Here is a 143,816-nt window from a genome sequence, read left to right on the forward strand (position 1 = left end):
TGTGTGTGTGTGTGTTCAATGTTGCCGTTTAAATGTGATAACATGTTGTCTCTTGGTATTAGAGAGTCTGGGTGAGACAATAAAACACTAGTAAAGTACCTTAACTTGGGAGATTCCAAAAGCAAAATTTGATCTTACAGTATCACAACACATTGAATTTAAACACAAACACCTCCATGAGACTGATTCACTGAGCATCACCACAGCAGAATCCCCACTTGGATGGCAAAGCCCCGGGAGCCTCCACTGTTCAGCCATGCCACTGTAGCAGGTCTACCCTGCCTTTCCAGGAAGCCTCAGATGAGTAGGAAGCCCCTGGACATCTCTGCTAATCACTCATCCCTAAACAAGCGCTTTTTAAAATGATCTTAGAGAGAAAGAAACAAGACACAGACAAACCACACAGCCAAACAAGGCCCCCAGGCTTCTAACCAATTTAAATCCCAATTAGATTTATCATCAGATACTCTCAAGAGGTAAGTGTGTGTCGGTATACGTTGGTACATGCTTACGCGTATGTTTGCGTACATTAGTGTGGATTATCAGACAACCAGCTCTTCCGTATAAACAACAAAGGTCATTCCCTTGTCTGAGTCGATGTACGTTATTGTTCCGATTAGTGTGTGTGATTTTGTTTTGACTGTTATTGTTACAATTGCAGAAATAGCTGACCTTTGACTGTAAAAACTAGAGGATCACATTATTGTCATTGTCAGAGGATTTTCAATATATCTTGTCATGCTATGGCGGGTCCGTGCTGATGACAAAAAGTAATAAAACCTAGAACTAGTTCTAGAAAAAACTCAAGGTCAAGGGTTATGCACACATAACACACAAACTAAGTGTCTATCATTTCCTACTGAAGCTCCCCACATCAAATTCATCAGCTTTTCCCTTACCATACACTCTGCCCACTGAAACGCTTTCAAAGCCTTCAGCTCCCATACAGGAAAGAAAATCTAACCCATCTAAATACACAGAATAAAAGGACAATGTAATGTTGTGTATAAACAGTTCAAGCTCAGATGAGTTTTATATGTACTTTCCCTGTATTAAGGGAGTTACATACATAAAAATATAATATATCAAATGACAGTTTCTCACTTATGTATCAAGTTGTACTTCATGTGTTTGGATTATATAGGCATTGGTACATTTCTACATTGTACACAACAAAGTTTCAAAGTGTTTATCATGCTGTTGATGGTAACAGCTGCTTTATAAAAATCCATTGGCCTATTACCGCCTTTTGATAGGTACATAAACAAAAGGACACACTGACAAACACACACCAGATGGCCACGCCACCCCCTCCCCCCCCCCCACCCCCCCCACCCCCCCTAACCTCTTACATTAGGGTCCCTGTGGCAACAGGTCAAAACAGGTCCCACCTGAACGGGGCATTTCTGGTTCACAGGTGAGCCCTCTCTTTTCCTCTGCTTATTATTTTCTTTATAGTCCTGTCCCGCATCTCAAATGAGAGCAGGCCAGCATGTGCCGGGTTACTTCTGCGGGCCAGATGGGATTCAATGGAGATGACATTCGGTGGATGACCCACCTGATGTAACCATAATGTAGCGAGATGCCTTTTCCTATCCTTTTGATGACCACAACAGAGAGATTAATTAATGTAACACCATATGCACAAATACAGCCTTGAGTTCAAACTGACGATATAGTGTGAATTCTGTGAAATGGCAGCTACACATGTTTTTAGTTGAGCACTGGCCTTTGTCATCGACTGTGGCAGGACATCAGGATTTACTCAGCATCAATCCGCCCCACCACGTCACTAGGTGGCAGTATTGTCATATCAACCTCTTAAACCGGTTTCTCTGTGCTTCAACCCCATAAACAATATTTAACCACAGAAGAATACTATGACTGCAGCTTAAAGATGATCATCTACCTTGCTCTCTCAATGCAGCACGAAATATTCAATACCATATAAAATATTCCATGTCCCAGAAGTTGTCACAGCCCGGACCATTCTCTGTGTGTGTGCGTGTGCGTGTGTGTGTGTGTGTGTGTGTGTGTGTGTGTGTGTGTGTGTGTGTGTGTGTGTGTGTGTGTTTGATCTGGAAAAAAAGCTTAAGCTGTTGTAGTCAGAATAAAACAATGTTATAGAGATGTTTTATCAATTAATATTGTTTGAATGACAGTCCCAGCTGACCATGTGAAGTAAAAAAAAAAAAAAGAAAGAATCTTTAAATTTAAAAAAATACATTTCAGTTGTCCAAGAGCACGCATTAGTTACTGTACATGACACAAAGGTGAAGTCATCACGGTGCTAAGGGCAATAAAAGAAGCAGCATCACAACCATGAACTCATCTGCATTGAAGTATTTAATATTCTTCAAGAAATGAAAGCCGTTTTCTCATGCATCACGCTGCCGGGTCATAATTTGGTCATAAACAATAGAGTCTCTTGTGGTTCCTTGAATTTTTCTGACGATTTCGTCGGCGGCCCTAGCCGACAGAAGTTCCCAAATGTCGTTGTCTCTCTTGTTAGACATTTTTTTGCCATCCTTGAGTAAATCAGCTTTCTTCTTCACCCTCAAATGTTTGTTTTCTTCTTGTTTCGTACGAGCCGCATGGACATCATTATTCTCACACACAGCTCTGCCAGGTAAGATCTAGGTAATTTCAGGTTCGCTGTGTGTGTGTGTGTGTGTGTGTGTGTGTGTGTGTGTGTGTGTGTGTGTGTGTGTGTGTGTGTGTGTGTGTGTGTGTGTGTGTGTGTGTGTGTGTGTGTGTGTGTGTGTGTGTGTGTGTGTGTGTGTGTGTGTGTGTGTGTGTGTGCGTGTGTGTGTGTGTCCCTCTTACATTATATGAAGGAAGTGTTTAGGTTTGAGGTTGGTGGGATCTTTGAATGCAGAGCAGCACTTGTTCAAATGCTGAGAGTGAGCTAGAAAGAGATGCAACACCAGCCGCATGGTGTGTACAATACACAATTAGACTCATTATTGTATCCTGGAGATGAGAGAAATGCCACGTGGGCACTCCCCTGCTGTGCCTTGGCACCCTTTGGAGAACGTGAATCATGTACACATGAAGACATGTCCCACAACAATACAGCAGAAGCACTTCAAGCAGCCTGCCCCATTCATATACTTTTTACCCAGCCAAGCAAACAATCTACATTTGTCAGTCATTGGCAAATGCTATTTAGGTATCTGGCCAACTCACCCCTTCACACAGGTACGGGCTTCTTAACTGCAGACTCATTTTCCATCCTGGGTTTTTAAATTGGCAGCATATTCTGAATTACAAGTCCTTCATACACTGGTTATCCCAAAAATATACATTTCTCAATGTTTACAGGCCTCAATAACATGCACAGGGTTAACAGTGGAGTTACCTTTTATACTGTAGTTTGGATATTTATACACACAGGCTGCAAGACACCTCCTTGTGTCTTTGATTTTCCCTCCTTCTTTCGCTGCAGGACCGTGGGTTCACCTGGACTCCCCAGCAGAGTGCTCGTCTGACAGGAAGGCTGCGCTGTGTCACGGTGTGCACTGATTGTCTTATCTGCCCATTTATCACAGTTGAATTGGAACCAGCCTTGCCTGAAACCAGCTTTTAGACTTTGTTCGGGTGACTTGGGATGCATGATGCTGCAATTGTTGAGCTTTCAGAAATGGGGGTTCCATTGCAAATGTATTCAAGGTTATTTTAACATATCAACATACTTCATTTGTTTCATATTTCACTGGCCTGAGATAATAATTACAATTAGCCTGCCAGTATTGCATGTTAGGGGAACTGTGCACCATGTCTTGTGCCCATGCTGTTTCAGCAAGCTGACACAAAATGATTTCCTGACATGTGTAAGTTTCTCCTGTTTCAAATAGCTTCAAATGAGATCTTGCATGATTGTTAAACCTAAAAAATGCATCAGTGTACGAGAAGTGGCTGACTCCATGAGGCTGTCCACACAAGCTGTTTGCACACAAACCAGCTCTGATGTCTTCTGTCAGCCCTCATTTTGGTAAACACTGATGTCTACGTGAAGAAATGGAGTGACAGGTGCATGATTGAGGTACTTAAATGCAGAAACTCTCAGTGACTCTCCTACTCTCTCCCGATCTCCAAGGGTCGCTGTGATTCTCCTCATGCGTTTCAATTCTGACATTATATGCATCAGCTCGCTTTCATCTCCTGCCACATTTTTTTTAGGTCTAGTTTAATTGATGCACTTTTTGAAAGCTTTAGTGTTAATTGCAAAATAGTTAGCAGATTGTAATAATCACATCATTATTATTCACAGAGGCAGAATTGGTTTCTCTTCTTCATTAAGAAGAAGAATATCATTTCTTTAGAGATCCAGCGCAAACTTGTTTGATTCTGTAAGGCAGACGCTGGCTGGCTTCACATGGACTTTGCCACCTTTTCAAAGACTTTGCTTTACGAACAGGTCCGCTTAAACGAGATCTGTAAAAGATAAACATTAAATATGCATCCAGATCTTCTGCTTGGGCGAGTGGACTGAATCTGTATGAATGGCTAATGTGTTGCTGTGACGGCAAGCAACTAGATTGATCACTCATTACGATATCTGCTCCATTGGCCATTAACACCCGCAAGGAGCCTAACCATGGGCCCCATCACACACCAGGGTTAAATTGAGAGTGAAGAAGTGAAGTGTGCTTGTGCGTGTGTGGGAGGGGATGAAGGAAGAAGGGTTGTTGCATGATCCAAATATGTACAGCTATAGGCTGATACAAGTTGAAAGCTGGGTTGCCAGTATAGGTGAGTGGGTTCAGGTGTCCTTGTATACATAAAGTACACAATACATTTCTATAGTTTCTCACTGGGGATACTGTCCTCTGTATTTATCACACTCACTAACCACATTAGGCCACATTACTGCAGTTAAAAGCGTAACCATTTACCCAGATGGCTCTTCAATGGAGGAAAATCATATGTGATAATACAAGACATGGACTTACATGTGACCTGCCTGAGACGTTCCTTCCTGGTGGCCGGTTTACCGCTGATCCAAGAGTAAGAAAGAACAACACATGTAAATTTAAGATTGAGTCAAGAAACTCTCCACACCCACCGCTGCAGGGATGTTGTCAAAAGAACAAAATTTAATAAACCTGTCCATGACACCTGCACACACACTTTCTTTCTCTCTGCGTCTCTTGTGTTTTCTCTTTCTCTCAATCACACACACACCTGCCTAAGTGAAGGATTTACTTGTATTACACACAGTACATTGAACATGCCAATCACCCAACAGTGCAGCTGTCTGTGTGTTGTCTGTGAGCTGTCTGCATTCCTTTAGAAATTAACTGTGCACCTCAAATACTCTCAGACATGCAGCTTTAAATGTTAAAGTGGGGACAAATGTCGTGACAAGCTGTTCCATCAGTTGCGTGTCAAAATCACTCAGATAGTTTTTAATTACCATAACTGAATGACTAATGCTGACCAAGATATCAAATGCCTTCCGTAATGATTCATTCAGTACACAAATGAACACAGAGCTGCTCTGCTACTGTGTAGTCTCATACCCCTTCACCGCACTTTAATTCCAAGATTAATTTCAATATGTCATACTTTTAAGCTAAGCTGAACCCTACAATGACAGACAATTAGTGTAATCTCTGTCTCTCAACCACAGCTAACAAAAGTGTTGTAAATCCATAGGTGAATGATGCATAAACACTAGTTATAAGCCAAAAAACACCAGACTCATTACATACATTTGGTATATATTGTTTCAAATAGTACACTAAGTCTGTTGTTTTTCATGAAGCCGTTTATGTAATGTATTATGCTATCTGAAATTTGTCATATTTGTCAGAATTTGACATTTTAAAATGGAGGTGGACAACAAATTAAATGGGTCCTTCTTCCACAGCAACATCACAGACAAAATCCCCAAATGGACCAGTTGGAAACCCAGCTATTGGATATGATGTCGGAGATGCTGGTATTGACATAAAGCCTGTTTACTCCACTGTGCTCCCTCTGTAAAGATTCTGTCCACACAGACCTCATATGGAGCGAGGGGACCCCTATTCATCTCCTCCCAAATGGGATAGCATCCTCCAGGGGAGAGGGGTGACACAGTCCCTGCCAAGGCGATGGACAAGTCCTTCTGCTGATAATAGCAGTCGACGGGGGGAACAACCTCAGCAGGCACCAGGCCAGACAACTGTCAATCAAAGTACCTCTCCTCTTTTCCCACTTTTGGTTGCCACTGCCCCTCCTCTCTATGTGTCTCTCTTTCTTCCATCTCGACCCCTCGTCTTCACAGTGTGCGCACTCCAGAAAACTCTGGTTCAAATCTCCAACCTGGGGATCCTCGCAGTGAACATAATGAGCATGATGCTCTGACAAGGATCGGTCGGGGCACAGATGGAGGCAAACATCAATTACAGATGTGTAACTATAAATAATAAGGCTTTTTAATGGGTCAGCTAATTGCATATCAGTAAGGACCACAGCCACACAAAAGTAAAAAACAAACATCAGAACATTCTGTCCAACTATTTTTTCCTCTCGTCCCATAATGCATTAGATAACAATAACAACCAACAATAGTGGATCCTTTTTATCTAATTAGTAATTACCACAATGGTAATTACACGACTGTGCAATGGCATGAAATAAATTGGTATGAGAATAAAGTGCGTTCCCCTCTCAATTTGTTTAATTTGTAACTTTGAGTCTAAATCATCCATCCATTAATTCTGAAAAACAAAATAAGCTGCATGGAAGAAAGACGAAGAAGGAATTAACAGAAGACTCTCTGACTGACTGACGTTTTAAACAGTAAATTGGTGTAAGTGCCCACCTGAAGACTTCAGTTATAATAATGTTTATAAAGAAATGCTGAATAATATTTATAGCCACAAAGCAGAAATCTAAGAAAGACAACTTCATTCAACAGGCTCAAGTATCCAATTATTTCATGTGCAGTACACATCTTATCCCTCTTATCTCACAGTATTTATCACACCTTTTATTGTATACTGTCCTACCATAACTTCTTTTTAAAGTGTTTGACTGTGTTTTTGTTATGTTATGTTATGTTATGTTATGTTATGTTATGTTATGTTATGTTATGTTATGTTATGTTATGTTATGTTATGTTATGTTATGTGTGAGTACCTCTACATAACATATCCATTAGACACCTTATTTTCTACACTTTGAATATTAGAAAGTGACTTGATTATAAATTGGCATGAACTTTGGGTAAATGATTGAAATTATCTTACACATCACATTGAAAGATGTGTCATGTTTTGTATTTTTGAATACAGGGTTTATATAGAATGAAGGGAAAAACAGATAGATTAATTTAGTTCATTTTTATTTCACAACAACACTATATAGGACACTTAGTCCTATTGAGAGTATCCTGGCTAAGGATCTTTATTCAGCCAATGCTTTAATACTGAATTTACTGAAACATCTGGTCTATAAAAACTTGCTCTTTACTTAACAGAAGAGTTTAATAGATTAAATTGACTGATGACGACTTGTGCTCAGAGTGCACCCAATAACATGTTTAATAGAAATAAAAATAATTATATTGTTTGTTTGGTGACCGAAAGAGGATATCGTAATTGTTCACATGTTCGACGGTTATCTCTCTTGTTTAAACGGCGCATTTGGACCCAGAAATCGTATTTTGAAAGGGTGTTAACAACGGTATATCAGAATTTTAAACTTCCATACAACACCAGCACAAAATAATTAGTCTTGATACGACTTTTGATACCACAGCAAAAATAGAAAAAACCCCTTTGTACACAAAAAAATGTATTACCAACCACAGTGCTGGTACAAAAAAGTCCTTTCTATGAGTACAGTTTAAGGTTCTCTGAGGTGCACCCGAATGCACCATGAAATGCTGCTTGTGCCCACATATTTACATAACTCAGGGGTTTAGACAAACTGTTGTCACACCAGTGATTTCAAGGAAAAAGGAAGATTTAACAGTTCTGTTGTTTCTCCGTCATCTCTGACTTCGGCAGTGGCCGTGGTGTCTGTGAGAGTGAAGCTGCCGGTTACTGGTAGCTTCAGTACTTTCGATACAATCGAATGTATGATTAAGACATTTTGACAATCTCAGAGCTGAGGCCCCTCATTGTTTACATCGAGCTAACACCCAGGCTCCCTTGTACACACACTGCTTGCTTAAAACAAGAGCCTCTCTGAGGGAACAGGGCTGTACAACTGAGACTTGTTGGCACCCTACAATATGCTGTGACATGATACAATATTCAAGTCAGTTAGCTAGCTATACATTTATTTTAGCTAGCTGCCCATTTTCCCTGGTGGACGCTGGAATGTAGTCACTGAGCAAAACTAGCATAATACATAAGTGTCAGCGCACGATTCAACTGATGATTGATGGAATGACGTGTGCTAAGGAGCCTCATGATGACCATGATTTGGCCCTGCTTGTTTCTCTTCTAGTGGGAATTTGTTTGAGCAATGGACCAGGGAGGAAAACACTTGTTGGTAAAAGCAGAACTGTCACTATGGCCCAGTAAAAGTGGGAGAGGTAACGCCATTTTTTTGCTGCGAGCCCTCTATTAATGAGACATCACTCAATCAGGGGTGGTCTGTTATGACAACTACCAGAGGCATTTTTGTGTGTTTTTGTTTGTTTGTATACAGCACGTGTGTCTGTGTGTATATTTGGACACTCATGGCCCAAAGCAAATACTGAATAATGCAGATAAACTTGTAAGTCCTACAGTGCATTTATCATTATAGACAAGAAAAATATTAATGCAAGAGACAAGAATAATTATCACACTCTTTGTGGAAGATGACAGAATCACCAGAAAGATTGCATATATTGTACAATATTGTCATCAGATATATGAGAAAATAAAGGATCAACAATGTGAATGGTCTCCGTTCACAAAAGCCCAAAATGTATTAACATATATTGTGTACAATATAATTATGTTCTGGCATTGATTAAGTTTTTTGATAAAAAGTAATCGCATAAAACTAAATAATTATCTACATTTAATAACTACATGTGTCTAAGAGACTTGCGTGAGCTGCAGTGACCCTGCTGTGCATTATCGGATGAATCAGTGTTATTGAGGTGGACCGTTCTTTTTAAAGCAAGCTTTTTACATTTACAAAACACCATGTGTGCGTGTGTATGTCTTAACCCGCTTTATGTATAGCAGGTATTTGCGTGTCTGAGAGTGGTATGGTATAAAAAGAAACCCCAAGACTCATAAAATATAAACACAGCCCATCTTGCAGATTTTCCGATTGGAAACATTGGCACACACACATTCAACATGCACTGCACACTGTGGTGTACTGTCATATTTAAAGCAGTAGCTCTTGGAAATGCTTATTCAAACTATTTGAGTCAGTTGTACAGCATGTGTGTTAAATATGTTCTTTCTCTCTATGACATGATGTAGCTCATTAAATAATTAATTAATTCAAGAAACATTATTAAGACTATTATAGCATCTCTATTCAGGTGATTTCTATATAGGGCTGGAAATTGTGCTTAAAATCAATATCACCATATGAATTTGAATATATGACCATGTATTTCCCAGAATGAACTTTAATCACAATGCAAATGTTTGTAAAATCACATAAGAAAATCTAACTGATGCTCAAAGCAGAGAACTGTGTCCCACTTGTATCTATTTAATTAGTGCAAACTATTCTTCATATTTCAAAATTAGGATATGAATTAAAACTTGAGCACATCATCATGATACTAATCAACTTAAAGTCAGTGAACGATAATATTGAAGATTTATGAACACAATCATACAAAAGATGAACAGCATGTGCATTTTAATTCACAGACTGTTACAATCTGAGGTAACTCACAATTGGGTATTGGAGGTAACAAAGACACGTACCAATCCATAATAATATGATATGGCTGAATAATATACTCAGAAAAGAGAGAATAACACAAGTAAAATGTTTAACAGGTAGAAAACACTGGACCCACTAGTTCTTCACTACATAATTGTCATCTTGCTCCTTTTGCTGTGAGTTTGTGAGCAGGTTACAACATCTGTCACAGCCTGAGCAGTGTCTGTCCAGGCCAGTCTTGCAGCTGCGCAGAGGCACTTCAGTGTACGGACTTAACCCAGCTTTGCAGCTACAGCTGATAATATCCAACAGGGCAGGAGAAGCAACCAGATGTACTCGTTGATGCATCACAGGTCAGCTACCACGTGATGTGGCCATCGCCAGGCACTGTGGCTGACCTTGACAGTTTGCCCATCTTCAGGTGCTGCTTTGACCGCCCCTGATCCACCAAATGTGGACATCATGACGTTTTGGGACAAGAAGAAAGCCGAGAGGGTGAGGAGAGGAGGCAATCATGCCCAGCCTGGATGCAAACTCTATTGCAAAGTCTGTCCTCCTGCCCTATTGGGCATTATTAGCTGTAGCTACAAAGCTGGTTTGAAGCCATGTACAACAGCAAAGTGCAAATGCACAGCTGCAGGCTTGGCCTTTACTGCTTCTGCAAAGGCTGTGATAGTTCATGTTGCAGCCCTTTTACACACTCAGAGCAGGAAGAGCAAGATGACAAAAATGTAGGATCTTGAGTAGAAGATGAAGACAGAGTTGATGAAGAGGACATGGTTTATAACAGAGCAGTAGTACAAAGTATTAGAAGTGCAAGGTGATCTAATATAAAAAAATGTCCCAGTTGTAACATGTTTTTTTAAATGACTTCAGAGAGTTTTCTGCTCTGATAATTTTGGGTAAACTTTGGGAATTTCATGATTCATATGTTCCACCCATAGACTGTATATAATATGGACGTTGCCTTTCTGAAGAGCCAAGATGAAGCTCAAAGTGAGCTGCTCCCGGTAGCTCCAGCTGTCGCTATCTTGGCAGTTCCTGATTCCCCCTGCTCCTGGCTAATCCAAAAATGGGCAAAGAGGTGGAGCATGGATGGAGCTGAGGTCTAGGTCTATGCTAGCCACCTGTGATGGAAACCCACCTGTCACTAAGAGCTGCATGTCCTTAATTATGCAGAATTTTTTGCCTTGATATAACTTAAACTTGTAAGTTCACCCTTGTACAGTTATTATGAATGGGGACATTTTTGTACCAGGCTGTAAACATGTTATCGGTATCTTTGCTGTTAATTGGGCATTTTAACATATGGATCTATGGGGATTGACTGGCTTTTTGGAGCCAGGCTAAGGGGGCCGCTCGATAAAATGTTTGGTTGCTGCTTGGTTTTGCCTGTTAAACTATTTTACTTGTTGGCCTACTCCATTTTTGTCCTTTCTGATATGGTACTTGCTTTTGTTACCTCCAACACCCAAATGTGAGTTACCTTAGACTGAAACAGTCTGTGAATTAAAATGCACATGATCTGCATCGTTTGTACGATTGTGTTCATAAATATCCCACAATATATAACTGAGTTGGAGTTATCTGTTCAATCCAATCAATCCAGGGTCCTCTTAAACTTAGAAATCGACTCAAGATTCATCCAAATCAGCCTACCAATTCTGGTTTAAACAATTATTTTAAATATCATGTAAGAAATGGATTCTGCATCCCCAATAACCCCCAAAACCACTCTAATATTGTTCACATTGTCCAAGCAGTTGCTGAAATTATGGCCATGCAAGCAATTATGCTAATTATTTCTAATTATACAAATTGCCCAACATATGTCAGTTAGCATCTGTCACTTTCTGAATGCTGTACTATCAATTTAATAATTTTATAACATTTATTTAATAAAACTTTGGGGTACACAACAAATCTTGGCAAGTAGAATATCAGCTTTCTTATACAATGGAACTGTTGTTTACTACTCCACTAAATAAGGAGGGACCTTAAATACGACTTTGCAACAGGAGATATTTCTGCTCTGCTCAGCACAGAACACTTTGGCAATGCTGGGCCAGAAAGCTAATGTTATGCTAGCATGATTCAAAGTCAATAACATTGTGTGTGGTTGAAAAACAATAACTAGAGACCATGTTGCGAAGGAATCACACCAGCTACAATGCCAAATCCGGCCAGAGGCGTGGAACGGTGTGTAATTGATCTCAATTACACACCTGTAAAGTTTTAACTGTATCTTGCACAGTTTTGCCGCTATCATGGCAACAAAATCTGTGCACAGACAAAGACATGTAAATACCTAGCAAAACACTCCAAACCTCTTCTGTGATAGTTCCTGCGAGTATAGGTGTCTTCGGGACCACATTTTAACATGATGACACACACACAGACTCAAAAGTCAGACAATACCAGCGTTGCTGTCACGGCTGAAAAATCTAATTTCCTTGTCATACAACAAGACAAGCTAGGTGTGCAGCCAGGTCGTTGTGCCCTAATCAAGACAAATATTCTCCCGAACAAATGATAGCCTTGTTACAACATGTGCGCCATCAGCCACAGCTTGAAGTGGGGAGTTGAATGACAAATGCGATGTGAAATGATCGCTGTGATACAAAGTTCAGAGGGGCATTGTAACTCAGCTCGTATGTTACAGTCATCATCACATGGTGTACAGAGGATGGGGCATTGAAGGACAACAGGTAGCGTTGCTGATACAATGAATTGTATTCATTTAAAATGGTACAGTTTAACTGTAACGACTTAGTAGGTGTTAATTATTGCTGACGGACACCCTACAACCAATCAGAATCAAGTATTCACCCAGACCATGGTATAAACAGGTGTAAAGTGCATACTTTCTGATCTTTCAAATCTACTTATCCCCTTCACATCTCTCTCTCTCTCTCTCTCTCTCTCTCTCTCTCTCTCTCTCTCTCTCTCTCTCTCTCTCTCTCTCTCTCTCTCTCTCTCTCTCTCTCTCTCTCTCTCTCTCTCTCTCTCTCTCTCTCTCTCTCTCTCTCTCTCTCTCTCTCTCTTTCAGAGGCCCCACAGATCTGTAGACTGTTTGCTCTTGCACAGCATTTCAGGTGACATCACCAAGAACTCATTTTACCAGTCTAGCAAAGTGACCGGCTGGCATCAACAAAATGAACACAGCATTCTTTCTTTCACAATGGATTCCCCCGAACTCACAAAACCTCCATAATGACCAAGTCTCTCAATTCATTTTTGTGGTTGATGTTTGGCTTGCACTGTTGCTGATAATGCCCCCTCCTCCTGCTCTCTCCTTTCAAGTCCACCCATTTGACAAAGTGAAAACAGCAACAAAAACACAAACAAAAACCTCCCCCAAGCTCATGCACGCACAGCCAAACCTGACATTCTAATTAGTTTTAAAAGTAATTGCTCGAAATGATTAGTTGAGTTGGGCCACTTTCCCCTGTTACCTCTGAATTGGAAATATAATTGCGGCAGACAGTAATTGGCCAGCCATAGACTGTTGGTTATTGTAGTCTGTTGTGGCCGGCTGCATCATTACCAAGGCTTGGACGCAGTTCAGCTTTTGAACTACAGTGACCGAAGAGGAACACAAACACACACGCACGCAATGCTCTGCTTCCCCATGCCAGCTCTCCATCACCACTCGGGCCCATGTCCCGCTCTAAGGATCTAAGTTGTTTTCCATCCTGACCTCTCTTTTGTCTTTTTTTCTCTTCTCCCTTTCTTTGCCCCTTTCCTCCTCTACCTCAGGGGTAAATGGACCGCTCATTGAGAGAAAGGGAAGCTGTGAGCTCTAATCCGGAGAGGAGACTCTTCAGCTTGTAGTTAGAAAATGGGGGAGAGTAGAGAGAAAGTATATAGGAATAAAAGATGGGAAATGGGTGGAAGTGTCATCTGAGTCATCCATGTTGTACGTCCTCATCCATGCCCTTCATGTATGACAATCACTAGGTCTTTTGTTTGCATGTTTACATATCTACACGTGTGTGACTGTCTGTGTTTGTGTGTTTCTTTGTGTATGCTCTCTCTGTTATTGCCTGGATCAGTCTGTGTCTGTTTATGTTTGTTGTGCAGAGTTTCCTTTGCTAAATTGTCTGGAAGCCGAACAGCCCCCATCAGTAAACCAGGCAGAAAGGGCTGCGTATCCCGCTACAGGATCCAGGACATGCCAGGGGGACCACATACACTATGCTCACGCAGGCACACACACACACACACACACACACACACACACACACACACACAAACAAACAAACAGGGCACCTTAATCTCTCTGACTCATAAGCACACACACACACCAACTGACCGACTAATTGACTGACCATCAGAGAGATTGAGACCAACAAACAGTTTAGTTTGTTTCAGTAATGCATCCATTGGACTTATGATCATGCTAATGACAGAGAAACTATTTTGTGTCAAGACAAGGTATTAACTCGGGTCTTTTCCAAAGGTGACAAACAAGAGACTGAAGCGACAAGGGGAAACTCAACACCCTCACCTCCTGCTCAATATATCGACCACAGAAAACACTATCCAGAAAGAGAGCACTCCTAACTGAAAATGTGTATCTGCCAATTACTCTCTCCCTCTCTCTATTAAGCAAAGAGAGATATAGGTCAGACCTGTCAGACTAAGGCTTCTGTCATCTCCCTGCCTATATGCATCACTCCTTGCCTGAGGATAAAGGTCCCATAGCTTTCCATTAGGACCCTCAGTGAGTGTACTGTATGTACAGCAGAGGCCCCCGACCCCGTACTCACACATATTCCTACCCACCCACACCATTAGAGAGAAAAAGCACTAATACCACTTATAGCGTAAGGCCAAAGGCAGGCTGTAATACCCTCAGCTTCACTGTCCTATTCACTTAATTCACACTTGGCAATACGAGCAACAATATAAAAGGGTTACTTTTGGTGTTTCGAAGTTCAGAGTCTCGCTTCTTTAATGAAATCCAGCAAAAGTTAAGTTTTGCCTTCTAAATAGTCTTTGTGTTGGTTCGTTTTTTTTTCTCCCGTCTTTGATTAGTGGACTGTGAGTATTGACAGCCTGGTGTGTGTGATCATCACAACAAACTGACAGTAGGGAGCTCGATAGCCTTCCTACCCAGCCTCCAATACCATCTGTCTAGTATGGATCTCTGGAGGTTGACGCCTGTTGGCTTGGGAGATGTACACACCATAAGCCTCAAGGGCTGGCAGAACAGAGTTGGAGGAGGTGTATCAGCCCCACTTGAAGCTGTTCAGTCATCTTCACACACAGAACAGGGACTGGTAGAGTATCCCCACCCTTTTTCATGCTCTCTCTCCCTCAAATACACACACACACACACACACACACACACACACACACACACACACACACACAGCAAAGCAAGAGTGATCAAACACGACTGTGATGTCTTAATTAAGAAGTACTAACAAGGCTTGATTAAAAGGAGAGAATGAAAGGATCCAGCAATGAAAGGAGCAATTCCCTTATTTACCAACAGCAACACAAGTGGATGGAAGAGTAAAAGAAAAGTGAAGGAAGAAAACAGGATGCATCAACAGAACAGAAATATGCAAAGACAGAAGGAGGAGAACTGAGGCATGGTTGAATTCACGCATCAGTGTGATTGATACGGCTTCGATGCAAAAGTTTAGTGTGATAAAGGCCACATAAGTTTTCATTAGTGACCTCCTGCTGTTGGTGCGTCTTTAGGATAGAGAGCTTGTAAACAGCAGTAAAAGACATTCGGCTGTCAGAGTAATGCTGCAGCGTATGACCCGAGTTTGCTTTTGCGTCTCATTCTCTACCATGGATATGAAAACAAACAAGCCAGGCCATTACCAGTGACGGGCAGTTCTCTTACTCTCTTTACCCATACCTCCCTCTCTCCTCTTTCACATGTCTCTGCGCTTTTAAAGAATTCAATTAACCTGAAATGAACTTAGGAATCAAGCAAACAGATACTGCCTGTCTTCTGTTTCTGCCCTGTATCCAACTATTCTCCACTCCAGTTCCCCCTTGTCCCTTCTGCCCCCTCCAGTTATTTTTCATTGTCTTCTTGCTTAACTCCTTTATTTTGTTTGTGAAACTGTTTTTGGAAATACAGTCGCAAGGGCAAGTATGGGGATCCTATGCTGAGTTAAATAATAATATTAATAATAAACGTCATCATCTTCCCAAAGCAATACACTGATCTATCAGAAGGTTTATTTCAAAGGAAATCTAGTTGCACAGTATGAAATCAAGGACCATGATATTAAAACTACTTAAATCTCAAATATCCAATTTGCCCAGGAAATATGTTATAATTGTTTCGCAACAAATTGGTAAATTTGCTTTGTTCGACTCATTGTTGCGGCTCTTGCTAAACACATGAAAACAAAGTAAAGTCAATAAACCCACATCAACTGTTCATTAACTTAACATAATGAGCACTTTATTGGCCAATTTGTGGCGCTAATTTTGTCACTTATGCAATAAGATGATTACAGTAGTTTGGAGAAACCCTTGTCTTAAAATACTCATACACACACTGACTGTGACAGAGAAGCAACAAAGGAATAATAATAATAATAATAATAATAATAATAATAATAATAATAATAATAATAATAATAATACCACCAATAACTTATTATTATTTCATAACATAAATGCAACTCAACTTTAAAAAAAAAAAAAAAATCGAATCAAAAGCACAGGTATTAATACAGAAAACACAAAAAGTGAAAAACAATAACATAATAATAACTAATCCTTAAAAGATAAAACAGGATGCATTTGTAATGACTGGTTTGCCGAGGTTTTGGACACCACATAAGTCATTTGCTAGTAAATATACATCAGGAGTTATAGATAGATAGATAGATAGATAGATAGATAGATAGATAGATAGATAGATAGATAGATAGATAGATAGATAGATAGATAGATAGATAGATAGATAGATAGATAGATAGATAGATAGATAGATAGATAGATAGATAGATAGATAGATAGATAGATAGATAGATAGATTGATAGATAGATAGATAGATAGATAGATAGATAGAAGTTGGTTTAAAGGTGTTGTAGTACACACGTGTAAAAAAGTTGTCTACGTCAAAAGCTTGAAAAGGGGCTAGTTGAGGTTAGAGGCTCGATGCTACATTAGTTGTGAGCATTAAACATCTGAATATCTTACTGAACTGATGGTGGTTGAGTTGCATTGTGGGTAATGAAAGTGTCAATGCATGGAATAAAAAAAGACAACAACTCTGGTTCTTCTGAATCAATTTCTCTTTCTTTACTTTCCATCATGAGTCCGACAACATTATAGGATTATAATTTCACCATTTATTTACATTGAAGATGCTAAAATATTGAACTCAATATATAACTGTTTATAATATAATCGATATATGTAAACAGCCTGCATGCCCATATAACATCAGATACTGAGTATATTTTAGATATACAGCTACAGTACATACTGTAGGGACTTTATGACAATACTCTTGTGCTCTGTCCCCCTGTTCTGTTACAGAGGCAGCAGACACACCTCAGCCCTGGTGACAGCCCACAGCCTGACTCTGTGGTGCTGCATAGCTCAGCACAGCTGTCTGTTGTCCGTTTCTTCCAATCTCTATCTCTTCCTGCCTCACTCCCAGCTTTGTGCCCACTCAGCATGATAATGATATATACCTCTGCCCGGTCATCTCTTTGAAACCCTGGTCTCCTGTTACAACTCAAAGCATGACAGCAAAAGTAACATACGTATCTACAAATCAAGTAATATGCAGCTCAAACTTAAAACAAAAAAAAGACAAAAAATAAGACTGATATACTTGTACTATACTTGAGGTTGTGTGAATCCACAAATATTCAGCTTTAACCTTGTTGACATTATTCATCATGATCATCACCATTCATCATAAACATATCCTTGTCCAGCAGGGCTTGAGTTACATTAGGAAACAGTCAGAGCTCCCTCTATGGGGCAGTATCTTTAAAGGGGCACGCTAGATTACTTGTGTCAGCATTTCAGCTGAACACTGGCACCGTGTTGACACGCAGCAGATGAATATTAAACTTTGAGAAACAAAGATGCGCTCGAAGCAAAACCCTGCATAAAAAAAATTCATATGCACACACACAAACACACAGACGTTCACACAATCTTGAGCATCCCTCCCAGCAGGCACAGTCACACTCAGGCAGATAATTCAGTGTCACAGGGAGCCTTGTTTCTGACCCCCTGGCCCCCTCCAGACAGAGGAAGCAGCTGGACAGGGACCCACGGCTGCCTGGAACTCACTTCCCCTGGGGAGCTCTAAGGAGAAGAGTCCCTCTCTGCCTTGGAGAATGACCAGCTGAGCTTCCACAGCTCAGTATGTGAATGTGCTGTTATGTCTCTGTGTCCAAGAAGGTCTGAGTAGGCCTTATAAATGGGCAGCAGTGCAGGGCTTTTTGTGAGAGTCAGCAGGCTGATCAAAAATATGTCACAGCCAGCTTGATTTTTCCCCCTGGTAAGATCTCTATAAAGTTTATTTCACTTAATCAGTATGCTTGGCTCTAGTCTCTTTTGCGACAGAGAACAGGGTTTTTCCTGTGTGTGCATGTTTGAATTCTGTCTGCTGTTCAGAGGTGCGAATTACAGACTGCATTTTAGCTTCAGTTTATGGATTTAATTGTTTTGGCTACGGATCAAAAATGTACAGCTACAGTAATGCTGTCTTTCCTCCACACTACTACAACATTACTCCCCCTGTGAAGTCTTTGTAACTGGCTCCTGTAAATTTCTGTTATAAACCTTGTTAAACGTTTATATGACCAAGAAGTCAGGCAGAAATCTAAAGTAGCTGCGTTTACCAATTTTCTTTCAGTCATTTACCCCAATAAGAGAAACCACATTTACATGGCGTTTGGTTACTACAGTAAGCACACACACACACACACACACACACACACACACACACACACACACACACACACACACACACACACACACACACACACACACACACACACACACACACACACACACACACACACACACACACACACACACACACACACACACACACACACACACACACACACACACACACACACACACACACACACACACAGTGGTGAGTGAGGCTCTTACTAAGTGCTTATTAATATTGTATGGTTAAATGGGAAATGTTAACATTTTTTCAATTGCCATGGTGGCCTAATGAAATATTGAACAATAAGAGAGCTTTTGTTTTACCATAATACTAAGAAAGGGTAAACATGAAATTAATAACATCTTTCTTAAGGACATAAGACATGTCTTTCCTGAGGTCATAGTTTATAGATTTAGACAGATATCCCTGTTTAAAGCACATGTACAACTGTCATGCAAATATCTGCTTCAGGTGATTTTCCAAACCAATTAAACAGTTATAAATTCAAGTACCCATCCCTGTAGCATATACTGTATGTATTGTTAGGTATGAATTCATCTTCACTATATTGATTTAAAACTTTATTATCTGTCTTATTACTGAATGAGCAAGATCCCCAATATAAACCTTGTGCATCTCATCTTTGCCACTGGCCACTCTCTGCCATTAGCAGTTCCACAGAGACACACAGCTTTACTCTCTGCTCACGCAATGCTGTTCCTATAGTGCTGCACAGCTACTGCCAACACACTGTAAGCCCCAGATGACAAGACCTTGTCAGTTACAAAACAGAAAAGATAGTCTAAAGATGAAGTATGTATGACTGCATGGTGTTTTACCCTTTAAAATACAGGCTCTGAGTCTGATTATTATCATCAGCATCATTAAAAAAACAAACATTTTAAAATAAATTTTAAATAAATATCAGTTTTATTCAAAAAATTATTTTACAACAATGTACGATACAAAGAGAATGAGTCACTCTGAGTCACTCTGAGTTTTAATGATCCGTCTGGTCGGGCTTTCACTGAGGGTCCCAACACTATGCGGTGGCCAGAGCTGTATAGGACAAAGGTTACAGAAAAACAACAATGGGTTAAAAGAGAGATATGCCTCACATTATAACAAAATAAAGGATTCCCAACTATTACGTACAACACTTTATCTCACTTCTTGGACACATTTGCCAATATGGCTTTTAACGATGTGTTTGACTTCATAGAAGATCTTGTTATTTCGTCAGCTGTCGTAATAGGGCCTCCAGTGGAGTGCCGCTGTCCAATCAGATGGACAGAAGGTTGGCTGACCTGTTTCCAGGGTTGTGGTTGCTATGACATCCCCTGACATGACAACACAGCAGAATGGAAAGCTAGACAATATGTTGTCCAGGCTTTGGTCAATCAGACACACTTGCTTTGAACTTCCAACTGACTCACGTCTCTGAATTGTGCTTAAAAATGGCTGAACTGGACTAATTAAAACCAAATGAGGGAAAAAAAAGGAGGTCAACACCTTACACTATCAGAACCCGTACATGTGAGATTTAATTTGAAACTATTTTCATCATGGGGCAAAAGAACATTTCTTTTTTTTTTTTTTTTTAAACATGACAACATACAGTACACCTCATCTGTACCTTCACGCAAACACGCCCTCGGATGAGGGCATAGGGAATTGGGCCATAGCTCCTTGAGTCAGTGGAATTCTTGAGGTTATCCCCTTCCAGCCATACATGGCCTTTTGGAACCTTAAAACATCACCACACACGGGGAAAAGGGCAAAGAAAGGATTAACATGTAGACTTTTTAACTCCACAGCAAAGGAATCAGATAAGAAAATCTCGGAAATTGAAGCAACACTTAATTTTAACATGTAAAAAAGAGTTGATCTATTATGTAGTGAGACTCTACCTTAACCCCACCCCCTACCCCCAACGAGTCGCCTCAGCCGTCCCTCCCTCCTCAGCCTATCTTAACGTCAACCTGCCTGTCCCTCTTTAACCCCGAACCGTCTTAGGAGAGGGGTCATGGGTAACGGGCAGGGTCAGGAGGATTTAGAAGAACTTCAAACGGGGTCATTAGGCTGTTGGCTGAAATCTGCGCCCCTGTTACCCAGGGAGGGCAAAGCAAGAGAGGGGCCTGAGATAGCTGGGCAGAGAGAGAGAGACAGACAGAGAGAGAGAGACAGACAGAAAGGGAGATAGAGAGGGCTAAGCCGCGGCTAGCAGCAGTGTCCAAGGGTCTCCACCGCGGTCCGACCTGCCAGTGGGGCAGTCATCCAAGCGGGCTCTAATTCACAGTGACACCAATTATGATTAATCTCATCACTTTAGGAGAGTAGGCTTGTCAAGGCCCTAATTAAGTGCGCTGTCCCCCCTATATGTGCAGACAGGATCAACAACACATTATATTGTCATAATGGGCATCACAATCCACGAGTCTATTTTTGTGTTGCCTAACTTTTTAACGGCAAAAGTCTTCTGGAGGAAAAGAGAATAACATGAATAAAGAAACAGAATATTATCCACGCGGTGGTGACGTCACGTCTTCGCCTCTGCTTGGATTTCTTAGTCCCGTCACCCTGCTCTCTGATTAGAGTCTTCGGTCCTACTGTGGGATGCTGCGTTTTGTTTCATATTCGATAATTGAGACAGATGATGTGGCATAATCACAAGCCAGTGACATGTTGACCTAACATGAGGTAAACAACTCACTGAATAACGACGACACAAATGAATATCATTAAAGGAGTCATCTGAGAACCATATGTCAGCATGCTGGATTCCCACAATTACACCTCATTAACATGGTAACATATGCTGGCTCCCAAGCACAGGAAAAAGAACCACTACAGTTTTGTCATCTGCCAACCAGAAGCCCCCATTTCTCCTCATCTTCTTCTTTAAAAAAAAAAAAAGTAGCATCATCTTTGTTGTAGAGGTTTGAATAAGAAAATTCAAGTGACTGTCCAGAATTTGGTCTCACACACACACACACACACACACACACACACACACACACACACACACACACACACACACACACACACACACACACACACACACACACACACACACACACACACACACACACACACACACACACACACACACACACACACACACACACACACACACACACACACACACACACACACACACACACACACACACACACACACACACACACACACACACACACACACACACACACACACACACACACACACACACACACACACACACACACACACACACACACAATTACCTAGACATTACCTGGCAGAGCTGTGTGTGAGAACACAGATGTCCGAATCAGTTGGACAATAATGATGTTCATGCGGCTCGCACGAAACCGGAAGAAAACAAACATTTGAGGGTGAAGAAGAAAGCTGATTTACTCAAAGATGGCAAAAAAATGTCTAACAAGAGAGAGAATGACATTTGGGAACTTCTGTCGGCTAGGGCCGCTGACGAAATCGTCAGAAAAATTCAAGGAACCACAACAGACTCTATGGTTTATGACCAAATTATGACCCAGCAGCATGATGTATGAGAAAACGGCTTTAATTTCTTGAAAGGGAGGAAGGTTGTGTCTAGATGGTAAGCCAAGATTTGCGAAACTAGTGTGAGAAGGTTAAGGTTAGTATAGGTGGTTGGGAAGTGAGTTTTGCGAGAGTTCTTACGAGTTTTCACAAATCTAGGGTAACTTTCTAGACACGACCAGGGAGGGAGCTTCACATAGGCACCCTTAACATCACATCCGACCGACAACAGCCAAAGTAAGAATTGATGATTTCTCAAATGAGAGAAACCCAAGCCTGAGTAAAGACAAAAGTACTTCAAAGATCAACTCAGCAGTATTTCAGAGAAGTGAGAAAGTAAAGAGGTCTGAAACTTGACCTACTGATCTGCAGCGAGCATGAGGATAAAAGCTTATGCATATCAACTTGCAAGCCGCAGGTGTGTGAACAAGGAAAAAAAAAAAAAAAAAAAAAAAAAAAGAGTAAGTCAAAGGTGAAGCTCTGAATTAAAACTATGTTTATTCAAAGGGGGCGGTGTACTTGACTCTGCTTTTCAAAGACAACTGCTGTTTTAAGCACCTGTAAACAGACACAAGTGTGTTTCAGAAGCTTCTCTGCAGACAGGGTGGTGTGGAAGTCATTTTTCGGTGTACCGCATAAACAGTACAAACATGTGGTTTTGACAGTGGAACAGATAAAATGCCCTCAACAGATGTTTCCAACCATAAAGATTTTCAAAGATCAGGGCAGTCCCAAAACAGAGTTATAGTATTAAGATGCAGAATCGCTTTGATTGGCTCTGCCAGCCGCTCTGGTGTGATGGATGGCAAGATTGCACCTGTTCTGTGGTTGTATGCTTGGTCTTGGAGAGGCATTGTGTACCTGTCAGAGACGTGTCGAGAGGCACTGAAACTGGAGCCCTCCTCACTGTGGAGGTGTGTTGTTTAACAACCACACCATTACAGTGCTCATTACTTTAACATGATTGAGGTGGTGAATTATGTTCAGCTTAAATACATACAGGCTTACAGAGTTCATCTTTCACCATATTACTCTGTCTAGATTTACTGCAAAGAACAGAAAGTATGGAGACATTTCAACTCTGTCTCTGTCACCCTATCGATCCCTCTCTTTGCGAAAATATTAGGAATCAAGTGTCATTGTTTTGACATAATAGCTCAGACACAGAAATGATTCCTAAAAGGTGACAGGGCAATTAGTCTGTTGTTGGCTCTCTGAGGGTGGAGAGGACCTGCCTGCCTGTCAGAACAAAAAAGGAGGTGTTGACAGGGTCTAACACCGCCTCCCAAAATTCATCTTTACAGGTCCACCCATAATGCCTCACACCATCCTTATAGTCACACACAAACACATACATCCTCTAGGGAAAAAAAGTCCCAGAGGGAGCCTAAACATTTATGTTAACGGCGGGTATTTTCTCAGTTAGCTCAAATGCTGTCACACAAAGCCGGTGATTATGTCTGGGAAAGCATGTATCAGACTGCATGATATATAAAAAATGCTTAGTGACAATCGGCTTTGTGAGGACTAGCCCAGGGTTATTTCAAGTTTCTAGCATGACAACTGTACCCGTCAAGAGTAACAAAGTATTCACATCAATTCACATGCAAAATTTCCTTTTTTTCCTTTTTTCTCCAAGATGCAAGCAACATAAATCAAGACACGGGGTCACTTGATTGTGCCTATACATTCGGAGAAATTGGGGGGGGGGGGGGGGGGGGGGAATTGTCAATACAACAGACAATAAATGCTCTCATTCATTTGATCTATCCGTCTCGCTATTCCTGCTGCATAATGAGCCCAACTCCTATCATCCACCAGATACTGAAGAATATCCAGGTCCACGTTGTGAACAGTTTCCCGTCGTTATGTTGGAGGTTTATTAATATCACATTCAGCCCTGTGTTACTTTACTTAATTTAAAAAAAAAGTATCAGATAAAATAAATATGAAACATTTGAAACACAGAGTAAGGAATTAATACTTTTTCATATTAGGCAGTTTTACATAGCATGTATAAAACCACAGCAGTGCAGAAACAAAAACTGTTTGAAGTGGCAACGGCATACAGACATACTGTACATGTGCATTGGGTTGGTCAACACATCTATTTATTAATTTACTTGAATTAGCCTAGAGCAAGTGTTTCAATTGTTTAATTAAGGACCAGTTCCAGCCCTGGTCTATGGTTAAAGAAATAATGCATAAATGTGTTTGGAATATCATGTTTCCTTTTTTAATTAAAAAGTTACATTAGAAACTCCTGTTTGACACAGGCAACTGAGTTTATGAGAACAATCCTCCCTTTAAAGTCAGTTCTAGCAACCATGATTTGTGAATACCTAACACAAACACTAAAGCACATGCATAATGAGTGTGAAGCAGATCACCATAATCTTGGGTTGAATTAATTGTATATACATATTAATGTACAAACAGCTTTGAAGATTTACAAAATGGCCTGAAACATACTACATGCCATCAAGATATTGTCATTTATTGACTGGTTAAGGTGCTGCTAAATATAAGTGAATGAAAGTCGATAACCTTTATCCTAAATGCGATGGACAAACCAAAAATACAATAGTTGTCCACCTAGTGGAAAGTTTAAAAGTGACTCAAACTGAAGTAGTGAAACTGAAACATCTGTCACTACATCCTAGAATCACGAATCACAATGATCTCACCTATTACAAGTTCAGTCCTCTGCATGTGGGGGTGAAGCTAGTACAAGAGGAAACCTCTTTATTTCCTATTTCATTTGTTGAATGACACTTACAGGCTTGGCCTTACGCTATGTTTTGCTGAACTCATTCAACAGCCTGCCCATAGTCTATAAAACACACAATAAATTCAAAAACATGCAACCTTTGGTTTACACACACACACACACACACACACACACACACACACACACACACACACACACACACACACACACACACACACACACACACACACACACACACACACACACACACACACACACACACACACACACACACACACACACACACACACACACACACACACACACACACACACACACACACACACACACACACACACACACCACCCATCAGTCTGTCCATTCGGCTGGCACTAACTCTAACAGGCTTCAGAGAGATTGCAGGCCTGAGCTGTGGGCGTTGGGGAGAGTAGTAATAGAAAAGCAATGACAGTGGTTTCAGCAGCAGAACCCCTGCTCACTCTCTGGTTTTATCACTGTTCTGAGGAAATATAGGTGTTGTCAAAAGCTGATATTTTGACCAATGACACAAAATGGATGTGTGCGGCCTAAAATGTAAACAACTATGATAGCCTATGGACTGCAGTACATACACAAACAAAGAAAACCAAAGACAAACTGAGAGACAGTTTTGCATTATGCATACAGATTCTTGTCATTTTAAAGTGAAGCAAACTATCAAGTATTTGGTTGTAAATGGATTCTTCATTCATTCTCTATTTTACTGTTACTTTTTTCTTCTGAAGAGACTGTAAAACTACTACCTGGAACCTTCCTTGGTAAAGCAGGTAATCACAGGATGTATAGGAAAAGCAACTGGAACTGATGATGCTTTCAGCTAAAAATATGGGTTTGTGTGAAGTAAACATACTCACATATGTGTGGGCCTTGAACAGATCTGATGGGGAACTTGTGCAGACCTTGTCACCCTCCAGTCCAATTACTCTTTTACAAATGTTCATATTTGGGTCAAATGGACTCTTTGCAATTATTATATCACCCCTGAAAAGAGAAACATGAACACACTCACTTTAATAATTCATAGAAAATGCCAAAATGTCTTGATTTATCTTTGACATATCTGTAGGAAATTGCTGCCATCCTTTCCTACACTCCTTTGAGAAACAAACAAAAAAGGCGGAAAAAACTGATCCAAAGAAATCATTCAAAATTACAAGGCTGGCCAATATGATGATATATATCATAACTCTATTATTGTATTTTTCTATATCGTCTCTATCAAAATGTCAAAGAAACAGTGGCCGAATTGCGCTACAACAATATTTATGTCATGATGACGCTTTACCTTTTGATCTGTGTACGTTATGTTTATTCTGCTTATGTTCTTAATAAAATGAGAAAATACTCAGTACTTTACATTTGTCTAGTATTTAATTTACACAGGAGTATACAAAATTAGGCTTTACCGTGTGGTCATTTTATTTAGTCACTGAATTACCAGAAATCATCCTATTTTGTGATGCACATCATTATCAAGATATGATCAGGATAGAAGATTTTGGCCATATCATCCAGCCCTTTTGGTAAATGTGTCTTCTTTTTTTTGCCTGCTGCATGCCAGTCCACTGACTGGAACTCACTTTTGTATTTTGCAAAGCTGACGACTCATCCGTTCAGAGAAGACAATATCCTGGTTGACAATGGTGGGCTCCATGGATGGACCAGAACACTGAAACAAAACATTAAAAAAACAAAAAAACAAAACAAATATTCATTGTGCATAGATTAATCAACATACACACATATACAGTACATTAGAAAATCTATCGGTATATATCAATCATTAATTCTGTAATCTAAATAATACAAACCACCACAAATTCTCCAATGTATTCGAAGGCACAATGTGCAATGCAGCCATACTGGACTGTGTAGCCCACAAACCCCAAGGCCTTCCCCAGCACGCTGCGGAACATCTCCACCTACAGAACAAAAAACAATGATAGGTTATGGCCCAGTGTCAGTGTGCAGTTATCATATGCTCTATACATGCAGTGGTAAGGAAAGGATTCAACGTTTGATCCACTTATGGTAGGATTATGTTCTTTACAGGATTTCTAAAAACAAAATCTTTTTGGAGGTTTAATTTCTAAAGGTGTGGACAAGGTTGTCACAGTTGGCCTACTGCTAAGATGGCACATTCCCTGGTGTTTCATTCTCAGTGGCTGAGCGGCCAGTTCACACCAGAAAACTGCCCTGAACTTTGATCCTGTGTAGGATGGACCAATCAACACCTTGGGCTCAGGTGATGGACAAACACAGAGGGTGTGACACATCCAGCCAAGCAGCTCCGGACTGTCTGCAGCTAGTCCCTGATACTGTGCTGCCTTCACTACCACCACAATCATTAGAGCAGTTATCAACTTCTGTCAGCACCATAGAAACACAGACACCCTCAGCACCCCTCCACCCACCCTGCAAACAATGTCACACAAACACACACAAGGACTATCAGTGTGTCTTCTGAGCAAACATCCCAGCCACACTCAGGTTATTGACTTTTACTCAAGCTGCAACCTGTTAGACGGACAGAAGAAAGTAAGTCAATCTTTACACACTGTCGTGCACAGTGTGTGTACACAGGCACACCTGCACACTTACATGCAAATTCACAAAAAGATTGAAACTGTATGCTTTTGAAAAGAATAGACACTGCTTGCCTTAGAGGTTAGTCTGCACTATAAACATTTTTTGCTCATGCCGCAGTCCAGCAAGTCCACCACAGGGTTAAGAAATGTTTTTCTCACTCTCCCTTATTCCTTCCGTCTCTTTCCCTTTTTCTCTCTCCATGTCTTCTCTCCCTCCCAGGGTATTATTAACAAAAGCAAGTAGAGCGGAAACCAAAGCTCCAAATCCTCAGAGCTCTGGGAATGACTTCCCAAAGATGGACACGGATTAGACCCCCAATTTCTCCCTTGCCCCACCACCTCCGCCCCCCCTTTCTCCCCAGGTCCCCAACAGACTGGGTGTCAGGTGGCTCTCCCAGCCCTGCCAAAGGTGTTACCCCTAATCCCATTACCCCCCTCCGCTCTTCTCACACACATATACAAACACACATAATGCTCTCTCATTCATGCCAACTATATTCCACCTATTAAACCCACTATCTATTATTTCATCCCTAGCATGGTTTGTCTCTTTGGCCCATTCACCATCCTCTCTGATCCAAAAAAGACCAACTCCATCCTTTCACCTCCCTGTGTGCTCCTACTGCACTCTTCCCCCGTTCCTGATCATCCCTGGCAACCCTCGGCTTTTCGGTGCCACTGTGAATAACAGCACTAGAGCAGGTGATGGGGGACATATATACGCTCAGCACAGAGCCGAAATTAAGTTCCCCCTTTCCAGTCACATTCTGCGCTGGTCTTTTGCTCTATTCCACAAGAACTATAAACTCAGTCCCCCCACAGCTGGTACAATGACACCTCTGGCCCTATAATTCCTCTGTTGGGAAGCAAGTGGTCTAAAGGTTAATGTGAATCTCTAGGTCTGCACTAAGTTGACATGTTCAGCTCTATTTGTCTTGCCCTTGGCTTCCTCCACCAGCATCTCTGTCGTTGCGGTACTGCAATGCACCCTCAGACATGATCTCACATGTGCTCCTCTTTCTGCTAGGGATCAGGAATCTTTGCTAGCACTCATTCGCAAAGCACAGTGGACAGCCTCCCTTACAGCTGCCCTCATATCTCTGCCCCTCCCAATCCTTCCAGCCTGCATTCATCATAGGTAGGGATTAAGGGACTTTGCATAACAAGATCACACGGCCAGTGACTGATATCAAGAGAGTCCATATGCAGCCGCCTGGTTTTCTGAGGCACCCTCTGTCATTGATAGTGTGTGCTTGTGTGTGTGAGCATGTGGTGTGATGTGGTGTGATTGCGCACAGACAAAAGCATTACCTATATGTTTCATAGAAAGTGTATATATGAGCTGCAGTGACTCCTTTGGGATTCAGAATGAGGTGGACATCCACAGAGACCTCTGATTGGATCTCTATTACCTTTAATTCCCCTGAGCATAGTGTCAGTCAAACCACACTATTTCTTGCCCCTAATACCCAGAGCATGTGTGTGTTGGGGAGCACCAACATTAATTGAATGCTGTATTACAGCTGTAAATTAACACAAAGTCTCTCTGCTAATCCAGGATTACACACCAAACATGTTCATGGGAAAACAAAGAAAGTCTCTGCAGAACCATCTGTGGCCACCGGCCTCCCATGGTCACAGCACAGCGCTACAGTGGGGAAAAGAGGGGAATCCCAAATGAATAGCAGAGGATGGAAACATCTCATTGTGTGTTTAACTCTGTGATCCTCATACTGAGGGAGCCTGTTCACTCAGGGCAGAGCAATCGCAAGTAGTGCACTATACCAACTATGAACATTAAGTGAGCATTTTAAGTTTACAGTCTGAGATACTGCAAAAAATAAAATGTATATTAGGTGTATTTTCCGCCATCCGCATTGACGTGAATAAAAAGGCTTCCTGAACATCATCAAGACAAAAAAATGGAAATAATCTCTCAAAAGTTGATAAGCAGTGGTCAAGTTATTGTTCAAATGTGATGCGTCCTCAGGATGAAAAAAAATGAAATGCGATATTTTCTTATGTCTAATGTAGGAACAGTAAGCAATGAAAATGTAGTGAAGGTGAAGTCAATAACAACATATGGAAATGAATACTTAATCAAACACATTATTGAAGCAATAAGGAAATATTAGAAAAGGAATTACCTCTGCTAGTCTCAAGAGATTTGAACCTGCCACTGGCTGAGTAGTGTTAATTGATAAACATGGCCAGACTATTAGGACCACAAAGAGAATCACAATACAAACAGCACATAAGGACCTTGCAGTGGACTCCTTACACAAGTAAATTAGGAAAACATGGGCTGAGAGAGAGCTGGGCAACAGGGGGGCTAAGAGGCTTACAAGCCCCTTGTCAGATATTCTTTTTCTCCCTGAGGATCGCAGATGGAAGGGAGGCTGGAGGAGCAGGCAGCACCAGAGAGGGGACGAATCCCACCTCTGATGTCTTCCTTTTGGGCAGCAGAAGGCAGAGGAGGGTGGGGCATTAGTCCTGTTGCGCAGAGCTTGATTTGATCTTAATGTGATCTATAAAAAGGAGGAGGTTTGGAAAAAAAGAGAGGGGGGGGGGGGGGGGTGTTGCTTCAACTATCAGTCCAATCAGAGATAATCCTGTTGATTTAGACACAGACACCTGGCTGGATGGAGAGCGACAGATGTAGAAGACCCAGTCACAGAGTACTATGTCTGGCCCCCATCTCTTCTAGGTCTGCCTTTTATCAGAGGCTTAATTGAAGCAACTGATCTCCATATTGCTCTTTTCATTGTTGCTAATGACAACATAGCCGTGAAACAGCTGAGCGAGGTTACTATTTGAGGAGCTGAGGGTTTAAACCTACAATCAATGGGTCAGCCAGAGCAAATAATAGCCAAGTGATATGAATACAACTGCTATGAATTGAAAGGAAGTGTGGGTTGACAGAGTCCCCAGCCAATTACATAGAATGGAAAAATCAGCCACTAAGCCTTATTGTATTGACCCAAAAGCGAATGCGTGGTGCCGGCCTGGTGCTGAGAGAATTGAGAGATCTTATCTGGTATTGTATCAGATTCACAAAGGAGTTTGTGTTTTGCACTCGCCAGCTTAGACAAAGCCTGATATATTTTAACACAAGTTAATGACAGACAGCTTAACCTAAAGGCAAATCTATGATTTTTAATAATGTGATTTCCTTTCACTCTAAATGAAATAGATGTTGTCATTGTCTCTATTTCTCTATCCTACAAGTCAGGCTAAATATGGCTTGCTATATTTCAAATCTAAATAAAGCTATTCAAAATATGGGCTGTTGAATAAATGGAGAAAGTCCGATCCTTTGACAACATAAGCTGCATACAAAACCCATCCTTTGCTTATTGTGCTTGTGCCCTTAGAATATTACTTTACTTTCAATGCTAACAAAATAAATATGATACGTGTTGATGATAATCTTGCATCCTCCGGACATAAGAAGTGTACTGCTTCTCGCAGTTCCACACTGATGGCAGAATTACACTGAAGAAAACAAAACAATCTGACCAGGAAAGGTCTGACATGTTATGACTGCAGCCATTATATAGCTCAATCAGATAGAGACTGATAAAAAAGACTGCAGAAAAACAAAAACATGCACAGATGACACATGGAAAAAGGCAGAAATTATGTTATTTTTGTACAATCAGGCTGCTGTATTTACACCACCACCATGTGACATACAAATTGGGATTTGAGACAATTGAAAATTAGGTGACTGTGCAGAGAGGATGTGGGGAAAGTTTCCACAGCAATGTACTCCTACATCCTGCACATTGCATTCCTGAAGCTGGCTCTCCTCCGTCTGAGATGCAGGTCAGACAGCGCATCTTATTTGTCTCATATAGGCTTTCCACAATGCCCAGTGTTGTCAGTCATGATATATTCCCTTGGTCTCCTGTCAGAACATATAAATCTCAACAGTGCTGTCAAAACAGCAGTACTGCCTCTGCTGAGAGCATTTGTAAAGTGAGCAGTTGGGCTATTGCCTCCTCTGGAGCCTTACAGTATCCTGTGAACTTTTGCTGCCTCTGGCCTCTCTCTGCCACACAAAGCTTTTTTACAGCTGTCTTAAGGATTACACTGATCACTCAACCGTCAGCCAGTATTAATGGTGGACATTATAACTGAAATATGAGAAAGAGATTTCCTTCATCAGGTGGCCATTCTCCTAGTGGACATTTTGACTTGTCATATAAGGAAAAGCACAGGTTTTTCTGGTAACATTAATAATGGCTCTGTACTATTCATTTGTCCCATGACAGTGTGAAAGTATTCTGGTTTACCAGATTTAAACAGATTATATTTCAAGGACACCGTCTGCTTAACTCTGCCCGAGATGACTGTGATTGATTCCCAGAAATACAAATAAGCCAGAGCATTTTTTCCCCCTATTCCAGCGCTGGAGTATGGTCTGGCAATGCAAGACTAGTGTGACTTGGGTCACAAGGTAAAAACAACCCCTGTTATCCCTGTCATGGCTAGTAGAGATGCTGGTGCTCACCAAGTCTATCCACAGTTATCCTTGAGCTGCAGCAGCTTCCCACTGTATGCTTGGAGTCTCTGAGCTTTCCTCACCTTTACACCTGCTGAGTTCTCCAAACTGAATGTGACTGGGGAAGCAAATGGATCCCCATTGACATGTACTGTCAACTTAAAAATAAATACAGTGTATATAACCACAAATAATACACATAGCAATTTACTTAGAGCTGTTACCAGGTGCACAGGCACAAAGCCTTGTCCACTTAAGGCAGTATTTTTAAATGACAGCTAGCTAGAAATTCATCCGTATAAGCTAGCAAGCAAGCTAACATTAGCTAAAAAGTCCTACTCCGGATCAACCACCAACCTTAGGTCCATCTCCAGGCTGCCACAGTAAAACGTATAATGGAAACATGGCATGTGTGTACGTTAACGTTAGCTAATGTTGCAAACTGTTGGTTGTAGGGTAAGGTGTTTTTATAAGAAAAAACGTCACATTGGTGGCCAGGCAAATGCGGCAATTTGCCGTCTTGTCCATGTGAAACCGAGGCATAATTTTCCTCTTTTCCCACAAGCTGGCTTTCTGGGATAGGCGTAAACGTGACGTGAAGAGAAACACAACGTGTGATGTAAGACATATGGATCGGAAGTCACCGTCCCAGTGATCTGAGAAATTATAACTTTTTCTACGGTGATGGTCAGCTTCTCACCGATTTAGTAGGCTTTTCAGTTACTCATCTCTACGGTCAATATTTTGCTGTTGCGGCTGAAGTGATGACTTGCTGTTTATGGTTCCTGTGATCAGCTGTTTCCTGCTTTTAAAACTCCTGGCTTTGGCTCGCACAACAGTTCACATCATCGACAGCTCCGCCCAACATGGACATCGAGCCGCATGTGTAGGGTCCGAGCCGGCACATTAGGGGGCTAAATCAGGCCGCCAATTTGCCACGATCTATCTAAATATGCAGACCAGGCTGGCAAAAAGGCAGCCAAATTGCCTACTTGCTGTCCAGTGTAAAAACACCTGGAGTTAAAAAGAGGTAAGGAACTCTTATTTGTCTAGAGTCCTTACATAGAAATCAGTCCACAGGCTGTCATAGGGGAGGTACACATGATGCATCTGTCACCTCTACCTACTTTAAGTTGAACTTTCTTTGACACAGGGTATGCCTGAAAACCAGGCGCTTGCGCACCATGCCGCTGTCTCTCTAACATTTGAGCATGGCTTCCTCACGTTTGCGCAGCAATGGATTTGAGGGGGCAAAAACGTGAAATGTGTTATAGGCCCATAGGCAACTGACAATATCACATTACAACCTGTTTGCCCATTGGCAATAAAAAAATATTAATACATGTAAAAGTATATTTGCATAGTAATTTGGGTGCAAAGTCGGTGCACAATCCACATAAAAAAAGATCTATTTTCACTTCAGCTCAAACATTCCCTACATCAGCCGCCATATCGGTAATCAGTCAATGTTCAGTATCGTCTCAAAGTTCCCCTACCTTAATAGTGGGGTGGATTAGCTGAACAATCGTTAATTTTGTGATAAAAACATCAAATTTGGTACACTCATTGCTGAATATATGTTTAATGAAAATGGATATTGGGCCATCACAATATTTTCTTCTGATGGCTGTGGTGGCCGTCCTTGTGAATGCCTCTATGTTTAGTTTTTTATTACAATTTTAAACATAACGTTACTTATCTGATCAGTCTTTATAGTTTTGTTTGAGTAAATATGTCAGTGGCGTTTTGATCGTTGCTTGTTTTCAAGGTAAACTGAGCGAGTTGCTCTTCCTACTAATATCTCTCTCTAATTCATTTTCTAAATCAATCTATCTGTCTTTGAAACCCGATTGTGTAAAAAGGTCTGCGTAGAATTTTATTCACCACTTTAAAAAAAACGTTGTCATGCTGTGTGGTAAAATAAATTAAAGCCATCCGTGAGGAACTCAGAGTTGACCCGCTGCTCCTTTGCGTTGAAAGGAGCCAGTTGAGGTGGTTCGGTCATCTAGTAAGGATGCCCCCTGAGCGCCTCCCTAGGGAGGTGTTCCAGGCACGTCCAGCTGGGAGGAGGCCTTGGGGAAGACCCAGGACCAGGTGAAGAGATTATATCTCCACACTGGCCTGGGAACGCCTCGGGATCCCCCAGTTAGAGCTGGTTAATGTGGCCCAGGAGAGGGAAGTTTGGGGTCCCCTGCTAGAGCTGCTGCCCCCACGACCCGACCCCGGATAAGCGGTTGAAGATGAGTGAGTGAGTCAGTGTTTTCATCATTTGCAGTCACTACGGCAACCGCAGAGGCACTCAGCTGAAAGTCACCAGTTAACAGGGTCACTCATTAAACCAAAACACTGGCAAGTTAGTCTGCTTTAAGTTTGATTCTGAAGTTATCATGAATTTTGCGGTTATCATGAATTTTGCGGTTTTCACTGCTACAATGTGGCTTCTGTGGCTGCTGCAACCACATAAAAGTCTACGGTTCTGGGCTATTTTCATCATCATTATGTTTATTTTTTATTAGACGGCACATAGATCAGGGGCTATATCCCCGAATGCCCAGGAATAACGACATGCCTGATGGACAGTCCACTGCCCTGCTTGTCCCAGGAAGCAAATGCTAGCTAGCTCATTTGCCAGCTAGCTTGATGGCTAGTCGGAATGTGGTGGGGCAGGAAAAAATAACTGAAGGAGTGTCTAACTGGATTTTTATTAATTTAGTATGTGTATTAACATTTTTAAATTTATATTGGTGTATTTTTAAATATTTTAAGAAAGCATTAAAATATTTTTAGTAATTTTAACAAAGACAATGACTGCTATGGCCACTTGGGGGCAAATTTGCGATGGCCTGATATACAGATTTGTTGAAACATATCTACCTACAAATCCACCAAATTTTGTGCTTCGATCACAAAATACAGAATTCTTGTGATTTTTGAGCTAATCCGCCCCACAGGGGATGCACATTTTTGGGGGGTGGTACCCATGCATTTAGCCTCGTTGCTCATTCCATGAATGCACGATCCTTACATGCTGTAGCTCATTGTAAAGGTGGCTGATCAGGCTTTTATACAATACAAATAGTTGGTATAATTAAAAAGGGCAGTTTTTATTCTTCATTAATTTATTTGCAAAACAAATGGCTGGCACGGCCACTAGGGGGCGCTTTCGAGGTGGTCCAATATCCAGATTTGTTTGAAACATATTCACCAAATCATCCACCAAATTTCATGCTTTAGTCACAAAGTGAACAATTAGTGCAAAATACTGAGCTAATCCGCCCCACTGTAAGGCAATAACGGTATTATACAGTTAAGCATTTTAGTGTAAGGCTGATTGCTTCTTAATGAACATAATATCTCTTAATTCTATGTTCTCTTCATTTACATATCGATAATCATATCGTTAAGTGATGTTCTCTGTATCCTCGCCCCTAGAATACAATCAATCTAGAATAGAATAGAATAATGTACTGACAGTTTGTTCAACTGTTATGTGACACGTTAACAAACTGTTTTAACTGTAGTTATTTCTATTGTCTGCTAAACAAGAGGTGGACTGAATCAGTGTGGCTGTATCTGCCAAACAATATTCGGGTTCTGTAATGTTATGCAATGAACCAACGAGGTCATAGAGGCACAAAGCCACGCGTTAGGTGACTTTTATAGGCACTAGATAGCTGCTGGCCATCGCCAAAAACACATGCAACCACATTTATGTAAACAGGATTAAAAAATACAAGGAGTGACTTCAGCTTTACTCACCTAACTTACCGACTTAGTGATTCAATGCTCCGACCATGCAACACAACAAATTGAAATTAACTTTGACAGTTTGCACACGAAGCCCCGTAACAATCGCTGCCCTCATTGGTCGACCATCACCAAAGTCGTCTTTGATTGGACAACACGCTCCAAAACATTGACAGGCGTCACCACGTTACAAGCAATATGGCAGCCCCCGTGAGCAGTGTGGGAAACCCATCGGGTGAACGTTCACCGTTCAATAGTACGAGTTTTCAGAAGAAAACGAGGAGCAAGTTAATCTCCATACCTGGCACCAGACCTTCGGTTCAAAATGGACAACTCTTAGTTTCCACCGGTGTCACGTCACTCGACTATCTGCTCGGTTAGTCTGCTGTTAACAGTTAGCTACACATGCTAACTGGGTTTCTCAATGTAACGTCACTGTAGCTAGACACACATAAGTTAGGTACTAATTAACAGTGTAATTAATTTCTTAAAGAAGAAATGTATGATTAACACAGACTGTGGAGTTCCGTCATTGTCAGGACAGTACAACCTGTACTAAACATGTGAAAGTCAGCGTCAGCAATTTGTATTTAACGTTACTATGCAGATTGCAGCGATTTTGTTGGAACAATTTGATTGAGCAGGTGATAAAGCTGCATTGGCTCTAATAAACCTATGGCATGTATGAGGAGTTGTCTATGTAAATGCAACAATATACTGTTAGTGTGGTGTCCGAAAATATTTTTACGAGAATATCACTTTCTGGTTCTTTCTAACCCATGGAAAACTATGTTCTTAAGGAGAGAATATATTGGCTTTTTTTTTAAAATGGGATGAAACCATTCTTCATCACTGTTTAAATTCTATTCTATTCAGACAATGTTTTGTGTTGTGTCAAGTTTACTAGTGGTCTTACATTTCTTAGACTGTTAAAACAAAACACATTAGGAAAAGCACAGGTGTATGTAACAAAATTGTTCTCATAATCCCAGTTTTCTGGGACACTTGAAAATAATTTAGCCATCATTACTTTTATAAGTGACAAGTCAGGTCAAAATGCCTGCTTTGAAAGAGTCCTGTTTTCTTTCTAAAGATGAATACACAGCTGTGGAAGGGAGAGTGAAGGGAGCAGCAATTGGCCAATAGGTAGTCTGACTCACTGGCTTTAGGCTTTTGGGAAATTGGCCGGCAGTTCTTCTCCCCTATCTCTGCTAGGGCTCTGCGGCTGCATCCGGGTCTTGGCACCAATCAAGACAATTGTTTAATTAGTTTAATGAAATACAAATAAGCCAGAATGTTTTCCCTCTCCCCGAATGTTAAGTGCACACACTGGAGATAAGTCTGGCTATTTGAGACTAGCCAAAAGGTAGGCTCCATGTGGTTCACAATGATTCAAAATAAGGCTGTCTCTGTCATATGTAACTGATATTATTATTATTTTTTGTCTTAAACAGGTGGCGGGTTAGCAGTTGGAACAGTACTTCTCATAGGTAAGCCTCTCACTTGAAAATTTGAACAATGATTTAAAGGTCCCATTAAATGGAATGATAACTTCCTAAATGTGATGTATTTCATAAGACAATGAGGAATGAATCCTAAGTTCAATCACTTATGGAGACAAAGATATCATGATTGGACAGCCTAAAAGGCAGGATTGTTAAAAATTGTGTGATGACTTTATTGGTAAGCGTTTTGTGTTACCCTAACTAACGCAACATGAGGTCCTGACTGAAGATGGGATATTTTCTAAAAAGTAAATATTTCATTGGATACCTAAGAGCATTATATAATATTAGTTACTATAACTATGTGGTAAGTTATCATTTTTTTCTGATCATTTATTAAATTTAAAGCAATTTAACAGTAGTTTGTTTAAGAGTCACTTGTACCGAATGATATACGTCATAATAGTTACAGAGAGTGAGATTGAATGTCACTTCACGGGGTGACTGTGGCTCAGCGGTAGAGTGGCTTGTCATACATTCAAGAGATTGGCAGTTCGATTCCCACCTCCCCCGGACTACATGTGTGTCCTTGAGCAAGACACTGAACCCCGAATTGCTCCCCGTGCTGCGCATGGGTGTGTGAATGTGGTGTGAGTGGTTAGATTAGAGTGAGTGGATACCGAATGATATTAGATGGTATGTAGAGGACCACCGCCACCAGTGTGAATGTCTGTGTGAATGGGAGAATGTGACAAACACTGTGAAAGCTACTTGAGTTTGATGAGTTTATCATAGTTTTCAAAGCAATGTTTTAATCCATGTTCTTTTATTAGTTCTGACTAGAGCCAAGGAAGAAAAGTTGCAAGTAATGAACTACTGTGAAGTTTCCTTTGTTGACGTCAGTGCATTATTGTTCAGAAAGATACAAGTACAACATAAGAAGCTAGGAATATGCATATACAGTGCCCATAGAAAGTCATGATACCTTTTTGAAATACTCACTTTTTTGTTTTACAGCCTGAAATTAGAATACATTAAAAAAAAAAAACATTTTCACAGCGTGATTTACGCATTTCGCAACATTCAAGTTCTGAAAATTAATAAAAAATTAAAAACTAGAATAGCAGGGCTATGAAAATTCTTAGGTATAACCAATCACCTTCCAGATTACACACTAACTTTATTGGCCTCCACCTGACATCACATGTGGTGGCTTTGATTACTTCAGAATAAAATCAGCTGGATTCCTCTCCTAGTAGTACATGGTAACACAAATAATTCACCATGGTTGGAAAGATGCTTTCAAAAGCGCTCCGGTTTAAAGTTGTTTTCTGCAGCAGGAGTTGGGCCTCTTGTACAGCTATATGGCAGGGTGAATGCAAATGTTTATGTGAACCTCCTTCGGCAACATGCTGCAATTGTCTCCCTATCAGCTGCAATTTTCATGCGAGACAGTGCCCCCGTCACACTGCAAAACAGGTTAAGCAGTACTTTGAAGCTAAGCATATTGAAACAATTGAATGGCCAGTCCAGATCTAAACCCCATAGAGGATTCCTGGAAAATCCTTAGCAACAAAGTAATGGCTAAGAAACCCACTACAGTTACCGAACTGTGGAAGAGACTGCAAGAAGAACAGACCAAGATCAAACCAGAGCAGTGTGAGAAACTAGTGATGTGCTGTGGGCACAGATGTGCTGAAGTCATTCAAAGCAAAGGTCTCTACACTTCCTATTCATTCTTTAATCCTATAGCCCTAAGAAAACATTGTTGAAATATTCTCTTTTGACACAACGGTTACTGTTCTCTAATTTTGCTCACGGCTTTTTTGACAAATAAAGGTTTTTGTTGAAGTGCCTTGATTATTAAAAAAGAAAAAAAAATGCTAGTACAGCAGTTGTATAGCCACAGTGGATATTCTTTCAAGTTCTGAACAATAAAAAATAACAGTATTTTAGAATAAATCAAGAATTAATACTTTGTTTTCTAATTTTGATCTCCAGTGTATATTATATATTCATGCATAGCCAATAATCAAATGTATTCACAAAAAAATGAAATCAGTCGCACTTTTAAGCATTAGCACAGCTAATGATGTTGTCTGTCTCTTCTTATACCCTTTGTGGTTAGCCATCACTGCCTAGCAGAATGGCAAATAGACTAATGACCTGAAGGTCTCTAGTTAGAATCCCAGGTGTTCACACATCCACTGTGACCCTTAATTGATATGCTCATCTGCAGATGTGTTATAGAAGTTTTTGGAAGTACATTCAAAGCAAGTGGGTTTTCTAGGCACATAAATGTCTTCCACTGTATTATTATTGTTATTATCATTCATCATAGGCTAGGCTATATGCACTGGTAGACAGTAAGGTTAAGGTATTCTTGTTTCCCCTTCAAGCTGTAATTTGTGTGTAGCAAAGGCCTATACCAACTGATGATATTGCTTTGCCCTTTAATTCACCCCCCTCCCCTCCCCCCAATCGATGCAGGAGTCAGTGATTATACACTAATGCGTTCTTCCCTTCCATTTTGTGAATCAATGTACGGTTGGTTTCATCTGGTAATGAGAGACACAGTAAAGGTGAAATGCGTGTGTGAGCTCTCTTGTGTTTGTCTCTGAAAGAGTGGTGTGTGTGTGTGTGTGTGTGTGTGTGTGTGTGTGTGTGTGTGTGTGTGTGTGTGTGTGTGTGTGTGTGTGTGTGTGTGTGTGTGTGTGTGTGTGTGTGTGTGTGTGTGTGTGTGTGTGTGTGTGTGTGTGTGTGTGTGTGTGTGTGTGTGTGTGTGTGTGTGTGTGTGTGTGCGCTGTCTGTTTTGTTGTGTGGGTGGGTGAGATGGGGGAGTATGAAGTGTGTGTTTGTTTGTTTGTTTCAGGCAGTCATCTCCTACAGTCTGCCCCTTTAGCTGTGATGGCCTGTTTGTGAGACACAGACATAAAATTATCAGACTGGTCGCTGTCTGCCTTTGAAGTGTCTTGGGCTGTCCATCCCGATTTGTCAACTAAGGGGGATCAGCTCAGTATGGCTGCTGTCTGAAGATCTCTCATCTCTTGTGTTTTTGTAATAGAAGGAACAAAGCTTCCCAGCACTGTATGGTTTCATTCCATTAGTTTAAGGGAGTGTTTTTTTCCTTTTAAAATACCCATAATAATTACTATTAAATATGCCCTAATTGTTTGACATATTTAGATATTTCAAACTTTAAACTGCACTTTGTATATGAATTATTTTAGATTTGAGAATAATTTAAGTATTTACTGGGCTCAACACTATTTGTTTTAAGTGGTTGCCAGGCTGGTAACCAGGCATCAGCCTTTGGTTGACATTTTAAGTCCCCTTATATTTTGCGTAGTTAGGATACTATGCAGTTATGTTAGCTTAATAATGCAAATGTAACATATAAGACAAAAATCTTTATTACAATAGGCAGACAAAATTATTTTCTTTATTTCAACAGCCAATAAATGTTTCTCAAAACGGTTGCCATTGGCAACCTTCGAACTGTTACTGTCAAGCCCTGATTTATGTAGAAGATAACAAACATTTTTAAATATCATATCATCATTATTACTCTGACAAACTAATAGTCAGATAGTATAGATGTCGTGAGAATGTATAGTAACAAGCTGTGAAAAGACATCAACCCTGAGCCCTCAGCTCAGTCCATAGGTGACTCGGCTGGGAACCGTAGGGTCGCCGGTTCGAGTCCCTGTGTGGACCATGAATGGAGTGTGGACTGGTGGCTGCAGAGGTGCCAGTTCATCTCCTGGGCACAACTGAGGTGCTGTTGAGCAAGGCACTGAACCCCCAACCCCGATATATTTGGCAGCCCCCTCGCTCTGACATCTCTCCATTAATTGCATGTAATATAGGTCCTGTTTGTGCATGTTTGTGTATTTCAGGCCTGTGTGTGTGTAAGCTGAATACTATAACTGTGAAACAATTGAATTTCCCCTAGTGGGATTAATAAAGGAATTATTTTTCTTCATTAAATTTCTGGTACTATCCATATAATACAGAATATAATAAAATGTTTGTAAAAGCAATGAAAACTGGGATAAGAATAGGTATCAGAAAAATAGGCAGGATTCTTCAGCTGTAACTTGTGCATGAGAGATAATATTAGACACCTAACCTCTTCAAAGAGGCCAAGTCATCTGTTTAAAAACTGCAATTTTTAATGCATCAAGGTAAACAATCTGAAGAATCACCATGTGCCAACAGCAGCTAAACAGAATAGCTAAAGAGGAAAAACGGTCACACGTCGAGGCTTAACAATAGGGATATGTCAGACATATACAGTATATGGGGCTTGACAGATGCTGTTGATTGACTTCTAATGGTAATGTAATACAACCCACCCTTTGTAGCAGTATTTCTAAAATGATGATTAAATTATCTCAAAGCTAAATAGGTGCTTTTTCATTAAGTGTCTATATTTTGTGTACCTGCCATATGGCCTAAATAAATTTGAGCTACTCAGTAGAAATGATATAGACCAAAGATTCATACAAGGGGGAAAACACCCTGACCTAGATATTTTGTCTCCTCCCCCTGCGGCTTTAGCAGATATGATTCAGTCTCTGGCACTCACACTCCCCTGTTTGAAGGCAAATGAAGCAGAGGCGTTTCCCCCATTGACCAAACCTTAGTCAGATTCTGCAAAAAAGGAGAATAAAATCATCCCATGACTGTCCAGAGTGACTGATCTACCTCAAAGATATGACCGTCCCCCACCCCCTGTTGCTCGTATACCCCGCCACCCCGTCACCCACCCCCCTTACCCTTACCCCCCGCCTCAACAGCCTAATGACTCCTGGAGGTTCTATTTGTAAGGCTCCCATAGAAACACAGCCACAATAGGCCCCATCTTGAGAGGGCCCATCTGGGAGTCTTTGTGGGGCCTGCTGAAAGCCACAAAGGCCTGCTGACCTAGAAACCCATCAATAAGAGAACAGGGAGCCCCACCGACAACAAATTGAAGAGCCATGGAATTTCCTGTGCCATCCTAAATCCGTAGGTGAGGACATAGACTGGGAACATGGGAGGGGGGAATTCTCCGGATGTTTGAGGATGACACGTCAGGATGTCATTCCCAAACTGTCAGCTGTATGCCCATTACCTTAAACTGTCACTGCAGCCTTTGTCCTTGTGCCCACTGTTTGTCATTGTGCTGGAGAGGCCTATGAAATCTTTACAAAGTGATGACTGTGATGGGAAGCAGCAGCAGCATGCAGTGTAGAGTTGTGTGGGGGGCATGGAGATGATGCAAGCTTTTTTTTTTGTGGGTATAGGGTGTGGAATGGCCAGGTGGCTGCTTTGTGTGAACTGAGAAAGGCTACCTTTGGGAAAGTGCATTCAATATTTAGAATCCCTTGACTGTCCATTTAAAGCTTGAGACACTTCTAAGTAAGACTGTAACGTCATCACTCCAAGCTGAGAATTACCCTTACCACTTGTCTTTTTAAAAGTGTCTTGCGTCACTTTCATATGCCTTTTTAACCTACTTTTATTATAACAAATATACTAAGTGTGAACAGCAGTAGAAACATATAATAAAGGATGCCATTGCCATCAGGCGTCACACAAAAAGCAGACAGATTCCAGTGTACCAGATGTCTGGAAGAATTTTGAGGACAGGCACTATCTTATCCTGCATCTGGCTTCCCTTCTCAGTTGCCCTGACAGCTGGGGTACCTTTGCGTTCAGGGGGAGGTGTCAGGTGAATGCTTAAGACAGGTGTCTCAATCACACTTCCACTGCTGGTTGGGGATATGATAGGTGAAAGTGGACAGGAATACTGTGAAGACCTTAACAAGAGAGCTGAAGATGTCAGCTCCACTTTGATAGTCGAGCCACACTAACACCTATGATTCTGTGCCATGTCGATTGCCCCTTCACCAGTTTCCTACAAAGGGTAGCCAGAGTGTGGTCCTTACATCAATTACAGTTAACAACTGTGATGTGGTCATAAATTTCTGGATCTGTGGTGTCTGAATGAATGGCCGGAACAAGACAAAATCTAATGATAGACTTGAAGTTGATAGAGCTTTCATGGGAAGGTGTTGTACCTATTTTATCACTAAATAATGTCCGTAGGCCTCGCAGACAATGTTAGCAGCATGGAATTGATTGACAGTGCATGTGTGTGTGTGTATGTGTGTGTATTTGGGTTTTCCACTCACACTCAAATTCTGGTTGTTTTTTTCTTTTGCTTCTTTTTTAGAGGAAGACCGATATGATAGCTACTCTCGTATGATCTTAAAGTATTTCCTGGCAGAAGGAGTGGTGTGTCGTCATGAACTTTTTGTGGCAGCGGCTCAAGATAACCCAGATGACATCTTACAGGTATGAGAAGGAAATTGTTGTACTGCAAAGTTTTTCATTCACGTCAAGTTGAACATTCCACAAAGAAGCAAGGATGGCCTTAATATCCTCTGGTCCACTTTAACATCATCCCTTTACAACTGTTGTCCTGTCAAAAAGACATTTTTTTAAGTTAACTTTTTACTGATCCAAAGATGGTGGAAATATTGTGCCTACTTGTAGAGGTATTTTTTGTCACAATATATCACTCAGCTCTCGCTGTACAGTATTCAGCCTGGTTCACGCTGGTTAGACCATTATTTAGCAGATGTAATAGGCGCACAGCTTTCCTCAAAAAGTGTCAGGGTCAACAGGGGTATCTGTGAGGTCGAGGGTGGCATGGTTGTGGCATTGTTGAAATGTTTCCCGATGCATCACTCTGTGAAGAGGACCATAGCTCCCAGAAGCTGACTGCCACCCAGCATACAGGAGGAGGGGCTCTCTCCAACTGATTGATAGTGGGAGGGGTCAAAGCCTCACCCTCTCTTTACATATCAAAGGCTTATTAAGAGAGGGGGACTCCCAACGGGGATATATCACATCATTTAGTGTTTTCACAGCTACATTCACAGTATGCTAATCTTCAGATGCTAAGGTTGTACTTTATGCATTATGTTAACATCCACACAACAAACAAGCTTATTGGAAGGCATCAAGTTAAAGCCGGAAATTTGAGGATTTGTTCATATGCATTTAAAAACCCATGTTGAGTTGCATCAGCTAGTATCAGTCAGATTCCGACCCACCCCGGAACATTTCCATTTTTGTTGGAAATTTTACTGGTTGGTCAGTGAAAGAACAGGCTCTCTTTTGTGAGAGCTCACAGTTTGTTTGTTTTTATTAATGTTTGCATCACATCATTTGCATCAGTTTTAAAAAACGTTATTTAATGAATTATATCATTTCCTGTTTTAGTCAGACTTTGGATCATAATATTTTTGATACAAGGACACAACGCTATAAGGATCATCCATCCCCCCATACTGCTGCCACAACGACACATCATGTGTGAAGACTTTATGTACATGTGCTCTTGTAAAACATAACAACTTAAGTTAAGTTAACAAGTTAACCAGATAAGTTTATATGTGGCCAAGAAATTAGCATACAAATTTACAGTTTTATCTCAATTGCTTCAACACAATAAAAGTTTGCTTTTTGCTTACATTCAAGAAATAAGGTTACTGTCAAAAACTGACACTTAAATGCATTTACATTATGTACTCACGGATAAGACTGTACTGTATGGTCACAAGTCATATGATATCACAGTAAATAAGGATAATTAAAATGTCTCTTGAACATTCATCAACATGGTTTTTTTTTTAAAGATTATTTTTCTGGCAGTTTTTAAGCCCTTTATTATATTGGACAGACAAGAAATGGGATTAGAGAGTGAGGAGGAGACATGCAGCAAAGGGCCGCAGGTCGGAGTCAAACCCACGGCTGTTGCCTCGTTGGCCTTCAGCCTCTTTACATGGGGCGACTGCTCTAACCACTCAGCCACCGGCCACCCCTCATCAACATATTTTAACATATTATATTTATTGTATCCTTTTTTGCAGGAACTCCCGGCTCCCATCTTGGATGACGTTGCTATCCACAAACCAATGGAGCAGCCCAGACTGTCTTGTGAACCTCAGGACAATTTGGATGCCATGAAGATTGCTTGGCGCTATCAAAATCTTCCAAAAGTACAGGTGATCACATAACAGTTTCTATCGTCTGTTATTATAATGAATTCAGAATATTGGGACTAGTTCTTGATAGTTGTCTCTGATTGTATGATAAAGAACGGTATTGGCTCTCTGGTCTTAGTAGTTTGGCAATTGTCTCTACCTCTAAATCCATCAGCTTCTAAACTCCTTTGTGGAGTGAATGAGGACTCAGCCTCTTCTTTCAGAGCTGGACCAGATTACTCACACTTAGCTGGCAATAGGTAGACTTTTCACTGGTCCCCAACTCACATATACACACACACGCCTGCACCCCTGCTTAGCCTGGGAAACAAGAGTACTTCGCAGCCTGTGCATTGACATGTCTGCTCGCTCAACCCTGTGACCCAGACCTGCGCCTCTGTCTTCCCCCAAATCCCTGCCTTTCCCCCTGCTAGGGTCGGCAGCCCTACACTCTTTCTTCCGCTTTGAGTAGAGGTGACCCTCCCCTTCTACTTCTCTGCAGTCTCCCCCCTTCAGTCTATAATCCATATCGCTATGTGGATTAACAGCACACAGTGTGTCCCTGGGGATCCTCTCCCTCTTTCTCTCTCCCTGGAAACTTCTTTATATCTGTGTCCTTTCCTCACCTCTCCCCCTTTCCCTGTAAAATCGTCTTTACAAACCACTAGTAAGCCCCACCAGAGGATTTGCATCCCAAATTCACCCCCAGAGTCATCGCTTACTTTCCCCTTACACACACCTCTCCTGGCATAGCCCACTGTGTTGCTCTCCCGATGAAGACATCAGATCAAAGGTGAGGCCGTCAGGGCGGGGATGGAACGCTAAGCGGGTTGCCTAGCTCACAAAGAGAAGATGAGCCCCTGACCCCCCTGCCCTGCTGACCCCCTCGTCCCGCCAGGAGAGGGACACACCAGGGGCCCTAATCCAGATTAGGAGTAGATTAAGGGCCCCTCTAACAATGGAATCCCTGGTTTCACTGAGAGAGAAGAGCTAAAACTCTCTCTTTGAGCTGCAGGAAAACATCCGCCTTCCCCTGCGTCCCTGACACGTTTGCTTTCACAGCTAGAAGTGGACATTTATGTGAAGAAATGATTAAGAGCGTGGATGTAGTGGTTATTTAACTTCTCTGCTGTAGGAATGTTGAGGAATGACCCATAAACAATGCAATTGCATTACCATAGTATTTTAAGGCACACCCATTTAAGATATTAAAAAGACAAATAATATTGCTTTATTCTTATCTGAAATTAGTTGAATGCACATCATTTGTTGTAAAAATTGTAAATCAAGCAGTAGCTTGAGACAATTTGAATAGTTATTAATGCTATTTAATTTTAGGTCTTTAGAGTTCATATGTTTAACCTGCATTTGACTTGTTGACCTCTTCAGAGTGCTCTGGCATCCTCATCCCGGTTCGGTCACTACTATGACGTCTCCAAGACGATGGAGCCAGAAATTCGCCAGGCAGCCAAGTGCCACCGCTTCCACCTTCCAGAACATCCCACCCAGTCATCACCCACACACAGGTAAAACGACAAGACATCATCCACAGAACGCATGGAAACCAATGCGACACCGTCTGCAGAACACAGGCACACAAACACGACATTGTCTACAAAACACAGTTACACAAATAAGACAACTTCAACAGAACACAGGTAAGCAAACATGGCGTGGTTCACAGAATACAGCTAGCCCAACAATGCAGACTGACCAACATAATTTAAAGAGCGCATACTATATATGCCCTGCAACCAGCATGTGCATTAGAGAAGAAGAAACTCTAGATTTAGCACTCCTCAGTATCATGAAGAACCATGTTTTTTAAGATACTCATATAAAATAATTTGATATCCATCAGATGAGAAACATATTTGGATGTTTTGTTAATGTTCTGTGTGAAAAAACAACCACTTAATGGGAGATTTCCGCTTGAAAAATGACTGAAACACTTAAAAGGTTAAAAAAAATGGTACCGTATTTTTCGGATTATAAGTCGCCGTTTTTTTTCATAGTTTGGCCGGGGGTGCGATTTATACTCTGGAGCAACTTATGTGTGAAATTATTAACACATTACTTTAAAATATCAAATAATAGCCTGTGCTATTATTTATCTCAGTCACTAGGCGTATATCAGCAATCGTCTCACACACACACGTCAACCAATCAAAAATCGGCGGGGATGGGTCATGGCAGAAGTACATTGTGAAAAAAAGATGCTACCTGTGGTGTATCTGATCGAGCACTCGGTGCTCGACTGTTCATGACTGTGTCACTCGGTGTGTGCAGTGGTTGATTGTTCCTTTATGTGTGTTATGAAGTTGTGCGGCTACTAAAAGAGCACATGATACAGCCTCGCCTCCGTGTGTGATATTTATCATAGAGACCCACAATGCGCACTACAATAGTCACGCAATAACATAAAACCACAACACTACCTGCTAATGCTTGAGCTAAGCGGCGCATTGTCTACCTTTGGAGTTGGCGGAGTTGTTCAGAAGTGACACCGAGGAAGAGGAGTTCATTGGATTTAGTGATTAGGAGTGACAGATTGTTTGGTAAACGTAACGCGTGTTCTATATGTTATAGTTATTTGAATGACTCTTACCGTAATATGTTACGTTAACATACCAGGCACGTTCTCAGTTCGTTGTTTATGCGTCATATAACGTACACTTATTCAGCATGTTGTTCTCTATTCTATTTTTATTTTAAATTGCCTTTCAAGATGAAATGTCTATTCTTGGTGTTGGATTTTATAAAATAAATTTCCCCAAAAAATGCGACTTATACTCTAGTGCGACTTATATATGTTTTTTTCCTTCTTTATTATGAATTTTGGCCGGTGAGACTTATACTCCGGAGCGACTGGTGAAAAGATTTAATTTCCAAGTTGAGGAGGACAAATACTCACATTTCACTTTAATTTGGCACACATGACAAAATAATATTCTTATTCGTTTCGTCGCAAAGCCTTCATCTGAGTGTTGATTAAAAAGGTATCACTATAGTTGCTAATTCATTTTCTGTAAATCAGCTCTATATATCAATAGTTGCTTTTTAAAAAAATATATTTTCAAAGCTTACTATTTTTGCCCTTTAAACAGCTGATACAAATCAGGTAAAAACCAGCTTGGTTCATCCTCCATTCTGAGTAGCTTGCCCGCGCCCTAAGACAGCCTCTTGATTGTGTATGTCTATTCAAATAAGGGTCTTGTTTGCTCAGCGTGTTTGATTTCTCCTGCATTGAGTGTATCTAGGGTTCAGAGGTCATGTAGGCTCTTTACTCAGAGAGTGCTGTTGAACACACAAGGGCACACGAAGGCACACTCACGCACACTCTGTAAATACAGCAATCTGGAGCACAGAGGATGTGGAGGAGGCTTTATAGAATCCCGCTTCCTTTATTTCTGTAAACAGAGACTGTTTAACAGAGCACCCTTGCAAACATATTAAATGTTGCGGATATTCAGTTTAAAGTACATTATTACAAGTGTGGACCAGGAAGTGGACAGTGTTTGCTATTTTACTAAATATCAGCTCAAAATTTAATAATACTTATTAATAGGGAACAAATAAAATATCTTCTTCACTGATGTTTGCAGCGTTCTGTGGCAGTGTAGACAGTGAGTAAGAGTGACAAGGTGGTACTGTTGTGCCGTTGTGGCGTATGAATGGGTTATAGATCTTACAGACATTTTGACAGCAGGAAACTACACCTGCACCGCACCATTGTGCCCCCCAGCCCCGCCCCAATACTGACACACATACACATGCTAACACACTAAGCATATTACACAAGCACATGTACTACACAAACTCCTAAGCAGGCTACTCCCCCTTGCACGTGTCCACAGCCCCATGTTGATACCCTAGCTGTTAAATTGCTCCGTTTCACTTGAAGGCATAATTGGCACAAATTGCTCTCTAGGTGATACAGATCCTGTTGTTTAAGACCAAGCATCCCCCTTTTCTCCTCCTTTCTTCCCTCGCTGAAAGAGGAACACTGAGATAAAGAAGCTTCCCTGTGTATGATCCTAATTAGCCAACACACTAGCCCCTGTAGCTAAGCACCTAGACCTTTTTGGTACCTGAATGAGAGGTGCTCAGTAGGGGTAGCTAAAACACAATGCCATCCCACACAATGGCTGCCAACCGGAGGCAACCTTCTGCTCAACTGCATGTCAAACCATCCCAGCCCCCTACCTCAGAGCAGGGGCATGGGCAGAGAGGCCAAGGAGGGTAGGTGTCCCTCTTTCACCAAACCAGCTCTATCATTAGCCCCAGCGGGGTCAGGAGGCACCATTGTTTGGATGAATAACTGAAATAGAGTACATGGATGTACTTGGCGCAATTGTAATCAACACAAGTGTGTATTACTGTTCTTTATGCAGGGCTATTGGCGTGTGACCAATCTATGTGTATCAGCTTTTGTAGCCTGAAGGTCGAATTGACAACTGACGTAGCAGCCCACTGTCATTATAATGATGGGGCGTTTTAAGTTGCGCAACCTGTGTAAAAACATGGTTTTAACATTCCTATTGGCCATCCTATATGCTCATGATGGGCTCAGCAGTATTCCATCCCTTGACTGTTGCTAAATGTTGCTCCGGTGATACAGAATGCCCTTTGTCAGGAGTGCACATCTTACCCCTGATTAAACACAAAAATGCTGTTCCCTGTTACTTTTAGATATCAGCCCATTAATTCCCCCCCCTCCTTCTTACTAATCGTCTTTGTTGTGTGTATGTTTGTGCATATCATCTGTCTGTTTGTCTGTCTGTCTCGGCACAATCAGATCCTCAGGGAGCTGACAGAGAACCAGTCATGTTGTAATTTAATCAACCAAATAAATTAATTGGATCTCTTGATATGGATCATATTTCTGCTTCAGTGGCTCCAGAAAAGCACAGTCAGGAGGAACATGTTGCAGTCATAGAGGATTAAGCTACTGCGTCGAAAGGCTCGGCCCAGTTTTATCAAAATGGTTTTAATTACAGTTAGCACGTCCTAAGTAACCCTTTTGTGTTCTCTTTCTGGTTGTCTCCTCTACTATGTCCACTCTCTCTTTGGGTCCTGTGCTCTTTTCAGTACCATACTTGAGTCCTACTCTGCATTGCTGAAGTCACTTCAAGAAGTCATACACAGGGAGGGCTTTGATGTAGCAGCCCCCATGGTAAGAACCAGAGGTGAATGACTGTTTTGCATTTGTTTCTTTCCGCCTGAATCCAGAGGGGATTTCCCAAATATTTTCTGCAACTACAATCTTCTTGAAACCTGTTTCTCCAATTATTGTCAAACGTGTAAAAAAAAAAAAAATATATCCTTTCAAGCAATTACACTGTGTACACATTTGCAGCTAAAATGGTAAAGCAGCTGCTCAAGGAAATGTGTCCACTTCAGGCCACTCTTCATATTAAGAGTTACGACCAGTTGAGTGAGGGTTGAGTGCTAAACATGATTTTGTTGATTGATTTGACTTTAAATTAGTGACTAAAATCAGTCCAATTGGATCACACATTTGTGGATCTGATTTTGGTTTTGGCTCTCTGATTGACAAAAAAAACACTGCTGAAAGGCAGCAGGCATGTAGTAAGCTGCTGTGAGCAGCGATGCAACACAAAAGGCCGGTGTGTATTTTTTCTTTTCATTCTCTAATGTATTGCTACATTTTTGTATTTCTAACTCTTTGACTTGCTGGTTTTAACATGTCTGTGTACATTTCTGCTTGTAGCCGCACTAATTACCATGAGCCCACATCATGTGTGATATGCATTAGAGGAACATTTTTGAAAGAGAGTCCTAGATCTGCACCTGTGACCCCAAGCTCTTCTGTCACATTCCAACCACCACTTCTCAATAGTATGTTTACCTCTCTGTCACCTGCTCGGGTTGGCCTCACCTGTGTGTCCCAGCTGTGTGTCTTACCTTTGACATACATCTTTTTAATAATCATCAGTCCTCTACAGAATGCCAGAAACAGCCATGGCCCCGTCTGTTTCCCACAGGACCTTGTGTAATCCGCCCAACACTGTGATGTGCCTGTATACAGAATGAGTGTGTGTCTGCACCTCCTGCACCTTATTCACCTACTTTCAATGACCCCTCTGCTCATCACCTGGAGCCACCTCTCCCCACTGTCACTCACACACAGGATTTACCTCCAGTACCCCCCACCCTCCATCCCCGAGCACTGTCACTCACACGCCAGATTAACTGCTGACATCATTAAAGCACTGTGGCCGCCTGACATGCTGTTGGCACAGTCCAGGAATTCAGATCGGCACAGAGCGACATGGGCACTGGCACAAGAATGCCCAGTATGGGTGATAGTCCGTAATTGTGCATTTATATGTTTAATTGTTAATCTGCCATCATGGAATGGTAACAAGATGCTGATTTCATATAAAAAGTGTGATATAAATAACAGATTAGTTGGATTAATTATTTTTTCTTTTGAGTTGAATGGGGACAGGGGTGGCAATAGGGCTGTGAGTCTTCGCAGAGATTGGCTGCTGATTAGGTTGTGGTCCCAGGCTGACTGCAGTCTATATGGCTGGCCTCTGGTCCTTGGCTGGACTCAACTGGCACAGTTCCTGAGTTTTCTATAGGCTAAACTATAGGAGTTAAGTTTGGCCTCTCCTCTTGATGCCACAGCAACAGTGGTGTCACCACAGTTCCCTCCTGCTGGGCTGCAGACATAGAAATAGAATTCTAATTCCGTGGCCCCCAAGACCTGCATAGGCGATGTCTGTTAAACAAAGAAAGGGCATATCTAATAATGACAAAGGCACAACACTAATACTCTAGTATAGTAAGGTATAGAGATGCAGCACTGATGTTGAATGGTGAACTGTAGAGAATGAATGTAGAGTCTGGTGTGAGAGTCCTCCTTTGGGAAACTATGAGCCAACTGTGAAAAACTCCCAGAAACAATGGGGTTTATTTTTCTTAGATGCCTGTGATTCTAATCCAGATCCAAACGAAGCTTAGGTCATACTGTTGGGAGAGGAAGTGATGGTGAGTGGGGTAGAGGAGATTTTGGCAGGGTTGAGATAATAGAGGGGGAGGGATAAAAGAGAGGAGAGGTTTGGGGAAAAAAAAGAAAAAGTGAGCAGATTTTAGGGCTTTGTTAATCACTCTTGGCTCTCACCTCAGTCATCAGGAGCCATCCTGAAGAAACCCCAAACAAAAGGCAATTGTAGTAAAGGTTAAAAACCTCTCACAGTTTTGACAGGCTCCTCCATTCTCTCAGTTTCAGTGATATATATCCCACCACTGTTTGGCCACTTTATCTCCGTCTTCGTGAGAGTTGGTTACTGTTGGATCTCTTGTGATGGGGTGGGGGGTTTCAAGGGAAGGCACTCCACCCTTACCCAGGCCCCCTTGGCTGCAGAGCATCACTGTTGTGCCAAGAATGTGCTGGGGTTTCTGGGTGGCGGCCATATTGGAAGCCTGTCTGACAGGTCCATTGTGCGTGTGTCAGATGGCCTCTGTGATTGGGCAGTTGTGTCCAGTCACGTTTGGGCACTGTGTTCCGATCGTCTGTGCTGGTGAGCAGACTGTCCAGTCGCTCTCTCCCTGAATTTGGGAATACTACCCAAAACAGCACCTTTCCGAAAATAATTCAAACCCAGCAATCTGTTAATCATCAAATGCACTGGGAGAAGGTGAAAGAAAATAAAACTGTATTATTGCATTAGTGTGTGTATGTGCCTCTGTAAGAAATTATCATATTTGCATGACTTTTTTTACACAATTTTAGTATTCCTGACCTTCTCCTTACTTGCTTGTTCTTTCTTATAGTCAAAGTCACGTAATATCCTGCGAATTGGGCTTCACTCTCTTGGCTCGGCTTTGTGGTGTGATGACCTGTGTTGCCATGACAACCCCAGAAATGGCCATGCACTTACTACCTTTCTCTATGGACTGCGTGCTTTACTGAGGTCATCGCTGTCAGTTGCAGTAGTTACTGTGCCTTCACATCTCATCCAGGTAAGACATTTTTGGGCACACAAAAACAACTTGGTTTATAAGCATCAGCATGCAGAGCACAACTTATCCGATCAACAATTACTTTCTGATCTGTTTAACTGATTGATATATCTATATCCACTTTTTATGATAGTTTTGAGAACAGTTTGTCATTAATTTCTGAGATGTGTGGTATTGCAAGTATATCATGATATGCAAGGTTTTACAAGTCATGTTTATCCTCTTCTTTATCTCTTAGTTTTTGCTCCTCTGTTTTGTCCTAAAACACTTACCTCCAATTGCCGCCAGAGGGATGAATAACAAACGTTGAATTGACTTGAATTTACAGATAATAGACAGTTAGGATTTTTTGTGCGTGGGTTGATGTTTGGCCCATGTGCTTTTTCTTTGTCTTGTTCATTAATGGGGAGCAAAGTTTGAAATCTTTTGTCGTCAGGCCTCCTCTTGACCCTGTGGTCCAGTGTCACCCTGGTATGACTCAAGCCTGCACGGGGGCCTCTTCCTCACGCATCGCTCCCTCCAACAGACCCAGTCGAGTGCACACTTCATTCAAAGGCCTCTTAATCTATGTTTGTTTGTTTGTTTGGGCTTTTAATTACTTGAAGCTGTACACAATGATGAGAGTGTGTGCCTGTGTATGCGTTTTATTCTCTTACAAATATCCCTCCTTGTAGTTGTGTGTTTTCGGCCGTGTTTGTGTGTGTATGTGTGTGTTTTGGCGTGGGTGGGGTGCAGTTGGGGGGGGGGGGGGGTTTGAGTCCGCGTGCACGCTTCTGTGTACAGTCTGGCCTCTCAGTGTGAAGGTGGAGTCATCTGCTTAGGCATATGGCAAACCATAGCCCTCCCCCAGACAGGCGACCATAGAAGCACACTCACCAGAAAAGCCATCTGAGCCATCTACTAAAATGTTTTATCTTGCCTACGGTTACTACACTCTACTTTCTTATAGTCCTCCTTCATAGCAGCATGGAAGCTGCATTGTCCCTGATCCTTCATACAAAGACATAGGTCAATTCTTAACTTTCAGAACAGCTGTGTTGTCACAACATGCTCTGGCTCCAAGCCTATATGCTCAGTGCACAGCGGCCTTGGCCTAGTCAAAAAAGGTAGAGTGGCTAACTAGCAGATGTCAGCTGTGGTGGGAGCGGTCCCCCAGTCCCTCTCTGGCCTGGCCTCCAAACCCTTAATCTGTCCCCTCCTTCTTCTCCACCCTGGGGAGAGAAGTGAATGAGCGGGGGAAGAAGAGGAGAGGGGGGCATTTTGGACTGAATCAGGTGTTGGGTGACTAAGCCAACATGGAGGTAATGAGAGGCTGTTAGGATGGGTATCTATGAAATGACCTTATGATTAGTTTAATCACCCTTGGTGTTGTTGCCATAAATAATATTGTAATTGATCAACTGAGGTCACCAAGTTGTGCAGGCTCCTCATTTGAAGTTAACAACAGCGCGTCTAGTTAGCAGAGGTTCTTTCTGCCAGTACCTTTGCTTCAATAATTAGCTTAGTTAACGGAGTGTGGCCTTTGGAAGAGTGTCTAGACTAGTAGCAGTGGGCTAGCTGGCTGAGACCACACTGGACTCGCTATCCATTATTGAGCAGCTTGGGAAGTTGAACAACTCACTGAAAGCCTCCTCAGAGCAGCCCAGTGCCACAGTCCATCTGAAACATTAATTAGGCTTGTCCTAGCCATCATCATACTATCTCCTGCCTATCCCCATCCCCAAAAGTAAACACACAAAAACACAAAACGCAGTCTTCCCTAAAATGCATCCATATACACCTCACCTGCTGCTCATGCTAAGTGGTGTCCTAACCTATGCAAATATTTAGACTCAGGGTTTGGACTGGTCAGGCAGTTGTTTGGTACTGTAGCAGGGCTCTAAAACCCCACCACAGGTTCTTTTTAAGAGCCATCCTCCAGAATTTACCATCACTATTCAATAGATCTTTGTGTACTTTTAGTCATTGAATATTAGGGCCCAACTAATGATTATTTACATTTGAACATAATTTGCTGATTATTTTCTCAATTAATCATTTGGTTTATGAAATATTAAAAAGTCATGAAAAACAGCCGTGACAACTTCCCAGAGCCAACAAAGATATTTCATTTACTATCATGTATGACCAAGAAAAGCAGCATATTCTCTAATTTGTAAAGCTTGATTGAATCAGCAAATGTTTGCCTCTTTTCGCTTGAAAAATGATTAATTATTTGTAAAATAACAAATAATAAATCCCTGAAAACTAGGCTGTCCTGAGAAACAAATCATCTAACGCTAATCAGTCTGTCTTTAAATATTTTGTAATATATTTTTTAAGTATGTTTACATCACAACCATGACATGTAACAATATAATCCTCATGATAATTACAACTGTCATATGTCAGAAAGGTATTTAATGGAGAAACTGTGCCCAGTTGAAATTTTCAAGCTCCTGCTTCCATTTCTATCCTTGGAAGTGATGTGCATTATTTTGTCTTATATATAGACTCTGTTCTCCCAAGACATTAGACACAGAAAAGCATCTGCCTCCCTCAGAATGATGTATTTAATTTGATTGTGTTGATGACAAGCAAACACAAGTACAGAGAGCTGTACAGTCTTAACAAAAGTCACTGAGCCAAGGAATAAAATTGGGGTTCATCAGGCCTAACTGGTTACATGAAGGGATTGTGGTTTACCCAGACGAGTTAAGATACTATAGGATCAATGAACACTGGGCTCTTGCTGTGACCGGTCAGTCAGTGATGGTCAGCTGAGGCTCCGGATGTTCAGGTCGTTTATTTTACACTGAGGAAATATGAGCTAATTGAGCCTGTATTGACTTTCATTGCAGAACTGATGTGTCTCTTACTTGAGCCCTTTATCAATAAAAGATAAGATTTAAAAGTAGAACCTCCTTAAACTCAAGGAGCTGTGGAGCATGTGCATGTCTTACTGACGTCATTCTACCAATCCTACCACTATACTGCACAGCTTTGTGTGGACACTTTGGATTCTTTGCCAGGGAGCCTCATCTTTGTATTTCAGTAAGCACAGAAGAATGATTATGCTCTATACAGACTAGCACAGATACAGTTTGAGCAGACCCTCTCTTTTGCACATAACTGGCCATACTGTATCATCAGTGTTTTAAATAATTTGTTGTAGCCAAACTCTTACACTGACTTTAATTGCCGCATTTGAGTGACCTCAGATACCCTGTAAGTGCTGCCGGCCCTGACTGGTGGGATATGCATACTTTTAAAAGTAGGACGAAAATGAAAAGGAAGAAGAAAGAGTGGGGAAAAGACATGAAGGCATGAAAACTGCATTAGGCGGTGGCAGCCAACACAGAGAGAAGGATGTGAATGATTCAAGAGGCAAAGGGATTAATAATGCAGGACTCACTCTTTCCCTCCATCCCAGTGTCCCTCTCTCTCTCCCCCTCCTCTTCCTTTACCCTCTGCCTCCACCCTTTTGTATAATTCTCCATTCTTCATTCTTTTTCTCTACTGTATTCGCCCCCGGTGTGTCCTCTTTGTCGTCAAGGCACTGACCTAACCAGTAGGGGGAGCTCTCCCCATCAGGCCTCAGCTGCTTTCTCCCACTTCCCCCTCTATCCTCCCCTGCTGTGTGCATGTTTGAGAGTGGGCAGCAAAAAGTGGTTGTTTGATGAAGTAAGATAATTTCAGTGTGTTGCCATTGACTTTTCCCATGCAACTTTTGTATGCCTGATGTAAGGTTTATGTCCATTTGCCTGCCCCAACATTACCTGTGTAACCCCTATCAGAGCTCTTTCCCCTCCACACCTCATCACCCTCACCTAAGCCATGGGCAGAAATGACCTGGCCACGGGACATGATGACCTAATTTAATTGCAACACTGATGGCCCGTCAGGAGGCTTTTAATTACCTGCTCATGTTTCTCTGTCTCCCTCTCTCTCTCTGTCTCCCTCGACCCTACAGGACAGAGCTCTAATGGGCAGCATAACCAGGCTATGTGACAATGCCATAGCTCTGGAATCATTCAAAGGCTCTGAGAGAGAGACCAACCCACTCTACAAAGATTACCATGGTAAGAACACACACACACACTCGCTTATCTTTCTGTCGCTTTTCCATCAAATACACACAAATACACACAAGCAGTGCATTAAGGCTGGGGCTGGGCTGTGGATGGAGGCAGGGCAGCCCCCTTGCAGGCCAGGCTGTCAGTGCGCGTTAGTGTGCTGCTGCTCAATCAGACGTGCTCCTCAGTAGACAGGCCGGGGGGGATTCAGCTGCCACGTTGTACCCCCTCTCCCTCGCACCCTCACCCCCTCCATCCCTGCCCCCCCCCCCCCCCTCCCTCCAGCAGAGCCTCTTTCCCTCTCTCCCTCCCGCCTCACCCCCTCTCCATCCACAGTCCCATACCCCCGAGGCTCTGGAACAGAGCAGACCAACACTGGGGAATCGATATTCTCACCATCACTCTCTCTTCCTCTCTGCCTGTATCTCTCCATCCCTCGCTCAATGTCTCCATCGCCAGCATGCTCCGCTAATAAATGGAGGGCAAGGCTTTCAGTAAGGGAAGAGGACAACAGTAAGGGATGATTGGAGAGATGGAAACGGAGAAAAGAGGGGGCGGGGCGCCAACATAGTTTGTCTCTGCTCCTTGGTCTTCACCATCACTTTTTCTTTACAGTTTTTCTATTCCCCTCTTTCTCCCATTTGCCTCCCTCTTTTCACGCATAAAGGTCAGTTTAAGCGAGTGTGGTATTTTTAGCCGTGCCTCTCGAACTCTCCGACTCACTCTTGCGCTTTCCCCCCCCAGTGACAGATGAAGGGATGAGGAGTAAAAATATTCAATGGCAGATTTTGGTTTCATCGAACTGCATGTTTTATTTAGGTAACACATCCCATAGTGGTCACATTCCTCTGCATTGTAAGGCAGGTGGCATGTAAACCCATTAAAAATATGAGCATTGCAGGACATTGTCGTACAAAAATGTTCTTTGGAATTTGCAATTAATATTTTTTGAATTTCTTGTTCGAGAATATATTTACCCTCTGTTTAACCAGCCAGAGAGACTGTGGTTGGGTTATGAAATACATTTATGTGCATGATTGTTTTGATGTGTGTTCATGAGTGCAAACGCATCTGGTACGAGTGTGAGAGTGCGTGCGAATGTGTGTTTGCGGCAGCAGTTCAGGGCTGCTCAAAGCATGCTGGGAAGCCTGTCACTGCAAATCAGGCAAAGGGAAATCACCCAAGTGCACAGAGGAGAGAGCCCACCATCCCCCACTTTCTCTGTCTGTCTCCCTTTCTCCATTACTCCCTCGATCTTTTCTTTTCTCTCTCACGCTCATTTATATCACCCCACTTCTACAGTACTTTTCCAGTTTTATGAAAATGTAACTTTGAGGTGACAGGAAAAGAGAAACGAAGAGTAAAAAACACTCCAAAGCTTTCTACTATCCTTTACAGGAATCTCTAGCTTGTATGTTTGCTTTCTGTCCCTCATTGATCTAGTGTGTCCCTTAATTGGGCAAATATCCTTTACAGTACAGCCATGCTCCAGGCTGTGGGGAAAAAAGAAGAGAGTAGGAATGCTGATATAGAAATGTTTATAGATATTTGATCAGTAATTTCTTGCCCTTCTAGTCTCTGGTCAGTGGAGTGTAACTATAATGCTTAGTACAGAAGAAGACATACTTTATTGTCATATATCATCATATAAAGTATATCTTCTTGATGCAGATGTCTGAAAAATACTTTTTAGTGATAAAAACCTAACCCCACTACATTCAATTAGATGAACACAATTTTCTCCAAACAGATAAAGTTTCCTTTCAAGATCCTGACTGTCACTAATATTATTTTTGTAGATATGAATAAGAGGAAAACGGCTCCTTTCAGTAGTCACAAAATTAATCTGATGGGATGCCATATAAACATAGAAACTGCCTGTTCATCCTGGATCTTCCTTTCATGAAATCTTTGGAAATACTTTTTTTTACCCTGATACTTTTTAAGTTGCATGATTTTTAACAATATTTTACACATTAAAAAGGAAGCACATAACTTTTTCTTGGTTGTTTTTTATTGGCACAGTTTAATATAAAGCATTCACATTGTGTATGATAGGACTGGAATAACTTGCTTGCACTGTTCATACCACTTCATCTGTTCTCACTGTCCTTCACAGGTCTCCTACATGTTCGGCAAGTACCTCACCTGAACTGTCTGGCGAGTAAACTCCCTGACCACAAGGACTTGGCCTTTAAGCTCAAGAGAAAACAGTTCAGTGTTGAGGTAAGTTGTCAAGGTAACGCAGTACATCCAGGGTTTCTTCAAAAACAGAACATAGTGTTAGGGGTTCTACGCTGTATTTTAATGCTTTCTCATTCTTTTTATTTTTTTGCCTCAATTATATTTCTTTACTGTGTTTAATGTAACTTCCTATATAACCAATATCCCAAAACAAGAGCTGAATATAGAGATGTAATTATTTATTAAACAAACTCATTACATTTTTCCATTCATCATGTTCATAGCAGTGCTGAAATTAAGTGCTGACGATAATGAGAACTCTCCCAAGGTAGTTCTGCCATCCTGTTTTTACTATTGGGTGTCAAAATCAAAGGTGAAGCTATCGATTACACACTGTTGCTGCCACACTTACTCCAGTGTAGTGTTAAGAGGCAACAGAGTGAGAATAAATCTCTATCTATATTCATGAATATGCAGTGAACTGGTGGGAGTATAACTTAAAGGTATAGTTCACATTTTTATGTATAACTAAAGGAGTATGAATTAATCACCAGTCAGGATATTAATGCAAGGACATGTCTCCAGCTATCCATGACAGACATAAATGAAGGAACCACAACAAACATGGTTGCACAGAAACATTTTAAGCCACAATAGGTCTCAAGGGAGCAAGCTATGTACAGTAGGTGCTACTTACTTTGTCTGGCAGGTCACTCTTCATTCTCAGGTCACTCTCCCCAGCATGACCTGTTGAGAAAAAAGAGGGGTAGACAGCAGTTTTACCTTATACTTTAGCCTTTAAGCTCACCTGAATGGCAGTTTATTAATGGTGATTATATGTGGAAACACTGGTGGGCCAACAACCACTTTGGAGAGATGTAAGACCAGAACATTACACAATTGACATTATGCTTTGTAGCTCCAAAATTAGTAATCAATAGGTGTTTTTATAAAGAAAAAAAAAGGCAGCCTAATCGTTGCCGACTTGTTTTCCTGTTTAGAAGAACCTAATGTTTTGACTCCTCTACAGCATGACCATAAGACACTGCAGGACTTGGTATAATGAGGCAATATGACAGTTATACACACAACACTGCTTGCACGCTGAAGGATAGCAGTAGGACAAGTAGTGGCATTTGGCAAGAATGTATGTTTGAACTGAATGTGAGAGGAAGGAGAGGACTGGAGGAAGAGGAAGATGTATCTCTAAGCTTTTGATTCACCCTAACGTCCACCCATAAGTAACCTGGTGTAATCATATTCTAAAAGCATGTCCTGCTATAACAAGAAGATAAACAACATCTTCACTCACCAATTCAAAGCTCTCTGAAAGAGAAAGGAGGCACGGTAGTTCAACCTCTGAGCAAACGTTTAAATAACTCTGATGTTTAAATGCTATAGCTGCTCAAAAATAAGAAACAGCGGAAAAAAAGAGCTGTCAACTAGTTTAGCAACGATAAGATGGTCACTCTTCTGAAATCACTGTTCAGCCTGTGAGGCGATGATTGCCCGCCTCATTCATAACTGGTGTTTTATTGGTGACCTTTCTACCTCGTTCATCTGTTCCATCATGGGTTAAAGTGGCCAATCTTTCAATTTGCTGTGTCATTTTTGCTGCCATATATATCCTTTGAACTGGGTAAGAGCATTGCTGCCTCTCAGCTGCATCAATGATAGCTTGGTTAGGGTTTTTTGAGACCCCAAGAAGAAGGTGGTAAAAGTAGTTGGGTCTAACAAAAAGACAACCTCAACACCTGTGCGAAGGAATGCACAAAATGAACATTTGGATAGGCTTCCTCCATCAAGGTCTGTATGCTGCAGACATTCCCGCTCACCATGGCAGTACCATCATATGTTTGTGCAATCAACTTGTCCCCTAACTTTACTGGTTCCAGTGCACAGGCACTGGACAGTTTTCACCGGCCACAACTTTCACGATCTTTAAAAATAAACGTTCTCGAACTGTATAGTTTGGCAGTATGTATCCCAATCCAAGCACCATTTGGGATTTGCATGACGCATCAGTCATTTTATCCGCTTGCACAGCTACAAACAATGCTACAAACAGCAACTTCCTTTTTCCCTGTACACTTTGTACATGAAGTTCAACAGCTTGTTCCGAGTCCTGCTATAGAGGTCCCTTTGAAAACTGGCTGAGCATCGCAGTGCTCCTGTAGCCTTGAGTCGCCCTCACACATTGTTTCAAATATGTATCAGAAAATCCCAGGGTTGAGACAATCTGCACGTACCACCATTTCACATTTTCCACACAGTTTAATGCAGGTCACTCGGCACATACCTGTTCTCCTCAACCTGCTACTCAATTCCCTGTTTGTATGAATTATCAATTTGGGCAGCTATGTTTGCTCTGCTGTTATATAAGTGAGGCATATACACAGCACAGGATTGTATAGTCTTTCCATTTCTTCATTCATTTTGATTCATAATTTCTCATCCTCTTTCTTTCTCTGTCAGAGATGCATCCATTTTGCATGTGTCACATCATCACTCTCACTCTAAGCAATCAATCTGTCACTGAACTACCACTCTAGAGACAAATTAAGGGGCCCTCCTGTTAGCGCAGGCTCATGATTGGTCCTCATTACATTATCATTACCTTATCACACCCTCTGGTCCTTGGCTCTTAGTGAGTCCTATTGTCTCAGGCAGGAGGTGAGGGGGGAGGAGAGGAATGCCCCTCTTTCCCCCCTCCAACCTTTTTGCATCCTTCGGTCATCCCCTTCTCATTTTCTGCCAGCCTTCACCATCCTTCTAACCCTTTCTCCTGTCTGCATTGGCCCACTCCCCCTCCTGTCTGTGACCCCCTGAATAGGCCACTCTAGTATAGATTTATATGGTCCATAAAAGTCAAGGTGGTTATCCTCAATGGTCTTTTAATTAGGCCTCTGTATTGGACAGGCCAGGGGGCAGAGGCCTAGAGCATCCCTGTAGCTCTGTGGGGCCTGGATACTGTGTCATATATCCCTGCAGCACATTGTAAAGATCAGCCTTTGTCTGCCTTCCTTGTTTAAGGAGCTCTATTAAAGTTTTTTGTCGAATGGTAACCATGCTCTTGTATTACTGTCATACACATGGCATTAAAAGAATTATATTAACAGAGGATTTTTCAAAATTATAAAACATCTGCGATTGTTGACACAAGAGTACATAATATGAAATGTCAGTCACAATCCTTGGACACGATACATTTTTCATGTGTCAGGGAATTTCCCAGAGAACATTTTATCGTATCACCAGTCATGCATCAAATCATTCAAAACACGTTGTAATATGCTTTAACATTCTCATGTTGGGTTCTCTGACACTGTGATTGGCCCTCATTAATTTGTACATCACCTTAGAATGAGATGTCACAAAGGTATGAGTCTCATGTTCTCATGTTGGCTCTGCGTCCCTCGCTGCAGAGGTTGATATTTTATCTGTATACATACCTGTGTATAACTTAACGTACAGGACTTCTGTTGTGCTCTGATTACACATACATTCAGTGCGTTTACATGCAGTTTAAGGTTAAGGTCATACCCCGGTTTCTTGTAAACACCATACCCCGGGTAAAATCAGGGTTCTCATATCCCGGTTAATAGACTTAGAGAACTCCCTCAGTTCCCCGGTTATACGTGCATATAAACAGCGTTCTCGGATCATTATTGGGTTTCTTGTCTGCACATGCTCCCCACTCCGTGGCAGTGGCTTTTGAACCGGAAATAGAATAAACCAGGAAGCAACGGCGCCGAAAACAATGTGAAAAAAACATACTACCAAGAAGACCCGTTTCTGTCGTAATTCTGTCCAAAAGTCGGCCATTTGTGAATTTGACAAAGATGAACCGGTAAAAAAAGCTATATTCAGTCCAGCTGTATGTTGGGCAGAGCGCCACCTACTGCACCGGAGGTCCTGTACATTTTGTTGTACTGGTACAATGACAATAAAGACAATTCGTAATTCGAGTTACTCCGTCATTTTCCCATTCAACCCTCCTTATGTATACTAGGGGAACTTCAATATTCCGATCATTCCCTAAACTGGGGAAAGGCCATTTGCGGGTTACTGATGTGCATGTAAACACACTGTGTGTTTGACCTGTTGATCAACTGCCTCGGTGGGCCAATGATTGACACATAAGATGGTGATTGGATTCTAAGCCCAGTGTCTGATGTGTGACAGCCCACACCATCCCTGCTAATCACCTCATTTACTCAAGCTATAGGACTCCTCTGCCTGGGGCCACGAAATACAGCATTCTCTCACCAACTATTTTGCTCAGTCTTTCTTATTCCACGCATCTATCTCAATAGGGAAATATCGCTTTTCCTGCTGCTATAAACTTCTTATGACTCATTTTCCATGTTTTAAGTGCAGCAAATCCAGCATCGCTCTGTCATGGATTTGGATTAATTTGTGATGTGGTGGTGAATGACAGGTGATTGACAGCGTTGGCTTTTAACCGGTTGGGTCAGGCAGCTACATGTCACGCCAACTGTGCATGGAGTCATGCTGGTAACTAATTTCTTAACTGCTGTTTGACTCACACCTCTATCGCCTAGCGCCTCAGGAACGCAGAATAGTTTTTGATTTCCAGCAAATAAAGTAAAAAAAGTCTATGCTTTTGTGTTCAGTTATTTGTAATAATTCATTTTTCTTAATGTTATCGATTTTATTACATTCAATCCCAATCACACACTCGACACCATCACCAAGGTTCTGTTGGTTTCGTGATAAGGTTAGGGCGACAACGGTTGACGTTTCCAAGAGTTCATACTGCGGTTGATGAGCAGTCATTAGCCCTGACGCCTGAAGCCAGAATTAATCCATGGCCCTGTATGAGCAGGTAGGGAGTGTTAGGTGTTTGGACAAGATTAACACATACTCGTAGACACATACACAAACATCGCTGACTCCCACACATAGAGATATTGACATTCATGCAACGACAAAAGCACATACTTGGGAAACGCATGCACATAGGTGACACGCGATGTGCGTGAGAATTTTCTCACTTACTCATATTAAGCTGACACAGGCTTCTGTCACTACTCTCACAATGCAAGATGCTTTGAGGATGAAGCTCCAAAGAATGCAGGTGATACACAATTACATTCTCCTTACCTTTGTTTGACCCTTTAAACTGACAGGCAATGTGCCTGTGGGGTACTGGGGGGCTCGAGGCAGGTCACAGGGTCAAATACAGTATAAGACGGGATTTGTGTCTAATTAGTCTTCTCTTAGACAAGCTATTTGAAAGTCCCAATAATGAACTCGGTCTCTTGGATGGCTGTGTAGTCTGTATGTAGGTATTGACTTTAAGGAAAACTCTGTCATATTAGGAACTTTCAGTTTTATGTTGATTTTTAATAGTTTTATGTAGATTAATTCACAGTTTCTTTCTTCTAAATACAGTTCACATCAACATCCACATCAAAATTACAAAGAGAGAAACTCTTTTTTGGAAAGCTTCCGGCAGAAACGTTGAACCTTATGTAACTTTTGCAGAAACACAGCATGACGTCATCCGTCAAGGTGCTGCATTGGAGAATAAAATACATGTGATCTTGTAAACACTGTAGTTCTATTGTTTACATCACAATCGCCACAATGAAAGACAAAATATTTGCAGAGCGAGTTGTAAAACCTGTCTCAGAGTATTATTAATTGCTGTGCAGTGCTTTGGCATCTGATAGGCCTCGACAATCATCTTTTCCTCAAATAGAACTTCTGTTGTATTTCATCAACTAATTGTACCTAAAACAACACACTCCCATCAATGCAGGTTCAGGGCTGTTTAATGCAGGCTGTTTTTGGTCTTAACACACGCAAATAAGTGCCCCAAATTATGGATATAGTGCTAAATTTACTATGCACTGTTTTTAAACCTCATATGAACAACTCTGCAATCATACAAACATCTCAAGTTGTCCAATGGCCATCCATCCCACATGACATCAATATGAAGTTGGCATCAGCCAGCTGAATATACTCTATGTTGAATCTGAGTGGAAGCAAATGCGGGGCAGAACATGGGGATGAATATGATGATGGTGCTGAGTAGAAGAAGACCCAAGAAGAAGAGGAAGCAGATCTGAAAGAGTCCGAGGGAGGTGTATAGAGTAGGTTAATGTTTCTTGGCATGTCCTCAAAACGTCTTTAAGACAACGCCTGTGTCTGCCCCCTGTTGAAGCCTGTGGGTGCCAAGGGAAGGGTGTTAATGGACCTATGTGAGAAACGGAGCAAAGGCTTGGAAAGGAGGGGGAGGCATAAGCGGAGAGGAGCAGTTAAGTGATTCTCAGGTCAGGTCTAATTAAAATGAGGGCTTTTCCTCAGAGGCACCAAACCGTCTTATTGAGAGAGAAATAAAAAGGGGGGGAAAGACAGAATTGTAGAATGCAGAATGAGTTAGACAGAGACTCATTCCTCAGGGCTTGTTTGTGTATTTGCTTATATGTTTGTTTATATTCCATGCCTGATCATGTATGTTTCCCCATGTCTCAAATAATGCTTGGTACTCAAGATGAGAGAAAAAGCCAATATTGAAAAGACTGAACTGGGTTATTTAATGTTTACTTCCATTAGGCGACCACAATGACTATTGAGAGCAAACTAAATACAAACAATAGGCTTACTGCATGTCTTGAACCTATTAGTAGCATACAGAAAATCTTCAGGTTATTCATACATCTGCCCGCCAGTCCTATGCCTGTCTTGGAAATCACGATTAGATGGGAATGGACCTTTTTGGAATAATATTCCAATTGAATAATTTATACTTCCTCCCTTGGTGCGCACCAGCCTCTGTCGCATTTTGGAATGAGGTGTGCTTATGGTTTGTGCGTGTATGAGAGAGAGCTAGAGAGAGAGAGAGTGCGCCTGGTGTAGGCCAGTCAGTGGCACGCGATCGGACCCCTCAGCCGAACAATATTCACAACATACATCAGATTTGCATCTATTATTTAACAGGCATTTTATCTATTCTGCAAATGTGCATGTGTGTTTGAAAAGGCCCAGCTTGTAAGGTCTCTGTGCTGAGTCTTGGGTGTGTGGGGGGTGCAGACCGCATGTTTTTTGGGTTTGTTTGTTGTGTTAAGAGCATAGAATTCTTCAATACTGATCTTTGATGAATCAGTTGATTGAGAAAAAGAGCCCCACTTTACTAATGCCCATGTTTTTTATGGCTGGAAATACAATTTGGACCTCTACAGTGGCAGTAGAGCTAGGATCAGGTTCAAAAAATCAGGCTCAACCTGACATGAACCTGAATAGTTGTCCAATCTCAACCCCAATTATTATACTGCACAACAGTGAATCCCAAATTGAAACAAACATTGAGAAATTTTGGGATGAGAATCAAAGCTCTAATCCTGGGATTGAAGCTTGTGCTTGTCCTGGCAAGGTCAACAAAGTTCAGAAATCATTAAGGAGACTAACTATAACAGTCCCCAATGAGTTTTCTAAAATGTCAAACGCGTCAGGGGAAAAGGTAGCAGCAGTTGTGTTTGCTGTAGTCGAGTCAAAGCATAGTAGGAGAATATCTGGGACATTGCCAAATGTGCTGCCCTCTATACTATATCAACACCATGCCGAAACATTTCTTGCGAACAGGGAGTATTAAAGGAAAACAAAACAAGGCATATGTGCTCCTCCTGCCAGACTGAGTAAGAGTGTGGTCTGCCTGAACTCGCCCTGGAAGTGAAGCTGTTTCATCAGTGAGCAGTGAACCCTAAACATGGTCCATGCACCACTCAGCCCCCATCAGACTAGACTGGCCACATTGGACTCAGACCTGATTAAAGTAGCCATAGTTGTCTTCAGCTCCCATTAGACAGAGAGAAAGGGAAAAGAGGCTGTAGCTTGCATGCCACCCTACATCCATGGGGTCTTGTGGTACTATAGGGTATATGTAAGTGTGTTCAGAGAGGGCTCCCCATTAGCGTAATGGTAGTGACTGGAGAACCATAGGCCCCCTGGTGCTTATAAACTAGGTCTTCACTGTATCCTTTGCTTCTGAACCGTTTTATTGTTAGATCCTAATTTTGCCGTAGGTCCATGCACTTGTGTGCAAGTCTTAAAAACAGTGTTTGTTTATTTGTAAGATTGGTAAGTGGGTTCACTGTCAATCCTGTGCAAAACGGCTAGTGTTTTAATCACAGTCCAGCATAATTCATCATTTTCTTTTGATCCTTGGTTGTGTGAACCTAATACTTGAACTTGGTTGTGAATTGAAACTAGTCAACATACAGTATGATGCAGTAACTAAGGGCGCGCTCACACTGTCCATCCGCACCGTGCCTAAGCACGTTCCGCGGCTAAAGTCTAGTTCGTTTGACCAGTGTGAGTGCCACAGACCGCTTGGGAGAGGGGGGCTTTTTGTAAAGCACGTTTACACATGTACGAGCACGAGCGTGCACACGTGTACAAGCACGAGGCCTACGGCGTTTCTGACGTCATTTTATGTGCGCCTGTTCGGACATAGAAAAAAGAAGGACGGACCATGCGTGGACATTTAAAACAATGGCGGCGAAAGGTTCACGTTGGTGTGATGCGGAGGTGGAGTGTTTACTGCAGATTTGGTCGGATGAAAATATTCAAAAACATTTGGACAAGACACACAAAAACTCGGAGGTCTATGGAAAGATTTGTAAACAAAGCGAAGCATTGCGATGACGTCAATCAATGCGTGTGACGGGTTACGGCGTGATGACATATAGGCAGGCAAGAAGCATTCCGCCGAGGCCCAGGTAGTGTGAGTACAAACGGTCTTGGCCCGCGGGGGAGAGGGAGGGGGGGACAAGTACCCTAAAGCACGGGGCATGGTACGGATGGACAGTCTGAGTGCGCCCTAAAATGAATAAATATGCGTTGAGTGTTTCATTTAACAGACATACAAATAATTAGTCACTTTTCATATATGACAACACAGAATGCATTTATAATCATGCATATTTTTTTTTTAAATCTACATGTTGGTATTTGAAAATCCAAACACCCAGTGCTCAGTAATCCAGACATTTAGCACTCTTAACAAACTCCTTTCTAAAACTACACTGAAACGGTTAACATTATCATTGAGACCTGAATAAATTGGCCAAAAGGCAGAGGTTGTCCTGTTTTGGCTGGTATAATTCTAAACTAACTAAAATGAAACAGTCCCATTACTGCTGTTGGGCCACTGACAAAGTTAAAATTGCCATCATGGGCACAAACTGCTCCATGGTCGGAATGGTTCAAAGTTGGAATGTTGATCCGGAGCAGGAGCATCAAACTCAGGAAGGCTCTCTGCCTGGGTCCTAAAAATAACTTTCCCACACTCTCACTGCTCAATGTCCTGGGGGGGTCAGGAGGAGTGTGTGTATGTATTTCTCTGTGAGTCTGCTCAGTATTTCTGTATGTTATGCTGTTTTAATTTGAAAACACAAATAATTTGTCTAATGGAATGCTCTCCGCGTTCATTTTATGATTGATTTACTAAATCTCCAAAAGGTTCAAAGTGAAATTCCAGCGTAAAATCATCACAGGGTCTTTTTCGGCAAATACACTCATCAAATAAGCCATCGGGACAATTTTTTCGTGTAACAACTATTAATGGAGATATCCCGGAGAGTCGCTAACAACTGAATGCGGCTAACACTGATTAGCTCGGGGCAGCACAGGTGAACACATTAAAATGGCTTTTTTAACCACTAATACTGCTCAAGATAACACCAAACATCTGCAGTAGCATGATAAGTATCCCTACACATAAAACAAAGCACCAATGGGCTCCTTCCTTTTGAATTGCATTTGGTAAGCGACTTGAATGGACTTTACTATGCGAGGTCCTGCTACCGGGTCCAGTAGGTAAGTCTTTCAAAACACTCTTTTAATAAACTCCGGGTTCTCTACCTACGTTGTTGGTGCTTTGTTTTAGGTGTAGGGACTCTTATCATGCTACTGCAGAGGTTTGGTGTTATCTTGAGCAGTATTAATGGTTGAAAAAGTAATTTAAATGCGTTCACCGTGTTGCCCCAAGCTAATCAGTGTTAGCCGCATTAAGCTGTTAGTGACTCTCCGGGATATCTCCGTTAATAGTTGTTACACAAAAAGACTTGTCTCGATAGCTTATGAGTGTATTTGCCTGTGGAGATCAAAATTAGAGAACAAAGTATTAATTCTTGATTTATTCTGAAATACTGTAATTTTTTTATTGTTCGGAATTTGATAGAATATCAGCTGTGTCTATACCACTGCTTTACTAGCATATTGTTTAAAGAATCAAGGCACTTAAAACCTTTTTTTTTGTGGAAAAAAACTGGTGTTAATCTGGCACTTTCTGACAATTTACTTAATTGTTGGAAACACCCTATTTATCTGGCAGCTTCCCTATTTACTTTTCAAGATGGTAAGCCGCTATAAGGTGCCTAAAACCCTACAACAGCAGGTTGTCCAGATGAAGGCCAAAGGGATGACCCTCTTAGCCATTGCAAGAGAGGTTGGGCGTTCCAAGTCTGTGATTTTAAGAATATTCAAACTTTACAAGTACACAGATTCCTTTAAGTCCCTCAAAAAGGCTGGTTGCCCACGTACAACAAGTGCACGAGAGCACAGGATTACTTGAAGACTCTAAATGGGGAATCTGTTCAACACTGCAGCTGGAGTTGCCTGCCAGTTCAGTGCTGAGCAGGGCAATGATCTGTCTCGGCACAGTGTCTCGCCGGTTTAGACTTTTTGGACTAAAAGCCAACTCTGCAATGACCAAACCTCTCATAAGGAGAAAGAATGAAAAGGCAAGACTTGCCATTGCTGAGGAGTATGTTGTGTGGACAGAGGAGAGATGGTCCAGAGTGCACTTCAATGATGAGAGTACGTTCAATTTAATTGGGTCTGATGGGAAACATTATATTCGGGGTAGGACTGGAGTAAGACTGAACCCAAAGTGTGTAAGTCAGTTAAATATGGAGGAGGAAGTGTCATGGTTTGGGGGATGTTTTCTGCAGCAGGAGTTGGTCCTCTTGTTCAGCTACATGGCAGGTTGAATTCAAATGTTTATGTGAACCTCCTTCGGCAACATGCAATACCTCCACTGCAATTGTCTCCCAATCAGCGAGCAATTTTCATGCAAGACAATGCCCCCTGTCACAAAACAGGTTAAGCAGTTCCCTGAAGCTAAGAATATTGAAACAATCAAATGGCCAGCCCAAAGTCCAGATCTAAACCCCATAGAGAATATCTTTCAAATCCATAGCGGTTATGGCTAATAAACCCACTACAGTTACCGAACTGTCGAAGAGACTGCAAGAAGAATGGACCAAGATCAAATCAGAGCTGTGTGAGAAACTAGTGATGTCCTGTGGGCGCAGATGTGCTGAAGTCATTCAAAGCAAGGGCCTCTACACTTCCCATTCATTTTTTAATCCTATAGCCCTAGGAAAATGTTGTTTAAATCATCTCTTCTTACACAGTGATTACTGTTCTCTAATTTTGCTCACTTTTTTCTTCACAAAAAAAGGTTATTGTTAAAGTGCCTTGGTTATTTAAAAAACATGCTAGAACAGCAGTGGTATAGCAACAACAGATATTCTATCAAATTCTGAATAATAAAAATAACAATATTTCAGAATAAATCAAGAATTAATATTACATGTGTGAACATACACTCTTCTTTGTTTGGGAGCAATACTGTTGTATGAAAGCACAAATCAAGTCATGTCTGTAAAGGTTGAAAATCAAATGTCATGATTGCTTTTTTGGTTCTTACTAAAGCCTATCCAGATGAAGAGACCATCTTATTGACAGTTGATCATCTCTGCACTCCTCATAACAGAATATGTGTGCTTTTACTTTCTACATTAATTTGTTTACATCGCGCACAAAAATAAGCTCCAAGATGCCAGACCACTTGGACACTTTTTTTCTCTTTTTCTGTCAGCAATCCCTCAATGAGTCCTTGCTTGATGAAAACAAATTGGATGTTTTGATCCTCTTTCTTTCTCTTTATCTCCGAGCATACCATAAAGGCATTTGTTTCAGCTAATCGCAGGAGCTACTTAACCCCTGCTACTGTGAATATGGTTGTATTTAAAACAGATTCACCCAACAGTACAACACAGAGTTGTTTAAAGTGGTGTTGGCCTTTGAGATAAGTTGGCTGGCCGTTGAATGTAGCAATGCTCATGAATTTTATGAGGGCAAGTGTCCCTGTCCTTCAGAGTTCACAGGTGGCTATTGAAAGCCCCGGCCAGATGATGGAGGATAGTTAGGACACATATAGAGCCCTGAATAGACTTTAATTACACTCTGCAGATGAGTCAGAGGGCCATTCGAAAAGGACAAGCCTACACTTCAAAAGGCAAGTTAGAGGGCAAGGTAATGGCACCTTATCGACAAGTTTGCAACCCCATCCACGAATTAAGGTGCACGTTTGACTCTACGGTCTTGTGTTTATGCTGCTGCAAAAAAAGTACAATTTTCTTTGTGCATTTGTCAGTGTGTGCCTGTGCTACCTAACACACATACGTGAATGTGTGAAGGTGGGGGAGGCACTGGGTGGGAGAATACTCCAGTGTGTGGCTTAACCAAACTTTCCTTTTGTCCCTAACAATGATGAGTGATGATGAGTGACAGGGGTGTTAGGAGTGGGATCTGGGGAACAGAATGCGCCTAAGCAGTGCTCACCCAAACTAACACAAAAGCCAGCAAAAGGTCAAATCTGAGGCAAGCTTCTTATCCACTGGCATATAATATGGCCCCATGTTATTTGTCACATAATAAAACATGTCCTGTCTCTTTTCTCTGCTCTGGCTGATGTGCCGGTATTTTAAAAAAATGCAGTTTCACTACCAAAATGCATATCATTATATCCCCTCACACATACTTTTTTCTATACATTCTGCCTACACAGCCCAATTCTACCCCCCCCCCCCCCCCCCCCCCACACAACACACACACACACACACACACACACACACACACACAGACGCCAGCTAGGGATGAGGACGAAGTTTTTCCCAGTTGGTAGTTGTAGACTGAGGGTTCATAGGCCTGGGCACGGCTCTAGGTGGCGGTTAGCGAGGAACCAGTATTTTTTTTTCCTCTTTATATGCCTGCTCCCCTCCTATCCCTCCCCCTTTCTGAGCTCCAGCAGTGATCGTAATGGGGGGTGACAGCTCACCTCTCCCTAGCGTGCCTACGGTCCTTGGAGCGTTAGACCCCCCCACGTAACCCCCCCACCAACCCCCAATTCCCGTAAGGCCACAAAGGTTACTCCATATGTTAGTCTGAGGATTCTTATGTATCTTTTTTCCCCTCAGATAAGTATATTTAATGTGAAGATTTGCATGAATCAAATCACATCAGGTATATTTCTGCCTGATCCCCTCAACATACATACCGGTATATCGGCCCAGGATGGAGTCAGTCATTGTTTTATTTTTTTGCTCTGTCATCCTCTGCCTCCTGTTCTTCTGTGTGAGTTGCGACTCACTGGTGTGAAAAGATCCAGGGCCTGGAGTTTCACATCTATTAAAGGCTTCATGTTTGGAGAGAGAAGTGATCTGATGGCCTGATGTCGTACGCTCACTTACACAGACTGTTTGTATGGGTACGTCATGTTTGTATGGGGACGTCATGTCCGCTTGCTTCATCACCCCCTGTGAATGTGTGTGTATGCACGCATATGTGTGTGTATTTTTGCGCCTGTGTTAAGCATGCATTTAATCCTGACAGCGTATCCTTACATGCCTTTGCAGTTTTATAACATTAGTATATGTTTGTGTTGTTTTAAGCCTCCTAAACATTGTTTTATTACTTTACTTACAAAAAGTAAGATTTGAAAAGTTGAAAAGTTCCAAGAAATTCAGTTTTGCTTGTTCACTCAAAGGAATGATGGGAATATTTTATGCCTGTGTTCAAAGTTTTCACTCCTTGAATTACTTAATTTACTCATATGAGAAATAACCTGCTTACCTCGACAAGAGGAAAGATCCCGCTGAACACCCCTCTCCAGATAAATCTCATAAGACATGAAAGCTAACAGCCTCCTTTGATGCACATCCTTGAAAACACTCTGACATTCAGCAGTCATCGTTTGAGCGTTCTGCATCAACAGAAGTCTCGCAAGGAGACAGGAGATGTAATGCACAAAATTATAATTAAATCAGTACACTGAATATCTTGCACCCCTCAGTAGATAACACATCCTGGTGTTTGTGTGTTTGTGTCTTTGAATCTTTGAGTGTTAATGCTTGTGCAAGTCCTGGATAACGGGCTAGTGAAATTGTATAATGAGCAGTGTGTGTATTGAGAGGAGGGTTTGCGTGCTTAGATGGACGAGGAATAGCGCACAAAAGCATGTGTCGTGGTGAATATTAGAGTAGGCAGAGTGTTAGCAAGGTCACTCTGTGTACAGAAAGAAGTGCTTTACCATCTCAAACTCACTCCCTCTTTCTCTCTCCCCCTCACTCTGTTTCTTTTGTCAGAGGCTCCCTCCCTCTACTCCTCTTTTTTTAATCATAGTGAGCTTCTTAAGAGTGTTGCTCTTGCTACATTCATAGCCTTTATTCCTACTTAACAGCCTTCACATTCACCCGTTTCACCTCATTTGCTATCAGACACAAAGTCAGCTTGGCATCTTATAAGTTGATGTCTGTTTTAAGATGTTGTAATCATAGTGAACGTTCGAGCTTAACTCAAGTGCTGAACCTCAAACAAACTATAAATCTAAAAAAGGTAGGCAAGCTCATTTGGATGGTGGGACAGAAGTGCACAGACACAGCAGCACTGCTGTGGGAATCCATCTGCAAGTTAAGAATATCCAAGATAAGTGCCAGAGGGGGAGTGTGCAGCTTTCCGGCATCTTCTCCAAAACACCCTGCAGGCCAAAGTAGAATACCAACCCCGCCCCACATATCACCCCATGTGATGTTTGGGAATGCATCCAACACCTACTCTGGACACGCAACATCTTTTTTTTTAAAAACACATTAGCCTTCTATCTTTTCTCAATGCAGTGTAAGTGCATAACCTCTTCTGGCCTTAATGGCAGCCTACATATCAGAGGGGAGGCAGTGGCCTGGTGTAATCTGACTTCTCTTAATTACAGGCAGTATCCAGTAATAGGCTGCTTCCATAGATATCAGCCATTAGAGCAGTGTCTCTGGTGGGAGAGGCATGATTGGCTACGAAGTAGGTGATAAAGAAGCCATGCCTCATTTAACGCCAATTTTTTTGTTCACACATCCCTGTATTAAAGTCAAGTATGAAGATGCAAAGGACTGTGTTAAACTGATTTATGTGCTCGCCTATGTGGTGGTAGCTAATCTGCTCCTCCTGATTGCATTGTCAGCAATCAGTGCTGCTCTACAACTTAATGATTTCGCTGGACGGGAGTTGTTTCAGCAAAGTTTCAGTGCGGAAGTTCTTCATTAAATGGTCCCTTTTTTGGACTCATTAAAATTGATATCAGTAGAGCATTGTGTCCTTGTGAGCCTATAAAAGGAGCCTGCCTAGGTTTTAAGCTTGCCTGTGTGGTTTCACTTCCAAAACCTCAAACCAGCAGCTCTTGTCTGCTAATTGAACTAAACCACAACAAGTGCCCTCAAATAGACTTTACAAACTTGAACAAGAAGTTCCTTCTTTCAGCAGACTTTTACTGTTTCCTCTCAGCTGCCTGTACTTGTCTGCCTTTCTTCTCTCTCCACAAGTGTACACACACCCTCTGACAGACTCATTCTGTGTTTTCCTTGAGGTTGAGCTTGAATGCCATGATGTACATTGATGTAAATGATGACCGGGAGGATATTGATGATACATTCCCAATCCCTCCATCTCACCCATTCATTTTGCCTTTGTAAGCACCAGAGCATAATGTGATCTGATGACATGATATGTTTGAGTAATTCCACAGACAACTTCACCATCCATTTCAAATGCCATAAAACAAAGTCAAACCATTAAAGATAATATACCCATTATTAGTATGGAAATTAGAAATGAAATGCCATATGAGTACTGAAAGCTTGTCACTTGAGTGACAGTTAAAGACACTCCTGGTTCAGTGCACTGTATTTAAGATATGTTTGATGTTTTTCAAACTCCATATTTGGCATATTATCCTCGGGTGGCAGCTCACACCTTGTTGGTATTTAAAACAGATTTCAACGGATATTACCGAATTGTGGCAGCGGTTGCATTTAAGGGTGCAGCTCCCTCATAACAGGGAGGTGTCGTCTGCTGACAGATCACTGTCTGGATGAGAGAGCACAGCAGCATCCCACCTCATTACCGTAGCAACACACTAACCGAGGGACCAACACACTGCTCGCTGTGATTAAGATGTAAATTTCCTCTAATTGGAATGTAAATTCATACATTTATATGAAGACGTCAGCTGTCAGATTGCAATATTGTGTCCTTTTTTCTCCCTCTCCCCTGTTCCCCAAGCAGGGACTAGGTGCCTGTAATCTGTATCATACTCCCGCAGCCCATCCTGGGATTTGCCGTTTGTTTAATGTCGGGCCCATTGTCCTGCATCCAGCCCGTCATTGTAATGCTTCCTATTCATGTTTCTGTGTTTTGTCTCAGTCTGATTTGCTCTCGCTACCTGTGTTTGTTCCTCCATGCATGGATGAGCCGCCAGGGCTTCGGGGATGGGGAGGGACTTTGAGACGGGTCTTGGGGTCATTGGGTGGCCGTATTTTGTGTGGCATCGATTACTTCTGCTGAATGTTCTTCAATGCAAATAAGTCTTCCACTTTGAGAGGAAGCACATGTATCTGAAGTAATTAATTTTACCCTTGAATACCAGCTGTGGTGTTTGTGTGACGTGTTCCAAATAGAGCTTTCTCACCAAAAAGGTGTTAATTTAGGGATTTGGCAGATGAAGTAAGTGTGTTTGCCAATGTATATGATCCATATAACTGGGATGCGTTGTTTTTATCCTGCTAATTCTGAGAGCGGGCCATCATGTGGGATTGTTAGATTACATTATGATATGGCACATGGACAACCAAACACTTTTAAATTGACACCATACAAAATTCTCTACTCAAATGTTACAGTACAGTCTTGTCTAAATTATGCCATAGTGTGTCTACCGCAGCCCCGAATATGATAAACTCAGTAATATGTCAGTCTTTTTCAGAGTGATGGATGACATGCTTTTTACGATGCGTGTTCAAATTGTTGTGTAATTCATCTAACACCGCCTTGGAGGCACTTTAAAGTACTTAACCTAACTCAACTTAAATCTTTTATATGTACATATTGATGTTCATATTGATATTCATATTTTCCACAAAACTCTTCTGAACATTCCCCCACTCATTGTGAGAAGAACGAAGTAAGATATTAGTAGATTACGTATTTATTTGTAGGATGTTTTATTTATATGTTTTCTGACAGTTCATCACTTAAGGCTTCAGACAGGATACTAATCCTATTTTCACACAACAAGCTTTACCAATACCTGTCTTAACAGGTCATGCTTCTGAACTGATCAGTATGTGCAAAAGAACAAGTGTCACACCTGGCATACTCAGAATACAGAAACAAACAAAACATAATTTGCATGAGGAAGTAGAGGAGAACAAACATTGTAATGCCCTTTCGCCGAGAAGTCTCCCATCTTTACTCATTAGCACCATTAATGTTATTTAGATCAGACCACCAGTGAAGAATTACGATCAATCTTGCTTTGCAGCGATGTAAAAGTAATTTATATAGTAGACCTTATATAGTATGGCTTGTGATGTGACTGTTTAGATTTAGGTCATGTTGCCACAAATCTGCTATCAAATTTACCCAAGTGAAAAAAAAAAAGTTGTCACAACATACTGTGCGGTGTACAAAATATTAAGGATCCATTATACTGAACTGAAGCCTCATTCGTGTTATCCATATCTCAGTGGTCTCACAGCTACAACACAAATCCTTTAGCGAGTGAAAGTTATATTTGCGAAACCGCGGGCACTGAGTTCATCATGAGAGAGTAAAATAATTTCCATTTGTTGTGTAAAAGACAGAACTGGCTGGCGTGCCAGATCCTGCCCACGGGACATGTTGATCAGGGATAACAAAAGCAGCATCGTTTCCTTTTTGTACTGATCATCAAGAATCCTTGGGTGTGTAGAATTCTGCATATCTCCTGTACATTCCTCTCAGGCACAGGTAGCGTGTGAAATCTCACAGGTCACGCAAACATTTCTTCGAAAGAGGTTCAGATGCAGGAGTTGCAGGGGCCTTTCTTCTATTTTTCACGCGCTTTCTGAGAGTGTTTCTGCTGATATATTGAAATGCGCGTGTGCCTACAGACCTAATCAAATAAAAACAGGAAACATAAACCTTAAAGATAATGATATGTTCACAGTATATCAGTGTGTGTAAAGGGTGCTGCAGGGTTGGACAACAGCATGTGTAGGTGTTGTATGGTGAAGGAAATTAAAATACACTGGAGCTCCCAGCATGAACCTTCCAGCTACGTCGAGCAGGAAGGGAGAAATGCTGAAGGGACCCTTCTATTTTAAGGTGCAGGTGCAGGTCATACTAGCTGAACCTGTGTAAAAGACATGGTGGTTAGTTAAAGACCACTGTGTCTTCAAAGGCCTTGCCTTTTTCCGTGTTGAATGTGACACAGCCTGGGACTCACAATGCAGTCTGATTCCAGCTGAGGGTTGAGCTGTACATCAGGAATCCTAACTATGCTGCCACAGCATGTCAACACTACTCCACCCACCTGTGACTCTAGACTTTATCGGCGTGCCCTCCCTCAATTAGCCTTCCATCAGGATGGAATCCTAATAAACCTGCTCCTTTCACTTCCATTGCATCCATCACCTTCTCTTCATTACACTGAAGCAACAGCGTGGAAACCTGACACGTTCCCAGCCATTGTTTCTGTTTACCAGGAATCTGCCTCTGGTCAGGTGAACCGGTTGGCCTTGGTCATGTGGGTTATCTTCAAGTTTGGGATGTGCTCATACATCCTGGTGACTGGATAGCAGCCCATCAGGAATTACGTACCAATGCACAAACCCTTACACACCTCCCTCAGTGACTCGCAGTTGCACCCATCACCTGATTGTTCAGGTGTCAGAAGAGGAAGTGAATCATCTATTTTGCCATTGGGTGCGACGAGAAAAGTGGTTCACTTACTGAACTCCTTGACTGAAATTTAGAATTTGACATACTGAGGACTGAGAATTAATTTTCTTTTTTTCATGATATTAATGTATCATACAGCTCATCATATGTCCCTTTAGTCGTGCCACACAAGCAGCTTGGCTCATCACCTAGCCACAGACATACAAAAGGAGAGGTATGACAGAGGAAGAGAGAGAGAGAGACCACTGTGTCCCCCAGGTATGACAGAGTCACTCATGCAGAAAGATCCCACATGGAGGGAGGTGGGAGAGAGGGAGGGTGCATGAAGGAACTTTTGGCTTCCTCTCCTCCCTCCTCCCCCCCCTCTGAAAACACATCTGTCTTCTTTTCTCTGCCGCACCTTTTCTGCATCCTTCACTCACCTTCTCACTCAGTAACGGAGACTTTTCACCGCTAACAGCCGCAAATATTTTCTCATATTTTGAGCAACCAGAAAGTGTATTCCTTCGGTGTTCCTTGTCACATTTCGTGCCACCTGCCATATTTTGTCTGACTTCCTGGGGATCGGGCTCTTTGGCTGCAAGTTCGTTCTCTTTTCAGCCAACGTTCTTTGGCCTTCGGACACTTTGCTGTTAACATCCAGCCCCCACCCCACCCCCCCCACAAGTGGTCCGTCTTACATACAAATTTGTGTCTGCTCTTCAGTGATCACCATTTTAGTCCGCGGTAGAGCTATCTTATGGCTGCCTGCATTAAAACAATTAAACTTTGCCCCTCCCCCGCCACAACAATCATTTGCGGATGTGTTGGGTGAAATTTAGCAAGAAATTATCATTTTCTGAATCACTTCACTCTGCGTGCTCGGCGTTTGTTTCATTCTTTTTCTTTCTCCGTCTCTTCTTTGAGCTCTTTAAAAGACTAGGAGCCCCCTGCATGTCCTTCTTTTTGCTTCTTTTCTCTGTACTTTTTTTTCATCATTATCCAACAGCACTTTTCTGTGCGTGCAAATGCTTTCTGAACGGCGTCCTTTCTTCCCTTTCAGGCTGGATGTCATTGTTGCTGCCTGTGGGCTGGGTGTATTTATTTAGGGGTAATTGGTGTGTGGATGAGTGAGGTAATGAGGTGCATCCACACTTGGCTGCTCCCCTCCCTGAGAGCCTGAGACAGACGTAGCCTAGCTGGGCTCCGGCTTGAGCTGTACCACACTGCTGTTTCCTCCACACAGGCCAGAATAGCTCTTTCATACCCAGGTGGACAAACACAATCACTGGGGCTGATACCTCAATGAGGCGTCTGAGGTTTGAAGTGGTGTGTGTGTGTGTGTGTGTGTGTGTGTGTGTGTGTGTGTGTGTGTGTGTGTGTGTGTGTGTGTGTGTGTGTGTGTGTGTGTGTGTGTGTGTGTGTGTGTGTGTGTGTGTGTGTGTGTGTGTGTGTGTGTGTGTGTGTGTGTGTGTGTGTGTGTGTGAGTGTGAGTGTGTGTGTGCGTGCGTGTGCGTGCCCATCTCCTCATGTGTGTTCTTGTGCTTGTATTTGTGGGTGGAGAGGGAAAAAACAGCGCTTGGTTGTTGGCCTGTCTCTGTCTTGAGTCCTTGTTTGTCTTGCGGCTTGTGTTTGTATAAGTGATTTTCCCTGTGTGTTTGTAAGTGCATGTATATCAGGCTGAGTGGGTGTTCAATGGAGCTCAAGGAGGACCTCTGGCTCTCATAGCCCCCTGCCAACCTCAAACTGCCCCTTATGTCTTACAGAGTTACCTAATGATTTCACTTACACCTCCCTTATCTGTCTGGCCCGTGTGGCAGCAACCGTCTGACGCTTCAACCTTTACATGCCATTTGCTGCCTTATATCCTGTGAAATGCAATTGCACAGCTCCAACTGTAGCCAGAGTAAGGGGATCTCCCTCTTTCTTTCTCCTCTGTCACACTCTCTTTCTGCCATCTCCCATAATTTGCAAATACAAACATAAACAGTTCTGCCATCACACTTTCCCTCTCCCTTGTTATCTCAGAGCAACATTGTATTTTTCGTGTTTTTGCACTCTAAAGTTGAAACATCTCACCGCAGCCTGTTGATGTCAGACTGTGAATGAGATGTAAAAGTTTTAAACCGGGAAGCTTGGATGTTTGAGGCTGCCCACAGGTGTTCGAAAGATAGATTGTTTTGTTGTTATCAGGGTAATTGGTGTAGACCTGCCAGCCTTTGATAGGCACACAATTACTGTATGTGATGCATAAGTGGACTCATTTTAGGGCAGGATTTTGAGTTGCTAATGGTGCATTATTCAGCTTTTGGTCTGTCCCCAAAAGTGCCGGGCCAAATCAAACACGCCGCTCCAGGGTAATTGAGGCCCACTCCGCACCCCCTGCAGTGAGCAAGGCAGAACTGTAATCCCCTGACAACTCTGACTTGGCCCCAATCTGGCAGGCCGCCCATTTCCCAGCAAAACGCCTAACTCGACATTGGGGAGAAGGAAGAAGCTCACATTTGGAACGCTTTCCAATTTTGTTATTCTTTTAAACTCAACAGCCCTCTGTAGCCATCTCTGTACTTAGTCTTACATTTTTTTTTTAATTTGAAACTCCACTTCATAGAACATAATCGCACTCTAATTACACACCGTCAAACTAATATTCTTACTCATTTGTCTCCTTGAGCTTTTGTAGTTTTATGATCAAAGGTTTTTGGCCTGCCGTACTAACCACAGAAATTCTTCCACTTTTCTTGTAAGACTGTTGCCAGAAAATTTGAATTTTGGACTGAAACTCATCCATTCTGTTCATTTAATCAGATGCTGTTGAAATTAAGAAAATAATGTCATTGTCATCAACAATGTTTTGATTGTCACCTTACTAACCAACCTGCTGCAGATACGTATTGATTATTCTTCTATTCACAATCAACTCTATAACACCATCAGTGTGTAAAAAAAATGAGTAGTACCAAATTATATTTATGATGCTAAATTGTCCAGAGAATAACAGAAAAAACGAGGTTGTTGTTAAAGAGGAGTTTCTGTTGAAGCACCTGGGTTATGACATTGAAGTCAGGCATTTGTTATTAAATACATTCATAAAAGCTACCTGTCATTAAATTCATAAAATACCTTGTGATGAAAAGTCTGCATTCCTGTTGCAACAAGTTATTTAATGGATAGAGTGTTCAATCTCCTTTTACTACTGTGTACATATTGCAAATTCAGCGATCATTTGACTATTTTTTTCTTGAGTTAAAGCAGTTTTCACATTTTATAATGTGTTACGTTTCTTGTCATTGTTTTTAAATCCAGACATTGTCTGCAGTGGCACCTCTTACAGGGGTCATGTGCACAGAGGGTATCACATGCGTTTAGCACTGTCTCTCTGAGTTTTAACTTTAGCATGCATCCTCCCCAGGCCCTGGCTCACTGTTTTAATGGCTTTAGTAATGTTTCACAATTAACACTCAGTCAGCGCTCTAGGTTAGGTAATGGCTGATTAAAAATGAGAAAACACAAAACAAGAATTCCCCGTCCCCCACAGTGCTTCTAGGCCCTAGAGGTTACGGGGGAAATGGAAGGTGGTGAATTTTTTGACAGGGCAGTCGAGGTGATGTCTCATTCCGTCTGACATCTTGAACACCCTAAAGGTGGCTTTGCCAACAGTCTACCCAGGAAGCACCTCACCTAGCTGTGGCTAAATTTAAACAACCACCTGCCCACAGGGAGCATACTGAAGCGGAGAGAGCATAACTAGAGTTGGGATGAGGATGGAGAACAAATAGGGGAAGAAAGTCTGAGGTGTGTCTGATTGTCAGAGGTCAAGTTTAAGTAGCTACATTGAGCATAATTTGCTATTTAAAAGAAAAATATTCAACTGGGATTTTAGTTTTTCCCCACATTTCTGTGTAGTATTTTGTCCCTCTTGGCTCGGCTTTTCCTCTCTGCATGTTTTCTCTGATGTACTGCAAGTTTTCATCAGAGTGGAAACAGAATAGGTCAGATTTGGATTTTCCAGAGTGCCTTTAGGAGTTCAGTGGATTAGTGGAACGAAGCATTCAGCCCCCAGCGATCCCAGTACAAGTCTACTGAGAGCACATCAGCTGTTTTCTCATATCATTTCACTGTATAACTTTGAAAGAGGTGACCCTGATTTCAGAACGTCAAAAATAACAGTGGGAGAGGGACAACGAGTGGTTGTGAGTATCTGAGCCTTTTACAAGACTAAATATACTGTAGAACATCTCAAAAGAAAGGCAATCAGCAATTATGTACTTGTGCTGTTCTTAAGCACACTCATTTATGTGATGTTTTAATGTTGAAACCATTTTACTCCAAGACACATTAAAGTCATTTAAAAAATGCAAGAAGTGGAAAAGAATTATTTGAGAAGCACGTCTGTGGTCTGCACCAACTCTATAGTTACTTCTTAGCTGTTGGCATGGTATGGAGATAGTTGTTGCAGCTGTATTATTGTGTAGCACCAGAACTTCTTTTGTGTCTCATCTTACTAAATGTCTAAAGAAGTTCCCTAGCTACTTGGGCTGCCCCATCTTAGTCGACTGATCTGTCGGTTTGGTCTCAGTCGACAAGATTTCTTTAGTCCATTAGTCATTTTTTAAAGCTTTTTTTTATGTTGAATGCCTTATTTCCAAGAAACCTATGAGCACATCTCTGGTAAACACAAGATTTAAAGTGGTGTATTTGCTTAATTATTTTGTGGAGAAACTTTGCTTCACTGATCTGTCGATTAAATTGACTAAGTGTTAATCGACTAAGAACTTCTTTAATCGAGGACAGGCCTATTAACTACTGTTGTTTAAGATATCATATTGGAACAGCTGATGTAGTTTAAGGTGCAGATTGACTGGATGCTGAATTGTAAATTGTCAATGATTTTTTGATATATATTTTATGATTCTTGCCACATTTTAATGAATAGAGAATGACTTGCCCTTTAAAACTGCACTTGCTTTAAATGAATTTACTCAATGGCTTCATATATTGAATCTCTGAAGACGGACAGGGGAATAGAATAGTAACAATTCTAGATGCTCCCCAGTGGCAGAGTTCAGGCTGTTTGCCTGTGGGCTGATGTGGAGTGAATGGCCTTAGAGGCTCTAGGCTGGTCTATGTGTGGCCCGGCTGGTCCAAGTCAGCAGTAATGACTGGCTTTGGCCAGCATGCCTGTTAATGTGAATAGGGTTACTCTGGGCAACACCTTTTCAGCTGGGTCCTATGAAGTCCCCAGTATGGTGGTCTTTGTCCACACAAGGGCTGTCCTCTCAGCAAAAAGGGCTTCTTTTTTGTGAGGACTATCAACTGGTGATGGATTATACCCACCCCCCTTTATTCATCCGGGCAGACTGACCGACACGGATGCATGCAAACATACACAAAGTCTCATGCATGTGTCCAATCACAAAGACATCAAAAGTATTAGTAACACATCAGCACATTATTTCACACAAGTGTTTCGTAGATGGTTAAGATACACATACTGATTCACACATCTTTCATAGATATACTCGCAACAGGTCAAGGTCAAATGCTTTCACGCCATTCGTTTACTGTCCTCTTCACTTCACGTAGACATGAAGATTACGTTTTTTCCTGATAAATCTTCTCTTCCTGTCTTGACTTACAGAGAGACATTAGCTTAGAGATCGCTGGTACATGTTTAGATATAAGTTGTCTGTGTGATCCATATGATTTCTTAGATAGTTCCTGACAATTTCAAGCTGTTGAATTTAGTATATTATATTGAACTTGAAAGAATTTACCAGTGACTCTTAAACACAACTGCACCTCTCTTCTACACTGTGGTCAGTCTCCTCTACTGAGGAGTGAACAGAGGAATTATTATATGCTATTTTACACTGGCCATCGTGGCACCAAGCCGGTAGAAAACAGATTGTATTATTTCGGCTATTTACTTCTCTCAGCATGTGTCTTGTGCCTTACAGTGCCATATAACTGTGCAGGATCAGTACTAGTAAGCATGTGGTTGGAGAAGAGGTTCAAAGACTTGTGGTGGGAGCTATAACATCATCATGTTAATTTGGAAAACATTTTAAATTACATATAATATGTTGTCATCTTCTGCCTTATGTCTAAGTATGTCCAGTTCTGGTGTGCCGCATTCCATCCTGGTCTTTTGCTAGCACAACAACAGACCATTCCTCAGTGAATGTGATCTCAGCCCACCCCCCCTCCCAAGGGGTCAGCTACTTACCCAGGCTGACACAGTAACCTCCAGACGACCTTTCGCTTTGCCAAATGTTATGCCTGTAAACTGCCTGAACTCCATCACAGTGCAAAAGAGGAGACAACGGGAGAAATAGGGTGTTCTGTTGGAAGGCAAGCTGAGTTCAGGAAACCCTAGTTGTACTGGCGGGCTTTGTGCGCTCATGTTGTAAATACCTCTGTGCGACACTTACAGAGGCAAGTGGCTGTCTGTGTCTGTCTGTCTGCTTTTGTACATGGCTGTATGCACTTGTAGACTGAGTGCAACACAGAAAAAAGAATGAATAATATATGAAAAAATATCCCTGGTAATGCTCTGGCTTTTATTTTTGGCAACTAAAGCAGGGACAGGGCCAGTTAGAACAGTGATCTTAAAGGAATATTTAGACGGTTTGCGAAATACAGTTTTTCACTTTCTATCTTGTCTTTTCCTTGAGGTTGGCAGGCAATCAGCGGAGACTAGTAGATATAGTTTATCACAAAACCCCTTGAAAAAACACATCTTGTTGTTTTTACACATTGTTTTAAACACTCTATATAAAGTGTAAAGTAGTGAGCTTTAGAGGTTGGTAGGTGGATTTTATTACCCTCAGCCAGAGCCAGGCCAGCTGTTTCCCCCTGTTTACAGTCTTTATGCTAAGCTAAGCTAACTAGCTGCTTGATCCAGCTTCCTTTTCAAAGGACAGATAGAAGAGTGGCATCAATCTTCTCATTTAACTCAGCAAGTAAGTGTATGTCCTTTAAACCATTACTGATGTTTATATACAGTTGATATCTCTACTGTTCTGTACTCATGTTATTGAAAAATGTAAACACTCAAAGTTGCCTAAAAACTTGATTATAATGAGGAAATGTTCTTCGTTGCCTATAGATAGTTGAATAGTGGGTTACACTATAGCCTTGTGCCTTGTTTTTAGGATTAAAAAATGGATGTTTAGACATTCTCTCCCCAAGTGTGATGATTAGAACAGGGCATCTACTGTATGTTGCACTAGAGAATCTGCTTTTACCAAAAGTGTCAGTGGGGTTTTCACCTGAGGATGTTTATATCAGAGTCATGGTTTGAGGCGTAAAATGTGTTTGAGGGGTGGAGGGCACAAGAGGTCCCCCAGATATGCTGTCATAACCCATGCAGCCGTGCTCTTTGCTATGGGCCTATCTGTAGTGAAGGCAGCATTTAGACATGTTTGTACTCTACGCCCTACATCCCCGTCCTTTTCTCCCCAGGCACCATGTCACTCCAGGGGTGGACCAGCACTCCCTGACTGTGCCCAAGTCCATAACACCAACTACCCCCCCCCCCCCCTTACAGCTCACCACCATTGGGGTCAATGTGCCCTCGCCCCCTCACCCTACAACGCCCACAGTCCATACCAACACTGCCCTCCAAAGAGAAACAAAACCGAACTGAAAAGAGACAAAATGGCCCCATGCTGCTTCCCCTGTCAAAGCTCTTGACAGGCCCGCACAGAGCCCCCCCCCCCCCCCCCCCCCCCCAGAGGAGGGTTCAGTTGAAGATGATGACGACGTAGATAGCAAGTCAAGTTGTTGTGTTACAGCACAGTTACACTTTGGCCCTTGTTTGTCCATTTGGTTATTCAGAAGCATCGCAGAGTTAACGGATTCACATGCATGTCATGTTTAGTAACATGACAGATACTACCAAATGCTGTTTTACATCAGTCTGTGGAGCGTGAAGGGGAAGTGAGGAGCTATCTTTTCAAGAGAACAGCAATAAGCATTCCATTAGGTATTAAAAAGCCTTGAAATATTGCCAGCTGATCAATTTCCTGTTCAGACATGAAATTCAGTCAGTTATTAGTCCCTTCCCATTCTTCCAGTGTTTGGGAATATAATTACAGTCAAAATGCTTACTCATCCTTCTGCCTGCCTGCTGCCTACTCTGTCAGATGCATTAACCGTGAAGCAGAAGAGATGAGGAGCCTGTGTCTGTATCTGTCAATCTGTCAGTCCGCCTGACTGTCTGTATGCCTGCCTCTTAGATTATCCTGGATCAGGCAGCAGGTGACATGGCGAGCAGGTGACCATCACCCAATTACCAAGAAGAAACTTGAGATGAGCTCCAGTGTAGTTTAAATTTGTTTGTTTTTTCTCCTGTCACACTTATACTCTTTTTACACTGCTCTTATATTCACTTAACATGTACATTATTTGCATTTTAACAGGACGGAGTAGAGTTGTAAGATGGACCCATCCTTACATTTTATATCAAATGCTTTACTTGATGATTTAAATTCCTTAATTGCTAGCATGACAAGCTACTAATGATGAATGCTGCAGGGCTAAAATACTCAAAAAAACATAAATAATAAAAATAATGAAAAAATATTTACATTTATTTGACTAAAGAACTATCACATATGTGAGAAACAATGAGGAAGATGCATGAAATAACATCTTTTAAACTCTGATAAACACTTCCTTATTCTTAGGGTAAGGTCAGGGATCGTGTTACACTCTTTGTTGCTACGAAAAAGAAGGAAGGAAGAGCTTCTTCTCAGCTTTTGTTGGGTGCAGGTGGGCTAGAATTACCAAAGTGATTGGATTTATGCTGTGTTGTTTCTGCATTTTTTTTCTGGTAGCTAGCGGAAGTATTCTGTGAAATTTCAAGCGTAAATGTGATGATAGTTTCTTTCTCCAATAGAAAAGCACATCACCTCATTATGTGGGTTTTGGTGTGCTGAAGTTAATACTAGTTCCTATATGTTCAGCAAATGATTTCCCACACAATGCAGTGTAACTTTAGAGGTATAAGGGATTACCGCACTGGGAGGTGATTTAGCTTGGTTTAGTGACTGGATAGACCTGCAAGTCTGGGAAATTTCTACCAATTCCGTTCTGCTACCACTTTGACCCATGGCTGGTTGTAGAAATGGGACTGGAAATGGAGGACAGTGACCTGGTGTCATGGACAGGCGTACACATTAGTTTACAGTGGCTGCACTGTAGCTGTGCTGCGCAGGGAAATGGAATTGGCAAAAAGTATCACCTCTAATGTGACCACTGTCCATGTATACTGGACTATAAATCCATTCTCCATATATTTTTAAAAATATGTTAGTGTGTTCTGCATCAGTGTGATAACTGGAATTTCCTATTCATGTATTCAGAGCATACAGGCACATTGCTTTGTCAACATTTTCTCTGGGATTGTAATGACTTTAGCTTACATCGTTTTAACATATGAACCTCGGACATAGACTGGAGTTCCTCTTTCATCACTTTCAACAAACTTTCTTATGTAGCATGATAGAAACGTCATCAACACGCCTATTTGCTCTCTGTGACTAAACGGTAGAATGAGCGGTTGTGTTCATGTATGGGCTCACTCAGAGATTAAACCATCTCTTTATTAGGGAGCTGGGAGGGTAAACTCTGTTCGATGCCCAGTCCGATGGAATCGGACATTTGCGCTCCCACATACAACTCTACGGGTAATGTCTAGATAATTTCATGTTTGCAGTGCATGTGTGGAAGGGGCTTAAGTGATACAATGCTCAGTTTCTCTCGTTTCACCGATTTAATAGAGCTTATAATATGCTGACCAAATTACAACAATGATTCTGTTAAGTAGGTGTTTATGGTAAATATCGTGTCAATTCCATGAGCATGTTCCAACATCGGCTAATCTGATTGGAACAGCCAGACCGGTTGTCAAATGTTCCAACAAGGTGTTGGGTTTCCCGTAGTTCTAAGCTGTACAGTGACACGGGCCATTTAAAAGTGTGGCTAAAACTCTATGGAAGAAATGACTCGTTAAATTAGCACCTAATACTCCAGTCATTAGCAAGCCGTTACCACCAATGGAATGCCTTTGATGGGGCTGCTTTGTGTGAGTGGGTCCTGTTTAAGCTCCAGTTGGAAAAATTAGTCCATTTGGATCTTGGAATATAATGCACTTATATAACATTTTTATACCAATAACCAAAACATGATTAAGAACATTTAACGCTATTTGGTGCCCTTTCTGAGCCATAAAACACTTATATGACATATCCACAAACAACCACTGGTGTATGTGGAGATTTTAAACGACCGGTTACAAGCAGCATGAAAAGCCATATTCCTTAAGAACCCCGAGTCTTTGGGGTGTTTAGTAAGCTGAAGGGAATTGTCCATTGTGGGGTGATATTAGTAACCCTCTTAGGCAAAGCTAGTCTGCGGGCCGGCCCTGAGGGCTCATTGCAAGTGCTTAGCGCTCGTTTGGAGCTTTGTCACCACTCACCCCGTTGCCAGCATGGCCCCAGCCCCTCTGGCTGTGGAGCATAGCTGAACCACGGACCTTTACCCCTGCTCGCCACCAGGGAGGGAACACTAACATCACAACTCCTAACACACACTCACTTGCACACGCATACTTGCACTAACATTGTGGCACACATCCATTTTCACCCCCCCCCCCCCTCCCTTCACCAATGCACCATAGCCAATGGTCTATTTTCCCGCCATCCACTCCCATCCCAACACCCCCCCCCCCCCCCCCCCCCCCCTCTCTATTTTTTTCCTCTTTCTCCACCCTCACGAAGGTTGCCAGGCAGCAAAGAAAGACTTCACACACACACATACACCCCACTATGCCTCTGAGGGTTTTCCGGATGTCCTTGTTTACATCATGGAGTGTGCAGGTCGTAGGGAAGCAGACTTAGAGCCTCCCTGGTTATGTCTGTCTAAGTCCTACACTGATCTCCATTCATTTGGTGTGAATGCAGTTGGTGCAGTTGGTTGCCATCAACATATTTGGGTGTAAATTTCAAAATTGGGATGAAAAAGATTAAAACCTTTCTTTTTCTTTTTTTTTTGACTGTCCCCATCCAGTTAACTTGCATGGACAGTGAGATAAAAGGGCTTTATTTTAAGTGGAACTGAATACAAAATGAGCTTTCAGAGCCCTAATAACCAATAATAGTTATCAGCTCTAATATTGGCTGTCACTGATGTGCAGGATGATCGCAGACTGTTATTAGGCTCCCTTTTCCCTCTGTGTGTCAAACCGATCGATTAGTTCTGTCTGCTCCTCCCTCCAACTTTGATGTTAGCATTGATTGTTCTCATCTGCCCCTGAACTCAAAGGTTAGAGGAGCTGAGCTGCACTTCTGGATTGCTTTGACCTTCGCTCTGCACATGCTCAGTGGGTTCACAGAGCTCAGAGCCAAACAGACACGGTGTAGCCGGGCCCGTGGGTGCGTGACAGCCAGACAACGGTGTGATGTCTTTTTCTTTTTTTTTACTCACCCACTGAGGATGATGTATATGTGATTGATTTTTCTCCTACCCCTCTCTCTACCGTGTTTCCGCTGCAGTGCGCTAAGCAGGACTGAGTCCAGGCTTGATCAATGCATTGTTTTTCTTTTTCAATCACACTTGAGTGAGCTGAAGACACGAAAGGTTACACAGGTGAGGTTTGGCAGGGATGGAAGCTGGAGCTTCTGGAGGCCCCCTCAAGGCCAATGTATGAGTTTGTATGGATGTGTGTGTGTGTGTGTGTGTGCGTGTGTGTGTGTGTGTGTGTGTGTGTGTGTGTGTGTGTGTGTGTGTGTGTGTGTGTGTGTGTGTGTGTGTGTGTGTGTGTGTGTGTGTGTGTGTGTGTGTGTGTGTGTGTGTGTGTGTGTGTGTGTGTGTGTGTGTGTGTGTGTGTGTGTGTGTGTGTGTGTGTGTGTGTGTGTGTGTGTGTGTGTGTGTGTGTGTGTGTGAAGGAGTTATACAGAGAGAAGTTTAACTAATTTATCATGTGTGTTTCTTCCAACTTGATCATTCTTCTTGTGGTGTCACAAGAGTTATGCTCATTATGTATCTCTTGTCTTTTCTCGCAGTGGGATTTTCCAGCCGTGCCTCTATAAGTCCTTTGTAACCTTACCTTCACAGTCTTACATTAAATTATAGGTCCTTCACAATGTCTCAGAGCTCACCTGCCCCAGATAATCTGCAGGGCTGCATGAAGACTACTACTCTTGTTCCCTCTACCTGCTTTACAAACGGTCTTCTGACACACACACACACACACACACACACACACACACACACAAAGGCAATGTGTTGAACAGAAAAGAGATCACTTGACACGCCTCTGACCTGTTAGCCACAGTAGCCGGATCTCAAGTCTTCATATCAGACATGAACATCAGTGATGTAAAAACATTTTTCAGTTCAGACTGAAGTTTCAGTGCTCCTGAAACAACAGTATTAAGCAAAGGGTGGAAGTAGTCTACCCTAGAGGGGTAAAGAGTGTCGCGTAGTCCTGAATTATCTCTTAGTAATGACGTTGTTAAACCCTGTACCCAAACACCTAGTTATTAAAAAAAAGATAAGCATCAGTGGGAGTGGAAGGGCTCTTCTAAAGCTGCATGTCTGGAGGGGGTAAGGATGTGGCGGGCAGGGAAGGTTTAGAGGGCTGGGGTGGGGTGGGGGCACAGGCTTTGACCAATGGGTGTCAGATGTCATGGCAGATTCTTTCATGGCCAAATTACAGGGTTTAACTTCTCTTGTGCCCGGTATGCCTGTATTCTGATTCAACTTCCTCGATAGACACTTGAGCAACATGCTACTCAACACCATTGTCAGGCGCACTTGACTCTGGAGATACTTCACCTCCTCTCACGCTCTCAGCACCTCTTGACTACTTTGTTCCTGGAGTGCCATTGGCGGGCTTTCTAGCAGCTTGTGGAGAGAGCAGAGCAGTGTAGCCCCTCTTAAGCTTTATAGTAGTTAGTGCGTTGGTGTTAGGGGGCTTTACATGAGTGGCCCTCATTAACCTCTTAGTCTTTGTGCTTTGAGTTGGCACAGGGCTGCTCCATAGATAAGCTTTACTATGAAAGTCTAAAAAGTCTTAATTCTAATGACTCCGGTATTAGTGTTACTAACCCAGCAAATGAACACAAGTGCAAACACATCCATGTTTTGCATGTGCATTTGTGTCGGAACACACTTTTCTAATACCTAACCTCATAAATGGATACTGTTGTGTCCCATACGCAACTTCTCAAAACACCCTAACCTCACACACATACACACACACTCTCACACACACATTATTCCCTTTGAGCTGTAACAGACCTAAAGCTCTCTGAGGCATTTAGCAGCACGCTAGCAGGTTTACTCCACAATGCCTGTGCTGAGAGGAGTGCTCAAGCATTTAATGCAATTTCAACCCAACATGGCTCTCTGTGAATAAACATCACTGAAGTGTACCATCTACTGTATGTTGATCCACTGTAGTGCTTTCTTTTTTTTCCCATACAAGCTGATCTAATACTATCCTCCCTCCCTCCCTCTCTCCCACTCCCTCTCTCTCTCTCTCTCTTATTTCTGTAGAGACTGCATTTGCCTCCAGACTTGTCTGAGACAGTGAGTCGTGTGAGCAGGGGGGAGCTGGCAGGAGCGGCCACGGTGGCTTCGGCCTGTGGCTCTGGCACTTCCGGCAACAAACACCTGGACTTCTAGCTCTCCCACACAGTCGCTACGGGCAACCAACACCTGGAACGCTGCGGTGTTGTCCTCTTTACCGCGGTGACCAGGTTGTTCCCTCGCCCACGTAATGTCAACCTTGATAACGCTGCCAGATATTACCACCTGCCAACTTTCCCAGCCAGGGGTGAAGATCTAAACATCCACAGTACCTCGTCTCATAGCGGACACATTTAAGCCTTTATTTCAAGTCCTTTCTTTATGTAAACCTACAGTACTCTCTGATTTTTATTTTACAGATGATATTTGCAAATTCTAAGCTGTCATGAGAAGTTCATTTGACTTATATTATTGACCAAAGCTTTAAACCCACAGTTTGCTTTTTTTTAAGGGGCGACCAGCAGCACTAGCTGGTCATGTCTGTCTGTCGATTGTTGGTTGGATTGTTGGTCGGTAGGTTGGTCCTTCTGTCCATAAAAAATTTCCCCACCCTTTGGTGACTTCAGTTTTCCCCCTAGGAGGCTGGAATTTGGCATGTAGGTGAAGTATAAGGTTGTGTGTTTGTGTGAACAGATGAACATGTGAACGCATGCGCATACATGTCACAGCTATACGAATTTGCGCTGAAGTTTAAAAAAAATGTAAGCCTCATGGTATTTCAAAATGTCCTATGAAGGTATATGATTGGCAGGGTGACTAGTACTTAACCCGATTCAAATTGGAGATGGAGGGGTTATTTATGATTTGGTACATTTTGTCTGTTTTTTGTTGTTCTCTTTCTCTGGGTATTTCGCTTTCAAGTAAAGTGTAACCATGAAATACTTTTTAGCCCTTACAGACTCTCACTCTTGGCAAACAGTAAATAATTCAACTCTATTCTCCCATGCTCCGAGCGTACTGTACAAACACAAGTGGCCACTCCTGACTGGCTTCACCATGCACAATAGTACTTTATTTTCTTGGATAATGCAATGAAATGTGCTTTTTGTGTAGTTAAATAAAAAATTAAATATATTCACGGTGCAACATATGCTCTTTTTTGTTTATGCATCTCAACACCAGCTCTGATAGGAAAGTTAACTAACTGCGAGACTTTGAGAGGATGTAAGTGAGTATGTTATGAATGACTTATCTCTGGTCTGCCTCACTGGTTTCAGCTTCACTAGGTATGCGTCCATCTGACCCTAAGACTGTGCCGGTGAGTGACGTCTACCTCCAGTAAACTGGAGAGCTGAGCAGGAATGTGGGCAGAGGGTAGGAGAGCTGGATTTGGGTGCAGGCTTCACACCTCATCAGGCATGTTTGCTGGATGAGCTGCTTTGCCATGACAAGCCCAAAAGAACAAATTAGGTCAAATGGTGACATGGAGAAACAGAGAAAAAAAAACAACATGAAAAATTAAATGTTTCATTTTTGTTTTCCTCAGTCTGCTGCTGATGCCAGTTTGAATAATTTTGCCTGTGAAAACTGGCAGTATTGGTAACCATCTGCAACACGTGTTGGGAGAGGGTAGTGTTACCTGACAGTTTCATGCATGAATGGAGTGCGCATATATCAGGTGTATGAGAGATAGAGATGACATACACAGGTCACTAATACAGGAAAACGTAAGCTAGACTTGCCAAGATAAAAAAAAAACAGTTATTGTTGTCAAAGAGCTGACATATTCGGGTACACTTTTTTAAGGTAGATTAAAACAATAAATTCATTTTGGCATTTGTTTATGTTGACATACGACTGGTACATCTGTTTTTCACACTTGCCATGTCTCCATGTCACCATGATTCACTTTTGTTTAGTCAATTCAGAAAGTTCGCTTTTAAAACTCTCCGCAAAGTTTTATAGAAGTTTCTTCTGATCATATTATAAAGATTGAGGGTTCTCGCTTTTCTATACATTGAGAAATTAGTGAAATGACGCTGGTCCCAGTACTCACGTTCGCCCAATGGTCATCTTTATCATCATCATCATCATTCATCTTCAACTGCTTGGGGGCTGGAGCCGATCCCAGCTGACATCGGGCGTGAGGTGGGGTACGGTACACCATGGACAGGATGCCAGTTTATCGCAGGGCACATGGAGACAAACAGAGACAGACAACCATTCACACCTACGGGCAATTTTTAGAGACATCAATTAACCTACCGGAGAAAACCCACGCAGACACGGGGAGAACATGCAAACTCCACACAGAAGGGCCCCAGCTGGGATTCGAACCAGGAACCCTCTCGCTGTGAGGCGACAGTGCTAAGCACCACATCACCGTGTCGCCCCTGGTCATCTTTATGCACATTCAATTTACATATACAACGTAGCTATGCACTTTACTCAAAATGAAAACAAACAACATTAAAAAGGACTTGTGTTACCAGATTGAGAGTGGGTTTGTTAGTGTTCTGCTCCTGCGGTTAGACAATACTAGGGGTTATTATTTGTCACACATGCTTCTGTAATGAATATGAATAAGTAATTCTGGGTACCAGGAAATCTTAGTTAATTTAAGCCTCTGAACACAACAATTGGAACAATCAGGCGGAGAATGCGTTCTCTCCTCATCAATGTGATTTCTATTTCGGATAAATTATCATACAAGACTCTTTAGATGCCTCATCCCCCTCACCTCACCGACAGTAAGAAATGGTACACTGTACTAAGGACAACCCAGACATGATTGTTTTTGGTTTTGATTTCTTCTTTATCTTTCTTTCTTCTTATTGCTCAAAATCTCAATAATGGTTTATAACGTGTTATTGTGCTGTATTGAGTTTTATAATTTGTCATAAAGTATTTAAACCTGGATGAAAAAATATGTCAGCATTTCATATGAGGCATTTTCTTTTTTCCATTTGCATTTGATCTTAATGAAAGCGGCAACAATAACACATTAGATGAACACTAGGTGCTGTTGGCGCATTTCAGACCTACTTCTGGAAAGCCTCACTTGGCCTTTAGCAAAGAAAGGAAGCCACGGAACCGAGAATACGCGTTTATAATCGTGTCTTTTGGCAGCTGTCGCTCATGTCCTATTGATTGCTATCGAAAGCCATAGTTGTTTTCCTACAGTAGCTGTAGCTCAGTCCTTATGGATTCTATTATTGAATGGCATTCACATTGCAGCACTATTAAAGTAACACAATGTGGGCCAATACATTTTTACAGCATTGGATATCTCCGTCTCTGCCAATTTTGGTTTAATAAAGCTGATCTAGTTTCACATATGAGGTCACTATATGTGTCAAATACACAAAACTTGACTATTATGTATTGTCTTGTACAATGATGACAGAAAAGTTCATTTGTGTTCGCTTATGGCACACACATAGAGCACAGACGTTAGCTCAGAGTGTCAGCTTCTGTTTAGTACTGTGGTAATTCACGTTGCCAGGTCAAAATTGTTGTCTCATTAAAAAAACAGATTGAAGAGCACAAAGTTCTCAGGAATGTTTACAGAAACGTATACTGCCTGTCTATGTTTCCAAGAGAGAATTACATTTAAAACTTTTATCCAGAAGCTGTGTATTATTTAGAACTCGATTTATTGCAGTCTTTTTTGCATTTTGAATCTCTTTCATTCTCTCTCTCTGTAATTATTAATGTTCCTCTTCTGCTTGTGCTCTCAAACTGGTATTCCTCTGTCTGTGTGATAAACTGGATTAAATGAACAGAGAAATTGCATTAGCTCCAGAAAAAAAAAAGAATCCCCTTAAAAATCTGATTAACCTCCAAACCTCAAAGTTCTGATTGGACTATTAAATACTGACATGTAAATTAAATGAATCAGTTTAGCCAGATATTTGGTGCTGCTACATACTGTGTGAGTGTTACCTGACCTAACTCTCCTGGACATCCTTTCATTTTAGATGCTCTCTTTCTCTCTCTCTCTCTCTCTCTCTCTCTCTCTCTCTCTCTCTCTCTCTCTCTCTCTCTCTCTCTCTCTCTCTCTCTCTCTCTCTAACACACCCCCTCATATACACACACACACACACATACACAACACCCCTGCTGAGGCAGCAAGTGAAGCAAAATAACTCACTCTGCCACACAATCGCTCCTTTGCCTCGCTCTAGGCACTGACTGCTTTATTCCATGACTTTTTCCCCCCCTCTCTTCTTCCTCCTCCTCATTGGTTCTGTATTTTTTTCCATACCCTCGTAACTCTGCTACAACAAGAGCCAGCGATGGTGAATTGCTTGACCTTTCTCATTGTGTGGCGGTGTTGTGCTGTGTGGTCTGTGTCGACTTGGTTCAGCCCATACATCAAGAGAGGTTTGTTATTTTGCACACCTTTGTTTGGTGAGAATTGGAAGTGTTGTGTGTGTGTGTGTGTGTATTACAAGCCCTTGTTCTAGCATTTGTCAGCATTTATATTTCTTTAAATTTGCAGCTAGGATCCATTATGTCAAAATGTTTGACTAGTTGCTCAGTAAAGATTGACACTGTACAAGACACAGCATTGAACAGGCAAAAAGGCTTTCTTTAAGACACAATTTTACTGTACAAAATGTTTTATAGTTTTCACAAAATACATTTAGAAAGCTCCATTTTAAATAAAATTAAATTGAAATATTTAAGAGACAGCGTGTAGACGTTTTTATCTCAGAAGCATTGCTCAGACGTAAACCCAGTGTGTGTCCATGTTCTACGTACACACTGAAATAAAAATGCAAAACTCAAAAGAGCATGACAGATGATGCTAGAAAAACCCTCCCATGGTCTTCAATTATAAATAATGACTGCGGGGTTCGACCGCAGTCTGACGAACTCGAAGCCAATGTAATCGAACAGAACGTGTTTACAAAATTTTGCAACACAAGACTAATATCTTTTAAAAAAAACTGTGTACTAGATGAAATACAAAGGCTTTGGTCTGTTTTACAATCAACAATGATTAAATCTGATATGTACTTGTAAACAACTGCCAAACACTTAAGTTTAAAACTTTGTCAAGCAATGTTTAATCATAATTATAGGAATTAAATATTTCTAGTTGCACATTTTTTTTGACCATAGGACACTATAATACAACTATACCTAAGAGACAAATTGTACCTGACCCTAAAGAAATGTATTTCATGATGCATGGAACATTTATAGAATATTCTCAGGGATATAAATGAAATCAACTTTTATTGGAGAAATCTTTCTGGAAGATTTCTAGGGAAGACAAGTACTTTACATTTTGACATAAACAAACTGGATTATATCGAAGACGCAGTCTACCATTTACAGACTACAGGTTTTTCTTTTACACCTGTTTTCCCACATTTAATGTTCTTCGTGGTAATCTAGAGTCAATCCAACCACCGAAGCAAAAGATCCAAGGTGTCGCATGTCACGCCGTCTTTGCACACTTTGAGCCGTTGATAGTGATCCATGTTTAATAAGCCGGCAAATGCAGGCCATGTCAGAGGAGTCAAGACCACAGCCTCAGTGGGTGGATCGAGTTTGAGTGTCCTCTGCTAAATATCCATTCGTAAGAAATAAGACCAATAAATAGTTGTTTTTTTTCTGACACAGTAAGAGTCTTCCCTCCAGCTTTTCGTCTTTAATGATATGCAACAGCGTCCAGAGACCATGCAAAGGCTGGTAGAAAGTCTCGATATAAGCAGATCAAAAGATAGTCATGGCAGAATCTCTCAGGTTCTCCTCTCTCAAACAAACGCAAGACCAACATGGTTTTCTAGCAGTCCATCTATCAGTACTTGATCTTGGTTTTTCATATTAACATACAAATGGCCATTTACTAACACACCAGAGAAAAAAGGAAACAATGACTGAAGTTGGAAATAGAAAAAAAAACAGATAAGTTTTGTTCCATAAAAATTTAACAACGGGCACTTTACAGAGGTCCATTTTTTTCTGTCTTTCCACCGTTGTTCTCTCGTCCAAGTCCTCGTTTTAATGTGCCTAGAGCTACAGAACAGCACATAGTCCCACTGGAAACACAAAGCCCAGACGTCCAAATGCTCTCCCAGAGTCTGTCTTTCTTTCCTCCTCTCCTTTGCCTCTTCACAACCCTCTCTTGCCTTCTTTACTCTCCTGTGCCATGTATGTGTGAGGAGCACTGCCGGAGGGCGATGGTGGAGTGGGTGGTTACAGGGTGAAGTAGCTCTTCTCTCTACTGTAGTCTTGACCAGTACTGAGACATGTCAGGTTCGCTCCCTGGGACTTGGACAGGGACAGACACTCCAGGAGAGATGAGTCCTGCAGAGAGAAAAAGAGAAAGTTGTCAGTAAAATAAAAACAAAATTAAAAAGCCCCGGAAGTCAACATGCCAAATTTGATGAATGGATGCACCATGCACAATAAGTGTGACAGCTAACACAGGTTAGCCTCTAAGCACAGAGCATTGTGCTTTAAAAGCTTGCAAATAGGTAGACGAGCAGCGGACTGCAGCAAGTCACAATGCTCGCCACATGGTTGCATAGTAAAAGGCGTGCAAGCTCGATAAATTGAGGCTTTGGCAATGGCATTTAAACAGAGAGAGTAGAACAGCAAATGAATCAAATTAATTAGCAATTTAGCACAGAGGAAATGTGGTTATGCATGATTAACTCTTCATGACTATAACCGGTATATATGGCTCTCAGTAAAAGCATCCTAATGGGGTGGAACTAAACTATGGGCTGGAGTGGTGGGATTGACATGATGGCGGAAAGCGCCGATGAAATGCATGCTACTGCAGAAGGAAAATGATATGGGATGTACAGATGCTGATCTCTTTGAACCAGAAAGTTTTGTAATAGGAGGAAAGGGCTGCAAAAGATCATGAATCAAAGATGGCTACGTAGTACCCCCTAATTTACAGGAAAGGCGGCAGATGTTTCATAGAGTGCACTGTTTGTAGTGATTAATTCCCAGGCATGTTGGTAAACAATGAACTGTCTGCCTACCTGTTGAGGTGGTACCAGAAGTGGTCATTGATTGGCTGTTCATATGTGCCTGCATATGAGGGGGCGTGTATGTGTCGTAGCTCCGCCCGTTCACAGGCGGACTGGTAGGCAGCATGCAGGAATAAGAGGAGGTCTGGCTGGGCTATAGATAGGGGGAGAGAATGTTACATTAGCTTAGCCAACCATAGTTGTAGTCTGTAATACTGTGCGGCGGATGCTTCTTGATTTAATTTATAATTTGAGTTCTCTGAGAAAGTTATCCTTTTCTTGTTGTTGTTTGGCCAGGAAACACAATTTAAATTACTCTTGGTGTGTTTGATTCCGCTCTATCAATCATATCAATCATCATAAAATTTCGCATAAAAAAGGTATATCTTTTCACATCATTGACTAGTGAGCACTATGGTCTGTTACTTACTTGCATAGGTAGATTGTTTGCCATGGTGAAGCTGGGCATTGGGGGCAGCGCACTGTAGGTGTTTGCAAGTGCAGAGTCAGGTCTACCAAGCATTGACCCCGAGGTGAAAGACACTGTGAATGAAAATGGAAATGTGTTTAAAATCTCACACACACACACACACACACACACACACACACACTGAGAGCCCGTCTCATTATCGTTAAGTAGTGCGTGAGTGAGGTGACACCTTATTCGACAGGCTGATGGGCCCGGACACATACTGTACAGTGTGTGTCTCAGATGATTGACTTGTGAGCATGAGCCCTAACTCTGCCAGCGTGCCCTCGTGCTGGATTCCTAATTACGCAGATAGTCAGCTGAGAAGTTTTGCTCAATCATCCATCAAAAGGAAACCACCGATGCTTCTTCGTGTGAACTAGAGCGAACAGACATCCCCTCTTACCCCCCTTTTGGCCTATATTAATTTACAGACTGTCACATAGTAATATTTAGTAATATTTCACATGGACTCTGTCTGACGTGAACCCACACACACTTTTTTTTGTTTTTGTTGTTACTTACAATACAGTAATAATGTAATGTGACTATTGTAAGAAACTCAGCATTTTGGTAATTACACATATTCTATCTGAATGTGAAATGTAAACATTATGTTCAGGAGTGGGGGGGTTGTCTTGTAAGTATTATCCCAGCTGTGGTGGACCTACCCGGTGTAGTGGGCTGTGGGATTGCCTGGTAGACGCTGGTGCTAAAGCTGCTGCTGATGGGAATGTGACTGGAGGAGTTGTTGGCCTGCCGGCGCTGGTTCCGCAGCTTCTCCTCTCGCCTCCACTTTGCTCTTCTATTTGAGAACCATACCTGCAATGGAAGCTGCTTATTAATTTTCTTACAAGCATTTTTTTGTAGCATTTGAAACTTTGACACATCTATTGTTTTTTTGTTTTTTAAAAAAAGGGAAAACTTCTGATCACTCACTTGTATTCTTGCTTCGGGAAGGTCGATTTTCGCTGCTAGTCTCTCTCGAGCGAAAACATCTGGATAATGAGTTCTCTCAAATTCTGTAATGCAAGAAATCGCACAACAGAAAATAAGGAATAAATAAGGTCGAGGCCAGTTTAGCTTTTGCAGGGCTATTAGTTGAATAAATGTCTTCATGTCATCCAAAACTATGGAATACTACTAACAGATAGGCTGTTAGGCCTGTTATCGCGTATTATAATAAAACATTAAACGTGTAGCTCTGTTAATGTACCTGACACGACCAGCAAAGTGTGCATTTTCCCTTATAACGAAAGCAACATTTTTTTAAATTAAAAATCAATATGGCGGATATAAATGTAGGTTTGAATGATTCACTGATGTTCCACCTTTTTCCAGTGCTTCGATCTGCTCTTGTGTGAAGGACGTGCGGTTTCTCTGTAGTTTCCTCTTGAGCTGCAGCCGCATCTGCGTCTCCTCTGAATCCTCCCCGTTCGAGCTGATCGAGTTTGTGTTTTCTCCTGCGCCGTCTGGTTGTTGGCAGCCATCTAAAAAACAAAGAAGCATATAATGGAAATATACATTCAATTAAGCTAATTGAATAATTAATTCTCGGGCCTCGTGTTGTATCGCCCTAAAGCTAATTGTACAGACCGCGGCGGTGCGACATCATTAATTAAAGCCCATATCATGGCTGATTACATTCAAAAAAACAGACGAATTATTGCAGTTTCCTCTTAATGTTGACAGATTACGCACGGCTGCCTGCGTGAAAAGGGAACAATATGAAAAAGGCTTCGCCGGTTCAACTGTTTATAAAATATTGTGGGAAAAACAGGTCGGAGCGAGGGAAAGGCTCCGCGTACTTCTTGCTTCCCAACAATGGCGTGTGTTCTCAAAAGGTTAAGAGAAATGTGACAAGATGTGGCGAGCCTCTTTTCAGAGCCTATGAAATGTATTAAAACCCCAAACTCTCTAGCCCCCTTTTTTTCTCTAGGGCAGAGCAATGCCTCAATGGTCGTTCCCATATGGGCGTTGGTATAGCTATTGAGGTGACCACCAACTTTTGAATAGGAGAAGACGCTTTTCAGGATGATACAATGCCTTCAGGAGTAAGGGAAACCATTAAACTATGGACACAGCCAGGGGACGAGCAGTGAGCCCTCGGTGGGTGTAATATATGGGAGGGGGGCCATTGGAGGAGATGACAAAAGGATCCTCTCTCTCTGGAGGCGCACAGGCTATAGTACTTTGGCATTGTGCGCACGAGGATCCCAGTCAACAGAGCTTTGAGTCCAGTGTGTTAACCCTTATCCACTACCATCATTAATCACGTCCCCCGGCCAGCTACACGCCAGTCAGGATTTCTGTCTTCAATTGGAAACAAATGAGTGAGGAGAGAGCATGCAACCCCCTGAACAACCAAAATAAGGCCAATCTATTCACTGCCCCTTCAGTTGCAGGGCGAGGCTTATCGACTAATGTCTGTCTTGTTGTTGGACATCATTATCACACCGATAAGTTAATGCGAAAGTAAGCAGGGGTGCGTTGATAAGAGGGGTGTTTTTTATGTAATATCTCACGGATGTTTGTCTGGAGCCGTGGGGTGAACCCATGAAGGGGGAATCCAGCTTTTGTATGCAGATTTTGTTTATGTTTTTAAACCGGATTTGGCTCTTGTTTTAGCGAGTAGTGCCTTGCTCAAGGACATGATTGGAACAGGTGCAGTATGAAGCCATGCAGGCTTCTTTGCCCTCTAAAAGCAAATGTGCACACACACACAAATTAGGTTAAAATGTGCAAAACGTTCTTACTTTTGAAACTTTCTTTAAATTAGAAAGTATAGTTTCCACATATGTATGTATTAGGGGGGAAGGGTTCCATCGTGTGCACGTTTGCTCCCAGGTGATGTTACGTTCTTGCTACAGGCCTGAAAACATATTAAGTTTGTCTAAATGCGAAAAATCTTGGTTAACTGGAGGAACAACCTGATGCAACATGTTCCCCTCGCTGCAAAAAATAGACAAAAGTATTATTCTATAGGCAAATAGTTTATTTGTTTCTTCACTCTGGATAATCCATAAAAAGGAGTGAATGTGCAGCTATTATCCGTCTGCCAGACCCACTGACGCTAGGATGGGATTTGTTTTCTTTATAAAAGCGCTGGGAAATAAACTCATTCTTTAGTATCACGATGTCTCAGCCAGTGAGGCGGAAAAGCAGCAAAAAAAGAGATACCGAACCAATTGCGGCACCTTTCAGCTGCTGAGACCGGATCAAAACACTCTTGAGAAACCGCTTAGAACTGAAAGAGAAAGTGAGAGACTAAATCCTATAGACGGGATTTAGAGCCATATAGCAGCGAATGGGAATGAGAAAGAGATAAAAGACGAAATCGACGAGGAGTTTTTATTCGTTCCCCCTTTGGATAGAGTTGTCTCCTTTTGGGGCCCTGTCACTCTCATGTAGCCATTATATCTGCTTACTCGGCTGTCGGATGGAAAACATATTTTCATTCCCCTGAGACACCTGATTTACTAAAAATAGTCATTGGATTGAAAGCACAGCAAATAACTTCTTGTTGTTATTATTATTCATTATTATTATTTTTGATAATATTTCTGGTGTTATAACAAATATAATCGGATAGAATATGTATTATAATTAAATGTTATCTTTATTAAGCATCCATGATAGTTAATTTAACGTGTTATGGTAGGCTGTACCAACGGCAACCACAATAAACACAACTAAATGAGTAGGACGTTTCTATTATGTGAAATAATAATAATAACAACAACAATACTAATGTTATTATGACCCCAAAATAAAGTGAATCATTTAGCTGTTAATATGATCGTTTCCGCTTTACTGCTTGTTGATAACAGCACCACGTGTCCAAATGGTCATCAAACAAATGCAAATTACTATTTCCAAAGGCTGAATTCCAGCACTTGCATTTCCCTTTCTGATGCATAATGAGACTCGATGCTTCGTCGTAATATTTGTTTAATGAATTAATATTTTAGAAGCAAAGTAAGCGTAAAAGGTGGTGTTTCCAAAAAAACAAAATGTGCTCAGTGTTTGGCCTGCAGTAGGCCGGCAGGAAAAACCCTCTGACGTGGAACATTTCCACAGCAGCCTTACCATCTCCACACTCCTGCATGTTGCCATAATGAGAGACAAAGCCCTCTCTAATGAGCAATTACACGTAGTGCGGACCGTTCCCATAACCAATCATTGCGTGTGAAGGAAAACATTCCTTTGTACTAATATCCCCGCACACAGATCCCCGGCTCTGCCTCCCCATCAGGAGGGGATGAAAATGCAGGCTGCTGGGTGGACACCTCTGCTGAAAGGACGAGCCGCTGTCACGCACATCCATGTCTGGGACAGTGGAGGCATTCAGACTGCATGCATGGCCTATGGCTTCCTCTAATCGACTAGTCTTAATTGGGGGTCTTGTTCAGGGCATCAAAGCATGCCAATACAATACCTTCCTGCAAACAAGAGTAGCGGACCGGAACCACTGGAATAGTAAGCTGTAAAACTATTCATATTCAAACATGACAATTTCTGGTGACCTCTGTGGAGTTCACATGACTCTTAATGCAGCTACCTTCAATCAGAAACTAGTCAATTATTTATTTATTTTTTGGGGGGGTTACTGAGCCTGAGAAAACAGACCGCCCGGCTGTATCCTTCTCTGATACAATCGGGCATGCGTCAAGGTGTCTTTATTGCCACTGTGTGATAATGAGGCTCACCTTGGTTGGGCTGCCCTGGCACTGATGTTCCGGGGTACCAGCCGGGCCGGGTCCCCCAAGTTCCTGTCTGACCGTTGAGCATTCTCAGCTTGTCATACATGCCATCTGCGCCCATCTGTTGCTTTTCACTAGCCAGGTTGCGGAGGACTCTGTTTATCGATGACACCTGAATGACAAATTACATATGATAAAAGATTAGATAGGTGGCCGTATCAGGGTACAAAGATGTGGCCGTGCAGGAGCGCGCGCGCGCACACACACACACACACGTACACACACACACACACACACACACACACACACACACAGATACACGCGTAACAATCATAATAAATGCGCACAGGAAGATGTTCATGCAAAGCGCGCAAATGGACAGCGAGCTCCTTCTAATTGACTGTATGTTTGGGTGATCACATGTGTAGTATAACGCGCACTCCACACTTTTGTAGCGCACGGTATTTAATAAGACTGAATGGTTCGTTGCCCATCTCCTTTTCCTCCACTGCATGAGAAAAAAAGTCACTTCATGTGGCAAATTAAATCATGCACATAACTTACAGTCAGTACACTTACACTGGGTATATTGTCGTTGGTGCAGATCCCCTCCGACAGAAGTCTGTCGCGGATCTCCCACGCGAAGATAGACGGACACTCCCGTTTGTACTGCGCGATTTTCGCGACCACCTCTGGAGTGGCGACCCTGGGCTTGCTGCCGCCTATTGCTCTCGGTCTTATGGAACCAGTTTCATAATACCTGCCCAGGATCTTGCTCACACAGCCGTTGGATACCTGGATAGAAAACAAAAGACACAATTCACATACATTATTTACGACTAGTAACGGAATTTCTAAGATGGCGTCAAATAATTATCACCTTTTCACTGTCCAGCACTTGGACTTCATCATGGGTCTATAAACACAAAAAATATGCCTTGAATGATATATTTGGCATTTCCTACAATAGATTTATCTTTATAAGAGCAGGTAGATTGTATTCCTTTTTGTCGGCCTTATTACTTTTTCAGTAAATAGTAGATGATAATTTCACTGACTTAAAAACAACCATAAAATGCAACATTTAGGTTACAGGAAACATTGATTTAATTAGAAAACCATACCGTTTCTTCTGTCTTATTTTCGCTCAATGATTTTAATGGCTTAAAAAATCAGTTTGTATCCATTGAAGACAAAGTGTGTATTAAACCTGTTTTCTGTGCAAAAAAGTGTGATTGTCACCTGCAGTATCCTGGAGATGTCGCAGGGTCGAGCGCCACTGTGAGCAAGTTCAACTATTTTCTGCCTGGTGGAATCCGGCAGCGGTCTACCATTAACAAACACACCACCAAGCTGGTTTACGCCACTGTGACCTACATGGAGACAAAAGCATCGCAGTCATCACATCGTCTTATAACTCTAATTCAAACATATTTGATCATAATATTCATTAATGGAGAGGAGAATGGTAAAAGCGCTCAAGAAGCCGAGTTAAAGATGAAACATGGAGACAGCATACAGTAGTGCAGGATGTTTATTGCAGTTGACTAACAGTTATATGGTTGAAAAAAGTGTTTAAAATCCATACGCACTGATAAAACAATAGTATAAAGAAACTGTTACACCGCTTGTTACATTCCCCTCTTAAGACAAACATTGCGCAGTTATTCAGTAACACATGCAGAACATAGATTAAACGACAAAAGCCTCACATAAACTAAACCAAAACATCTCAATGTTGTTTCCAATACTAAATGAACAACGCATTCGGTCTTTTGCCCCGAGGACATTCAACCAACCTTTTATGAAACCGGCAAACTTGTGTATTAAAACAGTCGTACCGTTATCCATCCACATACAGCTGCGCATCACCCACACCAGCACCTTACCCATAAACTACCCTCAAAATTACAACCGCCGACAATCACATAAAATACTAAACCTAAAATTATGTGTTAAATTAGCGTTCTTTCCAAAACATTGTTTTTTGCAAAGTGACTTTAAATCGACTTTAAACTCTTTCTACAGTAGTCCTTCAAAAGACACCTTAATTACGCATCAATAAGACAGACACCACATAGAATACTAGCTCTATAATAGCATGTTCAATGATTGGATATTGTCTAAAAAAAAAATTTAAAAACTGAATTTTAAAAAAATGATTCCTAAATAAATCTATTCTTTTTCTCTAAAGCACAAAATAAACCGGCAAACCTGAAGCCAAATGGGAGAGCTGACTCCCCGGAGTGCCTGAGCTGCTCTCTGTTTCTCCGCTCCCTTCCCCTGCGCTGCCGCCCGGTACATTGACTCCGGGAGCAGAGGCTCCTTAGCAATAAATAAGCTCCAAATATAGAAGAGGGGGAAAATATGATGAGCCTGCCTGACATTTGTCTTTAAAATAAAGCTAGCTGCACGTCAAGTTTGAGCTTAATTTCTGGAAATAGGCGGAAGTCGCCTCGGATCATGCATGGGAGGCTAATTGAAAAGATCAGTTGGAGCACTTGTGGCAGGCATGTCACTTTATGACACCGCTCTGCTTTTGAAAATCGCATCGTCACGACAAATAGTAGCATGATAAAACGACCCTTTCTGTCTGCATTTGGATATCACTCAGACAAAATTGGACGCTACTCGTTTACCCTCCAAGGGAGACTTCGTTTTAAGGTGGCCAGGGGCTACGCGCGGTCACAGAAACGAGGGCGCGCCTGGATTCTTAACATATTAAAAGTGACATGCAGCCCCCCCCCGTCCCCCCCGCCCCTTGTTTGTATTTGACAACAAATGCTCACAGCCACTGCGGTCCTGTTGTGTGCAATCGGTGGGCGTCTTTACTCTGAAATATGTCACAGGACTGTGCTTTAAACTGCAGACTTAATTTTATATAAATGATCAAAAGGGGGCCGGTGTATAGCGGAGTGAAAATCACCCCTGTTTAACTGAGTAACATATCCCCTTTTGGCCGCTATGTGTTATAATCTTCCAGCGTGGATCTGATTGATAGTAAATCCATTATCATCCCGCCTGCTCTTTGGTAATTCCAGGATTAAGTGGAATTAATAGACTTCTTACGCTGAAATTGGACTACACCCGCATTAAGCAGTCCTGCTCTGCGGGTTCTCCAGGGCTGCTCCGTCACCTCTGATTTATAACTATCATATAAATCCTCCGGATCGATAAAACCGTCAGATAAGGACATCACATAAAAATCAAACACTCCTAAGGTTAAGTCTTAATCATGACACAATTCCCTCAAGTGCCCAGAGTCGATCTCGCCCGCTGGCGCTGATTATGCGCCTTGTATTCTATTGCAAGTCGACTAATAGGAAAACATATGGTGTCAATTTGGACGCTCCCCACCATATACACCCAGGAGTTATTAGCACAAAAGCCACCGAGGCCGTCGCGACCTTTAGACAACCCAAAGGGCCGGGCCCAATGATATCTCCTCGACAATTCGCACCAGACATCACATGCCAAGCCAGGGGAGCATCCCATTATCATCAATCCGCTGCAAAGCAGGAGCACTGGGTATTGTACACAGCTTTGATAAGGCCCCATCATCTCTATAATGGAACATTGGCAAGCATAAAAAATAATAACAATAGAAAGAAATAAAAAAAAGAAAAAGGAAATCAGCGCTGTAGTTATAGAATAAAGCTCTAATGCCAGCAGTTCGTAAAAAAAAATACAAAAAAATAAAAAAATATTCTAATCACCTAATCATGAATCACACCTCTTCACATCAAACACTCCAACTGTCATGTGGTCCAACAGGGGATTAAAACAGATTTGTTTCACTAATGCGCACATATTACAGCACAGACACGTCATCAAGGTATATGGAGTAATAATATAATAAAATCATCCCACACACCTTCATCACAGATGTCATACACCTCTTGTCCAGCAGCAAGAGAGAAAATGTTTCATGTTTATCCTTTTTTGTTTCAACACACAACCAGGAACAAGACATATTCAACTCATGTGGGCCACTTTAAAAACACAAAGGCCTATAAGCAACTTCATGTACCATGTTTTTTTTTGTTTTGTTTTTTGATTGGCACCCACGACAATATGGTTGTTAATATTTATCTTCCGCTGTGAGTTCAGACTGCACCTAACAGTGAGGCCTACGGTTATAATATGAGCATTTTCTTTCTAGTTCATGCTGTCTGTCCGTGAAGAATATGGACTAATCTACATAAGACATTATTGCTATTCCTCATGTTTCATGCAGGGCTCTTCTCTACGCAGCTAATCTTGTATGCAGCCTGGCAGCCAGCTCTAACGCTAATGCAGACGGCTGTGCAATTATTTAATACCAACTCAAGCAGAAACAAAAATCTCCCTCTCAACCCAACCCCCCTCTATCCTCCCTCTCTCTGGAGCAGGACGACGTGTGATTAACTTGTTCAATAATAACTTCTCTACCTATCATTGCAAAAAAAAGAAAAAAAAAATTAACAGCAATGAAACGGCCATCAAATAACTGAGAATATTTCGCCCCCTGCGCCTCAAAGTCATGCAAATGTATGCCTGCACATACATTTCCTTTCCTTTAAAGTGTTTTTTTTTAAGTTATTACGCTATAACAACCAGTGCATAGTGTCAGTGGGTGTTGCTTCTATGCAACCACATTACTTGTGGTCGTAATCTGAAGTTTTTTTAAAAGACAAATAAATATGAAAACAACTTACTGTTCTGCATCATTGAGGCTACGCCAGACTCCCACGTGGCTTGGTTGTGGTATTCTAAGCGTCACAGGGGGAAAAACAAAGCTGGTTAACATCATAGACACATCTTTAATTTTTTTTTTCACTGTCAAATTATTTGCAACATTTTAATATATATATATTTAATAAATAAAGTTTCTCATCTCATCGTTCGAATAGAATGTTTGCGGTTCTTTGTGCTTAAAACATTATTTATGAATAATGAATTTTCACATCCTCAGTGTATGTATGTATTTTAATTAAACTTGCCTGGAAACAGAGTTGACTGTCCACTCTATAACAATTTAGTCAATCATCTGCCGTTTTCACTACTTAATGTCTCCCTATAGGACAAAGCAAAACAACACATTAGCACAGCCACAGCTATACTGATGCACTTACTGTATCTTCATTTGTGCCCTACATGTATAATTAACCTAAATATTGCTGCCAAGCAAATAAATACAAAGAATTGACGCGGGGTAAGATTATTTGAACACTTTTGTTAGGCCGGTTTCCTACAGCACTTGTCAAAATAAATTCAGCCTAGTCGTGATATCGGCCCTATAACTCTTTTTGCAGCACTATTTCTTCCAAGGCTTAAAAAGCAATCGGCCCTCATCTTCACAGTAAGAGGCTCCTTTCTTTATTTTTATAACTTGATATCCCTCCTCTTGTAGAGTCTATGTGGAAACTGACACACGTTGTCTACCTCGCCTCACTGCTCTGCAAAGGTCCAGACCAGGAGGGGGTACAAAGCTGATGTACAAAGCCTGCTGGACTCCCAACAATGCACCCCATTTCTGCCTCCGTATACCTCAAGCCCGGAGCGAAAACTCGGCCTCCGCAACCAGAAACACACAGCTTCCCCACTAAACACACCAACAAGTTCAGATTAATACAAAGAGCCGGAGGCATGCATCCACCCCCTCCGGGACCATTCACACACACACACACACACACACACACACACACACACACACACACACGCACACGCACACGCACACGCACACGCACACGCACACACATACACAGTCACACACGACCGTGACCCCGGTGCCGCTAGTGCCTGAATGTGGGTTTTGTTTGCCCTCGCTTTTATAGGGAAAAGAAATTCAAAAAGTAATTTCTTGTTACAAATATTTGGTGGTTATTTTGTGCTGCTGGTGCGGGTTGTAAAGCGGTTTTAAAGACACAACAGCGCAGTAGGGCGCTCAATTGGGAAAGACAGATGCATTAAAGAAGCTATTGACTGGGGGGGAGATAAAAAGGGGGCCAGGGAGGGAGATGTCTGAAGTTTTTCGTTTTCTCTCTCCATGCAAAGTTGTGTTGTGTGCAGAGCAAAATGGCCTGATAGCGACGTCTATAACAAGACTGTGTTTAGACCGAGGCTATATAGTTTGTGGGACGCACGCAGGGGCCGCCATTGCATTTAGATTGTAGCTTTCTTTCATGTTTAACAAATAGGCTGCATTAATCAAATTCAGATTCCATCACACTGGCCCACATAGCCTCAGTTAGACTGTTTAGCATAACCTACAATTACCAAAACAAGCCCCAACTAATTTGTATATTATTATTGTTTTTGACCTAATGTCATTATGTTAAAGTTAAGGTGGAATAATATTATATATTTTTTAAAACTGCTTATTTACGCCTGGCCAGTGTTTCTTTATGCTCTACAGTGAGCAGCCTCTTAGTCTTGTAAGGTCAAAGTGGTTAATCATTTATTTAAGGTCGAAAGCTCAAACGTTGTTGTTCCCGGGGTTAACTACGATCTAATCTGCATTTCTTTTCCTTTAGTAATCCGTAAAAACAATGTCTTAATTCAACTTGCCTATTCTGGCCGCGCTCAAAACATTCATATGCAGAAATAGTGCATGTAGGCCTTGACTATGGTCCCGGTGCAAGTTGCAGGCTAATAGAGAATATATAATATACATGCCCATAAAGACATGACTTTGAAAATGTGTTACATTTTACAGAATATATTTAGTCAGTTATTAGCACGCATGTGGCCAACAGGTTTAATCTCACCTCAAAGGATCAATAGTGTATGTTGAGATTGTATAAAGCCATAGGCCTGGTGTGTTTTTGCTGTCAGTCTATTTGAATTTTATAATATTTTTAGGCTGAATTGTGCAGAGTTTATCTTCAAAACTACTAAATAAAAATGCACAATTAGGGTGAATTAATGCATTTTTTATCCTCATCATTTGTCGAAGCGTATTGACAAAATCGTGTAAAAAGCAGCAGCACTTTGTTTCTATACTTTGTGTTATAACTGTAATTATTTAAAACATGATTTAGTATTATAGGCCGTCAAATACGGTGTCTGACTATTTTAAAAATACTACACAGCCTCACTGCTCAAATGTAAAAGTAGTTGAACTCGCTGTCCTTAAGGGGAAAATCTTGGGAAAAAATGGAGAAAGTTGAACACAAACACGCTCAAACGGGCCTCCTCCCCAAGTGTTTCATGGAGCTTCTTTTCTTTTTTTCTTTCTTTTTTTGTAGAAGGCGCTTGGGTGACTCGCCTGCATGAATCAATCTGACACCTTTCCTCAACGGGTCATTGCGCCCCATTCTCCACGATGATCACTGTCCTGGCCCAACGTGACTTTTTACTCTTTACTGTCATAAATAAGCGGTAAGCTATCCGTAGGCCTAAACACACCAACAAAATCGAGCAGATAAAACAGACAGAGGCGCTAAAGGCTGTTCGCACTTTTGAGAGTCCAGTCAGAAGACAGGCTGCACAGTCCAAACGATAACACCCACAACCTCACCACTGAACCTCAACCTACAGCCGACAATACATGACCTATAATAATATGAATAATATAAAACAATAATTCATTTAATAATAACAATGAATGATTATATAACAGTAATAACAATAATAATTCCATCATTAAATAGCACAGGCAAACTTTAAGTCAGTATCTCACCTTTTTGTGGCATCCTGCGTCTTGTCAAAGTCCTTGGTAAACTATAGGCTTTACAGCCTAGTTCTCCACACCACAGAAAGAGCAAAAAAAAAAAAAAAGAAAATAAAGCCGACCAGGATCAGTCTCTCTCGGGAAGTTTAGAGGAGGAAAAATTAGTTTCCAGTGGTCTTCGGCAGAGACGGAGGGGATATCCCTGCGAAGGGGACAGAGATTGACAGTGAACTCAGATGTCAGGACGCATGGAGTTTGGCGAGGATGTGCGCTGGCGTGTGAGAGAGCGAATGAGAGAGTCGGAAAGAGAGAGAGTGGGGAAGGGAAAGAGAGAGGCGGGGGGGGGTAAGGAGGGAGGGAGAGTGATGGTGGTGGTGGTTGCGGTAGAAGGAGGTGGGGGTAAGAGCATGAACACACCTATGCTGATTGGTGATGGAACAAGTGTATTAATGTATGTGTTCCTGGTCTGCTGTGTGCGCCTCGCATCTCCTCGCCTCGCCTCCCTCCGCCGCTCTTCACTGGCCCATTAGCGCGACCCGACCTCTGTCATCATCCCCCATATAAACACTTCCCCCTGCACCACACAGCCAAAGCGGGAAACGGGGCCGAGTCACAGAGAGAGAGAGAGAGAGAGGGAGCGAGAGAGAGAGAGAGAGAGAGAGAGAGAGAAAGAGAGAGAGGGAGAGAGCGAGCGAGAGAGAGAGCCTTCTTCCCAACCCACTAATCAGCCCACGCATGCAAATACCCTGCGCGCACTTGCTGAATATTGCCCTATTGCAAAGCAACTGCCACGGAAATGCCCATTGGTCGGAAGGCTCTATTCTTCCAGGCTGAATTGAGTCCGCGCAGGGAATCTGAGGCATGTTCAGCTCCATCCTGAGGCTAACTAGTGCTGCAAGGGGGGACGGGGAAGTAGCAGTGGAGCAGCAATACACGTGAATGTGCTGGAGCTCAAATAGAAATTACAAAGAGCTGCAGCGTTTTTCATTTTTTTATATGAAGCAGCCGACGCTCTACGAATGCTAAGGTTATATACGCATGAGGAAACTTTGTAGACATGTTACAAAATGTCACTTTTGTTGTTTCGATTGTTTGTGTGATTATTTTCAAATGTAGACCTGCAGGCTGTATTCACCACTGACATATAACCATTAATACTGTGACAAAATATAAAATGTTCAAATAACTTGCACCAGTTTGTGCTTCGTTATGGATTTAAAGCAATGAATTAACTCTAAAATAGGAAAGACTAGAGGACACTTCTGGTGCTGTATGTTTTGTACTTAAAGCTCCAAATGGGAGCGTATTTACTGTGGATATCTTTTACATTTGAAAATGGAATGGCCCTCCCTCCCGCACTAAAAATAACTATCCAAAATGTCCACCACGTGCTTTTGTTGATTCTTTTGGGTATCACCTTCCCCTGAATAGCCTTACCCCTCCTGTCAACAAGAACACCATGCGTAAAGAGCGCAGCCTTTAGGCAAGCTCCGGTGCTTTTTATGGACACATTTGCGAGGCGCGGCGACGTCACTCCTGCGACCTGACAGCAAATAGCACGCGTAAATAAAGTAAAGCAAATGACTGTGTAACCATGGCCACACGCTCCCAAACCGCGCTGGTTGAATGACTGGCTATTAACGCACACCTCAACGCACCCCAAAGCAACCCCTCTGCGCCCGTGTTTGAGCATACTCCCGGGGCTTTGGGCAGCACCAGTCTCAGCACTTAGGAGCCCCGTCGCTTACTCCAAAGGAAGGAGAACCGAGGGGAAGAGAATGAGGGTTGTATGGACGTGGAGGCCAAACTAAAGCAGAAAAGGGGGTGCGTGAAAAGGCAAAGAGAGAGAGAGAGAGAGAGAGGGGGGGGGGGGGAGCGGGACAGGCATAAGCAGGGGGAGGGGAGAGAAATTGCTTCTTCTTTTGGAGGGGAGAGGGGCCTGAAATAAAGTCATGGAGGCCTACACTTGACTTTCTTTGACATGTGAAACAGTAGGAGAAGTAAGAGCTCATCAATAAAACACTTCGGAGGTGAAAGAGGACTCCCTAACAACCATCGCATTCCTGACTATGGGTTCAATGAGTAGACAAACGACGCTGCCAGAGAGAGAGAGAGAGAGAGAGAGGGAGAGAGAGAGAGAGAGAGAGAGAGAGAGAGAGAGAGAGAGAGAGAGAGAGAGAGAGAGAGAGAGAGAGAGAGAGAGAGAGAGAGAGAGAGAGAGAGAGAGAGAGAGGGAGAGGGAGAGGGAGAGGGAGAGGGAGAGGGAGAGAGGGACTGCCCGGTTTGAATGGGGCCCTCAGTGGGCCGGCGAGATAATGAGCTGAGAGGACCGACTCAAACTGTCACTGAGGGTCCCGCGGAGAGGAACAACACTTTGCCAATACTCCTTCATCAAACAACCCGTAAACTAAACGAGCACATTCATCTGTTTCTCCTTCCTGCATTGTTTCTACTCACTTAGACTGGTGGCTCAACCTATAGGCCTACCGTGAATGGCCGCAGCTTATATCAGCTAAGGGGGTGTGTGGTGGTGGTGGGGGGGTCCCAAACATTTTCACGTCAAGGACCCCCCTATTAGACATGCATTAGACCACAAACATACACCCCACACCCCCACCCGATAGGAGTTTGTGCAATGAGGCGACCTCGTGTTGGTTTATGATTTACTGTAAAACTGAGCGACTGGAGGAGTTAATTAGTTATTTTCTGGATCATTATTATTATTTTATTTTCTAATGGAGTTGAATTCAAGTTAGAGACCTTTTCTGACAAAAACAAAAGTACAATAGAGAGTGGATTGCAGGACCAAAGAGGAAACTGAACTCCTGCAGTGTTCACTAAACTATGCGTCCTGATGTCGATGCATGTTGGACAGCTGCATCAGAGCTGTGCAGCTAAACCAAAGCCATTTTTGTCATAAATTGTATATATATATATATATTTCTTTTTCGCACATAAAAAGCTGAGCTGGACTTTGTAAAGAGAAACAGGCATTCATTCCGATTACATGTGAAAATGCGCACACCAAAAACAGCCTCCCTCTCTGTATTTAAAATGCTTGTGTTTACAGCCTACCTTTGTAGTGCAAATGTTATTGCCACTCACTTGTCACAGACTGCAGCTGTCAAAAATTCACACCACTAACCTGCCCTCGCTGAAAAGACAGATTCCCCGATGAGTGTGTCAAGTAGTTTTCTTTGGAAACAATACCTCCAGTAGGTTATTGATTTCTTTGGTTAAGCTGTAAATCCGCTCCAGGAGCTAATTCGTTGTCTCCACTCGGGAGATTTCTACTTTTTTTTCCACAACCTTCACTCGCATGCCAAGTAGGCCTTTATCTCACAACCCTTTTTGAAAATAGATTTCCTATATTTTTTTATTCTCTTTTGTATGGTGGTCTGGATTGGTGTTTAAGTCTGTAAAATAAAAACGGGATAGGCTGATGTTGGGAAAGCAATTAGCCCAATTCGGATTAGCAGCAACTAATGCCACAGGCCTTGAAAAGAAAGCCTAATCTGGTCGCTATTTTCCCCTGAGGCAACGTGGCATTTGTACCCATCTAGAAACTTTTAAATGCAAAAAAGAAAGGAATGAAGAAAGAAAGGAAAAACATAAGGGGAGGGAGCTGCAGTGAAAAACAGTGACATTGTTTATGGACAGGGTGAGGGGTGTAGTGCAGGGTAACCCCCATCATTCAGCCCTGATTTGGGATCACAGTTTACTCTTTACAGGCTGATGCACATTTATACGAGATAAACTCATCACCTGTCAAACTGGCAGACATAGGGATTCCAAATAGCTTTGTTTTTGTGAAAACCTGTTTTTTTATTTGTATTATTTAAAACGTGTTTGCCTTTGTGATGATCCCCGACTGCAGGTCATAGTTCACTCACCTTTTATATAGCAGGACATCTGGCCGGGTCTATTAGAAAATGTTACAAGATTGTTACAAGATTGTTTATAGTAAATAAAAGATGACTGAGCTGAATATCTCTGAGTCTTGTGGATTTTTAAAGGGAAATTGGAGCATTGATCTACATCTCTTTTTTGTATTGTTGGGGAGGTGTAAGTTAGTTATTCCTCCAGGAAGTAACAACAACAAATCCTGTTTTGTTTATGCTGCGTGCACATTATACATCATGCTTACTATTACCTTCAAATCCCAACTCCACCTGCTGCTCATTAAAAGGGATCATTTACAGGCCTCACATTTTAAAACACCTGTTTTATGCACTGTTGAGTTAATTATCAAATACAACAATGTATCATTATTATTATCATTATTATTATTATTATTACTATTATTGTATTATTTTTAGTGTTATTTTTCACGATGAGAGTAATAATAATTAATTGGCTGGTAATTTAAGTCTTCTTAGTGACAATAATTTTAGCAGTATTATGGTGCACTGTGACGGTTAGTATAAAAAAAGTCAACTTGAGGTAAAAAAAAAAAAAAGTAAATAAAAAAGTAACAACATCAAAAAAATGAACATATTATTATAATATTAATATTATCGTTTTTGTTTTTTTTACTGCTTAATTTTGTAATCTCAGTGATCGCTACACATGTCGACCTGAATGTATTCTAGTTGAGATGACCTGTCATTCCTCACAGCCTCGGATTGTCAGATTGGTTCTCTCAAGAGATTCATGAGTGCATCGCTGATTAATTTGCACAAATCATATGCACTTTTACAATGTGCAATTCTGTATTAATCAACAATAATCAAACAATCACAAGCTTGTTTGACTTTTGCGCAGTTCTTTCATTAATCTTTTTTTTACAGCGTGCTGCACATGAAGCGCGTCTCGGAACAGAGAATCCAGTTAATGTCTATTTGTCTTATTTCTAAGTACAATAAGTAAATATAGGAAACATAACTACATCAGGAAAAAAAGTAAATGTTTGTAAATGGTCCTTATTCTGTTTTTCTAAAATATGCTTATAGGCGCTTTTTAAACATGTGCAATCCCAATAAAGGTCTACATATAAATGTAGGCTACTGTACTTTCTGCTGAATTAGAGTGCACACTCCTCCTGAGGCAGGATGTGCTGAGGAATAAACACATTTTCTGCAAATGTAGGCTATTTTTTTTTAACTAATCCATATCGCACGATCTTTAAAGTTTACGGAGGGACAAGGAGATGATGTGGGATTTCTTATGCAGCCCGCACGATGTGTACAGTCCACAGAAGCCCTCTCCTGGCAAAAGGCTGAAGGCTGGGATAAACACCGGGGCTAATGGTGTCACAGCGCTGCTCGGAAAGCGTGACAGAAACAAACGCTGGACCCATACACACAAGAGCCTGGACCATCCAAAGTCTCCTGTTTAGAAAACCTGATTATATCTTTATCTTGTACTTGGGGAAATAATGGAACATATGGCAGCCCATCTCATAAGAGATGGGACTAAAATAGAAAAAGGCCTGGGCCCTTTTTTATGAACCCAAATACAAAAAGAAACAAAAAACTTCAGGGCGCAAATGGCATTTTTCTACATGCTAGTTGTACTTGAAAATGTAACTCAGGCAAAATGAAAAATATTTAGTTGTTTCTCAAAAAATCGCACGTGGATTGCAGCACGATGAATCAGCCCACAAACTGAAACAGTCCTCTGATGGACAGCGTAATTTCCACCGCGCTGATGGATGGCGCAGAGCTGAATAGATCTCCACACACGTTCAATTTACTGTACAGGTTGAAGCCTTTAATTTCCCCACCGACGTAAAGCTCACAATAATGGGCGCTTTTTAAAGGAGTGATGTGCGCTCAGTGAAAATCGCTAATTACACGCGATGTATGTGTGATAGATGACAACAAACCCGGAGTCAGCTCGCTGTGTTCAACTTTGTGTGGGTGTACACCTCCTGTAGGCTACACAGAGCAACGTGCAAGCACTTAACCGGTAATTTTACCTAACTTTGTCTATGCATCAGCCATATAATCAATCCGCTATCAGGTTCTCTGCTTTGTATTGTCTCTACACCTTTCAGAGTTTGGGTAGATCAGACAAATCACACAAATGTTCATTGTTTACACATCTCAAAAAGACACTCTCAAATGTATCAGTGCTTTTGGTATTAAAAATAAATCAAAATACAGTCCATCCAAACTCACCGGATGAAAGCAGCAGCTGTGTCTAAGCCGTATCCTGTGCGTATAAAGTCGCTTCTTCCCTCCCCGGATCTCTCCTCCGTGTCACAGCGATAGAAACTTATAGGTCCCGATTCAAATCTATCTACCTTTGGATCCGCCGTGGAGTTGAAATGTCAATGAGAGTGGGAAAAAAAATCTGCGGCTCTTACCAGCAACTTTCCCTTCAGCATCAGCCTCAAGTTGGCAGTGATTGGCTGGAGCGACGGGTCGACGTCATACCGTGGACAGGACACAGAGCACAGAATGGGGAAGTGCACAAGGTAGCATACAGGCTACATGTGGAGCACACCGGCCTATTTACCTTCCCAGTGTGTGCTGTGCGCAGGCACTGACAGCTAACACCTCACTGTGCAGGTTTTTTTTATTTTTTTTTAAATCTTTTTGATTTATTTGATTTTACCTTCTTTATTTTTTATCCCTCACTCTCGCCTGTTGTGCCAGATTAAAGGACGGTTTCGCAAGCAACAGAAGTTTTTTCTACAGTGGCTTTAAGAATAAAAGTTATACATGAAGAAAGGTTCCACGAGCTTATCCTGAAACGGAAAATAGAGTAGTAAAATAAACTTAATACTGCTGACTTACCTATATGCAAACAATATGCAACATGGACTTGATGATGTAGCCTGTTAGTTTTTTTATATTTTACATGGAAGTTCTTTGTCAGATTTAATTCTTTTAACTTTAACTGTGTAAAAAAACTTCACATCATCATCACAATGGATCTAACGCTGTATTTCCCTTTAACAGCTGCTGCTTTTAAGTCAGTCCACCCTTGGGGATATAAGGGTGGACTGACTATAAGACATGAGCAAGTAGGTCGTTTTTTGTGTTTTATTAATCTGGGCATGCTCTGTGTGCAACAGGTGTGCACAGAGCAGGTACATGCAAGTCCAACTCAATAGAGCTATGAAAATACCTCTCTCACGGTTCACTCATGATGTATTTGGGCGGGAGGTCGAGACACATTTCCAAAGCTCTGCTATATACTGGCACAGTAAAAAAAAAATCAGAATTGTAATCATAAACAGGAATTATGCTGGAGACAATTCCACTGTTTCGACCTGACGCTGGGAACGTTTTATTTCTACAGCCCTATAAAGTTCTCCTAATGGGGCTTCAGCTTCCCTTTTACTAAAAGCCTTCGAATCCTATTTCACAGCCTCTGATGTTTGTGTCAATTTGAACAAGACGGTGAGTAAATGGGCAACCGCGCCGCCGCCTGTCTCTCAGGAAGAGACCGGGGCAGCGCAGGTACGGGCCAGTCAGGACTGGCTGTGTTTGGGCCATTATTTGGAGGGACAGCCATTAAGAGGCCTTGATACTGTGCAACGCAGCAGGGTGCTCGACAACCGCGCTGGAAACCGCACGGCTTGGTCCCTGCTTATCAGGCTGTCAATAAAACGAGATGGGATACAGCGGTCGAGCCAGGTGCTCCCTTTCCCTTCCCACACAGCCCCGCTCTCCAGAAGCAGATCAGGCGTAAACGCAAATCTGTCCAGCCGGTTTTCCCTCTGCCGTCACCACGCTGCTGCACAACGCCCCCCCCCCCCCCCCTCTCCCCTCTCTCTCTCGCACACACACTTACATTGAACCACACTGACAGTTGTTTCAGTTTTTTTAAATGAATATACGGAAACTATTTTGCAACTCAAATATTCATTATAGTATCTGTCTATATTTGCATGTAATCTCAAACTTCACTGCTAATGCATATTTAGCAACCACGTGCATTTCAATACGAGTTAAATATCAGACATCATTCCCAGTTACATGTGGATGTGGAAGTGTGAACAGACCTGCATGGGCAACATGTATACACTGTGGGGGAATATTTTAAACCTAAGGGAACCCTGTGCGAGCTTTCCAGGGATATGCCAATCTCTTGTTCGCTCTGACTGATCGAATTTGAAACAAATTGTGTAATGATCGACCTCCCCTATCTAACCATGCAGAACATTATGCTGCCATAGCCTACGCCTCATGAGCTTATTGTTTACTGCTGCTGTAGCAGACAGAGAAAAATGTCCAGGGGACCGAGCATGTTCCCAGAAAACAGAGGGTGCAAAAAGAGTTGATGCTGCCTTCAAAGGGAGACATTTCATCCATCTGCATTGGGATTAATTGCAATGGAGGCGAGGAGGTAAGTTTTTATCTGAACTTCGAGTTTAAACGGCTGTGAAGCAGGCCTATACGTTTGGTTATATGATATATATATATATATATATACGTGTTATATGTATAAAGTTATTGACTTTAGATTGCACTGAAAGTTGTTAGCGCCACAAAAAGAACTTGATAGGCCTAATAGACTAAAATGGTAAAAAAAAAAAAGGCCAAAGTTAGTCAAACTGGAGCCTGATGTGGAGTGAGTAAACTTATCAGGCCTGTTGCTGCTGACTGTGCCACTCAAACAGCTGGCATGTAGTGTGCAGAGAAGTTTGGATTGGTCATCTGATATTTTCAATTTAAAATACAGTGTCCAAAGATAATATCGCCTAATTACCCCACACACCCCACACTGCACACGCGCGCACATACACGTGCACGGTCACATAGCCTACTCCTCTTCTCTCTCCCTCTGTGTGAAATGTTTTAATAAGCCTTACACGCTCTCTGTGCAGAGTTTGATTTGTTTTCTCTCCATGCTCCCCGGCCCTGGATCGAGACATTAGCCGAATTCCCCCGGGGTGATTGGATGCAATTTGTCCGGAGTAGACAGGCACGTCCTGGATGTTAGGAATTCACTTTGGCTCAACGTGACAAGTCTGACTTCGATCTACAATTGCATCTGAAAGTGCAGCGAGCGGAAAGATCCCATGCCATTAAGTGTTCTTCTTCCCTTTCTTTCTTTTTTTTTGTTTGCAAAATAACAAGATCCTCCATTTGTTCCCAAATATTCATAAGAAATCCATTTGCGACAACTCTAATCTGCTAGTGAGGCCTGTGTGCAGCGCTGAATGCGAGCTGTGTCGGCGGTGCACATGGTCAGTCCTCAGAGTCAAGACTGGAGAGAGAAAGTCCAAACGAGGGATATTATGCCCCAAATCTATGACCCTTTAAATTAGATTAAAGATTGACAGTGGGGTGGAACTAAAAAGGAAAACACGTTAGACTGACACCTGCCAAGCAGACTTGCCTGTGATTGATTCTGATGCTTCGTGCTGGCAACAATAATGCTGCTGTTTTGCGCAGGGCTGAGTAGGCGCATTTATCACTCGCTTGCCAGGAGTGGCTGAAGTCAGTGTCCGTGTCGCGCTGTGAGCTGACAGGGGAAAATGGGAGCTAACGAGGTTGTCAGATGTCCTGACAAGACAAATGAGAGCTCGTCACTCCCTGCGCTTTAATACCGTTTAATGGAAACGTATTGCACCGTTCAAAATAAAGTGTTACACATACCGGGGTCTGGCGGCGACGTAGTTAATTACGCACGGCGAGGTAACTTGCGCATCAGCTAAAGGGTGTTGGCCTGGATTCAGCACCACCAAAGAGGATTCTATCTATATAACACATATGATGTGTAGTTTACAGACCATCTCGACCTTGGACTATGTGTTGTTTATTTCAGTTAGGCTGAAGTTATACAAATAATTCTAGAAAAACTGACATTCCAACATGTGGCCAAAATTTTAACATGTAAAATGACTGGCGTCCTGTCCAGGGTGTACCCCACCTCACGCCCGATTTCAGCTGGGATCGGCTCCAGCTCCCCGCGACCCCGACAGGGACAAGCGGTTGAAGATAAAGATGAAGACGAACGAGATTAAAGATCTGTCATTTATTGGAATAAAATAGCTGTTTCTTGATGCTCAATTGTCATGTATGTTATGTAATGAGAATCGTCTCACGTGTTTTATCCTAAAGGCAGACCAAAAAGATGAATCAATAAGCAGCTTTACATTAAAGATTTAACATTATGCTTGTCTTCTAAGCAGCGATACAACATTTAACTAAGATTCTCTTGCTCCAACGTCTACAGGACATTTGTCTCTCTAGCTGCGTTTATATATCCGTTCATGAAATGATGTCAAGGTTTGAGGTACAAATCAAACCAAGACTGTTACACAACTTTGATGACTTTTTTTTTTTTTTACTTGTAAATGTTTAAATGAAGAGTCACCTATCATAACTTCTGCAACGATATGCACCGAAAGGTTTCCCCCACGTGTAAGGGCTGACTGATTTTTGTGAATAACGTTGGGCGCTGAGGTTGTGCATTCTCCTGTGTAATTCATGGTGTGCGATATAGCCAACACACGGTATGGTAGTTACGGTCATGATACATAATCCCCAGGGCAGGGCTGATGCTGGGCTCTTACTAAACTGTGCCACTTCAAATAGACTCTTTGGTGGTGCTGTATGAGACTTACTATATATTATATTTATTTTATCATATCCACGTGTTTGTTTATGTGACAACCATATCCATTTTATGAAGACCCTTGATGATCTGCTCTTACTATCAGGTTTCTATGTATTTATAGTGATGATTTATGTGTAATCAGCTAAATCAGCATGCTTTTTTCCCCGAGGGTAAATAAACAAGGCAGGTAAACATTGCGTTCAAATGTTCAAAAAAACATTACAAATTTGACTGACAAAAAACCCCAACGATTCGTCAATGGTCGAGTAGGCAACGCGTGCCCTGAACATCTAACCAGTAAGGCATTCAAATACACCAAAGTTGTTTCCTCAGCCTCGTTTACATTGACATATTTTACTCACTATCAAAAATTATAATTATAGCTTGTTCTGTACTGCATGTCATCCTTAAAAGGGAGTGTTGCGGATCTCTCCTCAACTAGATGATGGTAACAACTCATTAGTTTGCATATAGGCTCACCTCCTCACGACTCAACAAGCATGGTGGAGTGACAGGTGATGGCATGGCATTTGTAAAGATCTTATTCGGGCCCTGCTCCTTTCTCTTTCTGATGGAAGGGGCGGGATGTGTGTGTAAAAATAGACATAATTCCACTAATGCCATCACCTGGCCTCTGGCACTTTTCTGTGCAGGGTCGGAGAGGCCGGAGCACCTGCTGCAGGAGAAGAGAGAGGATAAGAAGAGGTAATTATGCTTTCAGCACCCCTGCACACATGGTCACAGACTGTAGACCCCAGCCACACACAATTTAGGTAGATGTAGAGTGACTGTTTTTTGCGTAAAACGGCAAAAACTGTTGAAATGTCCGAACAAATGCGCATGTGATGCCTGTATTGCGCACAGGCCAGTGGGACCTTCTACAAACAAGCATATAGCTGCAAGCAAGAAGGGACACAACATAAAACACCAAATGTGACAAACTCAGCGCACATCTGTGTGATATGTATAAATGGATGCACAACGCTGTACGTGAACTCACAAATAACTGGGCTATGTAAAACAACACACACTAAATCAGGCAATAACGACGACAAACCGTCTGGAAAATGGACGCACATAGTGCAGCAAGAAATCACTTCTTGTCTCCTCCCTCCTTCTGTGTGTCTGGATGACAAATCCTATCCTGGAGTAAATATTTTGAGGATAATTGAACTGATTGTTATTTGCAAGTTTCGCTGTCTTGAATATAAAAGCGGCGATGTGCCTGTGCGCACTCATAATGACTTTCAGACCATTGGCAAGATATATTCATAATGTGGCGAATCTTAAATCGCTAATGTGCAATTCTGCGGAATGTGTCAGGATGCATTATTGATTTCTGCTTTTGTTTTTCCCCCCTCAAATGTTCCTTTTACCACTGAAAATATGACTTTGATGGGGATCCAGAGGCTCTCAGAGGACCTGAAAAAGCCCGTCGTTAAAATGTGACATGAGCTGACCTCTTCGCCGCTTTTAAGAAAGCTCACTAAAGGCTGCCACACTCTGAAGGGAAGGGTTATAAAAAAATATATAATGCAGACAAAAAAAGGCGAGAAAGGAACGCGAATATGTTTGTGACTTACTTTAGAGGCACTTTGTTGTTCCTCGGACATATAGATTATTGAGGACGTCTGTGAGAAAAATAAAGATAACTTTCGGGTCAGTGCTTCACTATTGATCTTATTCACTCCATCTCTTATAGGCCGGTTATTCAGCAGCACCCCGCTGTGGATACACACTACATTTCAGCCTATACAGTGTTAAGCCTGCGTACTGACAACAGAAAGCCTCTGTATAGACCACGAAACGTTTCTAAATCTAATCACAAACGAACCGTAATTAGACAAGTAATTACCGGCGTAATTAACAGCCTCTTTCTGCTCGCTGTGCTTTGATATGGACGGGCAGCGAGCTCTGCGCTTTATGGCACACAGGCGGCAGCAGCGGCAGCGGATAAAGTCTTTATTATTATTGCTGGAAACCCATCTGGTAATAGTCTTGCCCGAGACCTCCTCCCCCCTAATCAAGGTTTTAATTAAAGACGGTTGAGGGCCATGGAGAACATGAAGGCCAGTAATTAAGACTAACATTGGACCCTAACAGATGCAACCCTCCTCCTGTGTTGGTGCAGAAAAGGGAAGCTCACAATCCGAGACGCGCACAGTCGTTTATGCATAGATGCAATATTAAGTAAATAATGTTGGTTGATTGCTAATCAACATAATGCATTATGACGCGAAATATAAACAGGAAAACAATTATTTCTTATGCAACTTGCACCAGGTTTAATTAGTCTACTATATATTTATGTCAGACTATATACGGGGAGTTAATTATATTTAATTTACTTAGGAGAGTCGGGTTTTTGCTTCCATATTTCCTTGACATGTATTGATTTGAGGACAGCTCTTTGGTTTTGTCGCAGGAGAGAGCCCCTCGGTCACCCTGCATTAGTTTGATGCCTGCGCACTATTGCGCGAGGGTCTTAACAGGACTGAGGCTGGACATTATACTCAGTACACCCACACACACACACACACACGCACACGCACGCACGCAAGCACACACACACACTGTTTTTGAACGTGCGCATACAAGTTAGTATCACACATCGTTATCATTATTATTAAATTATTAGTTATTATATTTTTAGTTATCTGGTGTAATGAGTCCTTAACTGAGCTCTCAGGGCGATTTAGAAATTAAAACCCAAATGAGTAAACCGTCTCTAATAATAATTATCGCACATGACTGTTCCAAGGTAAAAGACAGGTCCCAGTAAAGCTTCCACAGTTATAATAATAATAAAGCAAATTATCTTAATAGCTAATCTTATGGGATTGTTTTGCATAGGGTGTGCGTAAAAGTGCACCTGGAATCAATCGCGCAGACCACGTAATACAAAAATACAATACAACTATGTCATGTGTGGTTATTAATATTCATTACATTCGCTTCAATCAGTCCCCATCCAGCCCCTCTCTCGTAAGCACGCACGGACAGGCGCGCGCGCTCTCACCCACACACTAAGACTTCTTTCATAAGTTGCATTGTGGAAGTTAAAGATTTGCCCCTCTTCAGATGGGCCAGCAGATGGGCGGACGTTTAGCCAAAATCCCCCGCAAAGTTCCCTGCCTGCTCAGCCACCACTGGAGAGGGCCTACAAGAAGGTTGAACTTTGGCTTCTCGACCTCGTCTCATCTCCCTTAACAAATGGCAGACCTGAAAAAGAGTCAAGATTCAGACCTGGGAAAGAGGCAGCCGTATACACGACTGAGGGAGGTAGCATGTTATCAGGTGGACCTAAACACTCCAGTGGGTAGACTCCACCACCACTCTTACCTTTCTACGCATGCAAGAACATCAGCGACTCGAGATAAAATAGGTTATTATCCAATGTAGAATCACAAATGATGCGGGTGTCACTGTAACACCTGGGAAATAACTTTGACCGACTTTATGGTCATGACGTGATGTTTTATGATAGAGTGTCTTTATTTTCAATAGGACTGCCATGACTCTAAATGCAGGCTACTAATATTTAATAATTCACTTAAATCACACGTATACGTGATGTCATCTTCGCATACTTAATGGATGGCTCGTGCTGTTAATTAACAGGCAATTATTAATAATAAAATTAACTTTGAATCAAGTTTATCTGAAGCTCTTATTGCAAACCAGAAGTGAAATATTACAAAACCCTATTTAAATGATAACAGAGAGGAGAAAACTTGGCCTGTGTGCTGCAGCAGTCTTCAGCCACACTGTGCTCTCCACCGTCGTCACTTGTGGAGCTTTTCTGCCCCCTAGCGCCTAACCAGAGAGTTCAATATCCAAACATGCTATTGAGTTCATTTGCACTCTGCTGAACAAAAGGTGACCAGGCACTGTTTGTATTAAGGTGAACTGGTTTGCTGAATAATTACTTTCCCTGTTTGAGTCCATTACCTATGAGTATGTTGGGACATGAATGAGGGTCAGGTGGGCACGTATTCTGAGGATAAAGTTTTATTGCTAATCTTGCTGTATATTTTGCTGTCACAGTGACACTTCCTGCATAGCTATCTATCTATTTATCTTTCTATCCATCTATCTATCTATCTATCTATCTATCTATATATCTATCTATCTATCTATCTATCTATTGGAATCATTCAATTAATTCAGTTTCCTGGTTTTAATAAAAAAATCGTATTATCAAAGAAGGGTGTTTTTACATCATAAATCCAACATTGGAGCTGTTAAATAAACATGTTTCCATTGGTTTATGCAAACATTAACATCTTAATGGCAGCTGCTGACACATATTGATGCTTTTACAGTCATTGTCACACATTGTTCACCGATGCAGTTAATATATGTATGTAGTTCCCTGGTGTGTCAATAGAGATGACCTCTCATGTCACAGTTTATACTGGAAGGCTACGTCCATCCATCCACTTATCAAAGTTCTGATATTGCTGTACGTTGCCAAAGTATGTGGCCTAAAATATGGTATAACATCTGACACATCTCATTAAATAGAAAAAATGTAGATATGATTATAAATAAAAAGCGCATTTTGATATGCAGCAGGTATTTATGAATGTGTTGAAATTATCTGAAGCATTAGAGACAAAAAAAAGAACCATGTGTCTCAATAGAAAAATAGTTTAAATTTTAGTGTCAAATTATCATCCCTTGGCTGTGTACATAAATCACAATTCTCCTGATCCATTAAATAATAAAGTCATTTTAGAAAGCATTAATATATAACTACTGTTAATAATTAATAAGTATTAGTCTTTAAAAATGCATTTGAATACACACCATGCCATTTTGAGTTCGGGGCCAAATACAGAACCAAAGTAAAAACCTTAAATACATTTCAGAGTGTTTTTTAACTGAGTGTCACTTCATCACACAGACTTTTGACTTTTTGTCAGTGATGTAGTGGAGATTAGATCCGTATTTTACAAATCTTATAAAATCCTTAAAAATCCTCAAAATCTAAATTCATGTCAATCACACCAGAGGCTTTAACTTACCCACCTTTTTCTTTACCACTACGTAGAGCTTTCTGCTCCAGGAACACAAGTAGGACACATGCAATTATCCATAATATCCCAGTAATGTTAAAAGAATGAGGCTTAATTTTCCATCTGGTTGCATGGAGAGAAATGTCAAACGTATTGGATTGAGACCGTTGTTTCGTCATTAAAGGAGCACAGTGAAGGTTGATGAAGAGGTATTACAATTTTGCTGCTCATGCATAATTTAGCTTATTGATCAGGTGAGCCTGGAGCTCATACAGACAGTATATATGGCTTTCTTGGATAATTTTTTGAAACTTCCAAAGGGGAAAAAGTGTTTTAAATTTAGGAATATACGCTATAATATCCTGTAGATCATATTATCAGTATAGAGTATAAACTGCATACTTTGATGAAAATATAAAGATTAATGATATTTTAGCTTTAGAAATAACTCAAATAAGCTAACAGTTGTGGCATCTACACACTGTTTGTGTGCTGCAATATTTTAGTCTTGTAATGGAAATGTGTTTCCCTTAGAGGATCTCTATCTCTCCCTATCTCCCTCTCTTTCTCGCTCTATGCATGGAGGGATGCTGGCATTTACTTGACAATTTCTGCCTTTAAGTGCAGGCTTTAAGTGCAGTGTTTTTATCTACAACTAAGATAGCTGCGGACCAGAACAATTTAACAGGCAATTTAACTGACCGTGTGTTAGTGAAGCTGTCTGAGTCCCACTCTCTGCCAGAGCGCCATGGCATGATGGATGTAGGCAGTCTGGGCTAGGTGAAGACACACACAAACACACACCCAATCCCATTGAATACACAGATACACAGACACACCACCCTGCCATATTTTCCCAATACAAACGCATATGGGTCGATCCACAGCCAACCCCCTTCCATTAAGTCAACATCTTGTGCTGGCGGTTGGAACAGTGCGGGGCTGGAGTCAGGTCGTCCAAATCCGTCAGTAAGAGGAGGCAGAGGCGTTTGTCATCCTCCTCTCTGGGCACCATCCTCCTGGAAGAGGGAAAGGGGGGACAGAGGGTGGTGGAGCTACGTAGCATCTGGCTGTGGTAGCTCCAGCTGCAGGGAGAGAAGGGGACAGGAGCTTCGCTGCAACCCAGGGGAGACACTCTTTTTGCAGCCAAAACAGCTCCACCACCACCCTATCTGCTCAATGGAGGAGTGGGGAACCAAGTCAGACAGTACAGAAAAAGAGTTTTCTGTTGATAACCTACAGTGAAGAAGGAGATGTAGTATGGAGAAGGGACTGATTGCTGCGTCAGTGTTTTAATTATCACGCCAAGTTTGCACTGATCTAACAACCATCTCCAGATTCAATGTTCTGAGAAGGGTCATTAGACTATGGAGACAAACCTCTTTACATCATACTATATTAAGGTCTTTGTGGCTACACTTCGATATACGATATATATATATATATATATATATATATATATATATATATACAGTGTGTGTGTATATATATATATATATATATATATATATATATGTATATATATATATATATATAATGTCCTCTGTCACAGAACAACCCTGCAGCGACAGCTCAAACGGAAATGTTGGAAACGTCGTCTGTGGCATGTGCGAACACTTGTGTTTCCCTCAAATATGCCACAGTGCAAAGAAGGTGTAAATAAATTATTTTAACGCCAAGTGACTAGAATGTTGGACCAGAGGAAAATGTCACCCAAATGATGACCCATAAATCACCGGCCACAATCACGCAACCAAGGCCTAGAGACAGTCTTTAGCATCTAACGTCAGCACACAAATGATGTTTAGCCAGTGGCGGACATTTAGCACCAGACTCCCATCCCCTCTGAGGCCACTTTGTCAAAGATCTATGGATGATTCAACGCCTGGGGACGACATTTAGTATTAGCACTTAATATCCCAGTGTGTTCCAGGGTTTGTTCTCAGGCGATATAGCTACGCTGATTGAAGGAAGGCGATCAAATTAGATGTTTTGAGGGAGAGGATGAGAAGTACTCAGAGGGGCAACACATGCATTGTCTTATTGTGAAGTATGACCTTTATGAGGGGGGCATCCAGGGGGCTGAGGAGCCCCTCTCCTCAATCTAAGATGTCCTCTGGGATTAATTAACCTCATTCTCCCATTGGGCCGCTGGGATTTGAATTGCTTAGATTGGGAGAGCCTAAATGCACTGCTCTTTTAATCTCTACAAGGTGTGTGCACTTCCTGTTCAATTTCCAAAGACAGTTTCAGAGACATTCCCAGTATCATCTAATCTTTCGCTTTTTTGCAGGAAATGATTTTGCATGCCTTCTTCCCCATGAAGGATGACCGTGTAGCTAATTTCAGATGCTGTAAGCCACAAACATTAATACATATAGTGTAGAAGAAATACAAATGAGCACCAAATATTAAACAGGAAACCTTACATTTTTTGCACCTCTTCCTTAGACGCAGCACCCAACAGTTGTGGTTAGCTGGAGAAGTTAATGAAATTAGCGGCACAGATCAGAAGCATCTGTTTGATGTCACTAATGATGTGTCAAGGGGGCTGCCATGTGCTGTAGTTCTGATCGCCTATAGAGGCATGTCTCTGTCTGTATGATGTGATAAATGTCATATTCTCCAAAGAGAGAACACAAATTTACCATTCTTTGGGAAAACTGGACCATGAATGTCAATCATGTGGACGGCTACAGAAAGCCAGAGGGGTGCCAGCTCACACAACAAGCACTGGTCCCCACGCTCTCGTGATGACGCTCCCTAGACGGTCTGCTGTAAGAGCTCCAGCTAATCTTCTTTTCATGGTCTTCATTACGACCTGTCAGGACATAAATTGACAGTAAATTGCCATGTTTATTAACACAGCACTAAAACAGCAACTGTTCTGCCCCTCGTGCAAATGTTAACGTTTAACAGTGACCAATGGGATCAATTAAGGTGCCGCATAAAATTACGCTACACCCAAACAAATCCTCCTAACACACACACACACACACACACACACACACACACACACACACACACACACACACACACACACACACACACACACACACACACACACACACACACACACACACACACACACACACACACACACATACAGCAAGCCCTCCCAGTCACAATTTCACCTTAATATGCCTCCTCAAACATTATGTCCTCTGTTGATGACCCCCTTTGAAGACCTATTCAGACAGACACTTGCTCGCCACATATTTGCAGCTCGAGTAACGATGGGAAGGGCCATGCTTCATGGAGCACTGCATCAACAGAGTCTTGAGTCTAAGACTTGCTGCGGCCTTTGCCATATAACACAGTAATTACTAGATCAAATCTGTTCAAATTGAGGCAACGCTGTTCTGTGATCCCTCCTATACTAATCAGCACACTGAGGTATGGCTGTGCGACTATAAATTGCTGACTTAATTAAAACCAGGACCTCTCTGTCATCTAATTACAGGGAGAAAAGGTTATTGCTTCAATGCAATTTTCCAAATATGATTCCTTCACAGTTATTAAAGGCTCCAGCGTCGTTTATTGTTTCAGATTTTTCAATATGGAAATGGCCCCGGTGACAGACGTAATGACTCGGGGAAAACGCTTCATCTCGATAGTGGCCTGGCACGGCCATTTGTCTAAGATAAGTGGAGCGGACAGGAACGGGGAAATGTCATGGGAGGCATCCCATGATTGCCTCCACTTTACAGTTGTCATTAAACAGAGCAAAGGTTTCTTTTCTCCTATGTGGCAGCAATGAGAAGTTTATTAATCTATCCAGAATAGTAGGGGCGGTGAGTTATTATAACTATGAAAATTCACAAGGGAGAGGGAAATTGTGGAGAGTAATTGTGTGATGAGAGACTCTATATTCCCTGTTATTGTTCAGTCAGATCAATATTCTACTTCAACTCCTGCACCAAGCTAAAACCTGACAGAAAAACATTGTAGAGAAGGTGTCACAAAACTCATATTCAATAAGAACAACACCAGGAAATCCCAAGAACACACTACAAACTCAAACAATTTTTAAAAAAGGAGGAACTTTGGCAGAATTACGGTGTCTAAAGGAAATAAATGAGGAGTAAATTAAGAAATCATGTTAATGTAGATCCAAAGGTTACAACATCAGTGTGTAGATGTAGCAGGTATAGGCCTGCTCTGGATAAAACACCAAATGGTTATAATAAGCTTCATTGTGTTTTGGTCAGCCAGTTTTAGTCCAATCTGCGTTTATGACTCTATTGTTAGAATATTTTATTCAACAACTTGACACTACCTAACAGTTTTAGTGTACAGTAGCATCTAAGATACATTTTAATCGCATTTTAATCGATTCATCATATGCTCTATAAAATGTCAAACAGTGAAAATGCTTGTTATAATTTACCATGGTCCAAGGAGATTGAAATGTCCTGTTCTGTACAGTTCCACACCCAAACAAAGATGTTCAGTCTACTATCATATATGGAACCAAGAAAATGACTAAAACTATTAATCTATTATCAAAATCGTTGCAGATTATTTTCTGTGGATCCACTGATCAATCCGCTTGAATTTAAATATTATTCAGTAAACTGGACTCCTCAGGGTGTATTTCAGAATAGTTGAAACATTTTTTCCCCATATCCCTCATTTTTGGCACAATTACGTTTGCATCAATGGGTCAGATGCAGAGGACTGGTCTTAGCAACATCCATGTGATTTGACCTTCACCCAAAACACATATATCTGTTCATTCATTCATCTGTTTACATTCATTTGTTCAGAACGCTTAAAGAAAATTCAGATTATTTTCCTACTAATTCTGAATGAAACGTTTCTGGAATATCTTAAAAATGTATCCTCAGATGAGATGTGTTTCTTCACAGGTATATACTGTACTTCAAGTACCACCACCAATACCTAAGTTTTGGTTGTTTGTTTGTTTTTGGGGTTTTTTTTGGTGGTGGGGGGGGGGGGGGGGGGGGCAAGTCAAATTCACTTACATAAATTAGTGGACAGTCTCAGTAATTCATAAGCATTTAAATATTCGCATGTTCAGATGAATTTTCCACGCATAAACAAATTACAAAGCTTTTGTTGCACACACACAAAAATGTGAATCAGATAAAACAGTGTGTGGCTGTGAGCGTGGGGCAGGAAAAGGCCATAACAGAGCTGTATATACTGGACACTAATGCTCTGTGTCTCCCACCATAGGGTTTTCTTAATTACATTAACCAAATGCCTTCTGCAGAGTGTATAATCTCATGGTTAACTGAACACCCCTGTAGCTGCACCCCCTCCCTTTTCTATTCCTCAGTGAAATATTCATGTTGAAAGCCACTCTTCCCATCTACTTTCTCTCTCTCTTACATGTTAATGTCTGCAGTTGTTCAGCCATGCTAGTATTGTTTGAGATTATAAATTTCCCAATAATCTTCAACACACACCTCAAAACATCCCCTTATCCCATTATCTGGAATTAAACCGATAAAATGGTATATATTTTTCATTTAAGGGTGTTAAGCGCCTTGGCTGAGGGATAAACAGCTATAATAATAACAGGAAATATACATTCTTATTGTAGATAAAGCTTGTGAGATGTATATCAATACGTATTATATTTAAATATAGCCCAGGCTTTATAAAGTTGATGTTGCTTTATACACTTTTTAGTAGATTTCAGTGATGTATCTCACTAGGAAAAACACTTCTGTATTTCTTCATGTCTGCACAACACAGTGATTCAAATTGACCAGGCAGGACTAATTTAAATACATTAACTATTCATTAATTGAATAAAGAGGCTAGTTAGCCCTAGGGCCCCTTTATAATCATAAACTGGGGTGTACTATTTATGCAAAACAGCAAAGTGCCATGTGCTGGCTTATTATGCTACTGACGAATAGCAAAGTACATGTTTCTCCTGCCCACGAAGGAGGATTAGGCACGGCAGTGTCAGCAAGTTGTTTCCAGGGTACAGAGTCTGCTCTTCCTTATTACAGCATGTTGAGATGCGTCTGAGTAATGTGATTCTTCTAGTCATCTTCATGTAGATATGATCACACACCCTCCCCATGCAAACTCTTTCTGTGTCTTTTTTAAAACGTTGTCACAAGCATGAACAAAACTAGGACACCTCCACACTCTCACAGTAACACATGTACTACTATATATATATATATTCGTGCTTGTCTAAGTTAAATACCAGGATGCATCAACACAACTTTTTTCTCTCCATACATAACTCAGGGTATCAGACTATGATCCAATACTAGTAGTTTCTTTCCCCGAATCACTGTGTGACTAGGGCTCTGCGATATAAGTTAGGTCTCAATATTTTTAAGCCATTCCGCAATATTCATTTTTACATTTTCTCTAAATAACAAAAGTTTGATTTAACATTTCGATGCATGATTCTAGTAAACTAATCTGGATAAAGAAGGAACACAGCTTGTATGTGACATTTTAGAGAGCTTTAATTTTGAAATTCCACAACAAAACATCCTGATATTGTCCAAGTGATTATTGTCTAACATTCGGTCCATCCCTACGCACTGTATTACATCAATACATTATATTTAAAAAATACTATTGTGAATGATATTATAAGAGACACGCCTATGTGGAATTTGTTGTAATACTTTTCATGCTAAGGTAACATTCCCCCAGAAAAGATAAGCCCAGCAACTGTCTTTTTTTGACAGGGGCCTGGCTTGGGGCAGCGATAGAGTGGTTGCAGCATTATTGTGTGGCTCTATAGTTTCTACGATGACAAAATCATGGATGGAATCTTGAAATTGAGAATTAAAAAAAGGCATAATACAGATTAAATATGTGCTAAGATGGTGGATGACGATGGATAATTAACAGAGTTAGTTAACCTCTAGCTCTCAACACTGTGGGCTGATTCCAACACACTTGATTGCTGCAGCTGTGATTATGACTATATCCACGGAATGACGTAGCTTTGCCTGTTGCCACTTACTGCTGCTGTAACCATAGTTGCGCATGGGTATGACTATGGCTGTGACATTAGTTTTAAGAGTTGTGCCACTAACTACATGCAGAGGTTGTTTGTGTGCAGGGAATTGATTGAGTTGGCTGAGCGTTAGTGATGCTATTGTATTTTTGGACTCCTGGTGTATTGGTAATACATCTGTTATATCTGATAGAAGCACCATGGATTTCAAATTCTGTTTGGCTTCACCATGTTTTCTCGGCTAATGTTAATATAAAATTTGTAGCTGTATCGTAGCTGCTATTGCCACTACTCATCATTGATCATGTTTGCCACCATAATTATTATCATTTTCATATTCTGTCACCTTAGCTGTGCTTGTTTCTACTATTCTGTTGTATTAACTGCCTTAACATATACGTTATATACACATTACTTTAAATATTATAGTTACTGTTTGCTTGCATCTCTGGAAGTGTGTCTGTCTGTCTCTCTCTGTCCATCTGTGTGTCTTTTCTCTCTTTCTCTCTCCTTTTCTTCCTCCCCAACCGGTCAAGACAGATGGCCGTCCTCCACAGAGCTGGGTCTGTCTGACGTTCCTGCCTGTTATAGGGAAGGTTTTCGTTGCCACTGTACTCTACAGAGGAATTGTTGGGTCTATGTAAATCATAAATAAGTCATTGAGTGTGGTTTTTACCTACTCTGTAAAGTGTCCTGAGATAACTTTTGTTATGATTCGACACTATAAATAAAATTGAATTGAATTGAATAGGGGCAGTAGAAAGTGGTCGCAGTACAGCTATCAAAGAATCATAGATCTAACTACAATGTAGTCTGAGTAATAACCACAGCTATTACCACCACAGCCAGGCAGAGCAGCAGCAGTTATGCTCACAGCCAGTGGCTATATGGTAGAGTAGGGTAGAATAATTAAAAAGAAAAAAATGCATCATGTGAAGTGTCACATCATCTCTCCTACCCAGTATCTGCAGGGTGTTAGTGTATTAGAACCGAACTAGACCAAAACCTAACCGTTTCGAGGGCATGCCCTGTAGTGATGTGCACCAGCAGATAGACTTGATTAGTATGACTGGCTACGGCCCTTAGGCCAACAATAGCCGCTCAGCCTAGCTCTAATATTAACTTACGGTACGTCCTCTTAATACACCCATGAGGTACATCGGCAAGGATATATGAAATTACTGTTCGTGTGTCACTCACTAATCGGGCTGCAAGACTCGAAAGATTCAGCAGCTATTATTCTGTATAAAAATAAAAAATATTCCTCACACTGTTTTTAATTGTTATTATAATTATTACCAGGTAGGATTTCACATAGTAGGAATTTGCTTTTGTGTTTTGGTGCATAGACAAGAAAAAATACAATAAGAAATATATTTTATTAAAACTGTTTCAAAAATTATGTACAATGATATTTTTTTTATTTCTAAGATTTATTTTTTTTCAAAATTAGGCCCTAACCGTAACCCTGAGGGAACAGGGCATAGGGGCTATTTTTCAAAATGTTCAGTGAAGAAATATCTTACAAATGTAGAAATATAGGGCCTAATTTAAAAAGAAACATCCTTAAAATGTGAGAGGGAACATAGGGCTGACCCCATGCAGGCAGCTTTTGTTCAACAACCAAACTTTAGGCTAGGCTAGTTTTCTCTCACTCTTTAGAAAATGTTATGGTTTTTATTATTTCAGTATCTTATTGTCACATGTAATCACTTCATGTTGTCCTAATAGAGCCTCACACACGGACAGTTTATGACTGAATCATTGACTGAATATGTGCACAAGCCAACGACTTCCTGCTTTGTTTGTTACATTACAAAGTAAAGCAGAAAGAGACAAGACTCTACAGGGCTGCATATCTGTGGGTGAAGGTGCATAATTAAACGGGGGGGGGGGGGGGGGCTTGAACCCAAATTATTCGTGCACATGCGTCTACGCTCGACACATTTACAGACACACTGTCGTGGCGGGTGCATGTTAATACGAGTGGGGACACGACCATGATAATGAAGTAGCTCTGTGGGTTGTAGAGCTGCAACAATTTTGTATTTTCCCTCCTTTCTGGTCTGACTGGCCCAAGCCTCCTCCATAGTGAGCTGAGTTTGTACGTCAGCGTGCAACGTGGCGCCTGAACACCCCTCTCGTGTTACCGACGTCCCATGGACCAATGGCAGATATCCTGTCGGCGGAGGAGGCGGGGCCCTGCCTGGAACGGACACTGTGATTGGCTGTACGTAAGGCGGCAGAAAATCCCGGTTTGGTTGCATCCCCCCTCAGGAAAAAGGGGAACATGATTGCCTACAATACGTTTTGAGTGAGAGCTGGAGGTGTTCTCAGTTGACCTGTCTGCAGGCTCAGGTGCTGTCTGCAGGTTTTTTTATTGCGCAGCTGCAACATTGTTGCACACCGTTGCCGAAGAGTAAGAGGTTAGTGTTAGTGCGTGTCGGTACAATCGGTGAAAGTGGCTACACAGTCGCGTTGTGCTTTTTAGTGGCACAGGCCTGTTAAGAAACAACTGAGAAGCTCCAGCTTCATCCCTGACTGATGGACGCCTTCACCTTCGTGTGTGCCACGCTTCTGTGCACTGTAGTGGTGCACGGTAAGCCAACGTTAAGGAAAGAGAGGGTTATTCACGAACCAGAACTGGGCAGCAGGCCTGCCAACGAAGACAATAAAAGCTTCCAGTACGACCATGAGGCCTTTCTTGGCAAAGAGGAGGCCAAGACATTTGACCAGCTCACCCCTGAGGAGAGCAAGGACAAACTCGGGTAAGGATGTATCATAACTCTGACACGTGAGCTGGTTTTGATATCAGTGGTGTCGTTTTTGTCACAGGCTCCTTTTTGAGCCTTTGTTTATGTAAATCACGCACGCTCACTTCTCTCCTGCAAGAGTGTGTCGCGTGTAACTGTTCAGCCTAAGGGTATTAACATTTAACAACATGAGCACAAGTGCCTGAGAAAGATACATGCTAGCAAATCTACAAGGCTAGGTAAAACAGTGCATTATACATATATACAGAGCTAATTGCTCATCCGAACTCTTAATTATACATTGTCATTAAAGAACCATTTGTAGGTGAAGTTTGAGTAAAGTGATGGGACAGTAGACAGTCTTCATATAGAGCTGCTGTCACTTACTTCCTGCGCTACGTGGTTCTGTGAGTGTGCCTCAAAGTGCTTTTTTTCGCCACTGCCTTGATGACAAGTTGGCACGATGAAACCCACGTTGGATAAAAGGGCTTTCCTCCTCCCAAAGAAAACTCTTTCCTGTGGTGTTGAGAGTGGGAGGACCCCTGTAACATCACAACGTGGCAAAGCCAGCTCTAAGAATACACACCAGCTACACTGCATGCTTTACTAAAATGGGTTTGCCTGCTCCTCCCTACTAGTGTGGTCTCATTAAAGCCACGTCCCTGATAGTAAAAATGGTACTGCCAAATATTTATTTATTTGTTTTCTCTCCTACCTGCTGGTAAGAATAGAAGCTCAGTAAACAGAGGTGAGACAGCACAAAGTCTTGGCTCGTGTGTTTGTCTGTTTGACCATCACGTTTGACCATTAAAGGTTCTGTATTGTGCTAACTTTCAGGTTCATGACGGCATGCTTTAAAGTTAAAAACACAAAACGTTTTGCTTATTCTGTATGTCTGAATAAACCTGTCTTCGCCCTGTGTCCCAACTGCTAAGTTTAAGCAGCCCTCCCAAAAAAGCCCGGTCTGCTCTGATTTGTCAGCATTTTTGAGTCTTTTGCATATGCGCTCTTGCCGTCTCTGCGCAATCATTGCAGCCGGAAAATAACTGTTACGGCACTGTAGCAGAAATTGCTACATATATAGTTGTGACATCACAACCGTAGAGAAGTCCTGACGGCTTATTTATAGACACAGTTTCTGAATACGGGCTGTGTGCATTTCTCTGTAGAGTGTTTTGATAGTGCCACAGTATTTATATAGCACCTCAGCCTGCTTTATAGTAAGAAAGACATGGAAATCTCACTTCTAAAAGTAATAACACATTCTCCCTGTCTTTGTTCTTTCTTCTTACAGTAAAATAGTGGAGCGGATAGACAGCAATGCAGATGGCTACATCACCACAGCCGAACTCAAGGCTTGGATAAAACGTGTACAGAAGCGTTACGTTTATGAGAATGTGGCAAAGGTGTGGACAGACTATGACCTGAACAAAGACAACCAGATTTCATGGGATGAGTACAAGCAAGCCACATACGGATACTACCTTGGTATATGTGTTTTGGGCACACTGTGTCTTTAAAAAAAATACTGTATAGAATTAATACAGCTACTTATTCACATGACAGTAACCTTATTTTAATCCCCCCCCCCCCCCCCCCCCCCCCCTTTTTAGCCAACCCAGAAGAGTTTGAGGAAGCAACCGACCAGTTCAGCTTCAAGAAGATGCTCCCTCGTGATGAGAGGAGATTTAAAACAGCTGATCTAAACGGGGACCTGGCAGCAGACAGAGAAGAATTCACATCCTTTCTGCACCCTGAGGAGTTTGAACACATGAGGGATACTGTGGTTCTGGTAAGCCCTCTGTGACCACATGGTAATTAAGTATGATTAGATAGAGGCAGAGTAGTAAGGCTAGTCTGTCTGAGGGTAAACTATGCACAGATTCAGATTTACATGTAGTATAAACAAAAATCCCCTAAATTTAGAGTTTTGAAATTTGTCTGGCCACTAAGCGATATTATTTAATTACAGGAACATATTTGAGTTTCTATTCCACGTCTTTAATCTGACAAGCTACTTGGATGAATGTGCTACATTTGGATAACTACTTAATGAAATTTTAACTGAGCCAGGAAATGATTGAATTCTGAGTTTTTTGGGAACAGGTCCAGTGGGACAGACAGACTGTCCCATTTAAGACTCAACCTTTAAATATGAATTTGGCTTCGTGGAACAGTTGCGTGGCAAATGTTAGCAGCGATGCACTATGCTGCTCTGTTCATAAAAGTTGTACTACCCATTTGACAGAGTTAATTATTAATCGCTCATTTTTCTGACATCATCGAATGTTACCAACTGTTAAGCCAGTAGCATCTTCACTGATTTGGGTGAATCTTAGACTGTTTCTCATTATAACAATACACATATTTCACACAACCATACAACAATTGGTACTTTTTGGTTTATGTAGCCGTATGAGTAACAGAAAGAAACACGTTTTAGTTTTAGAAAGGACATGATTGTATGCCAGCAGGACAGATCACTTATTGAGCTTCTGGTGCAGGTTCAGGCAGGAACATAAAGTCATCTCAATCATTCATATTATGGAGCACTCCGTTTAAATATCCGACTTCACATGTCTACCTGCTCATATCCGTCCGGCCCTGTAATTCGGCTTTCGGTAGGCCCCATGGAACCTCAGCCCCCAGAAAAATGTACATTGGTGTCTATTGAAATGGAACAATTATTTTCTGCTCCCAGTAATTATCTGCGGAATTAAATGCTAATTTTTCACGTTAAGAGTTTGACAGTTTGTTGTAAGATTCTTCGGTGAACGGATCTAGAAAAAGTGTTATGAAAATGACTACAGTTCATGTCGAGTGTGGACATTGTGGCACAAGACGCACTGGCATCTTGATCTCAATTTTAGCAGAAGACGTATTGGCCATAGTAGTAAACAATGACTAGAACGTTGCATCAACTTAAAGTTAAATGTATCCCTGAATAGCCTAGTGTGATTGTGATGTGCCCCTCTCATGCTTCTGAAATGTAACATCTCATACTGAGTACAGAGATCTAGTGGTCTGTAGGTTTTATATTTTTAATGACATATCCCTTCTTGTTTACATGCAACCTTTCACAGGTTAAGTGAGTGTAGCAAATAGATGGATGAATGGATGTTCTTGTTTATTATTAGTCAGCTATTAGACTCCAGAAGCTACATGGCTATTAATCATTCAGCAGGTTTCAGAGAGGACACCTCACTTACAGGTAAGGATGCATACAGTGATTTAAATCAGTGTAGCTGTGTGCATGTGTTGTGCCTAGGTGCGTGCGTATGCATGTGTGCTTGTGTGTGTTAGTGTGTGATCATTTTTTAATGTGGAGGGTTTAGCTCTCATCAGCAGAGAATCCTGTAGTTGTAATGAAAGTCTGTCACCCCAGCTGCAAGCTGACCTTCTACCTTCACTCACCGTGCCTGGGGCAACATGTTTCTCTTTTATTACTCAAAGTGGAAGTTCCAGTATTGTTGACCCTCATGTCTCCATTTTTAAGACATCATTAAATCATTCTGAATACAGGAAACCCTGGAGGACATTGACAAGAACAGCGATGGACATGTGGATGAAGATGAGTATATTGGTAAGTTTAAACACCTAATTGAAATTAATTTAACCGGGTTAATTAAGCATAGCAATATGCAATGCTATCTAATGCAATAAAACCATATAGTAAAGTTAGTTGTGTTAACTGATTTATGAGAATACAGTCAACTGTATAATTGTACACCTACACAAAAAGGGACAGTTGTCACAGGCAAGGGGAAATACAGTTGTGTATCATCAGCATATCTGTTATTAGCATAGTTATTGGTTACCTTTTTTTGATTTACATCTGCTTTGAAAGTGTATATATGTGCCTTAGGGTTTTGTTCATTTATGGTTTTGAGTTGCATTCCAGGTGGCATTTCTGCATGTTTTGTGTGGTCCTGATTGAGGAATCAAAGCTGTTTGTTGCCTGTGAAGTATATGTCTATTCTCTACGGTTGCTATTTAAGTAGGGATCACAGAAGATGATATCTAAGGGTTTTAACTGCAAACATTAACTTCAAACAGCAAGTTTTTCAATCCCATTGTCCTTGATTGTTTCAGCTGACATGTTTGCACATGAGGATGGGGGTCCGGAGCCGGACTGGGTTAAGACTGAAAGGGAACAGTTCTCTGACTTCCGAGACTTAAACAAAGATGGCAAAATGGACCAAGACGAAATCCGCCACTGGATTATGCCACAAGATTACGACCATGCCCAGGCAGAGGCCAGACATCTGGTGTATGAGTCTGACCAGGACAAGGTGTGTTGTTTCAGCTTTCTTGTTATCTTGTGTATATGAAGTCACATCCACACAGATACAACTTGAATTTTCTAAACCATTGCTTTGGCCAATGCTGGAAATAAACAAAAGATTTCAGGGTTTTTTTGTCACATATTTTGATATGGATATTGTTAGAATAAGGCATGCTTATCTTGTAATTACCCCCTCCCCTTCCTTCCTCCTCAGGACCAGTTGCTGACCAAAGAGGAGATCCTTGAAAACTGGAACATGTTTGTGGGAAGCCAGGCGACCAACTACGGAGAGGACCTCACCAAGAACCATGACGAGCTCTGAGCTCTCAGTGCAGCTCCTGATGCGGTGAGTGTGAGGGGGGTTGGTGTCAAAGACAGAATCGCAGACTCCTAAACCTCCGCCCACCACCACAACCACCTCTCCACCCTTTCCTCGTAACAGTGGGACAGATGTCAGTGCGCTGGATTGTAAAGCAACACTGTAGATGCCAAAGGAGGAAGGGATGAGGGTCAGCTCTACCACTAACATTAAGGGTCCATCTCTGTTTTATAGCGACGGTCCTGTTTCTGACATTCAGGAGCAAAGCCAGATCCAGTGGACTTTCCATCAATGTTGCCTTCCAGCCGCACAGTCGGCTCCGCTGCCTCAGAGATGTGTAGAATAGATCATTCTTTTATTAAAAATCTGTCAAAGCTGAATGTCAAGCTGGAGGTGGATTGTCAGGAACAGCTTTTTGATAGCAATGTTAATGTGAAACTGCAACTGATTTTATTTATTTATCAAATTTCTTCTGAACTGTAGGTTCAAAAGGAATACAGTGTTCAACTAGAGATCTTTTTTTTTTCACAGATGATGTTTCTTTGTTTACAGTTTTCCTGGACATATGACTTTAAGGATTTGTTGTTGTTTTATTAGCAAAGTGCTTTAAGAACTGTTAAATAACTGATTTTTAATGGCATGGTTTTTGTACGTGTTTGGTTTTAGTGTAGTCTGTGAAAGATTCTTCATACTTGGTTTGAAATGTATTTATTGGAATACTTCAGGCCAACAGTATACTCCATGTTAGATTTCTATTGGCATTTGTTGATGTTGCATTTCCCCTTTTACAAATGTCTAATTTAATTAAGGTTATTTTTTTAAGTACTGTATTGGTTTAAACTCAACATGACTCTTTGCTTCCTGTTACATTACTGTGAGGTCATCTTTTTGTATCAAATGTACCAAATTTATTTCCACTGCATTTGGAATTTTGTATATAAGCCTGTCGCTCTTATGTCTTTATCATGTTTTTTGTTAAATAGCATGTATGACCTGCATAGAATTATCAACTATGCAACTCACGAAAAGATTAAACAATGACCACAATTTGTAGTTTTAGTCAAATTCCTCTCACTCAAAACCATTTTTTGTTCTTCACGTCTTTTTCTGCTGTGCTTTGTTTTCCCAAACATCTGTCACATTAATAGTCCACATCACACATGGGTACAAACACTCAACATGTCTCCTTTTCCACCCTGCACATGCTCATGTATTGTGTCAAAATAAAACAATATATAGATAATTTTACTTAGGTTTTTTTTGTTTTTACAGATGAAATATATCAGATACATTGTGTTGATTAGTGGCCTTTTAGATTTACCTTTGGACTGAGCCAGGTGAGTCGTTTCCCCGTTTCTACAGTGTGGTCTTTATGCTAAGCTAATTGGCAGAAATGGTACTGATCTCATCTAACTCGGGGCAAGAACAATTACTTTAATCAACTGACTTATTTTCACTTATGTGGATCAATCGGTCTAATATCACCTTAACATGAAGAAAATCAATGTGGCAAATATGCAAGTTTGTGTTATTACAAGCTGTCGTGCCTAAGCTGGTATTCTCAACTGTCCTGGAAAAACATAAAGTAGTGGGAACTAATAAAAAGGCGGTTTAAATATTTTGTTAGGTTTTTACTTGTATTTTGTAACCGAGACAGCATCCCAGCTGTACGAGATACTTGAAGATCAAGTTGGGAAATTGAAAAAACAATGCAGCTGGAAGTAGGAAAGGGGGACCCTCACTTTATGGTCCTGGCCCAACAACTGTGCAAAACACAATCATGAAACTTTACAGGTTAGTAGTGAAGGCAGAGTTCAAAGATGGTTGTGGTCCAAGCATGGGCACCAGTAGTAGGGGGGTGGATAGGAAGTTTTGGAAA

At 41.6% G+C, this 143,816-nt stretch overlaps 4 protein-coding genes across 4 annotated transcripts; 2 read left to right on the forward strand and 2 right to left on the reverse strand.

Annotated features, from left to right (window-relative positions):
* Positions 1-19,679: 19,679 nt before the first annotated feature.
* immp1l (inner mitochondrial membrane peptidase subunit 1) lies at positions 19,680-35,979 on the reverse strand. The gene is made up of 6 exons (XM_083940535.1): positions 35,929-35,979; positions 26,886-26,996; positions 26,655-26,743; positions 25,929-26,055; positions 20,398-20,508; positions 19,680-19,820 (listed from the first exon to the last, which is right to left on the reverse strand). The coding sequence occupies exons 2-6, from the start codon at positions 26,988-26,990 to the stop codon at positions 19,740-19,742; spliced, it is 513 nt and encodes a 170-aa protein (XP_083796661.1). The 5' UTR covers positions 26,991-26,996; positions 35,929-35,979; the 3' UTR covers positions 19,680-19,739.
* A 135-nt stretch (positions 35,980-36,114) lies between these two features.
* elp4 (elongator acetyltransferase complex subunit 4) lies at positions 36,115-93,298 on the forward strand (the record flags this gene model as incomplete). Its single annotated transcript, XM_083928552.1, has 10 exons — positions 36,115-36,292; positions 37,371-37,406; positions 43,585-43,706; positions 45,290-45,424; positions 46,793-46,929; positions 50,495-50,579; positions 53,210-53,398; positions 57,351-57,459; positions 59,573-59,679; positions 92,272-93,298. The coding sequence occupies 10 exons, from the start codon at positions 36,115-36,117 to the stop codon at positions 92,398-92,400; spliced, it is 1,227 nt and encodes a 408-aa protein (XP_083784678.1). The 3' UTR covers positions 92,401-93,298.
* Positions 93,299-98,482: 5,184 nt separating this feature from the next.
* Positions 98,483-112,093, reverse strand: pax6b (paired box 6b; the record flags this gene model as incomplete). Its single annotated transcript, XM_083940272.1, has 12 exons — positions 98,483-98,568; positions 99,258-99,399; positions 99,676-99,788; positions 100,386-100,536; positions 100,654-100,736; positions 101,046-101,204; positions 104,424-104,589; positions 104,997-105,212; positions 105,298-105,333; positions 105,660-105,790; positions 109,115-109,168; positions 112,081-112,093. 12 exons carry the CDS (start codon positions 112,091-112,093, stop codon positions 98,483-98,485), a joined length of 1,350 nt encoding a protein of 449 aa, XP_083796398.1.
* A 24,809-nt stretch (positions 112,094-136,902) lies between these two features.
* Positions 136,903-143,125, forward strand: rcn1 (reticulocalbin 1, EF-hand calcium binding domain). Its single transcript, XM_083912336.1, has 6 exons — positions 136,903-137,348; positions 138,628-138,821; positions 138,947-139,125; positions 140,856-140,916; positions 141,426-141,625; positions 141,833-143,125. Exons 1-6 carry the CDS (start codon positions 137,125-137,127, stop codon positions 141,938-141,940), a joined length of 966 nt encoding a protein of 321 aa, XP_083768462.1. The 5' UTR covers positions 136,903-137,124; the 3' UTR covers positions 141,941-143,125.
* The last annotated feature ends 691 nt before the right edge of the window (positions 143,126-143,816 follow it).

The sequence above is a fragment of the Echiichthys vipera genome (genome assembly GCF_963691815.1).
Source record: "Echiichthys vipera genome assembly, chromosome: 1".
Lineage (NCBI taxonomy): Eukaryota > Metazoa > Chordata > Actinopteri > Perciformes > Trachinidae > Echiichthys > Echiichthys vipera.

Coding starts and splice junctions, on each gene's coding strand:
- immp1l (XM_083940535.1), bottom strand. CDS start 26,990: ATGTTCCGCAGCGTGCTGGGGAAGGCCTTGGGGTTTGTGGGCTACACA. Junction 26,056..26,654: donor CAGCTTTGCAAAATACAAAA/GTGAGTTCCAGT, acceptor TTCTCTTTTCAG/GGGTGATATAATAATTGCAA. Junction 20,509..25,928: donor TGTTCAAGGCCCACACATAT/GTGAGTATGTTT, acceptor TGATGTTTTAAG/GTTCCAAAAGGCCATGTATG.
- rcn1 (XM_083912336.1), top strand. CDS start 137,125: ATGGACGCCTTCACCTTCGTGTGTGCCACGCTTCTGTGCACTGTAGTG. Junction 138,822..138,946: donor CACATACGGATACTACCTTG/GTATATGTGTTT, acceptor CCCCCTTTTTAG/CCAACCCAGAAGAGTTTGAG. Junction 140,917..141,425: donor GGATGAAGATGAGTATATTG/GTAAGTTTAAAC, acceptor TGATTGTTTCAG/CTGACATGTTTGCACATGAG.